Source organism: Zophobas morio, unplaced genomic scaffold (genome assembly GCF_036711695.1).
Source record: "Zophobas morio isolate AGI-343-1 ecotype UQ-CSIRO unplaced genomic scaffold, CSIRO_AGI_Zmor_V1 ptg000014l, whole genome shotgun sequence".
Lineage (NCBI taxonomy): Eukaryota > Metazoa > Arthropoda > Insecta > Coleoptera > Tenebrionidae > Zophobas > Zophobas morio.
In genome coordinates this window covers 6,717,180-6,839,075 of record NW_026972119.1, presented here as the reverse complement: position 1 = coordinate 6,839,075, position 121,896 = coordinate 6,717,180, and the positions used below count along the sequence as shown (strand labels likewise).

Sequence of the window (121,896 nt, the reverse complement as noted above, 5' to 3'; positions counted from 1 at the left end):
ATGGGAATACCGGAGAAGTCAGAAGCGGTGACGTAAGGTGTAGAGAAGGACCGCGTACTGTTTAAATAGAGTCCACCTTTGGGAAACGGATTATGCAGCTAGTTGAATCAAGAGCGTCCAGTGAAATTCGCCGGAATAATTTCTGTACATAATCGTTGCAACAGTTAGTCGTGTAAACACGAGTTATTAAGAAATAAATTGTTGAGTTTTACCCACGCCAATTTTTATTCGCCCGCTAAGCGTAACAATAACTTCGCAACTTAAATGCATTCGCTCACTCGACTTCTTGACTGAATAATCATTCCCGAAGGTGGGCTCTATTTAAATCCATATTTCGGCGATCGAGCTCTTTCTCGAATTGGGTATTCGCGACTTCCGCTTCCAGGCTTTTCGAGCGCTGCTTCGAGACTTTTTCTGGGCCCGTCGCGACACCGCTTGCATCCGGGCAGCCGATGAGTCATACTACATAGAATACGAGAAGAGGGTTTATTTCGTAACAATACTATAAGAACAAACTGGAATCGTTACCTTCACTGCAACGGCAATGTCAAAACAAGTTTATTTTAAGACCAATTTTTACAGATTTTTTTCTAGTTTTTCTAGTTTGCACATTTGTATTGGTAACGTAATACTTTTATCTTTTAAAGACTTCAAATATTAACATTCGAATATACAAATACGATGAAAGAAATTAAGTAATGCGATTTTGAGCGGAAAAACTATTAAAGTTAGCAAGGTAAACTTACAATTTATTTTTTATGGCAACCATAATTATTTTAAAAATGACCTAAATAAAATAGACATGCCAAAGAAATGTTAAATAACTAGTAACAATAGTAATAAGATGAAAGTGATTTAAAACATAATTATTATTAAACATAATTATTTTTATTACTATTTTTCGTTTACGAGTTCTGTAGGTTAATGAGGTTTTAATGCTAAAGCTAAAGAATAGCAAAAATACCCAACAACAATTTGGCTCATTTCGCTGAAGTTAAGAAGAACAAAGACTGAAATAACGCTGTTATAAAAAGTTTGTTTAACCCCAATGGAGTTTAATTATAAGGCATATTAACTGAAGTATGCACATAAACAATTATTGTATTGTTGCAAAAAAAGTAGGTTACAAAGTTAACTTATAAAAGTCCACCATTCTAAAAATACATCTGATGATTTGAAAAAAAAAAAACAAACAATTTTCTCAATAGTTTTTATCAACTGTGGAAGATGATCGTAGTAACAGATATTTAAATTCATTTGTAGACGTAATATGCCTGAAAAGATAGATATCGTCGTTTTTGGGGCTACAGGTATTACTGGCAAACATGTAATTCCATACCTTCGAAAATTTTGTAAAAGAAAATAGGCACCTAACTTGAGAGAGATCCTATATTATTGTGAGAAAAAAACTAGCAAGTTATTATACTAAAGTTATTAAAAAGATGAAGAATCTGTGTAATTTGTGTTCTGGTTATGTACTGCAGAATGTACCCGTAGGTTTTATAATAATAATTATAACCATAGTTTGTTTTTGACACTCTGATGCGACGCTGCTACGTTATTCCAATTTTATCGAAATTTTTTAGCAATGCAAAGGTCAGGTGTGCTGGTAGTACGCGACCTTGGTTAAAGTAATCAAAACTAATTATTTAGTTGTGAAAATTCAGTGAAGGCCGTGTATGTAACGAGAACCATAAGCAATTTCCACTTCTGTTAAATTCTAAATTATAGTTAAATTATTTTTGTAGTAAAACAATTAATAAAAACACACTACAGTTTATACTATAGTTAATTTATTGCTTTAATAAAGGAATTTAACTGTTGTGATGCCCTGAATTTGAAACTTAAATTTCTCTCTGGTAGAAAAAAAACAACAAAAAAAAAATTGACAGAGACGGCGGACAGACGGCAGACCGACAGACGGAAATAGGAGACTTATTTTTTGTACTCTAGGCATCATGAAACGTCAAGAAAACATAAAAGTACCCATTCGTCATTGTGGATTCTATTACAATACTGCCTTAGCTTACCATCGCAGAGTAAAAAGGTTCATTGTAAATACCAGGGCAGAAAACGATAATAAAAATGACAAAGAGATTGTACCGACTTAGCTTAAACGAGCAAGTCTAATCCAAGTTATCTTAGTTGGATTGGACTAAAGGAAGCAGATTGAAAGTTAGCTTCAAATATTTCTAAAAAAAAGTTTGAATTGCACATGTGCAAATGATGTTCAAATTTTTGTCGGTATAACTTCATGTTCGTTAATGTTTATGTATGTGGTTTCGCCTCTGCTATGGTTGACATACTGAGTTACCGTGCTCTTTTGCCTTTTTCTTAACGCTGCTCTTGAAGATGCCACTTACGAAAGTGTGCGAAACGTTGAGCCCACAAACTCAATTAACACGGTTCCAACCCGGAAAACGATCATGTATTGATTCTGATCGTGCAAGCCTCCGAAATTATTTAGAAAAATAGCATTCAGTGCATTTTCAGCATAAAATTTGCTTATTTAATGTTTTTTAATTATCACTCCACTAGTGAGATAAACACACTTTGCATGAATCTGCTGTTTACAAACACTACTGCAAGTATCAGTCGGTGATGTATGAGTTTCGAGAAACCCCGCAGGGCGCTGTCATTTTTGACCAGCTAGAATTACTGGTTTTCCGGATCGGATAGATCAGTTCCCAGCGATACTAGTATGGAGTGGTTAATAGCGACAAATTCACCTGTTGGTGGAAAAAAGATGAAAAAACAAGATTGAGAAATGTCAGTGGACAAAAAATATCCTTAAATACGCAAATCAGAGAAAAAGTGGAAAAATCTCACCAACACCGGCATCCGAGGACAGAGAAAATAACATCCAACGGTTCAACAAGCCATCCACTAAAGAAACCACAGCCGTTCAAAATAGTTATAATCACCAGAAAAAACACGGAAAAACAATAAAATACCAGGAGCACAAAGAACGTGTCCACACGTATCGACATCCGCGCGAGTATTCGGATGTTTTAACGTTATTCTAAGCATGGTAAGTTTTCAATCAAAATACAGGGTGAGTATTATAATATCGGGACCCTGACCAATTTTCAATGCAACACAACATACATCTATCAGTTATTGTTAAATTACAAAATAAACACATACGTTTTTAGGTACTCTCCTGTTAAGTCGGGGAATACAAGGGGGGCATGCATCACGCTGTCTCTACCAATCCAGTTATTTGCAAACGTCTCATCAAGATAGTCCCTAACGACTCTGTGATAATGAGGTGGTGCCCCGTCCTGCTTAAACCACAGCTCTTGTCGAAGGTTGAGAGGAACATTTTCTAATAACTCAATAACAATTCAATTTTTTAATATTTTTTGTAATCCAGGCTCAAGTGGAATCGCTATTATGGGATGCCTATTTTAAAAACACAAATGGGTCATCTTAGCTGAATAACCCTGCATTCATGGAAAGTAAGCGTACGTTTAGCACCGTGTATTGCGAAAATGATTCTAGTTACTTACTTTAGGGATTTGCTTTGTAAATGGCAATAAACAATACAAAATTTTTAGATGACATTTAATCGGATTTCTTTTTTGAATTATATCGGTTATAAACAGACGTCCATAGCGTCTGACGTTTTTACAGAATATCCTCTATAGTCAATTAAATTTTAGGTTTACTGGAGACATACTTTACATTTTTTACAAAAAATCAAGGCCAACTTGATGATTTTTTCATTTAAACATCCGTTATGTCTTCTGCTGCTTGTTCGCAATTTTCTACATAGAACAGATAAGATACTGATGCACTGCCTGTAAACGGTAATAAAAGCGCCAATAAAAATTTGCTTGAGCAATGATCATCCCACTTAACATTTGACGACGTTATCTGAAAATATGAAAAAAAAGGTTTGCTTTGTTTATAAAAACAGATAATTGTTTTCCAGCACAATTCCAAAGTATACGTGTAGAAACTAAAGGAACAACTGGAATTGTTACCTTCATTCCAACTGCAATATTAAAACGGGTTTCTTTTTAGACCATTCTTACAGAATTTTTTTCTCTAGTTTTCTAGCTTATACATTTGTATTCGTACCGTAATACTTTTTTATCTTTTACAGAAAATTTTGCGTTACATGTGTGGACTATATTTTAAAAACGAAGTCAGGGTGTCAAAGTTGGCAAGGCAAATTTAGTATTTATTTTTAATGGCAACCATAATTTGGTAAACCATATTTTAAAAATCAACTAAAAGTCTAATAAATACACATGTCAAAGAAACGTTAAATAAATAGCAACATATTACTTTCATTACTTATTATTAAATAAAATGAAAGTTATTTAAAACATAATTCATGTATGTTATTTTTATACATATTTTTCGTTAACTCGTTCTGCAGGTTTAAACATAATAATAACCTTCACAGAATATATATAATTTATCTCATGAAGCTGAAAAAAAACGAAGTCAGGGTGTCAAAGTTGGCAAGGCAAATTTAGTATTTATTTTTAATGGCAACCATAATTTGGTAAACCATATTTTAAAAATCAACTAAAAGTCTAATAAATACACATGTCAAAGAAACGTTAAATAAATAGCAACATATTACTTTCATTACTTATTATTAAATAAAATGAAAGTTATTTAAAACATAATTCATGTATGTTATTTTTATACATATTTTTCGTTAACTCGTTCTGCAGGTTTAAACATAATAATAACCTTCACAGAATATATATAATTTATCTCATGAAGCTGAAATTAATGATGGTTTTATTGTTTATATTTCTGGTTTATGTAAGTATAGTGTTACGAAATACACCCTTACGTCGCCCCAGTACGACGCCTATGGTCGTCGAGAGCTTTCTGGACGTACGCACGGCGCTGATGGGTGAATCATCGCTGCTGACGGTGTCGACGGCCGAGCGGCGGGCGCATAAAGACAGGTCTGGAGCGTCTCGAAGCGGCGTCCAGGGGAGTCTCGAAGCGGAGTCGCGATGGATGTTCGTGAAGGATCTCGATCAGGGACTATGGGTTTAAATAGAGGCGACCGTAGGTAATAGATTCATTCAGTCAGTGAAGACAGTCAAGAGCGCCGGATTAATTTCTGTACATATTCGTTGCAATAGATAGTGTTGTAATTCGAGCTAAAGAAATAAATATTTGAGTTTCACCAACGCCCGATTTATTATTCGCCCGTCAATCGTAACACTGGTGTCAGAAGTGGGATTAATTGTGAAATAAATCGGGATTCGAATTTGTGTTGGTGCTACTAGGGGAGACCGGAACAAAGTGGACTTTCGAGAAAATTCTCTCGCGCGACGTCCGTCAAGACTCTAGAAGTTTCTAGAAGAAAATTTTATGCCGACTACCACAAGAGCGCAAACAGCCAACATGGAGGAACAACTGACCAAAATGATGAAAATGTTGAGCGAAAATCAAAGAATAATGGAAGAAAATAGAAAAGAAGATCGAAGAATAATGGAAGAAAATCAAAGAATAATGGAAGAAAGTAGAAAAAAAGATCGAAGAATAATGGAAGACAATCGAAGAATAATGGAAGAAAATCAAAGAATAATGGAAGAAAGTAGAAAAGAAGATCGAAGAATAATGGAAGAAAATCTAAAAGCTATGCAAACTACACTTTTGAACAGCCGAAGTGAAATCCTCCAAGTCATGCGAAATGAAGTGGACGAGGTGAGAAATGAAATGGAAAACAAGATCAAGGAGCTCGAAGAAAGGTTGCAAACACCACGACCTACAATTACGACCCCTGCAGAATTCAGTCCGGTGAGAGTTCAACCCCCTATTTTCGATGGGCAGATGTCGTGGACTACTTATAAGAAGCAATTTGAAGCTGCGGCCTTGTCGAATAGCTGGAATGACCAACAGAAAGCGACCGCTTTGGTAGTAGCACTACGAGGTGAGGCCCTGGAGATTCTACAGACATTATCAGAAGAGAACCAGAAGGACTATACCGCCTTGACGACCGCCCTCGAACTCAGATTTGGAGATGAACACCTCCGGCAAGTTTTCGTAGCGCAGCTTAAATCTAGGATTCAGAAGAGTACTGAATCTCTTCAGGAGTTTGCGGCTGATGTTAAACGTTTGGTACACCTCGCCTATCCTGAAGCTCCGCAAGACTTCCAAGATAGACTGGCAGCAGAAACCTTCGTAAACGGCGTAAGAGATAGTGAGGTAAGAAGAGTCCTGCAAATCTCCGGGTTCAAGAAACCATCCGAGGCGCTGATTCGAGCGTTAGAAGTGGACGCCGCATACAACAGCTCACCTCGTTCCAACGTTAAGATACGAGGCATTGGGGTTGAGGGCGAAGTAAACCCTATTCAAGAGAGTCTCGACAAAATGAGCGAGAACTTTGAGAAACTCGCCCGCGAAATAATTGCCGAAATCAAGACGGGCAGTTCTAGACAACATGGAGGGCGCCTAGAATGTTACAGGTGTGGGCGTCAAGGGCATATTAGGAGGGATTGCCGTGTTAGATCGCCAGGGCCGATGAGGAGATCGCAGCCGCGACCTCGTCTACATCAAGAGCAGGAAAACTAAAGGCAGTCGGTACATCGGGGCGCGTACTGGCTGTTAAAAGAGAAGCCCCAACGACTATAATGGTTAGAAGTATCGCGGGGAGCGTCGACAGTCCGACAATCAGCGGAAAAATCAATGGACGGGAATCGAAGATCATCATCGACACAGGAGCCGAAGTGTCCGTTGCACGCAGATCCAGGTTACAAAATTGCCAGATTAAATCAGTATGTGCCGCCACGAATGTGAAGACGGTCACAGGAGAAACAACACCGGTTCTGGGTACAGCGGTGGTGAATGTAGAGCTCGGTCGACTTCGAATAAGGCATGAAGTTCTGGTGGCGGAAATCGCAGACGATTTCATTCTGGGAATGGACCTAATCAGCCGTTATGGTTTAATGATCGACCCAGAACAGAAAATTCTGCGTTTCGGAGCCGAAGAATTTGTGTTGGGACGTCCGAATGTGGAAGCGGCAACGGTCAGACTAGTGGTCTGTCAGACAACGAAGGTAGATGGTAATGCAGAAGTCATCGTTCCCGCCAGAGTAGAGACAAACCCCGGATACAGTTTGGGGATGGTGCAGCCGGCAAGTGACTCGACCCACAAGCTCCTGATCGCGAGCACCCTAGTCAAAACCGACCGTGACATACCCATACGTGTGGCAAACGTGTTTCCCAATGCAGTCAATATTAGAAAAGGGGAGATTATTGGAATGTGTGAGCCAGTCGCCCGAGTGTTGAACTGCGAGGAAGAAGACGTTGAGAATGAGTCTAAGGACGGGGATACCAAAGGCTTGGAGGTCAACTGGGACCAGCTGTCTGCTCGTGAGAGAAAACTGGCCAAAGGACTCATTCGTAGGCACCGTAATGTCTTCGCCTCAGAGGAGGAACCATTCGGGAAGACCAACATCGTAGAACACCGAATAAACACTGGTGACACGCAACCGATCCGTCAGGCTCCTCGAAGACTACCCCTAGCCAAACAAGAAGAAGCTACAAGACTCGTGGACAACATGTTGAGAGATGGGGTAATCGAAGAATCCAACAGCGCGTGGTCATCTCCAGTAGTCTTGGTTACCAAGAAGGACGGGACTACCCGATTTTGCGTCGATTACAGGAAACTGAACGACGTCACGAAGAAAGACAGTTACCCCCTTCCTCGAATAGACGATACCTTGACGACCTTATCCGGCTCGGCGTGGTTTTCGACCTTGGACTTGAAGAGTGGCTACTGGCAAGTAGGCTTGCACCCGGACGACAAAGAAAAGACTGCGTTCTCCACCGGAAGTGGCCTCTATCACTTCACCGTTATGCCCTTCGGGTTATGTAATGCGCCAGCAACATTCGAGCGGCTGATGGAGATGGTGCTAAAAGGATTGACATGGAAGACCTGTCTGGTATACCTCGACGACGTCATGATTATGGGCAAAACGTTTGACGACCATCTGAAGAATCTCGAGGAGGTGCTAGAACGAATGGAAAAGGCTCGTTTGAAACTAAATCCCAAGAAATGCTCGCTCTTCCAGAAAAGAGTCGAATTCCTGGGCCATATCGTGTCGGAGAAAGGAATAGAAACCAACCCGACGAAAGTTCTTGCTATCCGGGATTGGCCCATACCAAGAGACAAGCATGAACTACGAAGCTTCTTGGGACTCTGCACATATTACCGACGATTTGTAGAAGGGTATGCCGACATCGCAGCACCGTTACACCAACTGACGGAGCAGAAGGCGACTTTCAAGTGGAGCAGTACATGTGAGATGGCCTTTAAAAGACTGAAGACGGCTTTGTGCACCAGCCCCATTTTGGCTTACCCCAGGGACAAAGGAATGTTCGTCCTCGATACCGATGCGAGTAACTCGGGAGTTGGGGCCGTATTGTCGCAGATACAAGATGGGGAGGAAAGGGTTATCGAATATTTTAGCAAATTACATTCCAAGCCAGAAAGAAATTACTGTGCCACAAGGAAGGAACTGCTAGCCATTGTCAAAGCCGTCAACCACTTCCACAAGTATCTATACGGACAGGAGTTTCTGATCAGGACCGACCACGCTGCCCTCTCGTGGCTACTGCGGATAAAGAATCCCGAGGGCCAAGTAGCGCGTTGGCTGGAAAGACTACAGCAGTACCACTTTAGGATCAAACACCGAGCGGGTCGACTTCACAACAACGCTGACGCTTTGTCAAGACGTCCGTGTGGAGAGTGCAAGCACTGCGACAGGATCGACGCGGAAGAAGGGAACCTGCCCGTTCGTCGGACGATTTTTGAGCAAGATGAAGAATGGACAACGGCGCGGTTAAAGCGTGAGCAAGAAGGAGACGACATAATCGGCCCAATACTAAAGTGGAAGGAGGAAGGAGTCGAACGACCCGGCTGGGCAGAATTGTCCGACCAATCCCCCAGTTTGAAGGCGTTATGGGCCCAATGGGATTCCTTGGTCATGGAAAATGGGCTCTTGAAGCGAAAGTGGGAGAGTCCTGATGGGCGTACCTCTAAGACGATGCTGGTCCTCCCCAAGGTAAAGGTTTCCAAGGTCTTAGAGGAAGTTCATGCCGGAACATCTGGAGCCCACTTCGGAGTGAACAAAACTTTGTCGAAAATCCGGGAGAGGTTTTATTGGGTAGGTTATCGTGACGATGTCGAAAGTTGGTGTCGCAAGTGTACGACGTGTGCGGCCAGCCAAGGTCCTCATACCAGGGCGAGGGGAAAGATGAAGAAATATAATGTTGGAGCACCTTTCGAAAGAATCGCCATCGATGTGGCCGGTCCGTTCCCTGTAACAAACGACGGCAACAAGTTTATCCTGGTGGCTAGCGACTACTTCAGCAAGTGGCCAGATGCCTATGCCATTCCAAATCAGGAAGCCGTCACGGTCGCGAAAGTACTGGTTGACAATTGGATCAGTAGGTTTGGCGTCCCCTTGGAACTTCACTCAGACCAGGGACGCAATTTCGAATCCAACGTCTTCCAAAGAGTGATGCAGCTACTGGGAATACGTAAGACAAGGACAACGCCACTACACCCACAGTCCGACGGCATGGTGGAAAGGTTCAATCGGACTATGGAGCAACACCTTTCGAAAGTGGTAGAAGAGCACCAAAGGGATTGGGACCAGCACCTTCCACTATTCCTGCTGGCCTACCGCGCAGCTATCCACGACACCACGGGCCAAACACCTGCTCACGTTGTATTTGGGAAGGAACTGCGGCTGCCCTGTGACCTAGTCTTTGGATTGCCATCCGAAGAACCAATGGAAGTACGTGACTACGTGGACGAACTGAAAGAGAAGTTGGTCAACGTGCATGAACTAGTGAGGGGCCGGATCAAGATTGCCAGTGACCGAATGAAGACCCGTTATGATGTGAAGGCCAACTGTGGCGGATTCCAGGAAGATGATTTAGTGTGGCTGTATAACCCCCGACGGAAGAAGGGACGTTGCCCAAAACTGGCTCCTGACTGGGAAGGTCCATACACTATCGTCACTAGAATAAATGACGTAGTTTATCGGATCCAACGTGGACCAAAGACGAAGATGAAGATCGTTCATCTCGATCGACTAAAACGGTACGAAGGAAACAACGAAGACGCTTCCGATCGGGACGATCGGATTTGAAGAGGGGGGCAGTGTTACGAAATACACCCTTACGTCGCCCCAGTACGACGCCTATGGTCGTCGAGAGCTTTCTGGACGTACGCACGGCGCTGATGGGTGAATCATCGCTGCTGACGGTGTCGACGGCCGAGCGGCGGGCGCATAAAGACAGGTCTGGAGCGTCTCGAAGCGGCGTCCAGGGGAGTCTCGAAGCGGAGTCGCGATGGATGTTCGTGAAGGATCTCGATCAGGGACTATGGGTTTAAATAGAGGCGACCGTAGGTAATAGATTCATTCAGTCAGTGAAGACAGTCAAGAGCGCCGGATTAATTTCTGTACATATTCGTTGCAATAGATAGTGTTGTAATTCGAGCTAAAGAAATAAATATTTGAGTTTCACCAACGCCCGATTTATTATTCGCCCGTCAATCGTAACAATAGCATGACACTGCACGGTGACGAAGTAAACAACCTCGAACACGTAATAATAGCCATTTTTATCAGTGAATAAATAAAGAAAAAGACAGCAAACTGATTTCATTTATTCGTACCTCATTCGTTTCGTACTCGTTACTGGTCTTGTAAACGTATACCAGGGTTTAGGTGCTTCAAAACTGTTAATATTTGGTAAGTAAAATTTTATTATTTTTATTAAATTAATTGAGTTTAGATGCAGAATTTTTCAATGCAGTTATTGTTTTCTATTTTTATTTTACGATCTAAACTCGAAATTGGTCCAAAAATTCAAATGTTACAAAAAAATTTGCTGATTTAAATACGTGTGAAATTTTCATGGGTAAAAAATGTACCATTTGAAATAAACATGGCTAGTCATTTTGTTTTTAAATATGTGATAAAAATAAATAGATCATGATTTTCACAGTTTGGTAGACTTTGTAATAAAGGTGTGTTGTTTTTTTCTATATCAGTTTAGGGCAAAGTATCACTTGATAAGAATAATTAGTAAAAACATTCGAGTGGTCCGCAAAAAAAACATATAATTTATGCACTGTCACATATCAAAGCGAGAGGAGTGGTGATAACAACTGATAATATTATGATTATATGCAGCACATAAATACTTTATGAAAACTAGAATAAATGTAGTGCGGGAAATATAAGAATAAGAATTAAAATAAACCTGTTATGAACAATATCTGTTTAATCAAATGGAGTTTACTTATAACGCATGTTAATAATAATAATATGAATATAAATTATTGTTTGCAACTTATAAAAATACATGTGATGTTTCGAAAAAAACAATTTTCTCAACAGTTTTTTATCTACTGTGGCAGATTATCGTTGTAATAACATATTTAAATTCATTTGTAGACGTAAGATGCCTGACAAGATAGATATCGTCGTTTTTGGGGCTACAGGTATTACTGGCAAGCATGTAATTCCATACCTTGCAAAATTTTGTAAAAAAGAATATAGGCATCTAACTTGGGGAATTGCTGGACGTTCAGAAAAAAAATTGAGGGAGATCCTAAATTATTGTGAGAAAAAAACTGGTAAGTTACTGTACTAATAAAGTAATTAAAAAGATGAAGAATCTATGTACTTTGTGTCCAGATTATGTACTGCAGAATGTACCCATACTTATCGCTGACGTACAGGATGAAAAAAGTCTGCAGAAAATGGCCCGACAAGCACGTGTTATAATTAATTGCTGTGGACCTTTTCGATTTTTTGGAGAACCAATGATTAAAGCATGTGTAGAAGAAGGCACACATCATATAGATGTAAGCGGAGAAGTACAGTTTATAGAGGAAATGCAGCTAAAGTATCATAAAAAAGCTGAAGAAAAGGGTGTTTACATTATTAGTGCTTGTGGATTTGATAGTATACCAAGTGATATGGGCATTGTCTTCGCGCAGCAAAACTTTTCAGGGACTTTGAATTCAGTTGAAACATATTTAGAGGTTTGGGAAGAGGGAAACCCTGGTTCAGGCTCAGCAATTAATTATGGCACCTGGGAGTCGCTAGTGTATGTCATTGGACTAGCTAACGAACTGAAGAAAATTCGTCAGAAATTATTTCCTAAAAGATTACCAAGTTTTCAACCGAAACTGAAAATGAAGTATGTATGGAAATATATTTAGACTTTTCAGATACAGCAAAGCTAATTTAAATACTTTAGAGAAACCATGCATTTTAATCATTCGCTTTTGACGTAAAAAAATTGTCGTATTACTCATTTATAGTTCAATAATAGCCCGTGCAAAAATTAAATTGAGAGGTTAGAGAGTTTTGTTAGACTTCTTTCCCGATTTTTATCGAATTTATGCCAAGGTTTATGCATGATTAAAACGCAAACTATTTAAAATGAAAATGTAATTTACCATACACACATTCTGTAGGTTACTTCCACGCAAAACTAACATAGTAGAAGGATGGATATTGCCTTTTCGCACCACAGACCGTTCTGTTGTGCTTAGAACGCAACGTTACTTCTATGAGAGACATTCAAGACGGCCGATTCAGATGGATTCCTATTTTGCTGTAAAATCTTTTTTGGGTGTGCTATTAATGATTTTTGGTGGTCTTATAATTTTGTTAATGAGTAAATTTTCCTTTGGACGTAAATTGTTGCTCAAGGTAAATACATTTTTTCTTTTTTTTTTCACACAAACATAAATATTTTAAATAAACCAAGCATATTTGTAAATTTTTAGTACCCTGAAAAGTTTACCAACGGATTTGTCACACATGAAACTCCAAGCATAGAAAGAGCAGACAACGGACACTTCAGCATGACTTTTTATGGAGAAGGATGGAAAGAGAATCTACCAGATGCCAATCATCAATACACAAGCCCACCCAATAGAGCGATTACCGCGAGGGTAAAGGGGAACAATCCAGCATATGGAACTACATGTATATGTTTAGCACTATCGGCTATAACAATAATCACAGAAACTTCCAAAATGCCTAGAAGTGGGGGTGTTTATCCACCGGGATATGCCTTTGCTAATACCTCTTTAGTTAAACACCTAAATGCAAATGGTGTAACTTTTGAAATTCTGCGTGAAACAGAATTGAAATGAACACACTTAAGCTGTTACAAGATACAAATTTGTGTGTTATGTTAATAAAAAAATTTGTTAAATGGTACCATTAATTTATTAGTTCTACAAGCTGACGGTTTTCTTGATGGCGCACGATTAATCACCAGATGTGTTAATTAATTATCAAAATTCACCAAATTTTATCGAACAATAAAAAATATCTAAAAAATATAAAAATTCATATGTATCCCAGATTTATCAACAATGATATGCCTTTGCTAATACCTCTTTAGTTAAACAAGTAAATGAACACACCTAAGCTGTTACAGGATATGATAATTTACAAATTTGTGTTCTGTTAATAAATGTTTTTGTTAAATTGTACGATTCATTCATTAGTTATAAAAGCTAATAGTTTTCCTGATGGCACGCGATTACTCAATGTGAGTGATAACTAATTATCAAGATTCACCAAATTTTATTGAACAATAAAAGTATTTAAGAAAATACGAAAATTCATATGTTTTCGAGATTTATAAACAATCTTTAGTAATTAAATTTTTAAATCAATTTAAACATTTGCTTCACATAAACAAAAATATAAATTTAACGTTACCATTGATTAAAATTTATATAATGTAAACAGATACTGGATTATCTTCAAAACTGGCTAAATTTGAATATCTTTTAACTATTACATATTTAGATATCTCGTTAATTGGAAGGTTATTTGAGTAGCATACACTGAAATAATTTAAACTATACTGAGTGTTCTGTTTTTGAGACATAACGTACAACGTAATTTGTTTTTAATAAAACATATTTTTATTTTTATATACTTCGATTAGCCTTTTTTTAGGTTTTATAATAATTATAATTTATAACCATAGTTTATTTTTGATATTTTGATTCGTTATTCAAATTTTGTAGACATTTTTTGGCTACCTATGTCAGATATGCAGTTAATGTGCTGGTAGTACGCGAACTTCGTTAAAGTAATCGAAACTAATTATTTGGTCGCGAAAATACAGTGAAGGTCGTGTATGTAACAAGAATCATACATAAGCTTCTGTTGTTAGGTTCTAAATGATAGTTAAATTATTTATGCAATAAAACAGCTAATGATAAACACATTACATACTTAGTTAATACTGTAGTGTTAATTTATTGCTTTAATAAAGGAATGTAAGTGTTGTGATGTCCTGAATTTGAAACTTGAATTTCGTGCTGGAAAAAACAGAACTCCGCGAAACCGTATTTAAAAAATTGGTCTAAAGAGTTTAGACAGTACTGTCGGAAACGTGATGACTGCATGCCTATTATGTTTTTTTTTTCGCGTTAGATTTCAAAGCATTCGGTTTTGTAGTTCCTGATTAAATCAATACAATAAATTTGCGCATTCATTAAATTTTTTGAGTCACCCTGTATATCCAAATCCAAAAAATATTAATGTAATGATAAATTACAAGAAGAGACTCATCATCTTTTGTACATTTTAGATAGGACTATTGGGCAAAACTTTGAGTTGACGTCATCAATTTTTTGGAGGGGATAAGCAAATATATTTTTACTAAAAATTTATTATGCTTTTTACAACCTTAAAACATTTGCAAAATCTCAAAGCATTCGGTTCTGTAGTTCCTGATTAAATCGATAAAATAAATTCACACATTCATTAATTTTTTGGGTCACCCTGTATATGCATATCTAAAAAATATTAATGGACTGATAAATCACAAGAAGACACTCATTATATTTTGTACATTTTAGATAGGATTTATTTAGCAAAATTTTGCGGTGACGTCATCAATTTTTTGGAAGGGATCACTAAAAATATTGTGATTAAAATTTTATCATGCTTATCATAACTGTAAACCATCTGCAAGATTTCAAAGTATTCGGTTGTGTAGATTCCAAATTAAATGTCAAAATGTTGTTTCATATTTTTGATTTTTTTTGCAAAAATCTGGACGTTTCGGGTAAAATCTCAATTCGGAGTCATAAACTACATGTGTAAGACTATGTTATTTGATACAATTTAAAACCCAATTACTATGTACAATTTTGAAGTGACGTCATCACATTAGTGGTGGGGATGATTAGACAAATTTTGTTTAGCATTTTACCATCTACATAATAAACCTAATATAAATACAAAATTTGACGACAATCGGCGGAGTACTTTCGGAGATTATCTGTCTAATAAAAATCCGGGACAGCAGACAGACGGACAGACGGACGGACAGACGGACGGACAGACGGACAGACGGACGGACAGACGGACAGGCAGACGGAAACGGGAGACCTATTTCTTCGTCTTCTAGGGGTCATGAAAGATCGAGAAAATGTAAAAGTAGAGAGTCGGCCGACGGACTCGATTCCAATACTGCCTTTGCTTACGCTCGGGAAGTAAAAATTGGTCGAAAGTTGTTTCCACAGAACTTCCCTCGCTCCTGAAGTACAATGAAACATTTTCGAGTTGGATTTTTTCTTTACACAATTTTGTGATGACATCATTAACATGTATATCAACATTGGTGCAGTGTAACACTAAAAATAACAGTACTGTATTTCAAAAATTTTTTTGGAAAATGGAGTGAGCCGTTCCTGATTAAGCAATAAAATATTAAATTGACCCATTCATTAATTGTTTTGAGCCATCTGTATAACCAAATATAAAAAATTGGTCTAAAGAGTTTAGACAGTACTTCCCTCGCTGTCGGAAACTTGACGACTGCATGCCTATTATGTTTTTTTTTCTCATTACATTTTTGTAGTGGGAATTTAAAAAAAAATTGTGATGACGTCATCAACATTTTTGCAAGGACACGTATATCAGTTGGGATAGATGTAGTGTAATACTAAGAATAAAATTATTGTGTTCCCAAATTTTCGGGAAAATGAATTGGGTCGTTTTGAATATTGATTTCTTATAATCAATAAAATAACGAAACAATTTACTCACGTATACGGCGCCGGTGTGTAATATCTAGAGAGCGGATTTCTGTCGGGCTAGGCAAGGCCAAACTCGGTACGGCTCGCACGGGATGCGAATTCATTGCCGTTGCGGACTGCACTTCGTTTATTTGAGATTAGAATAACGTTGTTTCGTTGCACTCTGCTGTTAATTCCCGTTCTCATTTACTTAGCCGTTTGATTAATAAATCGTTAATTATATTTATGGAATCCAGCACGTCCCCCCCTATAATCGTGACGTAGCCCGACAGAAATCCGCTGTCTAGTAATATGAGGGGCAACTGAAAATCGTTTATGTATAAACATTCTTAATTTAAGATGACAAGCGTAACAGCATACGTGAGAGCCAAACAGAGAAACTGTAAATAAAACGACCATCGGTTTTATTGCTTCGACTTCCGCTTATTATATAAAACATTGCGTTTTATTTTAATTCTTGACGGTGAAATTCACAATTGGTTGATTATAAACATGTCTATTTCGCATTCGCGGAACCAAGTGACCGCATAAAACAAATGCAGTTCTGTAATGTTAAAGTCGATGTAAATAAGCGTGCTACTCTTATGTTTCAACCGAGTTTTTCCTTTAACAAATTTTGTGTCTACCAAATTGGGTTGGTTGGGGTGTAATACTAATAATAAGTGTTGCCTTTAATTTAATCAATAAAATAAATTGACTTCATTAATTTTTTTGAACCACCTCTTAAGAAAATCTAAAAAATATGAATGGAATGATAAATCACAAGTACAAACTCATCATATTTTTTGCATTTTAGATAGGATTTATTCAGCAAAATTTAAGGGTGACGTCATCAATTTTTTTAGGAGGGATGAACAAATACATTTTGAACAAAAGTTTACCATGCTTATAATAACTTTAAAATATTCCCAAGATTTCAAAGCATTCGGTTTTGTAATTCCTGATTAAATCGATAAAATAAATTCACGCCTTCATTAATTTTTTTGAGTCACCCTGCATATGCAAATCCAAAAATATGAATGGAATGATAAATCACAAGTACAGACTCATCATATTTTGTACATTTTAGATACGATTTATTCGGCAAACTTTTGAGCTGACGTCATCAGTTTTTTGTAGAAGATAACCAAATATATTTTGACTAAAAATTTATTATGCTCTTTATAACCTTACAACATCTGCAAGATTTCAAAGCATTCGGTTTTGTAGTTCCTGATTAAATCAATAAAATAAATTTACGCATTCATTAATTTTTTTGAGTCACCCTGTATATGCAAATCGAAAAAATTTGAATGGAATGATAAATCACAAGAAGAGACTCACCATATTTTGTACATTTTAGATAGGATTTATTCAGCAAAATTTTGTGGTGACATCATAAATTTTTTAGGGGGGACGACCAAATACGTTTTGATCAAAAATTTACCATGCTTATGACAATTTTAAAATATCTTCAAGATTTCGAAGCATTCGGTTTTGTAGTTCCTGAATAAATCAGTAAAATAAATTTACGCTTTCATTTATTTTCTTGAATCACCCTGTATATGCAAATCCAAAAAATATGAATGAAGTGATAGATCACAAGTACAGACTGATCATATTTTGTACATTTTAGATATGATTTATTCGGCAAATTTTCGAGCTGACGTCATCAAGTTTTTGGAGGGGATAAGCAAATATATTTTGACTAAACATTTATTATGCTCTTTATAACCTTAAAGCATCTGCAAGATGTCAGAGCATTCCGTTTTGTAGTTCCTGATTAAATCAATAAAATATATTTACGCATTCATTAATTTTTTTGAGTCACTCTGTATATGCAAATCCAAAAAATATGAATGGAGTGATAAATGACAAGTACAGGCTCATCATATTTTGTACATTTTAGATATTTTTGGAGGGGATAAGCAAATATATTTTGACTAAACATTTATTATGCTCTTTATGACCTTAAAACATCTGCAAGATTTCAGAGCATTCGGTTGTGTAGTTCCTGAGTAAATCAATAAAATAAATTTACGTATTCATTAATTTTTTTGAGGCGCCCTGTATATGCAAATCCAAAAAATATGAAAGGAATTATAAATTACAAGGACAGACACATCAAATTTTATACAATTTAGATAGGATTTATTCGGCAAAATTTTGAGCTGACGTCATCCATTTTTTGGAGGGGATAAGTGAATGTATTTTGATCAAACATTTATCATGCTTATCATAACTTAAAACATCTGCAAGATTTCAAAGCATTCGGTTTTGCAGATTTAAAATTAAATTGCAAATTTTTTTTTACAAAAATCTGGGCGTTTTGGGTAAAAACTCAGTACAGAATGTGTAGAACTATGTTATTTCATACAATTTAAAACACATTTACTATGTACAACTTTGAAGTGACGTCATCACATTATTGATGGGGATGAATAGACAAATTTTGGTTAGTGTATTCTACATGATATTCCTAATATAAATACAAAATTTGACAACTTATTTCTTCGTACTAAGGGTTGGCCGACGGACTCGATTACAATACTTCCTTCGCCTACGCTCGGGAAGTAAAAATTAAAAATAAACATTAACGTAGGCAACCATGTGTAGAGGAATTTCACTCTGGATTTTGTAGGGGTAGGTAGATTTTTAAGGGTCTTTTGGTCATTTCTCACGTCTTGTGTAGCAGTTGTAGTTGAGACATGTGTTAAATTTGTGATATATACTATTTGTAATTTCATAAAAGGAAAATTGTTCACATAAAAATTAGTCGTATTCGGACGCCACGGTCCTTCTCACCGAGTGCTATTTATTAGTGCAATATCCGTTTAGTAATTATTTTCTAATATGAAATGTGTAAAAATTGCCAGAGACGGCGGACAGACGGAAATGGTAGACTTCTTTTTTATAATCTAGGCATCATGAAACGTCAAGACAACATAAAAGTACCCATTCGTCAGCTTACGGTTGCGAAGTAAAAAGGTTCATTGTAAGGTAAATGTATCAGTAGATGATAGATCAAATTCAAATATAACAATTTAATATTTAAATAAATCAAGTTAGCAGATAATTATGGTTTATTATTTAATTTTCAAATTCTTTCATTTCTTCTACGCTGTATATTCCTTATATTTATTAATTTTTTTTAGGTTCATTGTTCTTTGTTACGACATCTTCTTTTTCGTACCATACTACATCAGGATCATTTGACCATTTCCAACTGTTTAATCCACTCTTAATCATCGCATTTACCCGAATTTGTTTTTCTGTTATGTTTAATACCTGACCCGGATAATGATTTTCTTCGTATTTAACAATTACGTAATAATTTTTTTGATAAGTTTCAGATCCTTGAACATCAGTGAATGTAGAAATATTCTTGTCTCGTTTTTTCTCTTCTCTTAATTTTTTACGCTCCGCTTGTTTTGCTTCTTTAGCTTTCGTTTCATCTTCTATTTTTTGGTGGTATATTTGCCACATGGCAGCGCATAGAGTAATATCACAGAGAGTGAACTATTGTTAGTTAAAACTAAATCTAAAAGAGAAGAATTATTTCCAAGTCGATAACTTTTCTGTAGCACGTTTTTCTTTTACTTTTATAAGAGCAAACTGCGACTCCAGAGGATTTCTATTAGTTTTGATATCAGATTAATAATACTGGTAGTTTGTTCAGTGTCTTTGGGTTTGATGGTGACTGCAGATGCGTTTTATTTTTTAGAACTTGTGAATAAGGAGCAGGAATTTCATTTTTAATATCAGATTTTTTAACCTCCTTTAGATTTTCTGTTGCTACTTTTATAAGATCACTTTTCAGGGCTTCAAATACGCTATTTAAATTACCTAACATTTCAGCATGCTTTTCTTCAAGGTGTTCGGTTTGATCAGTCGAAAAATAATTTTTATCACATTACTAGCTGACTCCGTGAACTTCGTTTCACCTACAATTTAATTTTGAATCTGCAAAACGGAATGCGTTGAAATCTTGCAGATGTTTTAAACATAGGATAAGCAAATAATAGATGCATTTTTATTCAAAATATATTTACTTATTCCCTCCAAAAAATTGACGTCAGCCCAAAATTTTGCCAAATGAATCCTATCTAAAATGTCCAAAATAGGATGAGACTATACTTGTGATTTATCATTCCATTCATATTTTTTAGTTTTGCTTATAGGGGGTGTCTCAAAAAAATTAATCACTGAGTCAATTTATTTTATTGATTGAATCAAGAATTGCAAGACTGAATTTTGAAATATTGCAGACGTTTGGATGTTACTGTTTGACATGGTAGGTTTTTAATCAAAACATATCTGTTTATCAAGCCCAAAAACTTGATGACGTCATCTCAAGATTTTGCCGAATAAATCCTATCTAAAATATGCAAAATATCATCAGTATATTTGCGTAATTTATCATTGCATTAATATTTTTTAGATTTGCTTTTACAGTGACTCAAAAAAATATTTGGATCAGTCAATTTATTTTAGTGAATAACTCAAGAGTTGCAGAAATGAATACTTTGAGATCTTTCAGACGTTATAAAGTTATTGTAAGCATGGTAAATTGTTAAGAATATTTATGTGTTCCCCCCAAAAAATTGATGGAATGGCTCACTCGATTTTCGCAGATAATTTTGGGAATACAATACAGTTATTTTTAGTACATATTACACTGCACCAATCCAAGGTGATATACGTGTTGATCGTAAATGTTGATTAGGTCATCACAAAATTGTGTGAAGAAAAGACTCAACTCGAAAATGATGAATGTTTCGTTATAATACTTTCGGTGCGAAGGAAGTTCTGTCGAAGCAACGTTCGATCAATTTTTTGACAATGGTTGATATAAATAAAACTCAGTAGATGCTCATACTCGAAATACGAAGTATCTACTCGAATATCATATCAAAATATTTCTAGTTTTTCTAGATGATGCTAATACTTCAGTAGGTAACAGTTGATGCTCAAGTATCATCTCGATACAACAAAAAAGGAAAACAGTGACAGTGTTCAATCATCAAGGCAAAAATCGAGTCACCAAAATATAAGTTAGTATGGGGTAGACACCTTTAGATGGGAATCTCTGGCCAGTATTAGAAAAAACGCACTGTACAATTTATGCATAAATAAAAGTTAATTACCTGAAAAGTTTTCGATATTCCCGCTCCTAATGTGTTTTTCAAACTGAATGCACCTTTTGAAGACGTTCCACGTTCATGAAACTCTCCATGTTTAGTTAAAATTCACTCTTACAACGATCCTACTCGTTTTCTAAGCTGCTTTACAGACAGCTCAGTTATTTGCCACGCCGATGCTCATTTTTAGATTAAATGCTCACAAAACACGTAGATGTTCAATTTGTGTCCGGGGAGATACAGTGTTTCCAAGCAGGTACTCTGAAGTTCTGTGAGGTACTCAGTAGATAAAGTAGATGCTCAGGTATATGAGTAATAATGAATGTCTCGCTTGAATGTTTTGATTATGTTGATTATGAGCACAATGCTGATCAACTTCCATATCCGAATTACCCATGAAATAAATCATTGCGGTTTGCACCTGAGGTAGTTCGTCGCACATTTGATTGACTTCGTGGACCTTTGTCAGCTTGTCGTTTTCTCAGCATTGTAATGAACTTCATAAAATGACGTAAATGATGTAAATTTTGTCTTGAGAATTTTAAAATACTGAAAACTTCAAATTAAATCCTCGAATAACGGTAAAGTTTGAGGTTTTGTCGAAACCAACAAAGTGAATATAGGTATAGCTGTTCTTTTAAGTTTTCCCTATTTTTTTTTATTTATAAACCATCCCTGTAATATAAAAAATTCTTCAAATCGGTCAAGCCGTTTTTGAGTTTTAGCGAGACTAATAGGAACACCAATTGATTTTTATTATATAGAAGATTAAAAGATGGAGGTTGGTGGTAGAAAGGTGAAAATTTAGGGTGTTATGTATTTTTTTATGCCAAATCTTAAAAAAAATAAAAATAAAAAATTTTGTCTAAAAAATAGACAAAAATTTTTTAGGGTGGGCCACCCTTATCACTTAGGAGTATAAAAAATAGTTTACAACCTATTCTTAGACCTACCGAATATACATAAAAATTTCATACAAATCGGTCAACCCATTTCGGAGGTGTTCGGTTTCAAACACTGTGACGCGAGAATTTTATACATAATAGAAAAGTGTTGTTTTTAGGCTTTTTCAGGCAATTTTTAAAATTTTTCTCTCCGTAAGAACCATCCTCGTACTTCAACGAATATTTGAAAACAAAAATTAGCCGAATCGGTTGAGTCGTTCTTCAGTTATGCGCTTAGCAACACATTTAGCGATCCATTTTTATTTATATAGATAGATATAGTCTTTGCCATTTCTATTGAAACACCACCTGTTAATCGTAAATTTGCCAACGTTCATATTCAGACAATTTTGGAATTAAAAGCCGTTGTCAATCAACCGAAAGCTGTTACTAATTGCTAAATTTTAAGCAAAATCAACAGGTGGTGTTTCAATAGAAATGGCAAAGACAATAGATAGATATGGATTACCTAAACAACAAATTTTTTGAAAAATTTTGCGAAATTGGAAAAAATCTTGTATGATACACGTGAATAAACGAATTTCATCCACTCAAAAACATTATCACACTCAGCTTCGCCTCGTGTGCTAAACTGTTTTTTCGTTGGATAATAGCATGTTTTATACGGAGAAAAATGACTTTTCGTGGCTCATCTGTAATTGCCGGACTCGCGCGCTCGGCCGTCAAACGTACAGATTCGCCACGAAAAATCTCATTTTTGCTCCTTATAAAACAATATACTATTTATTCACTTATACCATAACAAGTGAATAAAAATGATTTTATCCAACGAAAAAACAGTTTAGCACACGAGGCGAAGCTGAGTGCGATAATGTTTTTGAGTGGATAAAATTCGTTTATTCACGTGTATCATACAAGATTTTTTCCAATTTCGCAAAATTTTTCAAAAAATTTATTGTTTACGTAATCCATATAATACATAAATATTAATTGTACTATTACTAATATGATGAACATTTGAAGAAGGTAAATTGCCTAAGCTGCCTGTACTTTCGTCACGGTCAAATTCAAACGATACTCATTAGGTTTGTTTTACAGGAGGTGGACTATCATCCGTTGCAAATTTTAGTTGAATATCCACACATCCATAGCAACGAAAATTTCAGTGGTCGTGCGAATTTTTAGTTTTTTTACTTTATTCGTGTTGTCAATGACAGTGTGAATAAAGTGTTGCTATAAACATTTTATTCATCCTTTCGATTAAACTATTGTTTTAATAGCGAGATTTATCATACAAAATGACCATTTTATTAGTAGAAATTGGAAAAATAGCTATTATCTGTATTTCCAAATATCTTTAGAAACACGTTATGCAAGTGTATCAACTTTTCTATTTTACGTTGTTGTAATGTATAGTGGATTAAATTTTACGTTTATTGTAGGCATACTACACATTTTTACAAAAAATCAAGGCCAACTTGATGACGTTAACTTACAATATAAAAAATAAAAAGGTTTGCCTTGTTTATAAAAACAGAGAATGGTTCTCCAGCACAAGGCCAAATATTCTATAGGAACAAACTGGAATTATTACCTTCATTACAATTGTAATGTCAAAACGGGTTTTTTTTTAGACCATTTTCACAGATTTTTTTTCTCTAGTTTTCTAACTGGCGTATTTGTATTTCTACCGTAATACTTTTTTATTTTTTAAAAATTTCAAATTTCAACACTTAAATATACAGCTATGATGAAAAAAATCAGTATTGGGATTTAAAAAGAAAAAGCAAGGAAAATTTTACTGTTACTTACATAAATGGATTATATTTTAAGAACGAAGTCAGACTGTCAAAGTTGGCAAGGCAAATTTAGAATTTAATTTTAATGGCAACCATAATTTGGTAAACCACAGTTATTTTAAATATCAACTAAAAACCGATAAATAAACATGTAATGATGTTAAATAACAACATATTGTTTTCATCACTTATTATTAAATAAGATAAAAGTGATTTAAAACATAATTCATATATGTTATTTTTATAAATAAATAAAATTCTTCGTTTACTCCTTCTGCAGGTTTAAACATAATAAGATTAATAAGCTTCACAGAATACCTAAAATACTCAACAAAAATTTTGCTCATTCCGCTGAAATTAGTGATGATTTTAATGTTTACATTTCTGGTTTATATAAGTCTAGCATGACACGGCACGGTTACGAAGTACATAACCTCGAACACGTAATAATACCCATTTTAATCAGAACTGATTGTGCGTATTCATACTTCATTCATTCTGTAGTCGTTACTCGTCTTGTATACATATCAGAATTCGGGTGTTTCAAAACTGTTAATATTTGGTAAGAAAAATTTTATTTTTTTTTATTAAATTAACTGTGTTTAGATGCAGAATTTTCAATGCAGTTGAAATTGATCCAAAAATTCAAATTTTATGAAAAATTTTGCTGATTTAAATATGTGTAAAATTTTCATGGGTGAATATGCCATTTGAAAAAAAATATGGTTAGTTTTTTTGTTTTTGAATATGTGATAAAAAATTAAATAGATCATCATTTTTACAGTTTGGTAAACTTTGTAATAAAGGTGTGTTGGTTTTTTCTATATTATTTTAGGGCAAAGTATCACATGATAAAAATAATTAGTAAAAACATTCAAGTGGTCCGCAAAAAAATTTGTGCACTGTCACATATAAAAAAAAGGGAAATGGTGATAACAACTGATAATATTATGATTATATACAACACATATTTTATAAAAACTAGAATAAATGTAGTGCGGGAAATATAAGAACAAGAATTAAAATAAATCTGTTATGAACAATATCTGTTTAATCAAATGGAGTTTAATTATAACGCATGTTAATTGAAGTACACACATAAATAATAATTAGAGTAAATATCATTATAAATTATTATTGTTTGCAACTTATAAAAATACACCATTTAAAAATACGTGTGATGTTTTGAAAAAAAAAACTATTTTTTCAACAGTTTTTTTATCTAATGTGGAAGATTATCTTTGTAGTAACAGATATTTAAATTCATTTGTAGACGTAAGATGCCTGACAAGATAGATATAGTCGTTTTTGGGGCTACAGGTGTTACTGGCAAGCATGTAATTCCATACCTTGCAAAATTTTGTAAAAAAGAACATAGGCACCTAACTTGGGGAATTGCTGGACGCTCAGAAAAGAAATTGAGAGAGATCCTAAATTATTGTGAGAAAAAAACTGGTAAGTTACTGTACTAATAAGGTTATTAAAAAGATGAAAAATCTGTGTAATTTGTGTTCAGATTATGTACTGCAGAATGTACCCATACTTATCGCTGACATACAAAATGAAAATAGTCTGCAGAAAATGGCCCGACAAGCACGTGTTATAATTAATTGCTGTGGACCCTTTCGATTTTTTGGAGAACCTGTGATTAAAGCATGTGTAGAAGAAGGCACGCATCATGTAGATGTAAGTGGAGAAGTCCAGTTTATGGAGGAAATGCAACTAAAGTACCATAAAAGAGCTGAAGAAAAGGGTGTTTACATTATTAGTGCTTGTGGATTTGATAGTATACCCGGTGATATGGGCATTGTCTTCACGCAGCAAAACTTTTCAGGGACTTTAAATTCAGTTGAAGCATATTTAGAGTTTTGGGAAGACAGAAACCCTGGTTCAGGCTCAGCAGTTAATTATGGCACCTGGGAATCGATAGTGTACGTCATTGGATTAGCTAACGAACTGAAGAAAATTCGTCAGAAATTATTTCCTAATAAATTACCAAGTTTTCAACCGAAACTGAAAATGAAGTATGTATGGAAATGTATTTATATTTTTCAGACACAGCAAAGCTAATTTAAATACTTTAGAGAAACCATGCATTTTAATCATTCGCTTTTGACGTAAAAAAAAATGTCGTATTACTCATTTTTATAATTCAACAAAATACTATAACCCTTTCAAAATATGCCATGTCATAAGAATCTGGAGTTTCCGTTAAAAAGAAATGCCAGTGCCACTATAATTTTGATGTCTGTTCCTAATTAAATCTAGCGGTTAGAGAGTTTTTGTCAGATATCTTTCCTGATTTTTATCGAATTTGTGACAGGCTTTGTGCATCATTAAAATACAAACTATTTAAAATATGTATAGAAAGTAATTTACCATACACACCTTTTGTAGGTTACTTCCACGAAAAACTGACATTGTAAAAGGATGGGTAGTACCTTTTCGCACCACAGACCGTTCTGCTGTATATAGAACTCAACGTTACTTCTATGAGAGAAATTCAAGACGGCCGATTCAAATGGATTCTTATTTCGCTGTAAAATCTTTTTTAACTTTGCTAGTAATGATTTTTGGTGGTCTTATGGTCCTGGTAATGAGCAAATTTTCCTTTGGACGTAAATTGCTGTTGAAGGTAAGTACATTTTTTCTTTTTTTTTTCACATAAAACATACATATTTCGAATAAATCTAGCATATTTGTAAATTTTTAGTATCCTGAAAAGTTTACTAACGGATTTATCACACATGAACCTCCAAGCATTGAAAGATCAGACAAAGGACACTTCAGCATGACTTTTTATGGAGAAGGATGGAAAGAGAATCTACCAGATGCCAATCATCAATACACAAGCCCACCCAATAGAGCGATTACCACCAGGGTAAAGGGGAACAATCCAGCATATGGAACTACATGTATATGTTTAGCACTGTCGGCTATAACAATAATCACGGAAACTACCAAAATGCCTAGAAGTGGAGGTGTTTATCCACCGGGATATGCCTTTGCCAATACCTCTTTAGTTAAACACCTAAATGCAAATGGTGTAACTTTTGAAATTCTACGTGAAACAGAATTGAAATGAACATAGTTAAGCTGCTACAAGATACAAAATTGTGTGTTATGTTAATAAAAAATTTTGTTAAATGGTACCATTAATTTATTAGTTCTACAAGCTGACGGTTTTCTTGATAGCGCACGATTAATCACGAGATGTGTTAATTAATTATCAAAATTCACCAAATTTTATCGAACAATAAAAACATTTAAAAAAATATGAAAATTCATATGTATTCCAGATTTATAAACAATCTTTAATAATTTAATTTTTAAATTAATTTAAAAATTTGCTTCATAATGATCTAAAAATATAAATTTAAGTTTATGATTGATTAAAATATTTAAAGTGTTAAGTAGATACTGGGAAAATGACCACCAAAACTGCCTAAAATTGAAAAACTCCAGGAATTTTATATACAGCGTGTTATTGAAAGGTACGTACAAAATAAAATCGGCAATTGGTCTCGAAGTATGGGTGCTAAAAGTTAAAAAAAGTTCAGGTAAAAGTGTTTTCCATTTAGAGATAAAAATTATTAAAATTTATGTCCAAATTCGTTATACGCCTCTGATAACCCGAGGTGGGTTAGGTAGCTTCGTGCTTGCCCGCTACACCCTGGGTCGTGGGTTCGATTCCCGCCCGGCTCTGGGTGTTGTGTATGTCCTCCGTTCCCCTGTAATTGGGCCCCCGGCCTGTTGGGGAACGTAATCAAATAAAATAAAAAAAAAATAAATAAAAAATAAAAAGATCATCTCCCGTTTCTATAGCAACATTTAGACTTCACAAAAGTTTTATTGTTACAGTTGCTAGGATTTACAAAAATAAATTAATTTTACCTATTTATCCTTCAGTAGCGCCTAAAAAGGTTGGATAAGGGTTAATCTCTAGTGAATCAGGGTATCTAGTTGGCTCGTCCTTTGTGATATGGAAGTCTAAGCCTCAAGAATGCGAATGTTGTGGCTGTGGTTAAGGCACAATGCTATATTATTTATATTCTCCTCATTTCATCACGTCATCAAGTTTTCGGAAGGGATGAACAGATAAATTATGATTAGCTATTTATTTTGTTCGCGATAATCTTAAAGCATCTGCAAAATTTCAGCGCAATTGTGGCTGTAATTTTTAAGAAAAAATCAAAAATTATGATCTACGATTTTGCTTTTATTTTAATTCAACATGTGCAAGGGTACAAATAAGGCTGTATTCATAAACCACACATCTATGAACATTTATTTTGAACACTTTAAAGAGGATTTTCTTAACAAAATGAAAAAATCAAGTCGTCACTGTTTAAGTGGGGATGAACAATTTGTCCAATAGTTTCCGAGATTAGGTACGTAATGGTTATAAAATTACCAACAGCGACATAAGATCGAGAAGACAGAAACGGGAACCTTATTATTTCGTATTCTAGAAGCTATGGAACGTCGAGAAAACGAAATTAATAATTCATCAAGTGGACTCTGTTACAATACTTCCCTAGGTTACGCCCAAGAAGTAAAAATACCTAGTAAAAGTTTTTCAGGTAGTTTTAACTTTGTTTATTTTTGCCTCCATAATTATTATTGATTTCGTTTATTAATTTTGTCAAAAATCAACATTTTTTCTAAAAATTTAAGCTTCTGTAGTGTGGTGACCTGATTTTAAAATTTAAATTTCGCGCTCAGAAAAGAAAACAACACATTATAAAAAAAGATTAATGTTTTATTGCTTTTGGGGAACAGCGAAAAGCATCAACCTTTGGTCTAATTTGGTTTATAATATCAGCAAAAGGCAATGGTTTAAACAAAAACTTATCGCATTAGTCCCCCTCAACGAGAATAATTAGTGTAACGACAGTTTTTTCGCAGTACCTCTTTAGATAAAACTGATTTTGGCAAATCACATACCTTCCAAGAAAAGAGACGGTGGGGGGGTGGGGCTAATACCTGCTAAGATAAGAGTGATTTTGGCAAATGAGATACTCTCCAAGAAAAGAGAGGGATTTCATTTGCCAAAAAGGCTCTTATCGCAGCAGGGATTAGCTCCGCCCGCCCACCCTCTTTTCTTAGAGGGTATATCTCATCTGCCAAAATTACTCTTATTTTAGAAGGTACTTGCTAAGATATGGCTGATTTTGGCAAATGAAATACCTTTTACGGAAAGAGAGGGTGGGTGGCGGGGCTAGTACCTCTTTAGATTAAAGTGATTTTGGCAAATCACATCATACATAGCCATCTTTTCACAACAAGAAACTTAAAACATGGTTAAAATGATACATTTTTGCAAGGAAATATGGATTTTGTAGTTATGGGGAGGTGTCTAATTGCAAAATCGATATTTTCTTATTCAAATTTACCACTTTAAACATGTTTTAAGTTTCTTGTTGTAAAAAGAAGTCTACACATATTTTTTTTATTTGTCGTGAGTCAAGAGGCGGAGTTTAACTGTAAAATCCTTATCTCTCGACTTGCTGTTCCAAAAATATAGAGCGTTTATGGTCACGGTCTAAAAATTTCGATATTTCAGAGGGCGGTTCTGGAGAAATGGTTGGAGTTATCGAAAAAATGGGGTCCGAATTCCACAAGAAAATGTATTTAGCTAAATATTAGTCGAAATTTGCATAGTGAAAAATTTTATTTTTGAAAAAGTTCTTTAAAGATTCTCAAAAAATTCAGGGATCTAAATTTCGACTCGCTGAGTCGAAAAATATAGCATATTTATCTTCCCAGAGACAGATTATAAAAATAATACTCCCTTATATTTTAAAAGGATTTTTTTTCAAAAATTCTAAAAATTGCTACATTTCATTGGGCAATTCTAGAAACATGGTACGACTTATTCAAAAAATTAGGGGGAAAGTGTCTTCTGGAGGTCGTAATCTATAAATTCTATTTAGGTCATTTTCGAAAACAATCGAAAATAAGTCGAAATTTTCCCAAGAGGAGGGTATTCAAAAATTGAGATTTTATTAAAGTTGTTTAAAAATTTGCAAAAAAAAATCTAAAACGTAGAACTGAACGTGCTGATTAAGAAAATGTAGCATTTTATGGTCCTTCGGCAAGATTTTAGAAATATATTCGGTTTGAAATGTAATTTTTTTCGAAAATTCTAAACATTGCCACATTTCATTGGACATTTCTAGAAAAATGGTAGGAGTTTTTGAAAAAGTGAGGCCGAAAGTATCTTCTGGAAGTCGTAATCTATAATAAATTTTATTTAGATAATTTTGGAAAATGGACGAAAATATATATATGTCGAAATTTTCCTTAGGGGAGAGTATTACAAAAATGAGCTTTGGAAAAGTTGTCCAGAAATTCGCAAAAACTTCTAATAGATAGATCTCGACGTGTTGATTCAAAAAATGTAGCTCGTAATCAAATTAAAATCTGTTCAGGTCAAGATTTTAGATATATTCGGTTTTATCTATTTTGGGTTGCCTGAGCTGCCTGAACAGTGATTTGATTTTCATCGAAACACTTGCAATTTGGATAAATGCAGTGTAATGCGAATATATAACATACGCAAATAAAAATCATACAACTACTTAACTTTTTTATTTGATTTTGTTATTACATCGTTTCTTCGTCTCATGAAATTAACGTAAAACTGAATCCATGAATATAAAATTCCCACAGAACAATATAAAGAAGTTAACAGAAGAGGTAAGTATGGTAACTTGTTGTGAATGCCTAACACATGGTGCAACACATTTTCATAGAAAAATATTGCGCTTAGTCCTAAAATATACACACTCTCTACCTTATTTAACAACGGCAGTGAGAAATTGTGAGCAGCAAAAGGATACACTTTAGATAAACTGTGAAGAGCGTATGTTGAATATAAAATAATTAACATAACTTTAATAAAAAGTAAAGAACTGGGGAAAAGTAAGGGAAATAGAGAATAGTGACCCACAATTCCTATTAGCAGAAAGGTTTTAGCGTCATTAACATCCATTATTGAAAGGATACTAAAATAAAAATGACTGCATTCTCAAATATTAAAGGAAAGTAGCACTTACCTCAAAGGAATGATTGCCATTATTATAGCTTTTTCGTGCACATGCCAACCAAATAAAAAAGAAGAAAGTGCACACAACACTATAGACCTCAAAAAATCTGAAGGGTGCCTGTTTAGCGACCACAGCTTTATCAAAGCCGGTAACATCATAGATGCAGTCAGTACTAATGTTACTATTGGTGTTACACTTGGAAGAACTTCATGTGAAAATTCTTGAACCAATCCTCCAGTCATAGAAGCAGATGAACTTTTTTTCGTTACAATTCCAAGTTTTAGCACTATAATATTGAAACTTAAAACAGATATATCAAATTTTCAAATACTTACAAAATAAATGCAATATTTTGTCAATAGTGTTATAAATCGCCCAAAAATTGGGTGCCCAATATGCATGGCACAGGCCTCTTTTAAATGGAAACATTCTTGACAATACCTAGTCAAAAATTAATTATTTTAAAATATTTCTATAGAGTACGCTAACCTGTCCTAAATGGTCATAAAATGGCAAAAATGTGAATGAAAATACACCAATTACAATAGCACCTAGAGTAGCAAAGTTTTTGATAGAGCGTGCCGTGTTAATGTTGTTTTTAATTGAAACTCCATTCAGGCAATATTTTCTCAATAAAAAAACAAAATATGCTGGGGCTAAATACATATAAATATGTTTCATATTTAAGAGGACGGAAAACCAAAATGCTGCAAGTACATATTTTGCCTAAAATTTCAACCATGTACTGTACACATCTTCATTTCAATAAACATAGTAACCTGCATAGCATAAGATAATGAAATTAAAAGCACTCCATACAAAATTCCATTATACTGGAAATGGATGTGATCCACCATAATCAAGCCACAGTTTGTAATTAATAAAATCGGAAGAACAACATCTGTTCTCCAGCTTTTTTGAATAGACTTGCAACATCTACAATAGTAATAATAACAACTAAAACATAATCAAAAGTTAGACACTTACAAATAACTGCCATAGGCATACACTAAATCAGTAATGATCACAGACAATCTCTGAAATAGTAAAGTTTGCTGTGATTCATAATTTAAATTTTCCACAACCAGCATATTTTTGTCAAATAACGACGCTACGAAAGACAAAACATATTCAAAATATGCGAATAAAGGGGGATAATCTAATGTCCATTCGGATCTGTCCTCAAAGTACCATCTTTTTAAAGGTAAACTGTGTGTTATTGCCATCCAATTTCTGTGTACTTCGAAGTCCGTAGACCGGCTAAAAGACGACTCGGAATTATATATTGATAAACAGCGGAAACTTACTAGGCCGGAATTAAAAGTAATTTGACACATGTTGTAAGACATGTTACTGTAAATATCATTGTAGATGTGGAATGTTCTATTAAAAATTGTCCAAATGCAGAGTTACACAAATTTTGTATGATACCATTGATAACACTATCACAGATACATATTTTGTTAAGATTGACTAGATGTTAGGTTATGTGGTTGTCAACACATACTTGACACATCTCACATGTGGCACTCGTCGTGACATCTGTGGATTTTTTTTAGAGTAGGAGGCAATAGTATGTCAACTTTTATTGATTGACGTAGAAGGATTGGAAGTGCGTTATATTTATGTTAAATTATAAGTTAATTTAATTTTTAATTATATTTCTGTAATAATAATTAAATACAACATGTAAAATCGATAACATCATTTCCGTTCAACATCGTCGACAATAGTAGTGCCATCTGGTGTCGATATGATAAAATTTGAAATTCACAGTTGACAGACATCTCACGCTGACAGTTGTTTGTATTTTTTAAAAGTTAGTAACCGAAGAATAATTTCGTTGTTAAGTACCAGGTCAAAAAACGCCAGTAAAAATGATTGAAGGTGTAAAAGTGATTACTACTAAGTTGCCGACATATTTGGGACAGTTATTACAAGAAGATCGTACGATAAAGCTGGTTTTTGTACAGGTACAGTTTATTGCATATACAGGATGTCTGAAGATTTTTGATTCTAGGTTTTATAGCGCGTGACCATTTCGGTATTTGTATAAGTTTGAATTTACTAGTGGTGGAAAGATTTTTTGTGGTCAGACGTTTATTTGATGGTTTCTATTCTCAGCAAGCTCCCAAAACGCAAACATCAAAGAAAAGTTTGACCACAGCACAAAAAGTCTTTCCATCACCAAAGTATTCACAAGTGAAACGTACACTTTATTGTATTCAAATTTTTCTAGAGTTTACTGACAATCAACAAGTGCTTCAAGTTGTTTATATTTTTGAATAATATGTGAGTTTATAACACAATAACAGTATATGTAATATATATGTATTTAATATGATTCAGCTATTTTTTACAAGAAGTTTTTTTGCATATATAATAATACCTATTAGAACTGTTGACAATGGAAACATTCCTATCTTGTTTAATAGTAAATGAATTTATCAAAAAGCAGATATTGGAAGCAGTCTACAGAAGGCTTTTGTACCATATGATCAAAAAAAAAAACTCGTCTAATAGGTTGTGCAATTTAATTTGACAGTTATTTTACCTTAATTCTCAAGCTGAACACCAGAAAAAAAGTGAAGTCTCTGCTGAACACTGAACACGTTATTGCCAACAGCATAATTTTAAAAATAAATTGCACGACGAGAAGTGGAGTTTTTGTCGATATCATATGGTATTTTTCGCATGTTGCGAAAATTTTTCCCCAAATTTTACAATTTAAATTTTGAAAAACAATAAAACAAGGTTTTGTTAACAGGTTATTGAAAGCGTCTGATTTATTTGCATAATTTTGTTAGTTATAAAAATATAATCATTTTGTCAAAAATATAATTCAGTGTTTTCTTGTATTCTCACAGTTCGTAGAATAGGAAAATGCAAGTTTTCTTATTTCTCTCTTGCTCTGTTGGACATGTTTGCCCAGAAATTTTAAGTGTTACCTTAAAGTGAAGACTTTCTTATAACTTATATTTACTCACGATGTAATTCTTGGTAATATCGCTATTTTGTGTTGACATGATTTTATCACAGAATACTGCACCTCAACAAGAGTCCAAAATAAATAATACTGTCGAGGTTAGTCAAGATACGAGCAAATTCGAATTAACCGGAACACCGTTACAAACTGATCTGGGAACTGATGAGACACTTACCAACGATGAATTTTCAAGTAGACCATCTAATTGGACTGCAGAAGAAGCTAAACAATTTCCTCTTACTATAAAACACGCTAGGTAAATAAATGGCATGTAATTTTGTAATTTTAAAAATGGGTAAATTAGGACATGGGTATTATTGGTTGCATACTTTTCTGCATTATAATTTTTGTTTTTAGAAAATTCATAAATGATCTGTTGAAAACGAAAAAATCAGGTGAATCGATATACTGCATTTGTGATGGGAATGATCTGCAACGTACAGTGGGTTTAGGTGTAGCAGTCATTCCTTGTAAAATAAGTCGCCTATTGGTCTATGTTTTGCCATGTTGTTACACAAACGACGAAATTATGACACTCGAATATATGAAAAATGATCATATTAAAAACGTTGGAAGAAATGCGCAGGTCTGGTTTAATATAAAAAGTACATCTAAGAAATGAATATTGTTGCAGATCAAAATTTCAACCAACAAGATTCATGATCTGTATGGCTACAACATGGCAAATTGTCATGCTTTGCAAAATACAGAATATAACGGAAATATATCAATCGAAGTATCAACAGAAGAAGCTAATAACATTTCTCATAGCAACACAAATGTAAAAATGGTATGCACGCACATAGCTTGGTTGTCTAAAATAATAATAATACTTTTAATGATTGTTAAAGAATTTCCAAGTCATCGTGGGTCATAAGGATTCTCCTTTACTTAAATTTTGGGAAGAACTGTGTCTCCTCCAATCATACATCAAATTGTTAGAACGTGTAAATGAACTCGGCAGATGTACAGTCGTTAATTTAGAAAATAACATTTCCTGTGAGGAGATTTTTTCAATTATAAGGGAATTTGTAAACACTGCGAGTATTTTCAAAAAACTCACCTACGGAACTTTGGATTTAAAAAATTTGAGACCGTTGGATGTTTTGGACAAATTATGGAATGTGTTGAGCCGTTAGTGTGTTTTATCTTAGTTGTATAGTTTGTGTAAAGTATCATGTTTCAGAATGTAACACCTTGTCGGAGTTACGTGATTGTTTTCATTTCTTCTTTGAAGAAATAGCGGAAACACAAACAAAGTTACAAGTACAGACTGAAGACAAATCCGTCGTGGCTGATATTGTGAGTGGAATTTTGAATGGAAGAACAGCTGTTCCCACTCTGAGTTATGTGCAAAGTTTAGAGCTGCTGATAGATGCAGGATTGGAAAAATTGAAAAAAGATTATGTTGTAATTATTACAAATTTTTCTACTATTATGAAGGAAGTTATTTTCAAGAAATGGAGGTAATTATATCGGCATTTGCATGTTTGCTGGATTAACACAATATTTTTTGTAGAGAATTTTCAAATACTTCAAATGTGAATTCTAGTAATGCTTCACATAAAAAAACTACTAGGATAACTATAAACGCTAAAACCGTAATTACCGATTTAACAAGCCATAAGTTAAAGTTAACATATTTGGATTCTATGCAAAAAGTTGCTGAGTTTATGTTCCTCTATCAAGAAAATTTGTCTCAACTGGAGGAGTCTTTTCATTTCTATTGTGACAGTCTGTGTGATAAGTTTTTGGTGAAATTTCCAAATGTAGTTCAAACTTCTGATATAAGGCAACCTCGCTTGTGTCACTTCTGTGTTAATATTTCTTCAGCGGATGCACACCACTTTATTAACGAGTAAGCTTTATTGTTTTAAAAGAGATGTTATATATATACTTTTTGTTTATAGTAAGTCTCCGTTGGCTTTTTCCGTTACTCTTTTCTCTACTATAAAGCTTGCAGATGTGCAGACAGTATTCCATTTTTCGGATTATCCAATTATCCCCTCATGTATTTTTGAAGCTTATGGTAAGTGTGTTAATTTTGTTAAGGATGAGATTGTTACAAAAGTACAGTTTCCTGTTTTCACCTGTCTGTCGTTTGTTAGTTGGGAATTTATAAAGTAATCTCTGAAACTACTGGAGTTTTTCGCCATAGTAATGTTATATAATAAATCTGCTTTATAGTCATTGTTTTATCTAAAAAAAAAAACAGTCTTAAGGCTATATCATTAATACTGTTATTTTTGTTGTGTAATCCATGAGCCCAGCATAATGTCCATGTCCTTTACTACAAAATTAAAAGTTTATTTAGACATTTTTGTACCGAGGGAGCAGTAAAAAAACACCATTCGATCGAAAAAAAAGCCCTTTAATAGGCCATTGAGTTTATCTTCAAAATAATGATGTTGGTAACACCGTTCCTTCTTCAGTTTGACAGTTACAGTCCAATAACTGTTAAATAAAGTGTCAAAAATAGCCACATGCCAAGATCATTATTAAAAAAAAATACGGTCTACTAGAGCAGATTTGTTTCGATCATATCCGATATGTGAACAGGCGCAACAATCCCAATTTCAAATTTACGTGATTATGTGGATTATCCTAAAGAAAATTTTATATTACAGTTTCGGCCACAAAATCTTGGGTAGTTCTATCATTCCAGTGACATAAGCTCTTAAACAGGCTTTACGTACTTATAACCTCAAATTTACCATATTTGTCATGTTGACGTAGACTGGAATGTGGATGATGACGTACGTCAAAATTAATTTTTTTTTTAATTGACAGTCTGCCCAAGATTTTCTGGCCGAAACTGTACCTCGAAAATTTTGTAATAAATTTCTTTGAAATTTTGGCAGAATACTACTGAATACTGTTATTAACCTCCAAAAATACAATCTCTGAAATTTGTATGTAAATAATTGTATTTTTTTTTCAGAAATTCCTACTGAAAATAACGAAGAAAAGTTAATGTTTGTTACTAAACTTGTTAAATATGTCGATAATTGTTGAGATTCGTAATAAAAATTTTACTTTTAATGGTGTTGGATTTGTTCTTATACTCCCAGGAATAATAAGCTGCAACCAGAAATGTACAACACAACGTTTAAACAAGTACCTAAAGAAAAACATTTGGAAGCAAAATTATTGGCCACGATAGGTACATTTTAGAAATAAATTTGATTTCCTTTTGCCCGTCGTGGTTTCAGTTGTGTCTTACGTATGTTTTTTTTTGGCAATTCTGTTTTTGCCGGATCAATACTGTTCACTACGTTAGGCATTGTCATAAAATTTAATAGTCAGAAGTAGGAATGTATATACTTAGTTACATTACTAGTAGGTACGACGAAAACATTATTGTAAATTGACTGAAATTTTGTGTTGTTCCATTCATTTATCACTTTCTAATTTTTTGCTTCAAAAATCTCTATTTCGCGTGCTGTTTTTTAAAATTACTTAATTCTTTTTTTTAATATCCATAGAAAAATCCTTTTATCATTTTATGCATTTAACAAGATCTAGAATTGGTGAAAGAAGTATAAGACAATATTTTGATTATTATTTATCCCACTAGTATTTTTTGTTCACCTGTCCTGCTTAGCGTTAAAATCTAATCTAATCTTTATACTCGGATTTAATTAATGTCAAATGTAGTAAGCTTTACTACGAAGCTATCTATATGTTTAAATCTTTAAAAAATATCTCCGTAATCCAGCCCTCTTGTAGGAAATGTACAATTGTATGCATGCGTAGTACCTGAGCAATATTAAGTAGATAGTAGTAAATTGCCTATTTTAAAGAGTTACGTACTGATTTTCTGTAAATGAATCAGCACAGATCTTTATAATAAATATTCATATTTTGTTGAAAATTATTTTGTCTTTTTAAGTGCTTCAATTGTGTTACTAACTCATGCAGAAAATTAGAAAGCTTATTTTACATATGTATGCACACCGTGTTTGTATATTTTTTAATGGAATTGCAATTGGATCATTTTTTTGTTTTGGTAGTTTGTAGCTGACGTGGCTGAAACCGGAGATAATTAAATTAAAAAAACAGTGGCCGCTGTCATTAAATTTTTTTTTTACTGCCAAATTTGTATGTATAATCTTGTTCAAGTACCACTTTTGCTTGAATTTTGGTCTCCAAATCCTCGTCTTTTTTATTTGCATCTTCTATTGGGGCGTATGTTGTTAATTCGATTGCCTGCTTTTTGGTCTGATTAGTAATATTTTTCCATGTAGATTGTGATTACTCAAACATTCCGCCAAAATTAGACATGTGAACAGAATTTTAAAACTCGCGAAAAATTCAAAATTTGGCCCCCATGTTGTTTGTTGTAGTCTGTGTCACCTTTTCTTGATTATTTTAGTCTATTGACAGGTATAATACACACACTAAGCCCAAGAAACTTGCCACATATTGTACGCTGTACCCAGTCATTGCAAAATAACCAGCTATTTAACCAAGCTGCACCAGATATAAATCAATTTGGGCAAATGACAAAAAAAAAACGCAAACTTTAACTAGAAACTGTGTGTTCCGTTTTTGCCACACCGTCTTGTGCGTTTATTTCAATTAAAATTTAATTCTTATCTTTCTCAAATTTATAACGATAATTAAATGAGTATTACAATTTCTAGAAATGAAGCAAGCAATATTAATTATCATACTCTATCAATACCCTTCAAACAAAAATTTGTACGATGAAATAGTTAAAACTCAGTTACACAATGTTTTCAACGTCAGTTTAAATAAATCCCATAAATATAAATCTCGATTGAGAAGTTTATGAAGTGTGAATAATATAATCACTTAAGTAAAAACATCCAGAACTTTTGAATATATAGTGATTTAAAATAAGTTGACAAGTGAATTTCCGCCACGTGCTTCACAGGAATATTTTCCATGAGCAGTTAAAAACAGTTAAAATTCTTAACATGAACTATGAATTTACAAACAATAAAGACAAAAATTACACACATTACATTACATATTTCAGATTAGAGAATCATTAATAAACTGACATTACACTAGTTACAGTCTATCAAGACACCCTTAAAACTACCTGCGCAGTACTCCAATCCACCTACCCCTACGAAGTCGAGGGTGACATTCCTCTACGAGTGGAAACGTATGATGATTGCCCACGTTATCGATCGATGTTCTGATTTTTAATTTTTCAAATGCACTTTCGATGTGTTGCTATTTTTAGTCGGCGCGAAATTTAAATTTCGGTTGAGGACACCACAAGACATTGAAATTTAATTATATTTTGTCTTAATTTTTTCCCTGTTTACTGTCTCGTTCGTAGAATAATGAGCAGTTAGTTTTGTTTCACTTCGAGCATTAGTACGACCCTGTTTAATTATTGCGAACGCTTGTAGACCCCAGGTCAGCTGCTCATCAGTAGTGTGATAATAATTAAGTATGTTATCCCACTTCTCTTACTAATCCTATCCACTAATAATCACCAAAATGAATTTATAGCATAACTTATTAACTACATTATAATTGTTTACGTAATTGAAGCGAAAATTTATTATTCAAAGCTGCGTAGGCTTAATTTAAAAAAGTTTAACATTTTTGCTTAGTTTTCATTACATATATATTTGTTTATTACTTTAGTAAGGAAACTGAAAGTTGATGTGTACCACAGCACAGGTAGGTATGCATTTGTCATATGATTCACCACTGTTTATGTACTATTAAGTTCAAAGATATGGGTCACGTTCTTAATTTTCGTCTCACGCATACCTATGAATAATCCTACACAATTATGGTAGTTTACTGAAGTAAACATCTTTTAATTTACCGATTTATCTCTAAACGTTACTTTTTTATCAGATCACCTGTGGGTCGGTCCACTAAAGTAAATTCATAATTTAAATAAAGCTTACCTACTTAAATTTTATTGTATTAGAAAATATAAATTTAATCCTATTAGATGAAGCCCCATTCATTGCTGCCACTAAGGATTCATTATGGTTTAGTTAGTCATTGTTAAAGTTAGCTAGAAACTAGACTCGACGATGCTGCGTGTGTGATTACTATGCTTCAGTACAGTTTTTAGTGATTTAAAGGATTAGATAATTTGTTGGAAGGAATATGGTACGTACATCTCATTTTACGATTTTTTTTTTTAATTTTAAAATTTGGATTGTGGATCATTTTCAGGATGTGATGATTTTTTCTCGGCTCGGATATATCATAGTAATTGGGACTTTCCTTCTCATGATGTGGATTTCCTTAAGCGGGGCCCGTGAAACTGATTCCACGATATATCCGTCGTGCCACTTTGGCGCTTTTTGTAGTTGTTCAAAAAGTGGTCCCGATTTGGGAATCGTGAGGTGTCACGACGTCCATTTACCAAGAATCCCAGAAGCAATAAATGTATCGAAAGTGTTCATGCTTCATTTAGAAAATAACAATTTAAGGAGTATAGAACCTTATTTCCTTCAGAGTACAGGTAATAAAGTAGCCTTCAACAAATTGACAGTTCTAAAGATTTTTGATAGGACTTTACAAAATCATCATTAGCAAAAATCCACTAAATTTTATCCCGGATGAGACTTTTCTGGGTTTGGAAAGGTCTTTGTGGGAATTAGACTTAAGCTACGATCAACTTACACGTGTTCCAAATCGAGCACTGAGATATTTGAGAAAACTCATCCTTTTAGATCTAAGCGGTAAGCACCACATTAATTTAACACCTCACTTAACACTCATTTTAGGTAACAGTATTGTTAAAATCACTCCTGATAACTGGAGAGGTCTTGAACATTCTTTAATAAATTTAATACTGACCGACAATTCCATAACCCATTTACCATCAGACGCCTTCTCGGGTTTGCAAAAAGTGGAAACTATAAATCTCAAAGGCAACAACTTAAAAGAAATAGATCCTTCTGTTTTCAGAGACGGAATGGACAAGCTAGCAAATCTTATTCTTGCGGATAATCAACTAACAGCAATACCTTACCAAGCACTTTCATTTTTAAAAACTCTGAAAACTTTAGATTTAAGTTATAACAAAATCAATAAAATGCAACCAACCACGGACGTGGGAGTGCAAAATGTAAACTACAACTTCCAGTTTAATTTGGATTTGTTAAAGCTCGATTACAATCAAATTACGGTACTGAGAACAGCTTCGTTCCAGTATTTTAACGTCTTAAATAAGACGTATCTTGATGGGAATCCGCTTAGCATCGTTGAGGTAAATAAATGCTTAAACCTGAAACTTGTTAAATTAATTATTGTTTACAGGAAAATGCGTTCAGACCAGCGAAAATCCAAGAGTTGTATATGCGACATTGTGCTTTGAAGGAAATTTCGCCTTTAGCATTTTCCGGCTTAGAAAATTGGTTGGAAATTTTAGACTTATCAGGAAATCACATATCAGTCCTTCCGGATGAAATTTTCCACAGGTTTGAGGTGCTACGGACTCTTTCAATTCGCGATAACGCTTTAATAAAAATAGATGCTGTACAGTCTCTGAATGGTTTTCAGTTTTCTTTGTATAGTCTAGATTTGAGTGGGAGTGGAAATACCGCTGTCGCCATCCAGGATCTAAGAAGGTCGAATTTTTATAATTTTTGTGGTTTGTTTTGACTTAATTTTTGTTTAGACTTCGGAATTTGAGAGCTCTATTTTTATCACGTCTTTCTCAAACGAGTCTATCTCCGGATGATTTTCTTGAATTTGGAGTTGATTTAGAGGAGTTAGCAATTGTTGACGGTGGGCTAAAAACCATAAACGATAACGCTTTTAGATACGTGCGTGGGTTGAAAAAGTTGGATTTGTCTGATAATAAAATTACAAAAATTGAAAACAAAGCCTTTGTGGATGTAAGTTCTTTCCACTGGTAGATTTAGTACAAATTAGCTTTTCCAGATTGGTGAATCTTTGACAGTTTTGAAGTTGTCCGCTGGACTAGCAACTTCTCTTCAAAATCTTCCAAGTGATGCTTTTAAGAGTTTGCCTAATTTAGAAGAGTTGAATTTGGGTAACAACAGAATCAAGAATATGCCAGATACGTCCTTTCACTTCTTAAGAAAATTAAAAGTGTTGTATATTCAAGACAACGTTATTGAAGTTCTTCGTAAAGGAACTTTTCAAGTACGTACTGCAAAGACTGAAATTTTTACTAACTGATTTTTTAAGGGAGATATTCACGGTGATTTAACCAGATTATATTTTTCTTTCAATAATTTGAAAACTATTCAACAACACACGTTTGCCGATTTATTCAAACTGGAGCAGATTCATTTGGACGATAATAAGATCGAGTCACTAGAACGGCGATCATTTATGAATCTGAAGAATTTGAAAAGGTTGAATTTGAAAGGAAACAAACTATCTTCCATAGTTTACGAAACTTTCCAAAATTTGCCAGAATTGGAAGATTTGGATGTATCTTACAATAACTTAAACTCTTTAGATTTTAGTATGTTTGATCAAGTAGGATCTCTGGGGATGTTTCACTTAAACGTTAGTCATAACAAATTAGAAAAATTGGTTCTTAATCCGTCGACGAATTTCGAAGCTGAATTAGGTAATACTTAGTTCAAATTTTATTCGATTACTTTCTTACTGTGACCTATATAGTCTGCATTTACTGTCTAGGCATGGGTGGACTGCAAAACATCAAAGTTCTAGACTTGTCGTTCAACAACATCACTTTAATTTCAAAACAGTTCTTCAAACTTGTAGAACTATCACTAACTCACTTGTACTTAAGTAACAACAGAATTCTGAATGCCACTAAAGACGTATTCGGACACATGCCACATCTACAAGTTCTTGATTTGTCACACAACAGACTCTACGAACTAGATTTTGACACCTTCAGGAACACGAAGAGGCTTCAAGTGAGTTTAATTTCAAAAATGTTGCTTTTTAATTTTTAGAATTGTAGTTTCTTTATGCATCCCAGAACCGCATCGCCGAAATACCCAATGACTTATTCAGATTTTTAACTAACTTAAGAATCGTTGATTTTTCTCACAATAGATTAAGGTTTTTGCCAGACAATTTATTTAGAGAAGCTGGTTTGGAACGCCTTGATGTCTCTCACAATTTACTTGGGAAATTACCACTGACGAGTTTATCGGTTGCCTCGGCTGAAACCCTGTGCGAATTGGACTTGTCGTGGAATGGGATTTCTTCGTTGTCCCACGGAGGCCAGTTGTCCAGATTTAGAGTAAACGCAATGTTCATATTTTAAAAGAAAATTTATGATGCGAATTTTAGAGTTTGTCTTGGCTGGATTTATCATATAATCGTTTGGGACAAATTGATGGCGGTACTTTCAAAGGAGTACCAAGATTGTCAAGTCTGAATTTGGGACATAACAGTCAGCTGACGCTAGAGGGCAATGGTCTGAGTTTTCAAGGGTTGGAATACACTCTGCTAAATTTAAATCTGGATAATGTATCTTTGTCTCAAGTAACAGTCTGAAATTTGCTAAGTTAATACTCAAGCAATAATTGATTGCAGGTACCAACTATGTCGACACCAAATTTGCTCACGCTGTCTTTAGCACTTAATTTTTTGCCAACGGTTTCTGCAGAAATTGCAGGGAATATGTCTTCTCTTAGATATTTAAACTTGGATTATAACGATTTGAGTGTAGTACCTATAGTAACACATTCTTTGACTGAGTTAAGGTACTTATCGATGGTTGGTAATCCTATCACGACTCTGAGTAACACTAGTCTTCTCGGGGTAGCAAATCAGTTGGAATACTTAGACATAAGAATGTTGAATCTTAGTATTTTAGAAGTAAGTTTCAAATTTAAGTTAATGATGTTAAGATTTAGTACGGGAAGATTTCTTTTGTGCTAAAAATTCTAATTATAGAGCGGCGCCTTTTGCAAAATGCACTCTTTACGAACTTTGAAAATAGATTTGTACCGTAACGTTAAAAACCTGAACATTCCGAGAATTCTTCAGTTCAACGAGAGATTAAAAAATTTGGAAATTTTTGTATGTTTTGAAAATAAGGTTTTCACGTAAGTTAACAATAAATTCTAGATTTCCAAAGATGCAGAAAATTTGGAAAGAGAAATGTCAGGTTTATGGCCATCTAAGTTGTACAACTTGACTTTAACAGGGAAAGGGATCAAGCGGTTAAGTACTAGCATGTTCCAGGTAAGTTTTTTCACGGTAGTTCAGTGTAATCAGAATAATAATTGTAATATTCTTAGGGTATTCAAGTTCCCTTTTTTCACTTGCATCTTCGTAACACGAGTCTCCCCAAGGTTTCAGTAGACATTTTTGAAAATATGATCAACGTTAGAAATATAAGTTTAGACGTGCGGAATAATCAGCTTTTGAAAAATTTGCAAAATCCATCAACTGGACGAAAACTGAACCAACCACGAGCTACGTTTTTGACAGATCTTAAATTAAGTGAAAGCAAATGGTCGTGTGATTGTGATTTAGGGTAAGATTTACTTTATTTTGACTACTTAACAATATTAATTGTTTCAGGTGGGTTGAAGTATGGCAAAGGAAAAAGCGTCAGTACTTATGCGGTAGCAGTCCGAGTGTTTCTACATCATTCTTTACTGAAGAATACACCTGTAGACATGCAGATGATGATTTTAGAAACACTGTGTGTTCTAATAAGAACAACAGGAGTTTAATAGATGTTTTAAAAGCCGATATTGAATGCGGGTGGAGTAAAGCACCTCTGCAAAATTTCGCGATCTGGCTTATGATCTTAAGTCAGATGATACAGAAAATTGTTTGAACAGATAGTTACAAATGAATAACTTAATTTAGATTGTTTTATTTGGTAGGTACATATACAGTCCCTGAGCAACTTATCTAACATCTATACTTAATATTATGTACATATGTATAACTTAAGTCATTTTAATGTACTCATGAAAACTAATTTCAATAAAGAATCTTTCTCTGGTCTCTCTAGCTCGTCCACGCTGTCAGTATTAACAACAATCAAAACAATGAAAGTAGATTAAGTAATTTATTTTACATTTTAAATAAATATAAATAAATAGTAACCCAAATAAATTAACTAAAACGTTACAGAATTTGCCCGGGAGTGTCCTTAAAAAACAAACAAAAACTACAACTATTTCTTTGGCGACGAATACACAATGTTCACAGTTCAAGGAATTCACAATCCACAAACTCTAGTTTGATTCTCGACTATTCTCATTGCTGCCAACAACGGAATCATTTTGCATTAAGTTTGTTGAACTTGGCGAACTGCTATTGCTTCCTGTGTTTAGATTTGTTGAAATGGGCTCGGGCGGTATAAGTCCTTCTTTCATTCTTTTTTTTTGCTTCATCCTTCGGTTTTGAAACCAGATTTTCACCTGGGTTTCGTTAAGTTGCAAAGCGGACGCAATTTCGATCCTCCGTGCTCGCGTTAGGTATTTGTTGAAATGGAATTCTTTTTCTAGTTCCGTCAGTTGCTTGTTGGTGAAATTGGTTCTGCCGGTGTTTAAACAGTTGAGGCTTAGCATGCTGGAAGTGTTGGAGCCCAAACAAGAGTTTCTGGAAGCTGGGTTGGGACTCTCCATGGTGTTGGAAGGGTTGCTCGAAGTTGGGAAGTCGGGCAGATTTGTAGGAGGAATTTTTGGTACTGCAATAAAAAAATATGTTAGAAATGAATTTTTACGTGATAATCGTAATTAATTATTATCAATAAATTTTTATTATTATTAAGGAACAGATAAGAAAAGAGGGTGTGTTGACATACTTATAGTAGATATTGTTGAAATATAGCGTGACTTATTATTATTATAGGGGAAACCGGGACAAAATGACCTATGTGTGTAAAACGAAAAGGTTGTTTAAGTTTTTAATTTTTTTTTCTCTCTAAGAATTAACTAGCAGTGAAAAGTCGGTTATTGTCTATTCTGTAAGGATTTACATGGATATTTTTAGACATTTGGTATATTTTATGAAAAGTAGTTCACTACTGTGACATTTTCCATTCTTGTTAAGTAAAAATATAATTTTAAGTTATTAATTTAGCATGCGTCATTTTTTCTCCGGTTTCCTCTACATTAATTTGTTGTCATTCTAAAAACGAGACCACATATTTTATAAATGTTCAAGTATATTTCAGGTATCTTGAGATTTTTATTGACATTGTGTCTCTGATCGAAAATACCATCTTGTGCTCACAATCTTGTCGATATTAAAAATAAATTATTTTTAAATGATAAAAAGATTAACAATCTATTCATTGATCATTGATGGTTAGTGATATCGATAAACCGGCAAAGGAGATAGATCACGTAGAGTTTTGTAAATTTTTCCGTTCGATTAAAAATCCTTTTTTCTAAATTGGTTCTTCTGTTAGAGTATCTATGACGTTAAAAAACAGAACAAAAAATCGGGTTTTGTGAAATAATAAAATGTTTCTTTCGATTTATTTTCAACAAAAATTAGCCTCATGAGATTTTTAATATACAGGCTGAGTTTTAAGCGCATGTTCGCCGATGTCTCATTCATTATTACATTAGAAATAAAAGAAAAAGTTCAAGGTTAAAGTTGTACAGTTCTTTGAGGCCTATACTCTAAAATTATTTTTAACTATACCTACGCAGTGATTTGTTTTAAAACGTAACACATAACATCGTTTTTAAATGAAACATCCTATATATTTTTACATAAATAATTTGATCGGCCGCTACTCAGGACTACAGTTTATTTTTGAAATATACATGCGTTATTTTTAACATCTATGTTACAATATTTTGTGGAGAAACAAATAAAGATATGCGTTTGGTTGTGGTATACATTTTTACTTATTTATTTTTTATTTTATCCTGGGCTTAATGTCAATTCGGCGAGTTGTTGAATATTTCCACAGTCTTGGTACTTTTAACAAATTGTCGTAAACTGTTCGAAATGTAATGTTACATGTTACATGTTCTGCAGAATAAAAATATTTCACTGGATTTGGGAATACATCATACTAGTTTTGAGCATTTTGAAAAAAACACCCCAAAATGAATTATGTGGATATAATTGTGGAACATCACATATTTGATCCTTCTGTATTCAGGTAGAACCTTTAGAGATTTGGAAAAGTTGAAAGCTGCCGTAACTGAAAGATCACATCAGATAACCTGTTAGCAATTAGCCCCAACAAGAAAAAATTCTACGATGATGTTTTTTGTGAGGTCGGAAAGGGAGCATGTCAACTGTTGTTATTATCTGTATTTTTGTTCTTCGAAAGATTTATTTTTTCAAGAAAGTAGTTTTTTTTACAAAGTGATCATGTACTGTTAACTTGATTTGTCTATCATTTTTTGTTATAATTTATTTATTACCTACTTACACTGATTTATTTTAAGTGTCTAAATTTCATTCTAATAAATTTTTAAATGAACAGTTTTGTTGTGATGTAATGATATTGTAAATAATAAGCGTAAAGTAAGCTAGTGAATTTAAATTGGGATTGATTTAAATGCTATTTCAGGTGACGGGTCCGTGAAGTTGGCGACTCGAGTTTAATCAATTTTATTCAAAAGTTAGCACTCCGTTTTTCTAATCGAGCACTGTGACTATTAATGATTGAAGCAAATTTTTTAGTTAGCAATTCTGAATTATTGGCAGCAGTGTTAACATGTCAGTTCACAGCTGTCAATTTTGATATTAGCGCGCCTAAAAACCAATGACAAGATTTAAAATTTCAATTTTACGTCGGGCATGCTTTCACAAAATTTTAAATATGATGGCAACCTGACAAAAAAAATCACAAACATACAACGTAATTAATATACATTAATTGCGTTGAAAACGGTTTTCATTTAAATTTCAAAGCACTAAAAAACGTCTAAAACTAGAAAATGCTATTTGTGGACAGCGTGGAAGGAGGAAGTAAAACTGAGGGTATAACCGTCTCAAACTGTGGTGAAAAATAAGGCCTTTAAGACAGAATAAACTATTTAAAATAAAACTTTTCTTGTGATTTTGAGATTCAAGCATTTTTGAGGAAAAAGTTAATTTTTTGTAGTTAAAATTTTTATAAAAAAAAATATATACCGGGTGTCTGGAAAATGGCGAATTAACTCTCCTCTACGCTCTTAACAATCTACTGGTGAGTCTGGGAAAAATAGTAAAAAAAATCCTTCTCGTATTTTGATGGAGTTATAATGATTTTAAAATTGGTTCTTTTGCTACGTTTAACAACTAAACAACTCATTCATCATCACAATAACTATTTTTTTTAGTAATAAAACTTTTAGTTAATATCCTTCTCGCCCATGACCATGTTTAATTATCATTTCAGTTAGAATGCACAAAGATATGGTTGTGTTGTTTTTGTAATAATTTGATAAAATTCCATTTGACAACAATGTTTGCTTGATCTAAAGCGAAGGTGGATTTCAGTCACCATCGTTTGCCAATTTTACTTTTATAAAATTACGTTTTTTTCGTAATCTACATCATAAAGTATTTTTTTATTATTTTTTTGGGACTCCCGAAACTCCAGTATATAACGTACTGAAGAGTTAATCCGCCATTTTCCAGACACCCGGTATATATTGGTATGGACTGTAATAATTTCTCATAGTTTGGAAAAACAGGCTTTCGGAATAAAATTGACAATTATAAGGAAGCGTGTAATCAATCAGTGATACCGAAAATATTAGATTTTATTGCTGCCAAACAATTACAGTGGAATTCTTCGTCTGTTATTTCTGAGAAACAGAATGGTTTTTATAGCAACACATCTTCATTAACTAATTTGGTGGAGTACTGCTATTATCTGAATGAAGTTTTCTCTCAAAAACAAAAAATAGATTCATTTTACACAGATTTCTCGAAGGTACTTAAATTAAGATGAATAAATTAGGTTTTATTGGGAAGACTATCAGTTGGAATAACATTTTTTTTTATCTAATGGAGCTCAGCAAGTTAAAATTGATAATCATTTGCCTTCTCAATACATTGCATTTTCCAGTGTACCGCAAGGTTCACATTGTGGCCTTACATTGCTTCAATTTTCATTAACGATTTGAATCGGGATTTCAGTACTGTAACTTTTTATTTTATGTTGACGATCTGAAATTATTTAGGACTATTCAGTCTGTTGATGATGCTTTAGAATTTCAATAAGTTCTAAATATTCTATACATAATATGAACAGTGAGCAATTTACTTCTGTTGAATTTAAAAAAAATTCTTTTTTTAATATCAAATTGATCTTGTATTTTGATTACCAATTACGGACATCATCAGTAATTCGTACAATAAATGAAGTAAAAGACTTAGGAATCATTTTTTCTTCAAAACTTACGTTCAAGGCGCGTTATTATTATATTTTTTGTAAAACATCAATAAGCATGCTGGAGCTTATTAAAAACGTTGTATTTTTGTATCGTGTAGTCAAATCTTCAATATACCTCCTATACGGTTCTATTTTATCGAAAAGATATCAATCTTTGGGAAAAAGTCCAGAAAAAATGTTTACGACTGTTGCAGTTTAAACTTAATCGGGTTCATCAAAAAGAAGATTATATGTTAATGGTTATTTAGGTAATCGCAACTTATTGAATCAACTAGCATTTCTAATACCTCCTTCAAATATTTAGTAGAAGAACCAGAAGCACAACGATATTCAGATTCTCTTTAAGAAACTGAATCTTCTTTTGAGGAATGTTTTTTCAAAGTTCTTTTTTTTAGAAATGTGCATGGTTTAAAGTTATGTTGAGAGTAGCTAACATTGGTTTTGCGTTTTGAGTTGTTCAAGATTTCATTCTATTAAAGTTGCAAAAGTAAATGCTCTTCTATGATACGTTTAATTTGTTCTACAATGAAACACGCAAATCTAATAAAGGTCAATTTACCGCAGAAGCAATGTAAGAGGCAGTGCTAGAAGTGATGAAATAATGGCTTGGCATTTCAAACTCTTCAAAGATACGTAAAAAAACTACGTCGGTGAGTTAGATGGCACCGAATGGTTGCTTGGATTTTGTCGTAGACATCCTAACATCAGTCTTCGACAAACGGAAGGTTGTAGTCTATATCGAATGACTTTTTTTAACTTCCATAACATTAACCTTCAAACTACCGGGTGGGAAAATTTACACATCGTTTCGGGTGGGGTCCGTTTGGACCCCATGGCCTTTTTTAGCCAAAATTAAAGAATTAATCAAAAATTTTTAACGAATCCAAATTATTTATTAATTTTAAACACAACCAAGTTAAAAAAATTACATAACAATATTAAATAAGCATTTTTCGTTACAGTTTTTTGTTCCAGCATTCCTGACATTCAACGTTACGAGTAGAATATTCTCGGCAAACAAATCTTTTGCAGGAAATGCAAAAATTTCTTGATTTCTGTCCCTGCTACTTATATAGACGAAACAGCGTCCGCGGGATTGTACTGATATCGATTTTGATAACGTGCCATTGATAAAACAAAATTTAATTTTTTACAGTGATTACATTGTCACACTGACACCGATACTGACACTTGCAAGTCAGTATCAAAACTGCAACGCCGTCTATAAACTAGTAAAGAATAAAACAATGGTTTTTGTAAGACTAAATTCCCAGAATAAGACCTGCAGGTGCAATAAAATCTCCAAAATATAGACAAAAAAATGGCAACATAAAGAACCAGGTGGGGTCCATGCGGACCCCAAGAGACTATTTTTTTTTTTGTTACAAACTGTTACACCTATACAATTGATATTTTTTGTATGCATAGCAAAAGGCCTTAACCGAAGCTACTAAAAGTACCACTATCGTTAAACCAGAAATAACGGGAAAAAATAGGAAAATGTAACAATGGGGTCCATTTGGACCCCACCCGGTAGTTTGAAGGTTAATATATTTTACGAGAGTCTTCATAATATATTGGAAAGACACCTTGAACATTTTGCAGACGGTAACTTGGATGAAACTTCTACCACGACTGTGCAAAAACCTAAAAAGATAGTCACGGTAAAAGGATCTAAACCAGTTTACAAGGCAACAAGTGGAGAAAGAGGAACATTGGTAACAACCTGTTGTGTAGTAAACGCAAGTGAAAATTCGATACTGCCAGGAAAAAATTGCAACCCAGAATGCTGAAAGGAGCTCCGCCTGGACTGGTTTAATCTTCCCAGAAGTAATGCAACATTTTCTTAAATATACAAATTCGACTAAAGAGAATCCCAGTCTGTTAATATTTGACAACCATGAGAGTAATCTTTCAATAAAATCTTTTTTCTTTTTCAAAAGAAAATGGACATAAGTGTTTTCTCTTCTTTCAAAGCTCATTAGGTGCAACCGAGCAATTGACTTCTGGTTATTGACTAATATAGGGTTAAGTGTAACTATTTATGAAGTGGCTGCATTTGTAGCTGTAGCGCATGAAAAGGCCATGAAGCCGGAAAATATTAAATCTGGTTTTAGAAAATCAGGCATTTATACTTTTGATCGAAGTGCTTTAACAGAAGATGATTTTTGACGAGCTGTGTATCAAATCGACCAATACCTGATCACCAGAACCTAGTGTTGCAAGTACTACCACAGAAACTTTGAATGTAACTCTTAATGACTCCCGAATAACACTTGTTCCAACACATGAATGTGCAGCTCCATCAACATCAACAGATGTAATAATGAGCGACAATACAATTGACGAATACAAAGGACATCCAAAAGCGCTACCTAGAAAAAATAAAGGCAGAAGAGCAAAAGGGCGTAGTTTCATAACAACAGACACCCCAGAGAAAAATGCATTAAAGATTCTTGAAGAAGAAACAGAAAGAAAAAAGATAAGAAGAATGTAAAGAAGACCGTAAGAAAGATTTTTGTAGAATCAGACTCAGACGAGGGCTGCAGTGATGATCCCGTGATGTCAGATACATCATCAGAGTATGATGTTGAAATTGAATTAGCGCTTCCCAATGGTTAAAAAAATTTAGACAAAAAATCAGAACCAGATGATTTTGTTTTCGTAAAATTTTCGGCTAAAAAAGATGTTTTCTATATTGGAAAAGTTATCGCTGAATATTTGCAATCTTTGCCAACTGGAAATGAGTTTGAAATCACCTTCTCACGAAGAAGCGACAAAGTGAAGGAAATTTGTGTTTCCCCATAGTGAAAGACATCGCTATGATTGCAGAAAGCGATATCAAAATTTATTTTCATTCTACCTAATTTTGTATTGTTTGTTTTTTCGAAATACATTTATTTACAATATATTTAGAATGTATTTTTATTAAGGTAAATAAAGAATGTCCTCGATTCTATGAAATACTAGGTACCCCTAAATAAGCTGCCAGTACTTTCTCATTTTAGAATTTGGATTGTGGCACGGTTTGAAATAGAAGAGTACGTCCCAAAATTTGTAGTGTAGTGGTACCAGGTATGAGATAAATGGTGCTGCCTGGTGCTAGATCTAAACTACCTGGAGCTAACTTCTCGCTGGCAGTATTGAAAATAATTAATGTTGCCGTTAACTACCCCCCTACGTGCGAGCTTTTAAGCAAATATTAGATATCTATTGACAGCGAATTTTCTCAAATTCTCTACAACTTTTCAATATTACCGTTAATTTGTTAAAATAACGTTGATTAAAGGTAGTTAAATTTGAAACCCTCCTCTCTCCTGTTGGTGAAGTTAAATACCCATCACACTTTAGTCCCAAATCCAGAGTTGAAAAACGTATATACAACGTTATCTTACCATACACCTACTAAAAATTTTAGTGTCATTATCATAACGTTTTCTCAGTGAGCTAGAGATATTAACAATTTTTGCTTCGTTACGTATTGTGTAAATTAATGTAAATAATATATTTGAAACAATTAATTCAGAAATATTTTTAATTTTATTGTGTATCGATTTACAATCCCCAAGGGTTCTATTATAAACGCGGAACAATGAAAATTCAAACAACCAACAGGCATTGTATGCTTGTATTATTATTAGAAATGAAGGGGTCTTCAAGTGAGGAGTCATTCAAACGCCTCGCTATTTAAAATTTTCTACCAGAATGGCGCATGACGCCATTGTCTAAAATAGCTAAAATATCAGTAAAAAAACAATGTAACGATTTATTTTTAGCTTAATCTGGATTTTTTAGCGGCGTATCTATTCATTACAAATTTAACTGACCACTGTTTTACATAATAACACAAATTTTTGCTCAACATGTACACGCCGTCCATATTTCGTGTTAAATGCCACATTAGTATTGTAGTGCAACTGAAAATATTAATTAGATTTTTTTTTTAATTTTAGATTCCAAAATTATTTTGGTTCATTTTTATCAAAAGGTATTGTAATAACTGCGTGTCTTCTAAATTCAAATTCCTGTTACTAGGCATTCTTTTACTGTGTGTATTTTTGCGGCAAAGTATGCTCGTATTTTAATGAAATTAATATACGTTTTTCTTCCATAAAGATTTTATCGTTTGGTTGACATGGAACGGCCTGACACATTGTGACTGCTTCCGCTTCAATTTTATTCGCCTATCTACTCAGTAACATAACTTGCAAATATACATGCATTTTGCATTTAGATTACATACTATTTACTTAATATTCATAATTTGAATTCAACAAAATTGAAATCGATATACATTTACATCGTACACAACTACTTAACTTTTTTGTTTACATGTTGTACCTAATTAACTAGTACAAACTAATCTATATGTTTGAAAAAAGACGTCACAGACAGTTTTTCTTCCCGTTACGCCTAATGGAATATTAAAGCTACTGGTACAGTAGATAAAAGCTGCAAAAATATGCGAATATGAATATGTTGGGCTGTCAGGTAGGATTGATCACTTAGTCCCCATAGAGTTGTGTTGTGCTAAGCGAAACTGAACAGCGATAAAACCGAGGAAATATGCAACATGAAACGATAGAAGAAAAGTTACAACTATTAAAAATTTTCCTCAAAATGTAACGCATATCGCGTTCGCAATTTCCGTTTGCGTCATTTCGAAATCTAATTTTATTTGACGCTGAATTAGTGACCAGCTGTCGGATTAGTCCCCGATGACCATTCACCAAAGGGGTGAAGTTGCATTTGTTGTGCAAACAATGGCAATTTTGGGAAAATCTGTGCCCGTAATAAGGCGTTTTTGTGCGAGCGTGTGAGGTTCCAGCACCAGTCTAGGAAATTCAGCTCGAAACTAATAAACGAAGACAGATTGGTTTTCTTATTAGCTCCTTGCATTCAGCCTCACATTCAACTAATTGAATCTTTCCCTCAATTCATCTTGTTCATTGACTTTTTAGAGCGTCGGATAGATATTGCTAATATAAAAATTGTTAATTAAATGTATTCTCTATTGTTTTCGAAAATACCTCCATTATAGAAATTGCAGATGAAATTTGAAACCCGTTGCTTTAAAGCGGTTTAATTCATTATGGGAAAATATTGGAGACTGGCAGCAAATCTAAACAAACAGCGCTAGTTCAAATATTTTTTTCTCCCATTACTTTCGATTGCCTCTAAAATGGAGAACCGCTGTTTGTTTTCAAGAAAACCTGTAGCCAGTAAATATCTGATCAAATTTGGGTGGCTTTATTTAATAATGAGAACGCAGCGAAACACGTACTTTTGTCACCTTATTTTAGCTACTAATTATATCTGTTTGATGGAACTGCTGGTTTTTGTGTGGGCATCTTTTATCAAACATTATCACGCTAACCTTAAACACGCACTTAACTCACGCATTGGAATCGACGCGTTTAATTTGTGTGATGTTGCGTTAAATTCTAAGTTGATTACAAAAACTATTTTCAAAAATTAAATGATTACAAAAACAGGTCGTTTCATTGCATGGTTAGTTTATTAGTTATGACTGTACCTACACCTACATATTACTCAATAAAACCATGGGTGGGCACACTTTGCAATTTCCGTCTTGTTAAAATTAAGTATTACATCAGTAGTAAATAATTCATTGTACATTATTGTGTAGGGATCAGAATTACTAATATAATACTTCTAAGATATAATGTATATAAAACATATTGAAGATGGCGAAAACATTAAGGTTAATAATGAAAAAAAAAAACATTTTATTAAACATTTCGTTATAAATCCCTAAGAATTCATGTATTCCTTTGTTACATTATAAGGGTTAGATATTTTAAAATTTGGGTTTCTGATTGCTGCCGACATTAATTTGAGCATACTCTACTTAAGGTTGTTATAACGCAACGCAAGTACAAGAAATGATGTTTAACCAGGCTCCGCAAAAATCAACCACCGGGAAAATATATTATCAGTACTTAGTTAACTTCGATTGTTTATGTTTATGCATCGAAAGAATGCGACGATTAAGCGCATAGCAAACTGTCTCCTCAAAACAGAGGAGGCAACTAATATTATGAATTCGGCTACAATGGAGCAAAATGTTCTGAAAATTATTTTGAATAAGTAGCTGTAATAATGCCAATTTTCATTTTATTATTAAATATAGACAGGCGCAATATTATTGTATTTTCAAATTTTTGAGAAAATGGGGTCATCATTCTTGGTTTGATCAATACATAAAACTGTAACCCATTTTAAACATTATTTCGTCACGGCTAGGAAACGCACCATACTTGTATGGTGCAATGTGGATTTTTTTTCGAAAATTTGGACGTTTAGAGTAAAAAAGTAAGGCGAATTCATAAACACAAGTATATTTTATACAATTTACACGAATTGAAGGGGGGGGGGGAAATGGAAGACCTATTTTGTCGTACTTTCGGGGCCATGAAACGTCGAGAAAACAAAAATAGCCAGTTGCCCGATGGATCCGATTAAAATAGCTCCTTAGCTTACACTCGGGAAGTAAAAAGTTTACAATGATGAAGGCTTGGTCGACAGATACCATAGAAGACTATCAGCCTGAAAGGGTACTTTTCATGAAGCTCAAATAAGCAGCTAGAAACTGACTCGAATGAAGCAAATGTGTGTCTAATGTCAGTGTAGCTAAGTCGAGGAGAGATCTGAAACCAAAAGTGACAAAATTCAGATAGGTACAGTTCATATCCTTTTTTGTCAGATTTTGCTGATACCAAACTTAATGTTGTTCAGATTCCGAGCGAGCAAGATTATCAGAATCCCGATCACCGAAAGTATTCTTTCAGGAACCATATTTACTAGAACTTCTTTTTAAAATTTAATTTTTCAAGTTTTCTGTAGTGTTTTCTACGATTTTGGGCACGCTACGAACCAGAACATACATAGAAAATCATCAAATTTTAGCTAGAAATAATATTGTTATCTAAATTTATGAGTTTTGAGAGATATTTTGATTTGCTTTGACGATTCCTGACACACAGAATCGACTTATTTTGTAAAAAGATGATTGGGTATATTTTACATGTTCTAACTTTTGTAGAGGTAGATAAGAACATGAGCTAGAACGACGACCTACTAGTTCTTCAGACTTATAGTTCAGCGAATATGTGTAGGAAATAGTGACCATTGTTTGAGATCAATTACCGGAACTTCTGACCGTTTAGGCAGGGGCCAATGACATGAACATCCACATCAGGTTTACGTCACTAAAAGTGAACAGTTCTTGATTAAGGTTAGTTTCAACATTTTTCTGTCAATACATTGCAAAATGTAATATCTTAAATATTAACAGACCTATTGTTATAAAATTTTAAAAATAAATTGTTCAAAACTAACAAACAACATCATTAGAGCATGTGCAATGAAAAAATTTATTAAAAATCATTTATAATTTTTAAATTAAAATATGTATTTATTTTTTTGTAACTGATATTATCATCTAATTAGCCTTAATTGGTTACTGTGGTTTTTGATCAAATTATTTTATAAAAAACGTACCACTTGGCACTATAAATTAACAGATCGATCATTACAACCAAAACAAAATTGCAGATTTCTTCCTATTTTTCCAAAACTTATATCTGTAGTTTGTTTTTTATCAATATATGTATTAATCTTATATCGCTTATGTATACAGTTCATTTTGAAATCTGTTTTGACTTACAAATTGAAATTAAGTCTTTACACTACTTAATTTATACGTAAAGTTGATATTGCAGCCAAACATCGGATGTAAATGGTAACAGAAAATTAATCATTACCTAATTAAATATGTGATAGTACTTATAAGTAAACTGCAAACTGTAATAAAATGTAGGCGTCTTTGGTCAGTTTTTTTAAATCACGATCCAAGTTTCCAAGAGCCACAACAGGTCATCAAACTTTAACAAACCGACATAGTTTGTATTTAAAATATTTGTTTTAGTATTACCGCACGATTTCGAGCTGTGGAAGTTAGACTTATCTAGGTCCGACTGTATTCAAAATAACGTCCATAGATAGTATAAACCCGTTTCAGCATTTACGCATTTATAAATGTATAGTGATTAAGTTGAAAGAAAGATTAAATATATGTCACGCACATTTAAAAACTAAAGCTTTTGCTTTTCGTGTTGCACAAAAAGCCAAATAAACTACTGAAATATATATTAGCGTCGTTGTCGAAATTTATTCGACTGTTATCGAATGGAACATGGTTATAAAAAATTACAGTTGAGGGAAGATATGAATTTATGTATCACCTTTTTTCGTGAAGGATGGTATAAAGTTTTAAAGGGGTAAAGCAGAATTTTCAAGACTGGAGCGCCAGTTTGTCAATCACCGGTTAACTAAAAACTAGTTATTGACTAAGGAAAATATCGTGCAACAATTGGTTTGCATGGTAACTAACCATCAATAAAGTTAAACAATACTGAAAGAAGGATTTTAAAAAATTACAATTTAAATTTCATTGTCGACATATCGGGTGTTCATTTAAAAAAGTCATCAAGTTGGAGTTGCTTTTTTGATAGAAGAAAACGTGGAGAAAAACGCATGTGTTTTCTTAATTTATACTGCTCTATATAGGTAATTGACATTTCCGCGTTGTCAGCTGTCATCGATTAAATTTGAGGTTAATTGTAGACATACTTCACAATGTTTACAAAAAATCAAAGGCAACTTTTTTAATTGAACACCCGTTACATTCTCTCTGTGTTAAATTTTAAAGTGTTCTAGATAAAAATAAAAGTTTTTGTGAAAATTTCTACAAACAACTTTTCAAAAAATTTTTATTATATGTAATTCTAGTATAATTTAGAGAACAGATTCCGTTATTATGAACATTAAACAGTAAGTAAACTGAAATTGAAGAAGTTCAGTTTGAGCAATGTCATTAGGTTTTGATGGAAATAAAAGGGAGTAAATCAGTTATAAGAACGTTAAAATTTTGTAGTAAAGAGGTATTCATCAATTTGTTTGCAGAATAAGTCTCAAACTTGAAAAATTTGATTCAAACGTCTACTACTCGAGCCTAAGCTAGGTAAGCATTGCAATAGAGTCCATTTGACGAAGTCCGTAAAATATGAAAAATTTGGTCTCCCATTTCTGTCTATCCATCATGTGTTAGTGATTTTGTTAGTCAAGTAATCTTCTAAATTATCGAAAAGAGTGAGAAGAATATCATCAGGATGGCAAAAGTTTAATCAAAACTGGTTTTATCATTCCCATCATAAATGTGATGCGTCATCTCAAAATTTTGTTAAATAAATTGTGTTTAAAATGTGTAAAATAGTATGTTTCTGCACTTGCGCTTTATATAAATAAGCTTAAGCTCTGCGGTTTATTAAGTAATAAGACTTTTTTTTGGACTTTGACATCTACATTTTGAAAAAAAATTACGGTATTTTAGAATTTAACTGAGAAACTACACAACAAACTGCTCTAAAATCTCGCAAAAACTAAGATTATCGTAAGCATGGTAAATTCTTAGTGAAAATTTATCTATTTATCTCCTCGAAAAATTTGATGACATCGTTAGAATAAAAAGTACTCCATAATTTAAATAAACTTGTTCCAAAAGGTGAGGTTTAGAAAAAAGTAGATGTGTCCCGGTTTTTCCAACTAACATCGTAATACCTTGTTGATAAAATAGTTTATCAAAGAAATCAGAATTGTTTAAGTGATTGTGCTTCAAAAGCGGGGAAAGTTCTGTCTAACTTAGCGTTTTATTGTTCAACAAGTTGTCAACACAGAAATAAACCACACATCATAGACGGGATGTAGGACTGATAAACAGACCGACCGACGGAAAGGAAAATTTATATTTTCATATTTACGTGATTTCTATACTGACAAGAAAATATAAAATTGTACACTCTTATTGGTTACTGAATTAATTATACACTGAGCTCTTACTAAAAAAGAAATAAAAAACACTATCAAAGACAGTCACTAATTTTTGAAGAAGTTGTCTCGATAGAATATTCGTCAATTTGAAAGTCTGAGTTGAAAATGCAAACTTTCAAAAATCTATGCCTCTCTTTGATCGTGTTTTTTATTGTTCTCCCAGTATAAATTTTAGAACACAATGTTGACAAAGGCCGGTTTTATTTGTTAACAACAGCTACATGCATTTAGTCGTTGTTTTGACACTTTTTATTTGTTTTACATAATGAAGTGTTGAAATTTTTTATTAACATCGTTTTTGTGATTATTTCTACAAAGAATTCGCAAAAAAATTTATTATAAGTAGTTCTTGTAACAAATTCGATTAGAATTAATGAATAAAATACTGTAATCAAAAGTATTGTATATACAGGCTGAGCCCGGCTGAGCCACTGAGCGCGTTCGTGGATGTTTCGTTAAGGTTATGTTAAATAGAACACTCTATATATTTTTACAGAATCTGATTTTCCTCTTTTTAGGCTTTATACTTTACTTTTGAAATTCTGATGCGACGTTGCCAATTTACTTGACATTTTTGAGCAAGAGAAAGTTTAATTAAAAAATAGTAATAGTTGTTTTTAAAATCTGAGTTACAATATTTTGTGGAGACATAAATAAAACTACGCGATTTGTTGCAGTATAAATAAAATTCAGTCTTAATGCACAAAGCGTTTATTAAAAAAAAATAATAATAAATTATTCAATTTTCAAATATCGATATTTCAATGTATTTTATTACTGCATCTTATTCTGTTGTTTGTTCTCTTTTTCTTTTTCTTTGTTGTTAGTTTTATGTTGTTCATTTTCTCAATTTAAAGTTGGTAGTTATTGTTATTTTTTTCGTTTTTGAGACAAAAAAAATAGAGTAAGATGCATATAAAATACATGCCGTTTTATTTGAAAAAACTGAAATATCAATGTTAGAAAAATGTAACGTTTTAAATTCTTTTCGTATAAACACTGTAGATTAAAATTTGATTTCCACCATAACAATACGCGTACGTCTGTTTATCTATCCTTAAAATTTTGCAACATAAATTTTAAAAATAATGTTATTGCGATTTTTGTTATAAAAAAAAAATATGATGGCAACATCGCATCGATAAACTGTGGTTATAAAGCCTAGAAATATGTAAAAATATATAGGGTGTTCTATTTAAAAAAACTAAGTCGTGTGCTATGACTGCTATGTCTCAAAAACAAAATACTCTGTATAGTCCAACATAATTTTAGTATATGCCAGCTACTCAGGGATCTGTATAAATTTAGTCTTTGCCTTTTTTTCTATCCCTTATAATAATTACTGATATCGAGGACCGCACACTTTGTGATTCACCCTGTATACAGTTTTTTAAAGCCAGATTTCATCATCACATTGTACATTAAGTTTTTGACATTCAAAAGAACGGACTCAAAATACAAAATTTAGATAATTATGAATGCTACAGTTCGGAGCCAAACAAATATAAAATATTTATATTCTATTTTAGAATCATAATCTTGTTTATAAGCACCCAAATGCGGGCATAAATTGGGCTTTATGGCACAAATCAGTCAAAAATTGCTAAGCAACGATTGATTATTCATTCACATTAATTAATTAGTCCAATAAGTTTCGATATTCAATATTTTTATTAAAGTTGGGAAAATAATAATACTTCATCAAATCATTCCCTGGCTGACTTTAAATTCTTCTATTTTTTTTTTTTTTGAATAAACGCTTTTCGCTTCTTCAGTTTGCATTTTGAAAATCGAATTATTTAACAAATAAACAAACTGATATACGTAACAACATTGAAATAATAGCCAGCTGTGTATTAAAATTTACACAATCTTGCCGAAAATACTCAATGTTTCGTTAAAAATATTTTAGAAACTGAAATAGAATAAAACGTTGTATGTACCAAGGGCATAATTGTCGATTGTGGAGATTGTGACCTCCTTCGTCAGGCTTTAAACATTCCCTCGTGCCATAATCTCCCTAATTATGCCCTTAATACATAAATAACTATTAACGCTTTAATTGTCACCAAGAAAAGCTGACTTACTAACAGCGAGATAGACTCGACTCGGCTCAGTTGTTACACCATTTTTAAAATAAATAAATTTTGACATTGGGATACTTAGAAATTACACCTACAAATATAGGCGTAGTGAAAACTTTTAGAAAAGAACATCTGCAATAAAAAAAGTTCTATTGTTTGAAGTGGGAACCAACTTATTTCTTCTACCTTTCCTGCATTATTTTATTCAAAAGTAAAATTTTATTATCTTTTTGAATAAGTTTTTGTATTTTAGTTCTAAATATGTGGCTATTCATGAAGCTTATATCACTAAAATTAGTCACATTAATAAGTATTTTATTTCCGTTGTTTGGAAAATACTTGTGAAATCCATTCAATCAACGAAAAACTCTGAAATATTAGAAACGCTTGCATTGTTGATTCACGACTTTCGGACTATTTCTTGAAATTTTATAAATACATATTTAATAGAAAGAACTATTTTCTGCTGCAAACAAATTAACATAATTTCTAAATATCAAAGAAATTGTACGTATTTGGAACTACTTAGTGTTGATTTTTTTTTCAGGAGTGCAAATAATCCTGTATAGAATACTATAAAAAAACCTTGTGTTATTGTTGTCGATTTCGTTCCGGATAATAAACTTTATGCTCACCGATAGGTCTACTTTATTTGTCAAATATACTGTGTAATTTAAATAAGTCGTTGTAATATCCTATTAAAATAAAACGAAATTCCTCTCTCAGTATAAATAATAAAAAACTCGGGAATATAAATACATGTGCAGGATTTGTTAATAAAAGTCTGGTACAATTTTCACAATACCTATATTGTTATTAAATGGTACGAAATTGTGTTATGATTAGTGAACCTATTCAACCGATGTTTAAGATGTAAGCAAAGACGCTTTATAATGACGAGCCCATGTCATGTTACAGTCCGTCATCAATAATTACCGTTGTAGCGTGTATTTAACACCGCCTTGTCACAACAGATTAATGAATATCCCCCCAGACTTGCACCTTCTTTGTGGATGTTGCAAGAACTGATAACTATACTTTACAATCAGGTTATTAATGACTTACATTCTGAAAAAAAAATTGCAACAACAGAAAACAAAATTAAGCCTTGGGTAAACAAATGAATGCAGCGCCACTAGCAAACAAAGAAATTTCGCAAGTTTCTCGTGAGTGTTTTCGACACCGTCGCATTTAAATCGAAGCTTAGTGAAAAGATCAGTTTCTTGTTGAAACTCGATACAAAAAAGTTTAAGATATCGATATCAATAGTGTCCATAAAGTGACAGCTTAACCAGTCGTGGTAAATTGGTCCAACGAGCAGGTTGTTTCTTTCACAGATCAAGATAAATTCGACGGGCACTCTTCGAAAAGGGAAGGATTTTCGCTTGTTAGGTGAAGGTAGCAGAGGCTGAAGAGAATGGAAATAAATCCAATTATGATAAGCGTAGAAGTGCTCTTCCAGCATGAGTTTTTAAAATTATTTTCGTTTATCGGATGACACACAATTAAAATCAAGATAAATCTGAGATTTTCCTATCGATTGCTTAATTGTAGGCAATGCGATACGATGAAAGGGATTATTGGATTAAAATTGGTTTACTGTTTTAAACTGAGCTGTAAATAACATTGACAAGATTTAAGTAGGTTTACGAAAGTTATGAATCGATAAAAGTGCAAACTGTGTGTTATCTTGTTTCATATTTGACACTATAATCTTCGCTTAATTCTTCTTACTTTGTGGAAATATTAAACGGTAAATACTGCATTTGATTTATTGGAGGCATAAATAATCCCTTTTTCGGTTTGTTAAAAACTTTTTGAGGTTGCTGAGATTTTTTAACAATATATCGCAGAAAAACAAGGATATCAGGATTAGCACGTTGCGATAAAAGTCGCTGAGTATGGATTTAGGTTCTAGGTGTCTTGTGACAACAGATTAACGTCATGGACTTTGTAAAAGCAAATTTTGATTGTTGTCTGTATCAAACTTTAAAAACTAAAGAGCCTTGATTAAAATTTTGTTATAGCAGATTATCTCTTACGCGTGCGTTGGATTACACTGACTCTTCCACATCAAGAAAACATAAAAGCAGCATTTACAAGGGTTTTGCCCCAATGGCGAGGCAAGAAAATCTGATACTAACTAAGGCAATATTGCGCATCAGTCGAGCAAACTAAATAAAGATTTAATGGATTTCGGTATAGACTGTTTGTTTTACTTCCAGTGATATTCACCCTAACACATTGGCGTGCGTGACCTGCACTCCGAGTTGATATTGAAAAATACGTGACTTGCGAAATTTGACTAATGAATGCAACTTTTCAAAGATTTCTATCTTGAAAAAAAAATATGTCTCGTTTATAACTTTTTGGTAATGAGCTTACGCGACGATAAAACAATCACAAGACTCCTGTTGCATAAAAAATTAATGAGAGAAAAAGTATACCCACAGTTATTAATTAGCTTTCATAACTCATATGGGTACTTTAAACAATTTAGAATTCAGATTGCTGCTGTGATAAATGTAAATACGCTCGTTCTGTGTAAATTGTTATTATATTGTAATTTACATACAACAGGTATAAATCTGTTGCTTAAGCTGTCACGAGTTGTGCTTATTACGATTTGTTATATAATTCCGTCCGGTTTAAGAACTCGGATTTTTTATCTCCTACACTGATTTCGATAAATGCATCCAACCAAATGATGAGGTAATAGTAAAGTGAATAAATACAGCTGATGAAAAGTCAACAGAGCTGGAATGCGCTCCATTGTTGACAGAGGTTTGGGTGATCAGAAGTCTCTAAAAGCATTGTTCAAGTATTTTAAATTTCAGTAAATAACGGAAGTTATCTTCAAGGTCGAATAATTCTTGGTATATTCATCCGGAATGTTTAAACTTTATCTCCTGCTGTACGTTTGCTGGCTGTTGTAAAGTAGAAATTACTGTTAGAGTGTATGTAAAATTAAAATGAAAAAAATATGTAAAGTTATTTAAACCAAAGGAAGGCGAGGATTTTGATGCAAATAATTTTACAGAGATTTTTACTTCCTGAGCTTAAGCCACTTTTATGTTTTTTCGAAGTTTCATGACACCTAACTTACGTTACGAAAGTAAACATTTAGCATAAGTTAAATGGAACACTCTTTATGTTTGAAAATACTTTTTAAATTATAGTTCTATTAGATTGCGTTGAAGAATTTTTTTCACAGTCAGTCAGTATTTTGGCAGAAACGGTGAACAAATTTGAATTATATGTTGTCATTAACTGTCGAAAAATAAAATATTTTCGAAAGACGTATTTAAATCGGGTTTTCTAATTTGTTTTTGGCGAATTGGATGTAAAATTCGTAATTTGTTATTCATGCACACAGTGTGAAAATTATGTGAATAATGTTGCAGTATTTTAATTAAGATTCATTTATTGTGCGACGCCTCGATGAATAAAAACTCTGCAAAAAATGTCTGATATGGTATCGGGGTGAATTTTTTGTTCATTTTTCGTGTTACGCATGCAAAGGAGTTCCGTCGGTTTTAACTTTGTTGAGACCGTTTGCGGTGTGCAAATTAGTTTGTTTAAGTAGTTTATTTTTGTTAAAAATAATTTGGTTTCGGGCTTAAAGTGAAAAGTGAGTGTTGTGATGTGCTCATGAGGAAGGAGTCTGCAAGGAACGGCGCAGAAGGAAAGGAAATCAGGATTTAAAGGGCTTTATATATCGTTCTATTATTCAATTTATTGTGTCCTATTTCTTCAGTTCTTCTATTCTAAATTGATATAAAAATACGAATGTTAAGGGAGAAGTAGTTGTATTGTACAAATCGTTACTTAATGACTGACGACTTAATAAATATGATTGTTTCAACAAGAACACAAACGTTAATATCTCGTCAGATATTTATTAAAACTGGCCTTTTCGGCTGAAATAATTTGGAACATCTAAAAAGTTTTTATCAATGTTAATTATTTAAAAATTAAATCCAATTTTGATTGTTATCTTATTACGAACCTTCTTTACGTTTTATGCATCACTGCAATTAATGATATTATTCATCATTTGGGATGTACTTAACTGCAACTAAAAGAAGTTCACTTGATTAGCGAAACATTTCAGACAATCATTTTAATTGAAAACAGTGGTCTTCAATGTTTGAGTTTATTGGGAAGTGTTTCTTGTTTGTTAGTTTCTTCGGTTAAACTAACTTTAGACTGTTGTGAAATTCCAAGAGTAGTATAGCAAAAGGATACATTTTCCGTCTATTCATTTATTCGCGAATTTTTAGGCAAATACTCTCCGAAACTTTTTTTTGGGTGTATTTTGAGTCTGCTATATAGATTTTTTCTGTTCATCCTCACCAAGAATCGTGTGATCTAAATGTAAACTTAAGCTTAGAATCTATAACGCGATTTCAAAATTTTTGTGATTAGTAATTTTTAAATCGTATCTAAGTATATATTTATTAAACCTGATGCGTAATGTTGAATTGCGCCGTTATTAGAAATTAGTATGTACAAAGTTGATGTCAACTTATTTGGTATTTTTTTTGTGTATACAAAAATTCAACGTGTTTTTTGTTGCAGTGGGTTCGTAAAAGAAGACGAGGGAATTCGCTAAATTGTAGCAGAAGAAGAAGCCTAAAGGTCAGAATTTTGTATTCATTTTAAATTGGGTGTTATTTTTTTAACATTTTTTTTTATCTTTTATGAAGGTTATTTTGATCAGTAATTTTCTCTTATTTTTGTTTTATCAATAATTTTTTGACGTCTTTTCTTACGCACTCTTCCTTATGTGCGTATGATCAGACAATTTTTTTCTTTCGATTTTTCGTGCAAGAGAACAGAAATCACGTTTTTTTCCTAAAAATATTTAAATTGTATATTATAATTAATTGTTTATAAACTGTTTTATTTAGTGTTTAATTCTGTTTACAATGTACTTTAAACATTTGTTTAAACTGTAGGTAGGTATATAGGGAAGGGGGCCTAAAGCGGGCATAGAGCTTAAAGCGGGCACTCTCTTTAGTTTTGGCGTTTCAAAAGATGGTGCGCCCTAACCGCGCGGACATAGTGCATCCCCCTGCATCCCCCCCCCCCCCCATACTTCACATCAGTCGCCCGGGTCTCCTGCGAGTACCCAATTATGTGCTGTGATAAATAAATAATTTTCACATGATTTTGAAAAATATTGCAAAGTGTGTCACATCTGTTTTTTCTATGTTTGTGATTTTTAAGCTAAAAATGAAATTCGTTAGTCAATTTGTTTTTATCCGGCTGCCATAAGGTAGCAGTTAACTGCCACTTGTCGCATCATTTTGAGTTTAGATGTTGTTTGCAATTTTAAATGTCGAAATGGGCAAATCGGGCACTTGTCCGGTTTGTCCTTCTAGTATATTTACTAAATATCTATAGTTGTTTCGAAAAGAAGAACAAAGGCAATGTAGAGTCTGTGAAACAAATTATAAAAGAAGAACTTGCTGAAGATAAAACGAAGTCTAAGAAGTGAAAAAACCAAAAAGAAAAATTCGAGATGTATCGCTTTAAAAAAATTATATTTCGAATTACCAAACTTCAGTCCAGGGGAGCTCCATATTTATATTCATATCTAGTCTACAGTTTTTACAAAAAAAAAAAAAAAAATTATAAAGTTGAGCAACTTTTACATCACACTTTAATCGGCACATTGATGTATTTTTTGACGAAGTGCTGAAGAGGTTTGCATTTTAAGATAGAAGGTCCTCTGGGGAAAAGTGTCAGCTTTATTTTGATACCATTTATAATCCTAAAAAATCCATGACTGAGGTAAATAACTCTCGAAAAGTCAAAATCTATTAAAATGAGCTTACTTAACTTCTGATTTGGTTGCAGACTTCAGTATTTTTAAAATGCAATTCCGGAAACCCCGACAATGTTTTCAATGTATTTAGTATAGAGCGAAACCGAACCAGACGCCAGCCTTAACCATTGCCTGGTTTGCCCTAGCTGAATGGCCGCTTTAGGCCTCCCCGTAGGGCAAAGGGGGCAGTTGTAAAGATTTAGTTATCTGCTTCTAACTTTTTTTTTTAATCAACTTTCCTCAATTTTAGTTATGCATCATTGAAAAGGATTAAATCAAGCATTATAATATAAAAATTTAAAGGATCTAGATTATCCATAAACTATTTTTTTTTAATATTTCTTCTTATGGTGCCCGCTTTGGGCTCTCTTCCCCTAATATAAAATAAAGTTCGCCGGTTTTTTCACCGACCGACGAAACGACCGGTAGGGTGCAAGAGGCCTTTGCTTCGTGTCAACAATACAGCCTCATTTTAACCTCTATTTTTAGAATGACATATAGATGTAAGGTTTTTAAAATCTCGGTATTCTAAGTGACCAATCTTTTTCATGTAGGTATACAAAAATTTACAACTAAATTCTATACAGGGTTAGTCACGAGAGAATTACTTCTGAAAATTATTTTTACGCAACCCAAAATACGAATACCATGTACCATTTGATACTAACTGAATTTAAAATGTAATGCTTAATCCATGATTGCTTTGAGTTTGGCAGTCTCATTTTGACAATTGTGGAAAAGGAGGTTACGCGAGTGTCCATGGTGGTACCGCAGCCAGTCGGAAATCTCCTCCGGCGCCGCTAATAAATTTGTCAGTGTGCCTCTTGATCTTTTGCAACCGATTAATCACGAGAAAATTATTTCTAAAAATTCCTTTTACGGCATTTTATTCAAAGGTTACAACACAAACTCAAACAAGTAAGTAAATAATTTAACTACTAATCTGTTGAAAATGTTGGGCATTTTGTGGGAATGCTACGGCTTTTTTGTAAATGGATGGCCGAAGAAGTCCAGAGGTTGCAGATTTGCACTTCGAAGAGGCTCTAGGTGACGCAGAGATGGCGAATTAACACATACACATTAGCGGCGAACAACATTGGTAGAGCACTTACGGCTTCAGTATAGCCCAGATTGATCTGACTGTATGTCGTCGATCCAGTGGGGCTCTATAGGCGAGTCAACGATGAAAAAAAATGTTAAAAATTAATTAACGTCAAAGTGACACTGCCAAAGTCAAAGCAATCATGGATTAGGCATTTCATTTTAAATTTAGATAATATCAAGTGGTACAGGGTATTAGTATTTTGGGTTGCGTAAAAATAATTTTCAGAAGTAATTCTCTCGTGACTAACCCTGTATAAGTACTGTTACGGTTCGAAAATAAGGGGTTGCCTAGATAACAGCGAGTCAGGCGCAAGTGAGAGACTGCGGTGAACGAGTGGCATTTTGAGCAGGGAAAGCGCGATTGGTCGCCTAATCGGGAATTTCCGCAACTCATCCGACGAGATCGCGTTTAAACAGAATCGAGTAACGGTCGGCAGCGGACGCAAAAAAGTACGGGGTTGTAACTTTTGGGGGAGCGACAGCCCGGAAAAGTTACCGGGGGTGCGAGTGAGTGTAAGAGAGAACCGTAAGTAAGGCACCCTTGCGAGATCCCGTATAAACCAGGTTTTCCTTTGCACAGAGACAGCCAAGTTTTCGATTTCTTTTCTGTTTTTTTTGTCTACAACTTTTTCCTCTTCGACGTGGCGTTACTAGTTTCTTTTGGGAAGAAGAACGAAAAACCTTTGGGGAGACCGTAAGAATTCCTCAGGCCTCCACACCTCCCGACTCGTCCCACTGAGCCGACAAAGGGGGCGTCACGAAAACGAGAGGAACCGCCGTGCCAGATTTTTCCCCCCACGAATCCTCCCGCAGGACTTGCCTACAAAGGAGGGAGGAAGCAACTTGTATGGTGGTAATTCGTATCAAAAAGGGCGCTGTGTGCGACCCACTGTGTACATGTTAAGCTAAGGTGTAATTTGGTAGTTAATCTGTGATTTGAAGGGCGCTGTGTCGCGTCCAGTGTATTCCTTGTTTCATTAGAAATAAGTAAGTTAACCGTCTTTTTTGTATACCCCATCTCCACCAGCGCTTAGGTCGGTCGGCATAAAAGGTGTCGTAACAGTACCTATAATAAGAATTTATTTCACACTAAATATTATCAAAATTTTTTATTTTACTTCATCTACTGGTTCTTTAACACATGTTTTCCTTTCTTTATTTAAACGTGAACCTGCTATACTATGTAAGGATAACCTGATCTGGGGTCCAAATTTGAACACATTTTTCTGTCTTTTAATTATAATTCTTGTTTCATGAATTAATTAAAACAGATATAATAGTTCTTTTTTATTAGCTAATAAGTTAACTGAAGGAATTTTATTATCTATTTTTTCTTCTGTCTCATTATTTTTCCCTCGCCCCTGCAATAAAATATAAAATATACCTACGTTTTTCGAAAACTTATAAACTTTGATTTTGCGAGTTTTGTTTTTTTATAAAAACCCTTATAAGTTAAAATAAAGATATGTATGCAGTGATAAAGTAAATGTAAAAAGGGTACATATATCAATCTGGATAGATGCAGTGCAACACTAATAATAACAGCACTGTAAAATAAATTAAATTGACTCATTTAGTTAAGAATATTGTGCTAACCAATATTTATCTAATCATCTCCACCAACAATTAAACGACGTAAACTCTTTTTTTTCGTAGTAACTCATATTTACACTTTATAACCTAACACACTTCTATATTTGTGGTTTATGAGTCTTCCTTGAATTTTATCACATTTATTTTACAAGACTTTTTGTGCGCATAGCTGATTTTGGGTTACGTGAATTACGACTACCGGTGGACGTGTGGATTTAATATACGAAGTCTTCTTTTCCCAACAAGAAACTGACAATATGTTTAACTATCCTGTTGTTGAATGAAAATTCTATAGATTAAGAAAAAAAAAACAAAGATTAAGCCCCACTCACCTGCTCCGATCTCAGTTATGATCAGTGTTTCATTCCTAATCAGACGATGGGCGGAATTTAATTGTAACATATTATTTCTCTAAAAAATTCTACCCTTTTAAAAACATATTTCATATGGTAATTTCTTCTAGAGGAATGAGGATTTTGCAACAAAACACCACTCTTCAGCGCACGATGAATAAAGGATTCATCACAATTGAGAAGGGGTGGGTGGGCGGTGCCTACATTTGGTTCATTTTTTTTAATATACGAAGTCTTTTTTTCCTAACAAGAAACTGACAATATGTTTAACTATCCTGTTGTTGTAAGGAAATTCTATATATGTGTTAAAAAAAAAATAAGAATTTTAGCACATTGAATTTGTTTGAACATTTGTTTTCAGGTGCCAGAGAAGTCGTGTTCAAATGATAACTTTAGACCAATTTTTAATAGATATATTTAAAAATGTTGTACCTATACAGCAAAAAATAATTAACTCGTTTCTAAAAATAATATTGGCTTTAAATATTTCTGCGCTTTAAAATCATTTCACTGTGTTCAAAAAATGTAATTGAAATTGAAAGAGTGTCTTTTGATGCTATTTTAATATTTTAACTTGAAATTTAAGAAGTTCACTATGAAACAATAAATAATGTCATTAGTTTGTGGGTGAAATAAATAGGAGTACATCAGTTTTAGGAAATACAATGTAATACTAATCATAATGTTGTCAATTATAATATAACAAGTGATATGATTATTATCGATAATATTTCGAGTGAAACCGAGCTGCAGATTCAACGAGTGCGAAGCACGAGTTGAATGTGCTGCTTCGGTTTCACGAGCCATATCTTCGATTATTAATCATATCACGAGTTATATTCAACATGAGAATATAATAAATGAACACTTTTTTTGATAATAGAATTGATTTCGTCATTTTGAGCTTGCCCCCAACGTTGGCAAGCCATAAAAGACAAAAAAAATTATGAAATTCTAAAATTTGTCAATTTGACAGTTTTTAAATTTAGGTAGCAACAGACCACAATAAGGCAATAAAATTATTATCGCTGTGATAGACATGTAACTAAGGGCATGAACAAATTCTATTGGAAGAAATGGGGTCATGTGATACATGAATTATATTCTCGTGCTAGTATTTTATAGAAATTACCTGAACGGTTTCCCAGACAATTCTAAAATAAATGGTTCAGCAAGTCCCAACCGCCCCTGATTACGAGATTTCGAGATTATTTCAAAACAAAAGTGGTCCCCGAGATTCTTTCACACTACTTTAAAAACAAAACAAGATGAAAAAGATTTTTATGAAAAAAATATTTTGAACTGTCTGAACAGAAAGAATAAATAAATATATTTTATCAATGTGTCAAAACTAGAGATAAAATGTAAAGCTAGGGAACCTTATTTGAAGAACAGACGAGGCTCTCAGAATATGAAAAGGTTGTCTGCCATTTCTGTCTGCCTGTCGTCTGTTGGTGATTTTATTAGTCGAGTAATGACCTCAAATTTTCTAAATTGGACAAAATAGATATTTTTGTACTTATGCTTTATTAAAATAAATGGGTCCTGCTTATTAAATAAGCCCCTATTTTTAACCTTCGACATCCAGATTTTCGAAAAAAGTACAGTATTTTACAATCAACCTAACTAGAAAACTGACTGTTCTAAAATCTTGTAAAAGTTATACGGTTATCGTAAACATGGTAAATCTCTGTATGCAAATGTATCTATTTATCCTCTCGAAAATTTGTTGACATCATCTCAAAAATCTCGATTCTTTATTAGCATAAAAAGTACACTATAATTTAAATAAACAGCAAGACGAGGTTTAGAGAAACATAAATGGATCTCTGTGTTTCCACCTTCACATGTCTTTTTGATAAAAGAAACAAACATCTAAATTATAAAAACAAACATAAAGAAATTCGTATTCTTTCTTAATCCCCCCTGTTTTTATTTTACATTAAAAGAAGTAAATTCTTAGATTCAAAGTTTATAGAATTGTTGAAGCGACTGTGCTTCAAGGGCGAGCAAAGTTCTGCCTAAATTGGCGTTTTACCGTTCAAAAAGTTGTTAGCAGGCAAGGAAAACCTACATTTTCATATTTATATGATTTATGAAGTTTCAAGAAAACATAAAATTTCTACAATTATAGTAACACTTTCTTCAAAAGTAGAAACATAAACTTTCTCTTCTTATTATTTTTTTAATTAGAATTTTTTAAACAGTGCGAACAAGTCACACTGAACAAGTTTTAATATAAAAATAAATACAAATAGTAATGCAAAATAAAAAAGAACTAAATAAGTACAGAAACCATATGGGTTAACTTCATGTTTGCTTTGTTTTAGTTTGGGTTTAATATGTAATAATAATGAGAAGAAAATTCAAATGTTAAAATTTTTGTTCAGTAAAATATTTTATCGCCACTTTACGATTTATAGACTACAAAATCTAGGTTTTCTATTTTCGTCTTTCTAACATCTTTTATCTGTCATTTCTATCCTAAAATTTTAAGTGTAGGTTAAGTTTCCTGCCTAGTTGATAAAAGGCTAAATGTTTGTTATCTATTAATCCTTTCCAAAAACTGATAACATCCTTCAAAATACGCTAAGTAAATCTCGCTTTAAATCGCAGCATACTTGCTCCTTTCTTGTGTTTTGATATTTAATTTTATGCGTAGGTTTGTTCAAATAGGGCAAGTCATTTGTTTGAAATTTTGCTAATCTTATTGCCCCCAGAAAGTTAACGACGTGGTCTATAAAAATTGTTAGAAAAATAAGAAAACGTTATTTTGACTAAAAAAAAAAAGATATCGAGTATATTTACGCTAAGAGAACATGGATCTGTTGGAAAGATTAGATATAAGAAAAGTAATGAAGAAAGAGCGAGGAAGTACTCATCGGTCAATTAGAATTTTGGAATTGAATAAGCTGAATTTTTAACTGCTTTAATGGAAGTGTGAGTTCAGTAATATTTTCTGAACAATTGAATTTAAACATTTTTCCGAATTTCAGTTTGAAGATTTTAAGAACGCCAAGTTTGGTAGTGTTTTTATGTTTTGTAATTGTAACGCGTATAAAAAGTAAGCTTATTCGTTAAGTCAAATGTCAGGTGTAAAATTTTAAAGGTCTTTGATAATTCTTGCCTTAAAGATTTCTGTGAATTTGTATGTGATGTGATCTGTGAAAATTTTGAGCTAGATGAAAATGATGGTAAATGCCAGTTTTTGAGATTTATTAAAAATGTACCTAGTAGAAAGAAGAAATTCAGTAATTCGATAACTTGATAAATTATTATGTTCTTCATGTAATATTCATAATACTGTAATTACAAGGTTGATGATCAAAAGATAAATAAATTTTTATTCGTGTTGAAAACGAAGACTAAATTAAATTGTTAAAGCGACAGAACATTGTTGTTTATAGTAGTAAATTAATTATCTGCATAAATATTTAACATTTTAACAACAATGTAGCTGAAGAAGAAATAATTATTCAACTGTGCTCCGTTTGCAAATTATTTTCATTATTAGGGTAAATGTGTACAAGAGTGCGAATATGTATAAGAGTACGCACTGATGATTTCTGCTTATTAGTGCCATCTGGGTAAGATGAAGTTATACCATTCAGAATTTAATGCTAAACCTGAGATAAAGGTGAAAAAGTGACCTGAATATAGTTTATAGTTTGGTCGTACTGACGATTTTATGTTCACACGTGGTGTGGATGTAATTTTTACCGCTCATTGTTTTAGTTTTTTGTAAGGTACGTACCAGTTCTTTCATTTTACAGTAATAATTTTCATTAGTTGTAACTTTTAAGGTGTCGTTATACACTAACAGTTTTACACTTTCTGTCCATCAAAAACTTTTAACTTTGAAAACATTAGGTTATGTACAAATGTACAAGAGTGCGCAGCGAGGTATTGTATAAGAGTGCGCGTTGCTTGCAATACGTAGTCTAATAGTCTTGGAGATACATATCATACGATAATGAATTATTTAACTCTACTACTTTGTACTGCTTCTCAAGTTGTGTAGTGGTGGTTATGGTGATTTTTTTTTTATTTTTGCTTCCTGAGCGTGTTGTAATCGAGTCCGTCGACCGACTCTCTATTTTTACGTTTTCTCGTCTTTTCAAGACCCCTAGAGTACGAAGAAATAGGTCTCCCGTTTTATGTGTAGTCTGTAGTCACTTATTCCCATTTATTTTCACCTTAGAAACAAATATTTTTTCATAAAATGTAATGCGTACTCATAAGCGTTCAAATGCGCACTCTTGTGCAATGAACTGTCTAGGAGTGCGCATTTACACATCTTGACAAAAATTGAAATTACTCTTAAAATATAGTGGTGTTGGGACGTACAATTAAATATATCTAATCTCTAAACATGTATATAACGAACCTATATCATAAAATTTGTCTATCCAAAAAAATTAAAAAGTTGTTGACAGTTTTACACTAAGTGCGTACTCTTGTACACATTTACCCTAACTATTATAAATCTTTCGATAGTTATGTATGCTAAAAAATACTGGATCGCGTTTCCCGTTGGTATCTATGTTACGATGCAAGAGGAACTACAATACAATTCCCGGTGATAAAAAAAGTAACAGAATAGCAATTTGTATAAAAAAAGATAGAGGTATTTTTATTAATTGCTAGGGGTGAGATTGTCCAAGGAGACATGGTAGAGATGGATAACACGCCATGTGATAAGAACAGACCTCTACTTCGTGTTGTAACCAATCGTATGACAATCAGTGCGTCGTTTACGTGATAAAAAGTAAAGGCATATCATTTTTACATTTTTTCTTATTCCAACTATTTATACGTACCTATATTGTCATAACTAATTGTTAAAAAAGTAATTTCGTCATACAGTAAAGCAATTGATAACGGCGTTTTTATAATCCTAAGTAGCTTTTTATTTGTTTTGATTTTTTTATTTAATAGTATTGCTTTATTCTTTGTGTTGTTATAATTTCTGTCTATGTCACAATACGATTTAAAAATGTCAGTTATTATTGTTGTATTATTTTATATATGTATTTATATTTTTGTAAGGCCTGGAATGCAAAAAGAACTTTTTCTCCTTACATAAAACAATATTTTTCTCTATAGCCGGTATAAAATTATTTAACAACTATTGCGACACTTAGAAATAAAAAATAAATTTTAAAGTAATTAGATGTGTTAGTCTATTTCGAGTTGAATCATTAACCCTGCGTTTGAGTGTACAATCTAACAAAATGGTTAACGATTTTTTTGTACACCGCCGGAATTATGAGTTAACAACCTTAAAACACCTGATAAGGAACACTCAGGATTCATATATTGGAAGGCGAAGAAAAAGATCCATTCCTTACTCTAACGGTGGCAAAATGCTACATAAAAAAATCGGTCACACTGAGAAAATACATCTAATAGGTAATTCTGATCAGTCAAAAATAACTTAGTATCAAGTGATTTTTAAATTTCTAGTCATGAGTGAAATGATACGGCTGAGGTAAGCGTCATGGCTGCCTAGAGCAGAACTTTAAAAAATCACCCTATATTAGTTTTAAATAGCGCCATCAAAGAAGCGCACAGTCGATCTGAAACTATAAGACAAGGTTAAGTTCGACTAGAAATCACCCGACGACCTTCACTGAGATTAAAATTTATAAATATACATTTAGGGAAAAATTTTGAGTTTCATAGGACTACAATATTTAAATCTTTGGAGAACAACAGTAAAACACTACTGTCGAAATTGAGAAGTCAAATAAATATCTCGTTAAATTAATAATAATAAATTAATTAGTTGTTGTTTGAAGAGCGAATAAATAGCAACAGCAGTATCCATGTATTTATTTAAAAAATGGAAAATAACAGTAAAATGTATTCTATTAAATTATTTTATTGTTGAAACGCGGTTGTAAAAAAAAATATATTGGCACTTTGTCAAAAATTATCATTAATACATAATATCGACACACTTAACTGTTATTTGTTTATAGAATATCAATAATAACTAACTGTTTAATATTTCATCCAACTCTAATCTAATCTAAGAAATTTACATTGATTAAAATTTATTTATTATTGTATTTGTATTTTGAGGAGTAACTGTCCTACACAAAAGAAGTGGTCGACTCTATAGGAAAGTCGTTATTTTAGTATTTGATTTCTAATAAATGTTGCCTTTATTTAACCTTTAAAGGTGCGTAAAATTGATCATATTAAAGTCATTGTGCGTGACATAGGAAGCGTTAAATTCCCGCAAATGTTTAGATTTGGTTAAATAAATTTATACTCTATGTGACGAAATATGTGGTTTCGAAATATTTACTTAAATTTAAACTTGTCAAATGTGGGTGTATAAACGTAAGGCGTGTAAAATGATTCGCATTATACAGGCCACTTATGCTAATCAGTAAATTTAATTCTCCGCCATTAATGCAAGTTTGGATTTTATTAATTTTTAATATTCATATTTAGCCTATTAACACGTTATGCAACTGAAATGGAAATACAAGTAATGAATTTCTAATATTTGAGGAAAATTTTATCTAAACGCAAAAATTATATCCCGACTTAATCTGAATTGCATATTTTTACATTTATTCCAGTATTAACGAGCTTTCGATCAATATAAGCGTCAACTCGGTCCATAATAAAATAATTGGAATAATATTATATTTTATCGCATTTGTTATATTACCACATCACAGGAGCACTTCTGTTGTCAACATGTCAAATTCAAATAACATGAAAAGCAATTAATTTCCAATTTAGAACAATAGAGTTAATAGCGGCAATAAATGGAATTTATGAGAAACTGATTTTTATGTCGAACGATTTCAAAACATATTGATACAGTATTGGTTTTATGTGGGATTAGGTGATTAGATAAAGAGGATTACCAGTGGCAAAATTATATGAACTTAAGGCTTAAACTAATACAATATACGTCAAATATTTTTTATTCAATGATTTATTATCAGGTTTTATAGATAATGATTTGTTTATATTTTGTGCTGGCAAACGACAAGTTGTCAGTTTAATAGTAAGTACGTCAGTTTGGATGAAGTGATTCCTGATTTTTAATTGCACATGTGTATACACCTGCCACTTATATGTGACTGCCTATACACCACGATATATAAAAAATATGTATTAGGATATTTGCGGAGCACTTGAGCCAGATTATTCATCTCGATTTTTGGCGCCCTCTGCACGACTAAATTAGCTTTTGCGAAGGCACCCATCATTTTCCGAGTAATTTATTAAATTAGGGGTGGTTCGACATTAGTTCCGCGCTCTAGGCCAATTACCAAATACTGCTGTAACTTTTTTCAATATTATTCTCTAGAAAGCTTTTAGTAGCGCGACTCATATCAGTTCGCGTGGATCAGAAACCGTCTAGATCTCATCAAAGTGGCCTTTCAAATTTGACATCGGCCACATGTATATATAGAGTATATATTTTTATTTACATATACTTTATGGGAGAAATACCAGCGGTTCCACACTAACACTGTTGCTATTGATCTGACCAGATTACAAACTTTTCGTTTTAGCTTTTAATTTAGAGGTTCTGTTTGCGTTTTAAGTTATTTTAAGTCGATAAAACTATGTGATAACAAGGAATGCTGAATATTTTTTTCACGGTATTATATAACAAAAAATGTACAATGATGAATGTGCATTCATAATAAATTAATACATATTTAACAAGGGTTCTCGTTTGTTTAATATTTACAGAGTGTCAAAAATTGTCATATCTAAAACACGATATCTTTGTTAACTAACTAATTAATTGCTATATTCTTAATTTTATTTTTATTTTTATGCAATAAACACGATCGAATAGGGTTATCTGCCTTGTTTAGTTCGCAAGATATTATAACCACACTTCAAAAAATAAACAGTTTTATCAACATTTTAAGTGACAGCAAATAGCCGAATATTTTAAAGTTTAAAATATTTTGTATAGTGCTTTTTTCAAAAACATAGATAAACAAATAAAGTGTAGAGGAAGGTAGTTCCAGATGTGTTAATGTGACGAGATAGGCTTTCTAATCACACATACTCCGAACCACCATAGTTTTAATAGTCCACATTTTAACATAAAAGTCAAAAAACTTATTTTTCGTAAATTCGTCGAAATTTTTGCACCTTGTACACAATTTTGGCGAAATTTTATTAAGATTGATCTTTAATTAGAGCTCAAAAGTTGTTCCATTCATGTAGCGAAATTTAAACAGAAAATTATTTTCAGAACTTTGTACAACAATAATAGAGAAAAACAACATTAACGAAAAAGGTCTGTGTGTAAAAATTCGCTTATAACTTTCGTTAAGACGATGCTTCATCATTCTAAAATTGTTTTTGTGATAAATATCTTTTTTGTTTAAAAATAATGTGTTTGAGGTAATTATGTAATTCTGATAAATTTTGAAAGAAAAACAAGAAAGATATCTGCTCACAGGTCAACAGATATACTGATGAAATCTTAAAACGTGAATATAAGTATACTGAGATCTTTGGACAAAAAAATATAAGAGTTGAAAATTCAAAATTTGAATTATTTCAAATATGAATTGTTATAAAATATTCTATGAATTATAATTTATACATTCTTATTTTATGATGTCTTGTGTAAGGAATTACTGGTGTTATTAAATTCTATAGATTGGATTTTTGAAAAATATTTGTATGATTTTTGTTGAGATCCTGTGATGACTTTTTGTAATCAATAATAATGAAACGTTTTAGAGGTAACCGACATAGTAAATTCCTTTATACAAACACGCAAGAATACGTGGGTGTATCAGAGTCCAGGCACCCACACTGAAATTGATACCTCTATGTACGATAATAGTTTACGACTCCTTATAATTATTTTATTCTTTTATTGTATTGATTGTCTATTGTAACAGATGCTGTTACTAACATTAGCACACCAAATTTTAAAAAACTAGCTATATTTATAAAGATATAGTTTTGAAGAATCGATATATATAAAATTAATGACTGTATAAGTTTTGAGTTTTTTGAAATTTATATCTAGATGGTATATACCTATAAGTATTTTGAATTAATAAAAATTAAAGTTATATCTAATTCAAGGAAGTTAAAGATCTTATTAGATTGGTAAGTAAAGTAAGTAAATAGAGTTAATGCATAATTAGCTACTGAGATTAGATTTAATGAAAGCCAGCTGTAAAAATTAAGTTGTCGAATGAGTTTTCTTTGCAATTGATGTTGTTAATTGCAATCACTAATAAATATAAACTTATTCATAAATATTTATAATCGGAACAGGAAATATAAGTGGTATGTGGTAAAGACTTTAATTATTTTTTATATACTATGAAAACAATACTGTATGGTTGTTTTCATTTAATACTTATCGACAAATGATTATTTAATGTACCCATTTTGTTCACCGTTAATGATGTCTGAATTTATACAGTGTTGAATTTTTTGTGTTACGTACGAAATCAAGATTTTGCAGTGTTGGCAAACATGCAAGACGCAGTTTAAAATATGTTGTGCCATGAGCTGAAATTGTTGGAAACGTAGATAGTCAGTGGTTTAAATGTTTTAAAAATTAAGTGTGAACACAGGTGATTATTTTGAAGTAAACTGTAGTAAGTATAGTATTAATACTTATGGAGCTTTTATTATGAGTTTTCATAATATTCCTTTCTCGAATTATGGAAAAAATTTTAAATTGTTTGCACTATATTTTTAAATTTGTCTATCGGAATTGCGACAATAATAATAATCGTACCATAACACCTTTTACTCCGTTTTGCAATAATGTTCACTTTTGTAACATTCAGATAACTCCTGATATTTTACCAGGATAAATTAAACAATATAAAATTAGACATAAATAACAAAAAAATATTAAATTATTAATGTCTGTGATTTTTTTGTCAGGTTGACAACATATTTAAAATTTTATGATGGCATACTTATTAGTCGTCAAAATGACATTTATAACATGAAATACGTAGTTGCTAGTTTTTTCAACATGTTTGTTAGGTTCGTTTATGTCAAAATGACAACTGTGGACTGACACAACACAAAAATTTGTTTCAGTCATTAATAGTCACCCGGTATTTAAAAACATACTGTCATTAGTACCATATGCCTATTTATTATTTTAGTTAAGAGCAAAATATACTATTTTTTATGACGTGCATTTGCGTATGATCCTTCCATTCGCTGAAGCTGATTATTTCGTCTGAGACGTTAGTAAAATACTTATTAAAATGAGTTGAGGAAAAATTACAGCTGTTTGTATGATCGTTACTAATCATTTTAATGATGGTCGGTATTATTTTTTCTTTATTGCAGGATAATTTTATAACATGTTGATAGCAATGTCCTTCAGCTTTAGATAACTCAGACCTATAACATTTTTTTGTAAGTTTTGTTTGTAGCGATGTCAATAAGATTATGTAAAGATACATCGTACAGCAAATGCAGTGTGTTTCTCTTTCGTTTTAAGTTGGTGTGAAACCAATTATTATTTATGATCAGAACATGTAGAAAAACTGCCAGATGACAGAACCGGATTACAAGAAGAAATGAGGCACATCAAAGAAAAGTTGGTGAGAGCCGGATATATCTACACCAAATAACTGATAGGATGAGAATTTCAAAAACTTACGTTGAACGAATTCTATATTTTTAATAGGAATTTCAAAAATTGGAAACTAGATTAATACTCTGTATTCGAGTTGAGATTTGACTAATGAATAAATACAAGGTATTATAATAACGGGACCCTGATCAATTTTCAATGCAACACAACATACATTTATCAGTTATTGCTAGATTCCAAAATAAACGTATACGTTTTTAGGACCAACGCAGACGTCAATAAAAATTTCACAAATGAAATATTAAATGAACACCAACATATTAATTCAAAGAAATGTAATAAATAAATTGAACAATTAAATAAATTTAACTAGCGTAAGTACTGTTCAAAATGTCTTCCTGCCTGCGCAACACATATTTCAATGCGATTTAAGCAAGACAACCGGACGCGGGCAAGTGTTTCAGGAGTTATTGGAGCACATGCATTTCTAATTCTGGTTTTTAAATCTTCACAATTACGGATAGGACTTTGGTAAACTTGTTCTTTTACAAACCCCCAGAGGAAGAAATCTAAAGGTGTTAAGTCGGGACTAGGAGGGTGTCATGCATTCACACTGCCTCTGCTAATCCACTTATTTGCAAACGTCTCATCAATATAGTCCCTAACGACTCTGTGATAATGAGGTGGTGTCCCGTCCTGCTGAAACCACAGCTCTTGTCGGAGGTTGAGAGGAACATTTTCTAATATCCCTTGGAAGAAGTATGGACCAATTACGTAATCTGCAGTAATACCAGCTCACACATTTATGAAATAAACATTTTGAAAATGAGTTGTTCTGCTCCAGTGTGGGCTATTTTGGGAGTAATAGTGACAGTTGTGCCGATTAACAACCCCGTTATTGTTGATGTTGCATAAAATAGCAAAATTGAATTCTTCTGGTAAAGTCTTCTTCGTATAGATCTTGTACTAATGTTACATAGTCAGGGAGGAACTTATTCGCTCTCAAAATTTTTGTAACGGAAGATTGAGATATTCCTATCTGTTGTGCTATAAATCTTTGGCTCACATGCGGGTCATTGTCTACGGCTTCAATTACACGAATTTCATTTTCGACACCAGTAGCGGTAAGTCGTCTATCTTGTTTCTTTCGGCCAATTTTGTATTGACGTTTTTTCTAAACATCTAAAGATTTGGTCGGATGGATGTCGCCTATCGGGATATCTTCTTTCGTAGAGATTTGCTGCTGCAACGGCATTTTTTCCGCATTCTTCAAAAATCAAGATCATATCAACCTTTTCATCGTTCGTGTATTTAACCCTCATTTTATCGCGAAGACTAAAAACTTATCGGAGCTCAAAATTGACAAATAGAATTATTGCGAAAGTTAAAATTACTATGTATGTATATTTTAGAAAACTAAAATATAAAAAGAGTTACATATGACATATGAGATACGCATTTTGTGTTGCATTGAAATTTCGTCAGGGTCCCGTTATTATATATAATACTCACCCTGTACAACCTGCAAAATTTTGCCAAATATGATCATATGATATGCACCAAATTTATGTAAATATGCAGTAACTTTCTTAATATATGCAGAGATATGCAGTTGCATTTGCTACAAAAATTAAAAAAAAGCCTAATAACCAAACTAAATTTATTTAAAAATTACAAAAACAGGTTTTCCGAGCTTACGTTTTATTACAAAAAATACATAAAGCACATTGCAAGGTAGTACTAAAAAATAAATATAAACAGAACAAGTTAAAAAATAGCAGTAATCGACTATTTAATTACTATTTTGGTAACAATTTATTTTTAAATATTTTTCGAATATTCTAACAAAAAGTTTTCCCATGATTTTAAAGTATGTATTTGTAAATAGAAAAACTGCATACTACGTCCACAGATGTAAAAATAGAGCACGCGCGACAAAACACAGCTTCTTCTTGAAGAATAAGTTCAGGAAAGGGTTTAATCCATAAATTAATTTAAATTATCTTCGACATATTGACACACCTCTATTACTTTAAATGCTTTCAATGCAAACTCACGATGAAAAATAATAGGATAACGTGCCTTCGACCACCATAAAACACACCATTAATACACGTAAGTAACGAACAAAAATAGTGGGAATGAACGGTATTTCCAAAGGTAATTAGGGCCTGAATTTATCTGGAAGGATGGCTTAACACCCTGTGGTTTCTCCAAACTACCATATAACCCAAATATTTCCTAGTTATTTGAAGCTCAGGAGAATATTTGCAATGATTCATGAAATTTCGTCTTTCTAGTTAAATGCCAAAAGAATGACAATTGTTTTTTAAATTAGCACAAAAATTGATAAATATGCAAAATATGCACCCGTTACGTGAAATATGCAGCAGAAGGCAAATATATGCAAATATGCATTTTTTTTATAGCTGTATTCATTTTTAATTAGCATGATTCGTTCACATACTAAATATCAAGACTTATATGCAAAAAATAAAGGATATGCAAACTTCATAAAATCCGCTCTCTACACATCAAAGTAATTTCCAGCAAGATAATGTACCCATCCATGTCTTTAAATCCTCCAAAGAGTGATTTACCAATGAAAATATAAAATTGTTACCTTGGCCTATGAAAAAACCTGATCTTAATCTTATTGAAAATGTATGGGCCAATATTGTTCGCAATGTGTATAAAAGTGTGAAGCAATATTCGACAGTTAACGTACTCAGACACGCTATTTTGAATGTTTGGGGTAGATTATCTCTGCATTTATTCGATTTGATGAAAAAACGAGTGTAGGTACAAACTCGTTGGCGTCAATAGAGGCTACATTGGTCATTAATTTATTTAATTTTGGTAGGTACATGTATTGCAAGTGTGATAATATATATATTGGCACTGCAAAATTGATTTCTTTTGTTCTTTTTTAATAAGCTGTGCCAAGTAAATTGTTTTGACTGTCGTTTCAATACTTTTGAAAAAGAACATTAGGTATCACTATGTATTATTATTGTTATTATTAATTATTACTCCAGTTTTAAGTTTCACATAATCAATGGTTAGAGAGCCACTTATCGTCGTTAGCCACATACTTATCAAAATTAATTTTGAAACTTAAGAGAGACATAATTAGGCAGAAAATTCCAAAGATTGAAAATTCTATTAGTCGAAAAATATTGTCGAATTAAGGATCGGAAGGATTCTTTGTATAGCTTATAACAGTAGCCTTGCGTTTTTGTTCTAACATTTAAAACGTAAATATGATTAATAGGAGACCCTATGTTAGTTAGTGCTAAAAATGTAGTTATAATATCACCCGGAGCTGGCAGTATGTAGCTGTTGGTAAATTCATCAATGAAAGCCTTTGCTCAAAGGAGGGTTGCCTAATACCAAAGGGTATAAGTGTAATACGTGTCTGAACACCCTCTAAAAGCCAGCACATGGTACCACACAGAGTTGTCAAACTCCAAAATAGGTCTAATATACCCAGGATAAGGTTTAACAACCGTCAACATATTAGTTTTTTGGAAAGCCTTAGTAATTAGATATACAATTCTGTTCGTTTTTTTTACAACCTATAAGTTATTTGAGAAAATCAAGAGGTCAGATGTAATACTTAATTATACCTAAATCTGAGACAGAATCTACTTCAACTGAAGGTACCTCATTGATGGAATAATCAAGCATTGAGTTGTTCCATCCTAATATGTTTATTCAAGTTTAAAGGTATTAATCATTTTTTGCCCCATAAAATTATTTTCTTAATATCACTCAATAACAGTCCATGGTTTTTACTATGAATTTTAATATCATCGGCGTAAAATGAGATCGGGGACGAAATATCATTCTTTAAATCAGCAGAATTTATCAGAAATAAAAGAGGACCCCGAATGGAACCTTGAAGATCCCCATTTAATACTTGTCGGTTCGCACTCAAACTCAAAAAGGAGTCAATCTACTGAAGCCATAATGTGATAACTTAAGTAGTAAGCGTTTTTAGGCACCCAATCGAAGACCTTCGCAAAATCAAAATAGATGACATCAACAAAGCTTCCATTGTCAACATAATAATTTGGTGGACACAAATTTACCCTGCACGAAGCCATGTTGCTCAACTGGAATTGTGTTATGCGTTTGAAGAAATTGACGAAGGTTGTCGCATATAATTGCTTCCATTATTATTTGTACCACTAGTGACGTCAAACTGATTGGACGATAGTTTGAAGGTAGAATTTTGTTATCTTTTTTGTAAATAGACTTAACAATTGCCAATTTACAATCATCAGGCAATATTGCAGGGCTAAGGGAATCAGTCATACTTAAAGGTTTGGTTAAGCAATCACATTTTTTCAAAATAGTAGCGGAAATACCATCAGTTCCAGGAGAAGTGGTCTTTTTCATCGTCGTAATTATTTTCCTAACACTTACCTCCTCATTAATTAGTAGCGTACGTCCTCTGTTTCCAGTTGTTATATTTTATACAACAACTTTATTTTGAACGAATACAGCACACCAGCGAAAACTACTACATTCTGCTATTATGTTAAACCCATCAACTAAAAAAATGGGAAATTTTGATTCTTATTTTTATAAACTGGAATATTTAATTACTGCATTAATTGAACTACATTAAAAAACGAAAAAAAGGAAGCTTTAATAAGAAAAAGTTTCATATCGACATCTCGATCTTCAAGACTACTGTTATCATCCTCATTTCCACTCTCACTATGATCCGAATTATTAACATCAACAATAATTTCATTCTGCTCTGAAATATCTTATATTTTTTCATTTTCCCAAGCATAATTTGTTATTTTATCATTAAGTTTAACGTAATTGTTCCAATGCACAGCCGGAATTTGATCAATCACATTTTGCTAAGTTGCACAAACATCATTAGGGGAAGAGCTGGTTCTTGGAATGATCTTATTATAAGTTCTTTTAACTTCCGACCATGCCATTTCAAGAGCGTTGAAGTGACAATGGTAAGGTGGCAGCCTCAATACCCTATGTCCATGATGTTGGGCGTATAAAACTAAACGATAACGTTTTTGGGGTTGTTTGTTAGCCAATATTCCCCAGGTTTGGTCTTTCATGGACTTGGGTGGAAAATCAATCCCATTTTTATTTAAATATGCTATCATTTTTGTCTTTGTCCAACTGTTTCGAGGAATTTCTTCCTACAAATAAAGTAAAGTTCTATTACAATATATGAATACCTATGAAGACTAAATTGACACCTCAGGTCTACTTTAATAACTTGCTGTTCTTTGAACCATTTTTCAAAATTTTCCTGGTTCGTGTTATCATGATAGTCTCTATATTTGCTATTAGCTTTAAAAATTGAAGAGGTTCCTTCAATAAAACCGTTTTCTCCAGTTTTTGCAGTAGCAGTGTTTATTGAACCGTCTTGCCATATCTTTTTGCATATGCTACCCTTACTAAATACCCAAGTTCTATCAAGAAAAAGAGGTTCATATACATTTTTTCTTTTGTGTGGTGGTATTCACGTAAAAATTTTGTTTTTTTTTTAAATTTAACTGAAGGCCGTTCCATCAAAAATAATCTGTTACTTTTCTTTTTTCATTTGAAACCATTTTTCCTTATCCAGTTGGTTACTGATCTAGGACGTTAAAATCGGGAATCTCTTGATCAGAGAGCCGTATTTAATGTTAAAATTAAGTTCGAATAAGAGACGATAATAAGATCAAGTAAAGACGGTTGTTGATGCAGTCGAAATCTTGTAGGTTCGTCAACTAGCTGGATTTAAGTGGATTTTAGCATCAAATTTTGCATAGCTGTTCTGAAGTAGTAGGTGTATTTAAAAAGGCAGCTGGTCATGACAAATTTGACAAATTTAAATCCCCCAAAAAATTATTAAATTTAGCTAAAATGGAGCAATTATTTGTATAAAGCACAGATGGGGTAAACAATTCGCGAATAATATCTTCTTGGTCGATTTTAAATTTTAAATTGGGTGGAACAGTAACATCAATGAGAATGGCTTCATTAGTGGGTTTCTTTATAATTATGATATCCGGTATGTTAAAGGCATTTATCAGTTCGTCGACTGTTATTTGATTATTATCATTCGTTGGTGTATTTGTGGATGGTTTACCGGGAATATGAGGAAGTATTAGGTCTTGTGACCAAAGTTTCGATCAAAAAGTAGTTACCTCCTACGAACTGGAATAATTTTTCAATGTTAAAAAACTGAGCGTTATGAATTATAATTATAATATTTTCAAACGATCAAGTAATCAATATTAAAAAATTAAAATTGTTTGAAAAATTGAATAGCGAACCGTCATACCAGGCTTTATATGCACTTACACATCAGTTCCTGATCGGCAACGGTTGTTTCAAGTGTAAGTAATAAAAGCCAAGCAGAACAATCACAATTATAATTTCATGCCATACCTACAAGGCAAGAGCTGCTCACAAAGAAAGCAAAAGAATAAAATATCACTTTTTAAGTTTCTTATACATGAAATCAATCTCTGCACACGTCTTGGCGATTTTAATCCGGTCGAATTGAAGTTGGACGTTTTACCTTTCTCGCTTATTATTTTGAAATTGACCATATCGTATAAAAAAGTCGTGTGACAGTAGTCAAGAGCGCGTGGGTTGTTGGTCAGTTAACTCGGGCCAAGCAGTTGCGTGCCTGTCTAGAACACGGACCCCGTATCTGACATGCGAGGGTCAGGAAATAAAGTAAAACTACGCCAGTTGAATTATTCCCAAAGTTTCAGTCGATGACAACGCATTATTTTTAAAGTGGCTGCTCTTACAGCTCTTGTTTAATTAAAATTAAGCGAAAAGGGAGCTGTTGTTGTTTTCCGGGTAAATTTTTCTTGTCGTTGGCATAATGAAGTCGGAGGTTTGGGAAAATGAACGACTTGACGTGCTGCTAGTAGCATGACACTAATTTAGCTGTCAAAGAACTGCATTCCATAAACGGCAAGTAACGGATGGTCGTGAATGAGCGGAGATGATGTCATGCTGGCAAAAATTTGTAGGATTTTTGTGCGTTGTTTGAGTTGTTAGCTGTCCTTTTTTTGCTTCAGCTTGTAAATAAAAACGTGTATGGCTACTTAACTGGTAATAATTCTGTCAGGAAAAGTTTAAAAATCGAGACGTTTTAACGAAGTCCATGACGCTCCAACGATACTACAAGTTTTGTACGTACAACGAAATTTGCTCCAGCTGATAATAACGTACACAAACGTCATAATAAGTGGTTTTCGAACAATTTTTTTTTAGTTTCACTATCTTTTTCTTGTCTTTGAACTTCCCTCATTATTGGGGAAAGTGCTACTACTGATTTGTATCTCGATAAATGAGGTTTAGGGGTTCTTTCATTGAAAAATTTTAAGTGTGCTGCCCAAATACTTCATCCGCGTTATTTTTACTGTAAATGAGAAAATTTGCATGTTGAAATCACATTTCACAAGTGGAACAAAAATTAGTGGATCAAAGATCGTAGATTCAGTATTTTTTTTATAAATATCTTTAGGAAACCCTAAAACTGGATTCATTATGACGTGTTTGATCAAATAATTTCTCATGATATTGGTAGAATATTCGGACGGATACATACAACGCGACACGGCATATTTTTTTTTATTTAGGATATGTAACTAAAAAAGCACTAAACCCAGTAGATTAACCTAATTGGAAATATTGTATGGTTTATTGAAAATGTTGTATGTCAGGTAGTTCATGCTAATGTTAATGTTCTCAGGACGATTTATTAAAGTCTTACGGCTGCGATCTAACCGACATTTTTCATCCACACGGACGTATTTTTAATAGGCTATTTGGTCAAATTTTTGTAAATAAAATTGGCGTATTTGAAATTCAAATTATAACTTTTTAATTCGTTGAAGAACGACTGTCACGTCGTATTTTTATAAAATGGTAACACTGAAATCAGAAAAACACAAAAAATTATCAACACTGATCATCTTTAGTTGAAAAGTTGTTGAGTTCTTGTTGTAGTCCCACTTTCTCGGGTTACAAAACAGTAAAAAGTAGAAGTCAGGACTAGAGCTCTTTCCATGTAGAAGAAGTGGGAGGATAATTTTACGAGATTTTCTACGATAATTTTAAAGGTCGAAACCAACGTTTGCTTATAGTGATTTGATAAGAAATATATGAGAATGTGTTATGACTTTGCTTTGTTTCAAGCAGTTCTTCCATGACGATTCGTTATGATATTTTTATTATACGTTATAAATTAGCAAATGATTTAAAATATCTTAAAAAGTTGATTTCAAGTTTTAAAAACATAGTTTTGGTGATATATATTTTTATTTTAATTGGAGTGTGAACGAGCCGATAATGTACAATACAAATGAGTAATTTCACACACAAGAAAATTAGGTTACAAAACTGCGCAAGAAAAAATGCAAGAATAAAGTAATTTTTTGTATAATCTTACAATGATTATAGGAATAACTAAAGGAAAGATGCACCATCTTGACAACACACAGTGCGATGTAGATATAAAAACTCATAGTTTTATTTATTTACACCTATTTATTTACTACTAGTCCAGAATCAACTTATGATATGGACACGTCAGAATGTAGGAAATCATACATTACAGCGAAATTTATAATTTAAAATCCATCGCCAATATGCGAATTGCTTTTTTTGGACTCTAAAGATCCTTATGGCATAACCAGAATTTCGCCATAAGATTGTACCATAAGAGAGAAGCGAATGGAAATTAGAATGATAAAATGTTTCTGCAATGGAACTGGAACAAGACATGAGGAGTTTCTTCAACTGAAAAAGTACAGGATTAAGTTTAGCCGCTAAATGGTCGATGTGACTATGCCAAGTAAGCTTCCCGTCCAAAACAAAACTAAGTAGAGTAACACAATTTGGATGATCAGAGGAAGTATGCTCTGCTGCTAAAGAAAATATTGTTTTGATTTTTCTCCTCGTTCATGGTAAGTTGATTTAACGTCAACCAGTTAGCGGCCAATTTTAGTGAATTCTTCGACAGGTGGTTTATATCCTCAATTTTAGCCGCATCTAATAATGTGGTATCGTCTGCGAATAAGATCTTACCCATGGAAGGTACATAATGTGGCAGATCATTGATATATACCAGGAAAAATAAGGCACCTAATATCGAGCCCTGTGGTACTCCAATGATGAATCTTTTTTTAGATGAGAATTTCCCTTTTTCTACAACACATTGCCGTCTATTTTGAAAATATGATCTTATCAAATCTAATGACAGGCCTCTTATCCCGTACCTATACAATTTATCTAACAGGTGATTGTGTGGAAAGCAATCGAATGCCTTACTTAAGTCTAACAGAGTTGCCTGGGTAATAAGCCTATTCTCATTATTTGTATGAATTTCGTCAAAGAGATCTACCATTGCTATGGTCGTAGATAAACCCTTCCGAAAACCAAACTGTTCTTTAGCAAATAAGTTGTTTAATTCTAAGAAATCTACCATGCGAATCTTAATAATATTTTCAAATATTTTGGAGAAGACTGGCAATATGGACATGAGACGATAGCTTTTGCAGCAATTTTTGTCTCCTTTCTTATATTTACATAGCTATAGTTTTAGAATTTTTAAGACATTGAGGAAAATACATTTATTAAACAGAAAAGTTAAATAATTTATGATCATGGGACCGACGGATTTAATGACAATAGAGTTGAAGTCATATATAGGTATACAAAAACAGCTTAGACTTAAAAATTTATGTCGCCAACCTGTTTGGGTAAATTGAAAATACCTAACTTGATTAAAATATTTGTGAAAATCATAACATAATTATTTTTTTACGAATTAGTAGGTACTTATCGTGTTTTTATTTTTAGTTACTTTCATGATAACTGTAAGTAGTTTTACGATTTCATTTAAAAATAATAAAGTAATGACTTTATCAAACACGGCAATTTTATTAACAGAAGTAGGACAAACTACCAGTGCACTATTTTATAGATTCAGATATCTCAGAATAGATTTTTTTAATGAAATCTAGGTAAATAATTTTGTTTATAAGCGTCGGAAAGGAAAATTTGATATTAAAAAAAAACTGCTTACGAGCAGAAAGCTATCCTATAATTACAATGTTCTTTATTACACTTGTTTGTGCAATTTAAGCCATTTTAAAAATTCTGAAAAGCCACTGTAAGTAACTTTGTAGGTCTATAAGGGCACTGAAAACACTTTAGTAAAATAGTGTTCAGTTAATTATTTGTTTTATGTAAGTAAAATTACCAGTTTTTCCCCCACGAAACAAAAAATATCATCTTCCGATCTAAAAAAATTGATGAGAAAACCAGTAAAACTTTAGGTGGATGGAAGGAAACAAAGATTTACATAAATAAATTAATATTAATATACAGAACGAGTCATTAAGCACGCGACAAGGAAAGTCAACAAAGACCAGTCACCCAGTTTTCCAACTAGGTAACAATTTTTTTTTAATAAAACCCCTGCATGATTTTATATGTCCTAATTGGCTTTTATTTTACAAGCATATTTAATTTTCAAAATTTCATTGCGACGTTGCCACATTATTAAATTCTTTTATTTTAGTTTTTGACAACCCAGAGACTCATAAAAAATATAGTAAGGTTATTTCTAAAATTTTTAATAGACGTGCCAAAATATCGAGAATTTTGCGTATGAAAAGATGCTCTGTATACTAATACTCAACTTTAATAATAACAATGTTAAAAATGAGCCTAATTGATTTTTTGTGAACTTTTCCATTGCTAAAAAAAATTCAAAATGTCAGAACGGAATTTCAAAAATAACATAGGTATGCAAAAAAATCGACCGAACAAACTAATTAGTAATCGAATCATCAAAAATGGAGGATACTTTTTAATAAAATCAGTGTGATCGTATAAGGAAAATTGGTAGAAGATTAATTACATTTTTTAAACAAATAAATTAAATATACAGAGTGTTATTGAAAGGTACGTACAACAAAATGCACAGTTCTTCGGGAAGTTTAAGAAGTCTGAAAAACTTATTTTGTGTTATCAAAATTATAAGGGAAAAATTAACCCTTACCCAAGCTTTTTAGACGCTACTGAAGGATAAATAGGTGAAATTAATTTATTTTAGTAAATCCTAACAACTGTAACAATAAAACTTTTGTCAAGACTAAATGATGCTATAGAAACGAAAGATGAATATCAGAGGCGTACGAATTTGGACATAAATTTTAATAATTTTTATCTCCAAAAGGAGAATACTTTTCCCTGAACTTTTTTAACTTTTAGCACCCATACTTGGAGACCAATTGCCGATTTTATTTTGAACGTACCTTTTAATAACACGCTGTATATAAAATTCCTGAAGTTCAAGCCGCTTGAATCGAGTACTCCCACACAACGTTTACATACAATGGAAACGCCATTTCTGAGTGAATACGCAAATAGAGTTTTTAAAGCAGTAAGTAAAACAACATTAATAAATTGATGTAAAATCTAAATTAAAGTTAAAAATCAGTTTATAAGGCTTTGTTTTTGCATTTTTAAGTGTTTGTTTCAAATAAGTATTAGGTTTAGAAAATTATCGACAATTACAATTAAATTTGTTGAGAACTTTTCTATGACGTATGTAGCTTTAGAGGCGTTAGACATATCATTTCAGGGAAGAGATACGGTGTCAATTCCAAGGATGACTCGATTTCAATTTTTTTCTATATTTAATAATTAATGAAACATCAAGAACTTCGCTCTAATGATTCACCTTGTTGTATACAAATACCTACATAATAGATATCGCAGATCTGTGATTGTGATTAGAATTAGGTACTATACAGAAACCGCTCATCGAAAATGTACTTAAAAGATAGACAGAACAAACATAGATTTTCTAGAAATGAAGGAATTAGGTAATATTATTCAAATCTTTTCGCAGAAATTTGTTTATTTTTCTAAATATTTTATTTTAATAAATAGAGAAGAAAACACTATTGAAATTATAACTGACAGTAGGAAAGGAATCCTGAGATATACTTCATTAAATAAATTCGCGAAGCGGAAGTTCGTTATGTGGATAAGATAAAAAATGAAAACTTATCGAGTAAAGCACGACGTAATATAATAAAATCTTTGTTTAATTCCTAGCTAGACATTTTTGTGTAGGTGACGGTTTTATTTTAGTTATACAAATAATGACATATCAAGTTTAAAAGCAATTACTTCAACAAAAGAAAAATATTAAATAAACAAAACAACGATAAAATCATAATTTACAACCTAACTTGACACGTTTTCTGTAGGTTTAAGATTTAGCGATTCATCTTATTTTTAGAATGATATAAGTAATTTATGACAATTAAATGATCAAAAATCTGTCATCGGAACTGGCTTTAGTTGACGGGGCCTGCTATAAATCATACCTAGTACTAAATATATACCTAGATCCAATATTAGAAAATAAACACAACGACATTATGATACAATGGTAAAGTGATGTAGGAGATAAGATTAAAAACATTTTTCAAATAAAAAGGAGCACTTAAAACATCCGCGTTTTTACGATCCTTCTCTCATTACATTTGCATATATTTACTTGCAACTACATAATGGTATGCAGCGTCAGTGTGTGCAGAAAGTGATTAGCGTTAAAGTATGAGTATAGTTAATTATAAAATGCAGAAATATTTAAATTATTTGGACTAGAAATTGACGAGCGGGACTTTTATGTAGCAAGGTACGTGCGTGAAACTGCAAAACAATAAAATTTTAATTCATATTCATAACCAAGTCGTAAAAACCTCCCTAATTTCTCGCTTTCCCCTGCATACAACATACCTCAGAACAATGTTGCAAGCATTGCTATTCTAATGTTCTTGTTCTCCTTGTAAATTTCATTTAGTGAAATCGATTATGCATGCCATGTCAGATCTCGGTCGGTGATAAGTACACTTGACCCTTACGTAAATTGCCCCTTGCGTACTCTACACATGACACCCGATCAATTTGTGGTGTTACACTCATCGCTTAATTATACCATCGAAGAGATCTACTTATCTTATACATTTAATTATGTTAATTTGTTAAGTAGGTACTGGCACATTCTGCGATACCAGACGGTTTGCATTCTTCGAAGCTACTTGTGAGATCTGTGTCGTAACCGTTAGATATGTAAAAAGTAGTTTAATTAATTTTTAGCAATGTTGGTTGTCCTCTGCTAAAAATATGTCAACTGTTAATTTGACAAAGTCATCACTTTAGTTTAGGAAGGACAGATTTAGAATTTTAATGACATCGGTGAGTTTGCGGAATGTGTAATAAAAACAGTAGATCGCCGCGCCGTTAGAAGATTTCTACCTCCGCTTATTATTAACACATTGTATACGAAGTGTATGGATGTTTTACCTAAAATGGTTTTTAACGTATTTTAAATTAATTAGTTAAAAGTATGCAAACTTACGTGTATTTTTCTTTTCAGACGCAGTACTATGGAATTCAGGCGAGTTTTATTTAATAATTTTTTGAAATGACGTCAATACAAGGTTGCTAAAAAGTATTGAAAAACAGTTGAATATCTCGGGTATAGTTAGTTGGATCTTCTTGAAATTTGGGTTATACTTTTAGAAATACTTAAACTCTATTTTCTGTACTTTAAACTTGTAGTAACAGTACCCTCAAAAAATTAATATTTAGTCCATTGTAGGCCCCTTTTTCATTAACGGAAATTTAACGTCTAGTTCCAACAAGATGGAGCACCACCTCACTTCGGACGTCAAGTACTACATTACTTGAATGAAACTTTTCCTGGAAGGTGCATAGGGCGAAAGGAAGCAGTTGAGTAGCCAGCTAGGTCACGCGATTTAACCCACTTGATTTTTTCTGTGGAGCTATGTAAAAAATCCAGTTTATGTTAATAGATCACAAAGCATCAAAGAACTCCAAGAAAGAACATTAAATGTGATTGCTGATATTCTTTTTAATATTTTGGGAAAAAATAAAATAATGCATGCGTTACATTTCTGAAATCAGAAAAAAATGCAATATTTAAAAACGGAACATTTGACCACTAGTGCAATTTAAAAAAAATCAAGTTAACCCTGTATCCCAAAAAAAGAAGTATAAAATTTGAAAAAAATGCAGACAGCCCAAATTTCAAAAAGATTCAATAAACCGTTCTCGCGATTTCAACTGTTTCCATATTTTTTAGCGACCCTGTATGTACTTAAATATTAATACTATGTAGAACTAAGTGTAAATTAACTAACTATTTATTTATCAACAAATGTTTATTTAAAAGTTTTTTGAGATGACGTCATCAGTTTCCTGGAAGTGATAAATAAATTAATAGATGGTATAAACAAAAGTAAAAGAGTAGGTAAAATGTTTTACACATTTCAGTTAAATTTACTTAATAATAAAGTAAGATGAATGATGTCACCAAGATGTGGACGATATTTATTTAATTCCACGAGACTGGCATTGTCCTGGAGTGTCAACAAATGTCCATGTGAGCAAATATTATTTATATCAGTGTGTGTATATAGTGGGTTTTATGAATATTAACATGTCTAGGATTAGTCGTCACCTTGAGATCCAAAAATATAGTTTTTGACATTTACATCAATCTCGCAAACATGGTTGACACCATGGTGTGGCATTGTAAACCACAGACTTTTCGACAGTATAGCAAAATACAAAAGTGTACTTAATATTATTTAAAAAAATCGTGCAAGGGCACAAATAAATTTTTTATGCCATAGCACTACGCCAGCCGTAAATTTAAAAGTACACGATTAAAACCTACTTAATTTAGATATAATTAAAGTAAATTAGAGTAAGATAAAATAAAGTAAATAATATTTATATTCAAATATCAGTAGATACACATTGGAAATACCAATTATATATTATTTATGTTACAAAGTAACCTAAATTAGGCATAACGATTGAACAGTTAATCACTGAATTAAATAGGTAAAGCAATTATCAAAACCATTCGTTATCTTGCGAATGAATTGTTTAAACTGATGTTTTAATTGTTGTTTTGATGCCAAGCATTTGAAAACAACCAAGAGTAACCAGTATACTTTATTTTTCACGGTATATTTTCAGATGGAACAATAAAATTATCAACACTATATGCATATTACATACCTCGTAGAAGAAAATGGGAATTACATAGCTTTTTAACTGTGAAATCAGTAGAAGAGCGTAATAATCCGGCGTACTGAATACGGCACTGTTGGTCAATTTACTTCTCTGGCTGTCAACCACTATATTTGCAAAATAAATAATAAATAAAACAACGAAAAAGAGCGATAAAAATTGGCAAATTATTTCTCCATTCTGCAGCGAGTCGGTCTTATAATCGCGTCATTACAATTAGTCATAAGAGTCATTAGCGTCACCAGTAATTATGACTGTCACGTGATTTAACCTCACTTTTTCGTTTTTTCTAATAATAATTTACTGTGCGTGGAAAATGAAGGTGAGTCAGCATGGAAGTTTTGATATCACACCCGTTCTGCGTTTCTATTGTCAATTTATAAAGCAATATGGGTGAATGAAAACTGGTCTAAAGTTATTGAGATAGAACTTTCCTTGCTCGTGAAGCATAATCATTTCTGCATGTGTGTTAGGACATGCTTTTTAATATAGATTCATTTAGTATTCTGTATACTGTTGTATGAATTTTAAAGAAATTAAAAGGATTCAATTTTGAAATAGCTAATGGAATGGGTTTCTATGAAAACTGCATTGATTTATAATAATTTCATTGTGTTTGGACATCCCTGGTAGCAGTTGCAGAAACTAAATTAGAAAAATCAGTTGAGACATTCTGTATAAACAATTCTAAAACATAAACATACAATGAAAACAAATCCAGCAACACAATTTGGGCCATGCTTTTTAATAAATATTTATTTAATGCAACTAAAGATAAATTCTAAAATTTGATTCTAAAAATTGTTTTTCTGCGGTCACCCGTGTGGCAGACAATAAGAATATGGATAATTTGTAATTTTTACCGACCTACACATACACATCATTTCTGGTATCATGTTTCTTAAAATTTATATTGCAAATAAGTAAATAATACTAAAAAATTGCAAATTTAAGAAACGATACGAATTAATTGTTACTGATATACAAATGTTTCGTGTTTAAATCATTTAATTTATATATTATAGTTTCGTCGGCTGCAGAATATTATTATGGAACAAACGACAAGAAATAAAAACTTTAACGGCTCGTAGAACTTTAGTACTCTACGGTACATTCATTCCAATTTAGTTAATTTTAACCATCAACGTTCAAACTTATTTGCGATTTACTTAACTATTCCAGTTAAATTTAAATAACATTCCTCAAAAGTAAATGATACCATTACTGTAAATGATAAAATTAGCGCAACACTTTTGATGTAAAGCAGTTTAACAAGTAGATTAAATAAGAGTAATTTAACGTTATCGTTTATCCAATTATATAAAAACTGAACTGCATTTTTAACAACGGTCGATGTTTTGACAAGCATAAAAGCTATACCTACGTATATTTTATTTAAATTAGTTTGTACTCGGAATTACGTTTATGTTATTTTTATTACTATAATTCTTTTCTTGATTACAATAGGTATGTAAGTAATTATTTAGATTTGTCCTATTATTAGGGTAACCTGTTGGACAATAAACTATTATGATTATTATTATTAAACTATTATTATTAAAATAGGTCAGACTATTTTTTCCAAAAATTTTGCGTTTGCAAGTTGTTTTATATTTTTTCACATAAAGCCCAATAGACACACACTGAAATATATCTACTACACTTATCTCGAGAGACTTAGTAGCTATAGAAACAACAACTGCAAATGTAGTAGGTACCTAAGTTATATTCAAGATGGATTTTGAATACAAGAATTATAAAATGTGTAATATTTCAAAATAGACTCACATATACAAACATCCTGACACCAAAATTGTCTCTTATTTCTTATTCCAAGTTTGTAAACCTATGTTGAATTAAATAACAATAAAATACTTATGTAAATATCGGCATTGCGAAATTTGTTGAGTCTCATTAAAAATCTCAAGTCTATTTTCTAATGGAAGAAGTGGGAATTACAGAATTTCGATGTATCTCAATTGGTTTTTGATATGTGTTTAATACCCCTTATGTTCGAAACAAAAAATTATTTCGTGTTATGTGTTAAAAGTTTGAAAATTATAGTAGACCAAAAGCTATAAGGTGATATGGCCATCATAAAATCATCTCATTGTGTGGAAGTTAAGTTGTTTATAATAGAAAGGGTTTTAGGGTCGTAAATAACGTGTCCACTGCAGCTCGACCGGCTGTTGTGGTTTCGTTCAGGGGCGGCTTTCACTAAATATGTAAATCCACCACTGCATTATTTCTTTACTACCTGCAGCCGCTGAGGGTTCCGAAATAACCACTTTGAAAGCCGGCCCTGTTAAATGTGAACAAGAAATGTTTAGAAGACGATTTACTGCCAACCGGTAAGCTTAGTGCGAACCACACAAAGGGGGTATTTAATTGGGGTCAACTACTTTTATGATGGTCATATAACCTTATAGCTTTTGGACTAGTATATAATTTATTTTAGTTTTTCTCTGCACCAAAATACTTCTGCTTTGGTTGTCTGACAATATGGACAATAATTCCAACAACTTTTTGACAAGAAAGTGCGTAATAAAAATAATGGGTGATCAAAAAGTTTTCAGATTAGAGTCATGAATCAAAGCTATGACAAATATTTCCATGGCCAACTCTAATTTGAAAAATTTTTGATCACCTTTTATTTGCTATGTTATATCGTTGTAATAAAACTGTAGAATACCGTTTAAAATGTAATTACTGTTGTGACAATATTTTGAAATTACTTCACAAACACAGAAACGCACTGTTTAATTTTTTTGACCATGTTGTTTTTACAGGTACCTATAGTAAACGCAAACATTTAGTGCGTTTATGGCTTCACGCCAGTTTATTCACTAGGCCGTCAGAGCCCGATGTTTTAAACCCGCTTGCTGTTAACCTACCTGAAAAGACCTTTTTTGGTAAAAGCACAGGGCAGTACCGTCCCTGACACGTGGCAAGGTTTGCATTTGCTAAATTTTATGAAGGGTCGGCTGTAAAGTACCTTAAACGTCAAAGCCATAAACGCACTAAATGCTTGCATACCTATAGTAAATCTAATATTTAGTTTTATTCAAACAAGAAGGATTTGTTTCAGGAGCTTGGGATGTTCTGTCGATATAAATTTCGACCAATTTTTTTAAGAACGTGAAACCTTCTCGTTAGTCCCAATTGTCTTTTTTAAAAATTTAAAACCTCGAGGGCGTCAAATGTTTTTTTTTAGAATGTGAAACCTTCTCGGGGGTCCCAACTGTCTTTTTTAAAAATGTAAAACAAGAATGTGAAACCTTCTCGAGAGTCCCAAGTGTCTTTTTTTAAGAATATTAAATCTTCTCGGGGTTCGCAACTGTCTTTTTTTAAGAAGGCGAAACCTTCTTTTTTTCTATTTATTACTAGTGTTGGGTTGTGAAGGAACAGTCTGCTACTTTGTCACTGTTCCTCACATGTCACCGTTCCTCGTGGTGACACACGTTTAAAAGTAGCAGTTACTCTGAGGAACAGTCACTTGTATTACAACGGAGTCGAATCACAGAAATACGTGGACCTAACCTACTGGAACTGTATATATGCAATTCAGTGACGGCTTGGAACCATTGCAGACATTTGATATCACATGTGGATGGTATTCGACACTTTCAGTACGTGCTTTATTATATATATTACATATCAGAAAAAATAGTCAATGTCCGCTAATCTACCACTATCCAAGTCAAGTATGTCATCAAATTAAATTATGCAAATGAAAAACATTTTTAAACAACGTTTTTGGTTTTCGTTTGGTTGTATTTTTAACAAATATAAAAAGTGCTGTGGAAAAAATACTTTATACCAAAATGAAATACCTTACTTTTTGTGTTGATTATAGAAATGTAAAAAATAATGTGTATAAAATACTTTCTTTACTTAACTAAAACGGATTTATACATTAAAACTCTGCCTCAAGTCTTAATACATAAAGGTTTCGTGCTGTTGTTATTCCCAGTACGTTTGGAACAGTAGGACTGAGCGCAGTTGGTCGAAGAACAGTGACAGAAAGTAGCTGCTATTTGTAACTGTTACTGTGGTGTCACAGGAACAGTCAGTCACTGTTCCAGAGAAGTAGCAGTTTTTCCCATCACTATTTATTACACTGTGACTAGCATTTTCTATAGTGTTCTTAGTCCATAGAGATTATCACAAAAAAGTAAAATTCTCCAAAATCAAATTTTATAATTTTTCAGAGAAGCAGTATTTCTTGGACTGTATAGTTTTGGAAATTTCATTGTACCCTATAAAATTTTATTGGCAATAACGAGACGGACAGTAGGACAATAGCAAGAGATATTTACAACTTAGGTTGTCGCGTGCCAGTAATCTCCAGATGTTAGAAAGCAGAATAATCCAGGTCCGGACAGGGACCATCGTTAGTCATGAACGGATATGACCATTATTTTATGAGTACAACTACCAAGTAAATGTTCTCAGACAAATTCGAGTGAACTGGTGTGAGCCATAAATACTTATTTCTTACCATTGCACTCCTGTCCGTCTCGTTATCGTCAATAAAATTTTATAGGGTAGAATGAAATTTCCAACACTATGCTTCAGAAGCGATGGAAGTTCTATCGAAATAACTTTCGATCATTTTTTTTTAATAACTTTGCTACAGCAAAATTTTAATCAAAACCAATTTGTTGAATATGTCATAAGCTCATTTGTGGCATAGTGAAATATTAAACAAATTTTCCTAACAACATTTCTGAGACAAGTAAAAAAGTTTTTTGACAAGAGCTGTATTACTCACAGTAATAATTTTGAAAACTTCCTATTGTTGCTGTTAAAGAAATTATATCATTAATTTTATTCAGGTAAGTTTTATTTTTCATTACCTACTGGTAATAATTTATATCTCTCTGTAATATTTGTATAATTAAATTTTATACCTACCTGAAAATTAAATAGCATTGAATTCAAAACAATACTTAACAAACATTTATTTATTCACCCCCTCTAGAAATTTTATGACTTCATTTCAAACAATTGGTTGTTTATGACATGACAAAGCAGAAATAATTTATCATATTTATTTTACCGCCTATTTAGTTTTCAATGGTAAAACTTAGGTATACTTCGCAGATTAATTTAGAATTTTATATGTTTGTTTTGGTCACTATCTCCTGAGAACTTGCTAAATATTCAAATAATTTGCCAGATGTCTTGGTTTACCTGTTCTACCCTAATATCTCAGTTATTTGACAAGAGAGAAGTTTGAAATTTGATGTAATTAATTCATATAAAAAACTGTAACATGGCTAACTATTATATATATTACATCAATTTTTTTAGTTCAGATAGCGTAGTGCATGTTTTCAACTTTTGCATTTTATCAGTGATTAACATTTTTGTGAATATCACTGAAAAGAGAGAAAAAGACACTTTTTGAAATGCTTAGAAGTACACACTCCATTCCGCTAAAAACATTAATGACAACACATTTTTGTCATTTCTCGAAATTTCGGTACCAATTATTCTTCAGTGCACCCACTGTACAGTTTTTGTGTTAGCAGATGTTCCAATTATTTTTTACACTGGGATGCCGCAATTTGAACATTTTTTACAGTAAAATTTATAGCAAAACAATAGATCATTTAAAATATAAAAAAGGTTGTTTTTGCGCTGCCATAGTTGTAATTGACATTTTAGGTTGACACGTGGCGTGTCGCAATGGCAATGAAAAAGGCTCTAGTGTTGCAAAATGCAAACGAGGTATTTAAGCTTTGAAAAAATAAATTGATTATCAAAGCAATTATCTACTACTAATTGATAATCGTGCCTCTAAAGTTATTATAACAAAAAGTGCAATTTAAGCTGTAATCTTACATAGAGGCATTTGTTGACCAAAATTTGGATTGGTAGTAATTTGACAGTTGACACTACTCGGAGGTTTACGTTGTTGACAGTATTTGATGTATTTGGTGATAAATTCAGTAACAACATAATTTCGGTTCAGTAATATTTATTCTTTTAGCGATTGAAAAATATTATTTTTTCAAAAAGGCAGCGCAAAAAATATTGTATAATATTCGTGTGAAAACTTCATTGCATTACAGACTCGACTGCGTCTCGCGTCGTATTCCCGTTCGTAAAGCGATGGACCGTTTTCAACACTTGTAACATAAAAGACTATTTTAAAATTTTACAATATTTTTTTTGTTATCTAAATTAAATTCGTTATAAAAAAGAAAAACAAAAAAATTACAATCGTCAAATGTGGATATTTGAGTGCTTTCAAATAGAACAGTCTGTATTTTATTATTGCATCTTACTCTGATCTTTATTTTCTTTCTTTTCTGGTTAAGTATTTTTACTCTCCAAAGTTAATTGTTTTTCGTAAATTCTCCCTTTTTTAAGAGATAAACCGATATATCAAAAGAAAGAGACCACCAAATATAGTAAGATGAAGTAACAAGATACAGGATATTCCATTTGAAAAAACTGAAATATCGATATTTGAAAATTGTAGAATTTTGTAAAATCACTCGGTATATTTACCTAGAGAATATAATTTGATACCACAACAAAGTACGTAGGTAGGTATTTACCTCATCGTCGAACTTTTTAACACAAATTTTAAAAATAATTTAAAAATTTTAGGGAAATTGAAACATCGTGGCAACCTCGCATCAATTTAAAATTTTTTTATTTTATTGTTATAAAGACTACGGCGAGCATACACACAGTATGTAAAAACATATAGCATATTCTATAAAAAAAAGTCAGTTGTATGATGCCCCAGTGCACTCTTTATAACTATAGTTGAAAATAATTTTAATCTATAGAACCATGTAACTTTGATCTTTAACTCTCTAATAATAATTAATCAGATATCGAACAGAGCGCGCGTAGTGACTCACCCTGTATGACCAAAAAATTAGTAATGTCATCTTAAAAAAAATATGTATTGTAAAATATGGTAAGTATCTTAGATTACTTACCAAAGGTTTTTTAGGTAGGTATGAACAAATAAATAAGCAAAGTTTATGCGCTGAACAAATATAATAAAATAGGTATCTACGGAAAAATAATTTTCTGAAGTTGACAAAAATAAATGTCAGATTAAAAAACTGAAGTTAAAATGCTACGCATATTTATGACATAAATATAAGCATTAACGAAGAGTCATTTCTCTCTAAGTTCCAGTTCAATACAATTTTAACTTTGACTACTGTCCAACTATTTTTTCTTTGTAACTTGTAATTTTTTTTGAAAGTAAAATATTCCTTCAATCTAGTTTTTTCTTTCAAACCACGTCAGACATTATTCTCTGTGGTCCTCTAGATGTGTTAGTTCTTCAAATATTATTAGAAGCATTTTAATAAAAAAAAGATAGAGTTAATTGTTGTTCAAAAAACGTATTAAGATAAGATTAGTAGTATTTAATAAGTGCTATTCCGTTTTACATCATCACTCGGTGTAAGCGAAGCCAAACCGAAATATTTGTAGATTCACACTTCGTGAGAAGTAAAAACATCAGCGGTCGGTTTAAAATTTTCTTTCATTATTCGTGGTATAAAAATAACAATACGAAATTTGCGATCTTTTGCAATGGTTATCTAATGCTTAATTGTGTTATTATTATTACATATATGAACAGTAAAAACTTTAAGTAACACCGGCAGAAGACATTTTCTGGTTTCGTACATCAGCAACATGGGTGACAAGTTTAACGAATATATTAAATTGTCATTAGTATGTTAGAATTTGGAAATAATGAGGCACCCATCTTGCTCCACCTTCCCCTACAATATTTTGCATCTATAAATAGTATGTGTTTATGCTGATTATGCATGGATCGTTGTTTATTTAAAAGTGTGTAAAACAGTATTTTGAAAACTGGAAAATCTTAACAATTTTAATCTAAGTTTAAAAAGTAATTTCCATTACCATAGCTAAAAATAACTTGGATATAATTTATTCGAAAGTCAATCACTGTGTATATTTTTTACCAAAAACTCACCTGTTGGTTTAGGTACGTTCCGTTTGACTTGCATCCACTTATACGTCGGTAACACTGGCTGAGGTTGAGGAACCGAACTCAAGTTGTGCATGACGTGCTGTCGCATCCTCCCATCACCCTGCATCCCATCGTCCTTATACCTATGCAAATGCTGAAATTCCATGCACGAAGAACTCGTCTGTGCATTAGCAACAATATGCGAGTGATAATTGGCATCAACCTCAAGTTGATACTTGTTCTCGTGAAGAAAATGGTGCTGTTGATGGCCGTCGCTAACTTCCTCGTGGTGTCTGATCAACATGTTATCATGGGTCCTCTGATGGTAAGCGTCGTTGTAGCTGTTCTGATTGATCGATGGATACATCGGGTTCCCATTAGACCCACCGTAGTCCAGGTTGGTGTAGCTCAACCCCGTCTCCGTGTTGATAATGGGGTTGTCTTGGGGGATGGGCTGGTGGTGGTAGTACAAAGTACCGTCTTGGGGCGAAGGAGGAGTCTCTTCGGTGGAGTAGAGATAAGGCTCTTCGTAGTGGTAGTTGGAGTAGTGCGGGAGCTGGGGGGCGTTGGAGGAAATGTCACTCGAGTAGTTGTAGTAGTTCGTGTCCGAAGGGTTGTAAGCCCCATGTTGACTGTGATGGCCGTACATACCAATGTCCATCATCATCATTTCGCACATCAAGTGTCCACTGCACAGAAACACGTCACATGGCAAGACCGCTTGCACGGGCCACTCGATTGTTTATGCTGGCAGAGGAGAGCAGCCTACTGCGATGTGTGTCAAGGGGCGGGGCCAGCGCGCGCTACCGGCGCTGGACCAATCGGGGAGCGGCCCCACGGAGATGATTTGATGCTGCGTGAGGGATTGGTCTGGATCCAGCCATCATTGTGCTCCTTTATGTTGGAACATTTCAATCCCGGTGAATGTTACAAGTGTCAGCTACTGTGTGTGACATGACAGCTCTCCTTGTATTGTTCGCATGTGGCGTTCCTAATGGGCTGCGGCGCAGATAGTTATCGACTTATTCATATGCATATTGCTATTTACAACTTGCTGAGAAATCTGATAGGACCTAATCTACCCACCTAACTTTCAAATTTATTGATGTGTTGGCTGGTGTGGTATTAGGTTCGGTGGTGGCGAATTTTAGTTGAGGTATGACACGACTTATGTGAAGCGGAAATTTTGCTTTGCGGTGGCTTTTGCGCTATGCTATTTTTGGTTTTAAGAGCTCCAATGGGGGCTTCAAATAAACATATCTTGATAAGCTTTATAAGTTTATAAATATGAAAAAACTGAAATTTATGGTGATCGATAAATTTGCAAGTTAACAATGCGGGGCTTGTCCTAAAATTGCGTTCGAAGAAAAGAGACTGGAGAGTTCAATTAGAGGGTTCAAACAAACGTTCTCGATACAAATTCTGCAAGTTTGTATGTAAATAAGGAAAAAATTGAAATTTATAACAATCGATCAATTTAGAAGTTAACAATGTACCTACCTAAAGCTTGTCCTAATAGAATTGCGTCCAGTGAAAGTATTTTTTTTTTCAGTCTGATTAACTTTTCCAGAAAAGATAACATTTGTGCAGATACACATAATTTTTCGATAAAGTTTATCGTTCCATATTTAGGGATCGGCCGTTATTTTATTAACAATACTTAAATAAAAGTTGTGCGTCATTTTCAAGAACGAGCTTTAATGAAAATAATAGATATTATTTTTTAAATTACACTAGTCGAAGAATTTAATTTTTAAAAGTGGCATCTACGAGTTAATTTAAATGATTTAAAAGAATTTTATAGATAGGTACTTATTACTCCCTATATTTATTTAAAACACTAAAAAATATATTTTGCAGACTACAAGCCATTATTCCTTACCAAGTAGGTAAACGTGACCGGTGGGGAAACTGTGATGTAAAAAAAATACGTCGTCTAGTAAGCTATAGAATTAATTGTTTAAAAAACTGTAGTGACAGTAGGTAGGTACTGTTGTTATCCATTGAAGTTACCTATCAGTTTGATATTTGTCTTCCCACGCTAATAAACAAAATGACACAGAACATAAAATTTTTATTATCCGAAGTTATTACCGAAATGGAGTCAAGCAAACAAACGGTGAATCTCGGTCTTAGATGGATGCATAGAAGAATTTCGTAAACAATTTCCCATAATCTCACAAATGAACAACTGTAACAATACGGTTTCTCCAAACACAATGTTTTTCTGATTAGTTCCATGGCTGAGTAGGCGGCTTTTTTTACGATCATATGGTACAAGGGGAATTTTTTTCAGAAATCAATATTTTTATGTTTTAATTTTAAAATCTAAAAAAACTTTTTAACATGAAATATTACTTATAAGTATTTCATTTTATATTTTTTCGAACTTAAATATAGCTATTATGCGGTTTTTTGAATTTTTATGTTTTAAGTAGGTATACTAAGTAGGTACTTAATATGATCAATCAAATTTATGAGTCGCCTTCCCGTTAACATTGTAATAAATATTATTCCACTTTTTTACTTTTTTCTATTTTCAACGAAGCAACCGTTTAAAAAAAGACTCATTTAGTAGGTAAAGCAACCCGTACATAACTGCTGAGCACGTTCTAAAACATGTCAAATGAATAAAAATTCTTGCTTTGCTTGATACAACTGATTCTGTAGTTAAAAATACTAAACAACAAAAATTAAGTTCTTTAATTAAATTATCGGGATAAAAATTGACTTATTATAAAAAGATCTGCATTATTTAAAAGTTTTTGTATGTAAAATATTTGCTTTAACCCAAACCAAAATATTTATTCCTTTATTTTTTTTCTGTAAAATAAAAAACACAAAAAAATCCTCTTGTAAACTCAATCCGGTAACATACCGTATCTTTTAACTTGAATAAAATAAAAAGTCAAAGAAATTGGTTCAATTTGTAACAATTTTACAAACAACAAATGCAACAATTAAATTCTATGTACTTATTATATACGTAGGCACGTGTGTATGTAATATCCTACCGGTTTTGACACATCAATAATTCGTGTAATAGGAAGTGGTGACAAAATTTTATAATTTGAAAATTTTTAATTAGATTGTTAAGAATAGGAGTTTTTTTTTTTGTAAAACATGGAGAAAAAATGGCGGATCAGTGTTAAACTAATTGTTTAAACCAATAAATATTTATTTGAGAAAACCGGTTCCAGTTCTAAAACATTTCTAATAGTCAAAATCAGAAACTGATTGTTACAGAAAAATGACTAAGTAAGTATATCTATATTAGTGATTGTGGAAAAACCACTACCTACTTGTGGTTCTATACCTACATAAAAAAATTATAATGTATGTGTGTATAATGGCAGTAACACATAATTAGGGTAAATGTGTACAAGAGTGCGCATATGTATAAGAGTACGCACTGATGATTTCTGCTTATTAGTGCCATCTGGGTAAGATGAAGTTATACCATTCAGAATTTAATGTTAAACCTGAGATAAAGGTGCAAAAGTGACCTGAATATAGTTTATAGTTTGGTCGTACTAACGATTTTATGTTCACACGTTGTGTGGATGTAATTTTTACCGCTCATAGTTTTAGTTTTTTGTAAGGTACGTACCAGTTCTTTTATTTTACAGTAATAATTTTCATTAGTTGTAACTTTTAAGGTGTCGTTATACACTAACAGTTTTACACTTTCTGTCCATCAAAAGCTTTTAACTTTGAAAACATTAGGTTGTGTACAAATGTACAAGAGTGCGCAGCGAGGTATTGTATAAGCGTGCGCATTGCTTGCAATACGTAGTCTAATAGTCTTGGAGATACATATCATACGGTAATGAATTATTTAACTCTACTACTTTGTACTGCTTCTCGAGTTGTGGGGTGGTGGTTATGGTGATTTTTTTTTTATTTTTACTTCCTGAGCGTGTTGTAATCGAGTCCGTCGACCGACTCTCTATTTTTACGTTTTCTCGTCTTTTCAAGACCCCTAGAGTACGAAGAAATAGGTCTCCCGTTTTATGTGTAGTCTGTAGTCACTTATTCCCATTTATTTTCACCTTAGAAACAAATATTTTTTCATAAAATGTAATGCGTACTCATAAGCGTTCAAATGCGCACTCTTGTGCAATGAACTGTCTAACAGTGCGCATTTACACATCTTGACAAAAATTGAAATTACTCTTAAAATATAGTGGTGTTGGGGCGTACAATTAAATATATCTGATCCCTAAACATGTATATAACGAACCCATATCATAAAATTTGCCTATCCAAAAAAATTAAAAAGTTGTTGACAGTTTTACACTAAGTGCGTACTCTTGTACACATTTACCCTAATACTGGGGTAAATTGCTTTGCTATTTATACCTAGGTATCGGTAAGCAAGAGATCTGATTCCAGACCGTTTTTACACCTATGTGTTTACAGTTTGTAGGTTAATGTTTTAACTGTTTAATGATGGTAGCATAATAATTAATATCGCAAGCTAGTTACTGGTTTCAGGGACAAGTAAGTATAATTGTTTACCACAAGACTGTTTATGCCTTAATGTTCCGATCCTTTAATGGCGGTTATTTTAATTAGTATGAGCAGCTACGGATATCGGCGAACAAGTGAATTTGTTTACAGTAGCCGATTACTTTTTATTGAGTAGTTACTACATATGAATAATTTACAGCCACTACTTCTAAGGCGACACTTAAAATTTGGTGTTTTTAAAATTGTAACGAATTCGTTCGACTCCGTGCAATAAAAATTTTGAATAGGAAACTTTTTTTTTGAAAATTTACATAAATTTCTGTAGGAGGTATCCTATCACCTTGTATGTGAAAATAATCAACCTGTTTTAAATAATTCCTTTGCACAGAAAAATTAATGAATCTAATTTAAATTAAATTTCGACACAATTTTTAACCTGTGGAGAAAAAATTGCTTTCTATACCGAAGATTCTCTTATTTTTTGCATTTTAAATTCAAAAACAAAAACATTTTGTAAATTTTCAACGACCTTTGTTAACCGACGGTTTAACTAGCAACAATAACGTATGGCATTATATTTTTTTATTTTATTTTTTTATTTTATTTTATTGGTTAACGTTACCCAACAGGCCGGAGGCCCAATTACAGGGTAACGGGGGACATACACAACACCCAGAGCAGGGCGGGAATCGAACCCACGACCCAAGGTGTGGCAGGCAAGCGCGATGCTACCTAACCCACCCGGGCTATTGTAATAGGTACAGAATAAATTTATAGAAAATGCGAGTATTTTACGAAATTTAACATTTTTAGCACACTTTCTGAGCATTCATTCCGATTGTACCTATATTTTTACTTGACAATATTTATAACTGTGTTTTGTATTTATATCCCGCTTACATTGATATTAGGTATATGATGGGTATTGTCTTGAAGATGTTCGTAGGTACTGCACTGAGTAAGTTGTGAAAAAACATGGTTCTCGCTAGGGAGATGAAGATCGTTAATTGAACATTTTTCTCGTAAATTAATTTTATAAGTAGGTATAGGATACTGATTTTAAGAAATACTTACCTACATTTGAACTTTTTTCTAATTTTTAATAAAACTTTGCACACGTACAGGTGAATAATAGTTCCATTTGTGTGTGTTTATCCATGGTACACTGAGCATAATTAATGAATTTTATAACCTCTTTATGTAATTTCTACAGAGTTCCAAAATTGCTGCAAGATCAAACTTTTTGGGCGCTCATAGAATCATCCACAAATAAAAAAAATAATGCCTAACATGCAATTGTTTCCATAGTAACACCTTTATTAATTCATTATAAAATGAACTAAAACAAAACAACAATACCAACAAAAATTAAATAAGATTTAGATTAAAGTAAATGTCCAAAATTGCGTCTGTGATGTTTTTAATCATTACAGGCGTTACATCTAGAAGATTCTTAGACAAATTAATTCATTTTTCCGAAATTAAAGGCAATGAACATTTTGTCTTGAGGCATAAAGAGAAATTTTATTTAAAGTTATGTTTGATGTTGACGCATTCTGCTTTGCTTTACATTTTTTCTGCAATATTTTTGGAATACCGTTTATAATAATAATAGTGGTTTTTAAATTAGTTGTAAATCGTTTTTGAGTAAAAAACTTGGTGCTTTTTTAAATATTTTTATTGTCTTAATACGGTATATTCGCTTTTGAAATATCTACGTGTATGGGAGAAAAATGTCACTGATTAACGTATTATATTACAGGTATTGCTTTTTGTTTAATAATTTATTTTTTTATTATTTTCCATTTTTAAATCACACTGAACACTAATAACTAGTTTAAACTATTTTTTAAAGGCACATTTGCAGTTAGGTGTTCAAATTATAGCAGCTTGACTGATGATCACATTGTGTACACACCATCATATTTTTTCCTGTTACATTATTTAAAAATATATCTATAGTAGTACCCTCTGTTATTTGTTAATAGAAAATGTCTTAATTTTCCATGCAAATATTGTAGAGTTAAGCATACACCCACGCACTGTAGACATATGTAAAATTAGGCTTTAGTTAACACTTACGATAAAATTAACAAACAAATTTTACCATCTTCTGTGTAACACATAGTGCTTTAAGTTGACCTATTACACAGTGAAAATTTTGAAGTTTTCCCGAAGGTATTGAATTTTGTAACTTATACCTAATTATATTCTCATATTAATCTAATAATGAAATTAAAATTTGTGATGTAAAATGCCTCTCTAATAATATTTAAATTATCTTTTTGCTCTCTCCTGTTCATGTCGTTAAATAGGTATAATACTGGTCTACAAAATGGAATTTTTTGCAGTCATTAGAAATGAAAATACAAGTTTTTAACTCAATTTTTCTGCTGTTTACGGATCTGTTTTTACAGTTTTTCCAACACGTACCTATAGGTAGTTTTATGAAAATATTTAATAAAATCAGAAAATCACACAGAACACGATTTTTACAAGAAATAAATCATTACCATCATCGCAAGCATATAAAATTCACTTATTTAGTCATTACTCATTACTTAACCATAAACATTACTAAAATAAACAGAAATTTCATGTACCCAATTTGTTGACATTGTCACATTTTTGTCAAAAGTTTGAATATTTCCAAATCGTGAACGCGTATTTACAAGTCATTTCTATCATCTCACATATGACGAGCCAGAAGAATAACTGTAGATGTAGAATTATCATGTCTGCCTTAGTAGGTAGGGTCCTCTTATTATTTTTCTTGATAAATTTTTCGTTTTAGACTAGTGTAATTAAACTCCTAAATTATAGGTATTATTTTAAACGATGGATGACTTCTGAAACATTATGTTAACTTTTTATTTAACAATTTGACAATTTTAAACTTCTCGTTGAAATTTCTTATCTAAGACTATTAGTGATACGAATAAAAAACCCATTTAATAAGAAAGTTTGATGCTGGATTATTTGTGAAAAAAAGGCATTTTGCTGTAATGTGATGTAGGTTTCATAATTTTTCCTCATAGTAAGTAGGTAAATTGCTCAAATTTCAGTGTAGTAGGTATGTTTTATTGAGGTAAAATACTGTTACCATTATCGGTGAATAAAAATCGGCGTGGATAAAACTCAAGAATTTATTTCTTAGTAACTAAAATTTATACGTCAAATTACACAGAGATTATGTACAAAATAATTCCGGCGCAACTTGGCGGGCTTCTCTCAACATTCGCTGGACTCGACTTGACTGAATTGGCTGAATAATAACCGTTCCCGAAGGTGGCCTCTATTGAAAGCCACACTTCCCTTCTAGAAGTTCCGCAGTCGAGGTCTTTCTGGATTGCCCATCGCGACTTCCGCTTCCAGGTTTTTCTCCGGCCGCCGTCACCGACAATGAGTCATCATCGCCGTACATACTAGAACATATAGGTGTCGTACCGAGATAATGGAGTTGTAGAGTTTTAAATATTGAGTTTTTCCTTGTAACATGGCTTGCTTCTCGTGAAATTAGTCAATACAATGTTGTGTAAATGTTAATAAACCATTGTTTACAAAATTTTGCTGCTTAACAGAAGAAAAAATTGCTGTTGCTTTATTAAACGCAATGCGGTTATTGGTTTTTATTTCTTTTTAACGAAAAATAATTGCATTTTCGTTTTCCATTAACAATAGGTAGGTAGTTGTAAAACGCTTCCTACATTCTGACAAGATTTGGTGCTGGTGTATTATTAGTTTTTTTTTTAAGTTATTGGAAAAATTATATGATTGTCTGACAGGCGCAAATTAATCAGAATAATTAATTAATAATACGTGAACTAGGTAGTACAGTTTTTTTATTTTTTATTTTTTTAAATACTTAATACTCTTATTCTTATGGAGTGCTGAAACTTCACTTTTCTTTTTGTTGAGAGATCACTTCATTATTTTACTGATCGTTTTTACTTTATGTTGAAAGTTTTGTGGTGAAACTTTTCTTACGATACGGTCAGGACACTGCAAGCAGAGAAGCATTTTGGGAGGTAATTCGTTTCCAATGATTGTTTCTGAAGTTTTATAACCATTACCGAAAATTTTTGAGGGTCCGATTCTGCCCACTTTAGGAAAACAAACAGACAGTTTTATTATGCCTCCAAAAATGCCAATAAAAGAGATTTTTATTCCTGGCAGAATACGTTTGCCAAACAGGTACAAATTGTAATTTTTTTTTTAAGAAGAAATATCTTTAATTTTAATGTAAAAATGTTTTTTCTATATCGATGTTTTTATTTGTAAATTTAAAATCAAATATTAATACTCATCGAAAAAATACCCAGTCATTTTTGGTAATTTTTTTTTTAATGTTTTAAACAAATTTACATATCGGTCCACACAATTTTGTGCGAGTACTAGTGTTGGTCCTCCTCGACTAGCGCCTCGAATCGTCAATATCACTCACACTCGCAAAATGCATTTTCTGGCCCGGTAACAAAAACGTGCTGAAAATTTTAGACTAATAAAATAACACATCACTTCTTCGGAAGAGTAGTTGATTTGAGAGACCACATTCATAAAAATGTAACATTAATAAACACACTATTAAAAAAAAAAATTAGAAAAATTAGAAATAAACAGATTTTTTTAGTAAAATAAGGTCTAGTGTGCAATAGGTTAGTGTATAATTAATTAAAATTAAAGAAAACTTTTATTCCCATTTTGGGAAAGTATCTTTAAAAAATTTGAACAAATTGCACTTTGTTGTAATAGGTATCGTAAGATTTCTAATACTTACATAATTAGTTTTATTGTTCAGTGTTGAAAAAAAGCAAAAAGGACGAAAATTAGCATTCTAAACATGAAAGCATTAGGATATAGGTATATATTTTTTTATTTTGAATATAAATCGATAATCAGAACCGTAACCGTAAAATGTAACGACGATATGTTTTTAAGGAAATGTTAGAATCTGGAGATGTTTATGTGAACTATTAATGTTATTTTATTATATGTATTATTAATTTGTTTATTTAAAAAAAAATGCTTTATATAATTGTGGCAAAAACAAAAAAGAGTACAAGACTCGAGACAGTTGCACAAGTTTAGTGTTTCATGGGCAATAAGTCAGATGCCAATACAAATCTTTATTTTTTATTTATTACGCAATATACCTATAGACATCGATGTAATTTCAATATTTTTGTTACAAAAAATTATTCAGCATTACGATTTTTTCAGCCCAATTTTTGAGTTCTATTTGCTAGTACAGCAGTAAGAGTCAATTTTTTATGTAAAATGTTATTTGAATTTTCTGAACATTAAAACAAAAATTTACTAGAAATTACTATACCTAGTAGGGTACCAGATAGAACCCGTCGTTTCCGTTGCTTACGCCGACGAAATTAAAATAATTGTCAAGATTTGTAATACTTTTGACTAAAAATTTAAAATAGTTCTGGGAAAAAACAAATTCTTGTAGGTTCTTTTATGGTAAAAAGTAATTAAATAAAATCTCGTGTAAGGCATTAACAAAACAACGCTTAAGTATTAAGTATTACTTTCTATTTTCCCACTAAAAAGTGTTATTTCAAATTAATTACTACTACATTTAACTAGATAAAGTCTTTGACTTTCATATTTTTTTAATGCATCGCGGAATAAAATTTCGTAATTTTTAGATATAATTACCCTCAAAAATTATAGCAGTAAATTTAAGCTACAATATTATTAGAAAAAAGAATAAAAAAGCACATTGTGATGTTTAATACGCAAACGTTTAGTGCATTGAACAATGAGGAAAATGAAAAATTGGTTTTTATTATAGTATTAAGTATACGATAATAAATTTATATTTAAAAATGACATAAAAAGTACGTAATAAAGTTTAACAAGAAGGTTGGAAGAGCAGTCGATAGAACTGAATATAAATTTTACACTTATCCAATGTTTATAATTTTCGAATTTCTGAAAACACATACCTAAGTCATTAAACAATTCTTCTAAAAGATGGAAAAAATTGATCAGTTTTAAAAGGACAAAATTAATAATAATAATAAACAATATTGCAGGTATTTTTAAAACATAGAAAGCCAGTTTTTTTTTTACAAATAAGTATATGTAATTTTAGTACCTACCTATATTTTCATTTTAGTACTGTTATTCAAGCTTTGTTTTACATTTACTAAGATTATTTAGGTGTCATAATGCAAGTTTAATAATACTTTATTTAATTATTGTGTAATATTGGCGTCGCAGAAAACAGTGGAAAAATTTGTAGATTTTGTTAATAATTACGTAATAATGGGACATAAAAAACACAACCCATTGGTTTATTATAAATTAGTACAAAATTGATAAAACTATTTACTGTAGATTGCAATTATCAGTAAAGCTATTGCTACAGTTTGATTCTAATCAACTTTTTTTTAGCAAATTTTAAGCAACTTTTTCACTTCTTGTTCTATTACTACTTAGTACATAATATATGGATGCATATCTATTTTGCTTTTCCAATCACTGTCAGAATATCTTTTTTAAGGCATCATCGTAACATCTCTGGTTTTAAGACACAATTGTGTTAAATTATTTCATTCTTGAAATGCTGTTGTACAAAACATTTTCGGTGCATCTTCTCTGTTAAAAACTTTAACCCTCGGCTTACGCCTTGTCAAAAAGAATTCATTCGCACCTGGTAAAGTACCATTTGTGACGAATAAATGTTGCTGCCGTGCATGTACCATAATATTAAACAAGATTTACTCACACAGGTTTTGTAGACGGAACCTCTTTTTTGCGTGCATTTTAGTTGAGATGTTGTAGAAGTCTAGTAGGTATAAAAATAAATGATGAAAATGAAAATATGATTAAAAAGATTACGAAAGACCAGCTGCTGCAACTTGCTTAAAATATTTCAATGTCCTCGAACATTAAGTTGATGTGGTTTGTGGCAGGCACAGCACGATCTGTATATCTAAAATCCCAGACGGGCGTCGGAATGCCATGTCTTAGACATGACACCCTTGTCAGTTTCACTAGAATTCTGATAGTATAACCCATGTTCCATTCAGTTTTTTATTTTTTACCTGAAGCCAATTTAGCATAAGATCCACCTTTCAAGTACATGCTCCTCCATTACCAGCGGCCTTACCTCATTTGCCACAATTGGTTAAAGTTATAAGGAAAAACACTGACAATTACCTATTTAAGTTGGACGCTTAGTTAATGTGCACTTCGGTTTTAATTACGAACTATGCAAATAATTTGCGCTGCTAAGACTTAGGCATTATTTATAAACAAATTCGGCCACAGATAATCCCAAAAAGTAAAATTCGAAGAAAATATTCATGAGAACATCACCTGTTCGAGTCAGTGAATTGTGTCATTCTTATTTGACGTGTATGCTTAATAATGCGCTTTACCTGTGGTATCTTTTGAAAACTGACACCTCGTCTTCTTGTTTACAAAATTCTTTAAGCGGGCGTCCAAAGTGAGTATTTGTTTAACTATCTTGAATGGATATAATCCAATATTTACAAAATTGTTATCCTAAAGGTTTTGACTCCTGTTGTTCTGTTGTCAGCCAATTTTGAACTTGGAGTTATGTTGGTCCATTGAACGTGCATAATAACTACTACACAATCGCTGGAATATTTGACGGGTACTGTTTATATTTAACTACCTGGCGGAAATCGTTTAATGCTAAAAAACGTTCTGATAAAATATGCCATAAGCTTATAACGAATTTAATTAGCTCCTGTATTGCAGTCGAGTTCAATTAAAATTTGGTTACTCAATAAATTTTAATAGCTTTTAGTAGTGGTGCAGCGATAATCGTAATCGTAGACATGTTTTCACAGTTTAACACTATTATTCATGCTATATTTTAATATTAAATAAGCGTGGCGCAAAATTAAATGCAAGTTAAATTGTAGCGTAACTTACGAGCTTTTGTAAAATATCACAGGTTTAATTTAAGTTTTCCGTTGTGTCAATAAATCTGTAACGTAGGTTTGCACCTACTTTATTTCTGACTTTTAATCACCACGTATCATAGTTTATTTATTACAGAAATGAATTCAAGACAGAATCGTTAGTATTTAAATATGTAAGTAACTAATATACAGAGTGGCTATAAGGTAAATGTTAGATATAGATATTATATACATGTCAAAATAGATGACAATTATCGTTACATCTCTTTTATAACAACAAAATATCGCTTCTAAATAAAAAAAAAAAATTACAAATATACGTACCTAAACAATCAAATTGTAAGCACGTATAAGTAAATTAAAGCAATATTTTACAATTTTGATCGTTTGCTTACCAATTAGAATATTTATTGTAAGAAGATGGGATTAGTAGATACCTACATAATGTCATAATTTTCAAAATTAACTCTTTAAGTAAATCACATAGCTTCCGAAACTAAATCATTAAAGTCGTTTCTAAAAAATTTATCATAATTGTAGGATGATTTTTGTACGCCTGATTTATTTTGCGTGAAAAGGTTTTCCATACGTCTCTAACACTCTAACGGCTAGAAATCAACAATTGCCGGACCCTAGAGATTTTTTTATGGTTATTATCGATATCAGTTGGTTTTATCGCTTGTCATTCTGTCACTGACAGGTGGGTTATCTGCGCATGTTTCTACTATAAAGTTTTTCTGGTCTAAGAGAGAATACTCAATTTAAGGTAACTGCTAAAATATGTAGGTATAAGTATATACCTACATAATGTCTGTAATGTAAAAAAATGTTGTAAAGACGGAAAAATCTCCGTTGTTGTATTATCTATTGGGAAGGATGTAAGATTAATAACAATACATATTCTACTAAACATTTATAAATGAGTAATGTTGTAATTCTCAGTTTTCTGACTAGCAGTCATTTCTATATTTATGTTAAATAATAAGTTACAATTCTGAGGAATTGAAATTTTATGCAATTGTTTACTTGAATTATTGTGATTTTCTGTCTTAATAAGAACGTGTATTTTTGGTTAATATTGACAAAGTTATGACGTCATACAGGTACAGAGTTTTTATAAGACAATTTAATTCCTTACTATTTATTTTAAAGTGTTTTTAATATACAGACAAAATTCTGCGCCCTGATGTACTGAGAACGGATAGAGATATTGAAGTTCTGTAAATGCCAATGTTTTTAGCTTGAAGGGGGAGCTTAATTTAGTACATTACAAATATGACGCATACGTTAACCAATCTATTTTTTTATTACAACATATATATTTTTAACCGATTTTGGCAGATCATTAAATTATGATTATATTGTTATAAAATACTTAGGTGTTTATTTCACTCTTAGTATACAAACAATAGTAAAAGTTATAAATATAAAAAACCGAACTTGAGTGAAATAAAATAGGTACTACCAGTTTATTTTACAAAAACCGAGTAAAATCTGTTTGAAAAACGTTTAAGCGTATGTTCCAATTGTCATCCTTCACAATGAACACAAAACTTCTTATTAGTTCGCTATTAGTAGTTTCCAGTTTAGTTCTGTTAATCTTTGAAATCAGGCAAGGGTCCCAAGGAAGCGAAATTGTTTATGTATCGCCACAACAATAAATCTAAAAGGATCTTAAATCTGGGCTGCGAGCTGGCACTTCAGTAGGGTTTCTATTTACTGATCCAATTTTGATAACAAATATTTTTTAGAAGACAAAATTGAATCTTTTTCGACAAACAACAAAGAAATATTGCAGTAGTCAAAGATTTCTAATGTTAAAAATTAACAGTGTAGTATATTGTCTTTCCACGACAATATTTAGCAGTTCGAAATAATTTTTCATTTAGATATATTTTACAGTTAAAATTAATACAACACACGTAAGTGTTTTACATCATTGTAAGTGTAATTTAGGTAATGATCAAAATCCATTGTAGTTAGTGCAATGCACTAAATTAAGCTTCCACTTTCAAGCTAAAAACAAATGGCGTTTACAAAATTTTAATGTCTCTACTCGTTCTCAAGATATACCTACTTAAGGTTGCGAAGTTTTATCCGGGAATCTAGGATACCTGTATATTAATAATATTCACGCAGATAAAATATGCTTTTAATTTTTTTATTAACGTTGCAATGATAATTTCGATTACAAGAGAATATGTTATCAAAAATCTTGAACACATACAAAGTCATTCATGAACATCCAAAATTGACGGCACACAGAGCTTTCTTCGGAGCGAGATCGTACATTTGTTCGTAGTTCCATTATTATTCCACCGCGTGATCAGAAATGACCGAATCTGCTGGCAGTACTTTTTAAACAAAATTGTGAACTTTTGTTCCATTTTGCAAATTAAAAATGTCAACAATCTGTCAATCTTGACAGCTGACAACCGGAAAATATAGCAAATATCATGATACCAATTTCAACTAAAAATCCAGGATTGCCAACAGACTCAGTCAGTTCTGATTACGCGGTATTAATTAAGATAGGACATATTGCAATGGAAATTACTGGCTTTTGCTTCGGGTTTGTGTTATATCATATGATAAAAAAATATTGGCTTATTGGAATATTTTTTTTTGTTGGCAAAATTATGTAAAATTTTTCGCGAATTTCTGCTCTCTAGAGAATTCACCGTTTTCTTACTCGATTCCATTTGATAATAATTTTAGATAATAAAATCAATCAAACTGGCAGGTAATTTGAATGGAAAATAATAGTATCGCCACCAGAATTTTTTTTAAATTAATTCCATGTCCGACTAGACGACATTTTTTTATATTACTACGAATATAATATGTATAAAGTTATAATAGATTCGTACATAATAACTCGCTATTGGATCCAACAAAACGGTTTATTTCTGGTTAATTGCCTCTTAAAAACAGGATAAAAAATCTTATATAGAATGCATTCAGATTCTCCAAAGAAGAAAATTTACATTTCTAATATTCATATACCTTGTAACACAAAGATATCTGAATATTCATAACGCTCATTAAAATTACTTATTTTTAGTTGGTGGCACAATGTTTGCGAACATCTTCCCCTACAAAGATGAAGAACCCTCATTTAAAGTCTGAAAAACGGGCCTCAAAAGTGTCATAACAGGTTTAGACAGAATAAAAAAACAATTTGTAGAACAAAATAGCATTAATAAATATTAATTTTAATACAAACCAGCTGGTACTTGAAGAGTACTTTTTGTAATTACATTTTAACGAATACTTTACTCTCTTCTTAAATAAATAAAAATAAGTAAATAAACAAATAAATAAATAAACAATTAAATAAACAAAAAGCAAAAAGTTTTATTTGTCATTTAGCGGTTTCGGAAAGAAAAAACAAATAATTTGAAAATAAGCATTTTGTACTGTTTCCAGTAACTAGATATATGTGGAAAACTAAAGTACCTACTGTGGTTAAAGATTTTAGAAAAAATATGCATAGATATAGTAGCCGTCAATAGAGTCGAAATTTGCGAATAAAAATAAAATAAAACCGGCTTAAACGGCGCCGACGATGGCTTGCAAGTTCTGTCACTGTGGCAGGCGTCGCGTCGCACAGGGGTGTATTTAAGGCTGTCTGCACAAAATCTTACGGTCACTAGCTGTAATGTTACTATTTTCTATCTACGACAAACGATTTGTCACACAGCTACGAAACCGACGATCTAGAGAAAGATGGAAGTCTGGAAATGTATTTCAACAAGTATAATAACCTTTTGGTGCAACACAGTTGGTTCAAGCAAACTAAAATATGACAGGAAACAAACAGTCCACCTGGATTAATTTATAGCCGTCTTTGCTGCTAAGATGACAAGGTTTTTCGCTGCACCTACCTCCGCAACGATGAATATACCATACCACAAATTGTGTACAGTGAACAGAGATTCGTTTTTATTGACGAGATTGAGCTCAGAAATTAAAAAAATTATGTTATAACCGAAAAGATGACATTTAATATTAAATACGTCTCTGTGCAACGCGTGCCACAGTGACGTCAGAATTTGCAAGCCACCGTGGGCTCCGTTTGAACCGGTTTTATTTTATTTTTATTCGCAAATTTCGACTCTATGTACGGCTACTATATCTATGCAAGCTACTATACCAAAGACAAGTAATGATTACATATTATATGTGATTTTTAAACATTACAAAAATAAAATTTTCTGGATATTTTAGGTGAGTTTATACCGTCACAAGACAACGAAACAGAACATCTAACTCTCACCCTTTCAATTGCCACAATAATTAAAATTTTGGCTAGAAAAACCTAATCTTCTATTGTAGTAACTTTACTGGTAGGAGTTATTAGGTACGTGAATCTTACATCACAGAAAATTGTTTAAAGGATTTAAGACGTTCAAAATTTCCTGTACAAAAAAAAACAGTCCACTTTTCGTTATCAACACTGTGGTGACGCTTGAATTTTAAGATTTTGTTGTGACAATTTAGTATTATTTTTCTATAAAGGTAATTTATATTTGCTTAATTATAACTTGTCTAAGTCTAAGGGATGCACAAATGTTCTAGAAGTTCAACGTCTTCTGACCTTTCGCTAATTACAGCCAGGTCATGAAATGTCGAGAAAATATGAAAGTGCGAAGTCGACAGATGGAGTCGATTACTATGCTTCCTCAGCTTACGCTCAATAAGTAAAAATGGCCTTTCAGCAATAATAACAACTTCAAGTGTTTATGTTTGTACATCAGACGAATGTCACGTAGAAGTTAGTTTGATTTGAATGAATTTGTCACCTCAAAACAGAAGATTAAAATTGTTAATTAAGCCACAATCGAACAAAATATTTTGAATATTATTATTTTTATTATAATTTTTATTTATTGTTATTAAATACAGTGAAAATGGAGCGACCCCTTCTTAATTTGATGAATAAAAAATTACAGCGTGATTAGTTTTATAAAATTTATTTTATCTGATGAAAAAAGGGGGTAGGGTGGTTAGACAGATATAAGTATTTTGATTAAAAATTTACCATGTTTGCGATAATCTTGAAACGTTTGCACGGTTTCAAAACATTTGATTTTTCAGTTCCTTATTTAATCCATAAAATAAGTGGACTCATTCATTAATTTTTTGACTCACATTGTATAAGCAATTTTAAAAATATGAAGACAATTTTGCATTTTCGATTGGATTTATGCAGTAAAATTTTGGGATAACGTCATTACTTTTTTGGTGGGATAAACAGAAATATTTTGAAGAAATTATATAAAAATTATAAAATTTTATATTACATTCTGGACCGATCCACAAACTGCAAGTGCAGGAGTATGCTGTTTCATAAAATTTAAATAGTACCTATGTAACATGCAAAATTTTGCGGTGACGTCATCAAAATTTTGATGTGGATAAATAGACAAATTTTGCCTAGCGGTTTTATTTCATAGAAGTCCAGTCCACTAGTTTCTCAGATTATCTGTCTAATAAAATCGCCAACAGACAGACACCGATCGACAGATGGAAATAAGAGACCGATATTTATGTACTTTACAAGCCACAAAATATGAAAAAAAAAGGAAAAAATAGCCATAAGTATAAAATTTACTTGGGATGTAACTATTTTCATGCTCTGGTAAAATTAATAAAATTTGGGTGA

General features: G+C 32.5%; 6 protein-coding genes and 1 long non-coding RNA gene across 8 annotated transcripts; 5 read left to right on the top strand and 2 right to left on the bottom strand.

The window, feature by feature from the left end:
* Positions 1-10,556: 10,556 nt before the first annotated feature.
* Positions 10,557-13,244, top strand: LOC135129227 (saccharopine dehydrogenase-like oxidoreductase). The gene is made up of 5 exons (XM_064056368.1): positions 10,557-10,751; positions 11,460-11,641; positions 11,703-12,210; positions 12,491-12,728; positions 12,806-13,244. Exons 2-5 carry the CDS (start codon positions 11,467-11,469, stop codon positions 13,175-13,177), a joined length of 1,293 nt encoding a protein of 430 aa, XP_063912438.1. The 5' UTR covers positions 10,557-10,751; positions 11,460-11,466; the 3' UTR covers positions 13,178-13,244.
* Positions 13,245-24,249: 11,005 nt separating this feature from the next.
* LOC135129226 (saccharopine dehydrogenase-like oxidoreductase) lies at positions 24,250-27,069 on the top strand. The gene is made up of 5 exons (XM_064056367.1): positions 24,250-24,479; positions 25,191-25,372; positions 25,434-25,941; positions 26,315-26,552; positions 26,631-27,069. Exons 2-5 carry the CDS (start codon positions 25,198-25,200, stop codon positions 27,000-27,002), a joined length of 1,293 nt encoding a protein of 430 aa, XP_063912437.1. The 5' UTR covers positions 24,250-24,479; positions 25,191-25,197; the 3' UTR covers positions 27,003-27,069.
* A 3,427-nt stretch (positions 27,070-30,496) lies between these two features.
* LOC135128944 (probable dolichyl pyrophosphate Glc1Man9GlcNAc2 alpha-1,3-glucosyltransferase) lies at positions 30,497-32,557 on the bottom strand. The gene is made up of 7 exons (XM_064056023.1): positions 32,277-32,557; positions 31,957-32,229; positions 31,749-31,905; positions 31,459-31,695; positions 31,305-31,410; positions 30,979-31,255; positions 30,497-30,927 (listed from the first exon to the last, which is right to left on the bottom strand). The coding sequence occupies exons 1-7, from the start codon at positions 32,333-32,335 to the stop codon at positions 30,498-30,500; spliced, it is 1,539 nt and encodes a 512-aa protein (XP_063912093.1). The 5' UTR covers positions 32,336-32,557; the 3' UTR covers position 30,497.
* Positions 32,558-32,757: 200 nt separating this feature from the next.
* On the top strand, positions 32,758-36,997 carry LOC135128943 (uncharacterized). The gene is made up of 9 exons (XM_064056022.1): positions 32,758-32,942; positions 34,009-34,211; positions 34,313-34,541; positions 34,590-34,745; positions 34,807-35,089; positions 35,142-35,421; positions 35,475-35,813; positions 35,866-35,984; positions 36,897-36,997. The coding sequence occupies exons 1-9, from the start codon at positions 32,847-32,849 to the stop codon at positions 36,968-36,970; spliced, it is 1,779 nt and encodes a 592-aa protein (XP_063912092.1). The 5' UTR covers positions 32,758-32,846; the 3' UTR covers positions 36,971-36,997.
* Positions 36,998-39,972: 2,975 nt separating this feature from the next.
* Positions 39,973-44,889, top strand: LOC135129224 (chaoptin-like). 2 transcript variants are annotated; one of them, XM_064056364.1, is made up of 16 exons: positions 39,973-40,069; positions 40,136-40,427; positions 40,477-40,647; positions 40,693-41,177; positions 41,228-41,538; positions 41,589-41,808; positions 41,855-42,079; positions 42,125-42,515; positions 42,587-42,831; positions 42,879-43,163; positions 43,214-43,408; positions 43,460-43,744; positions 43,823-43,948; positions 43,997-44,113; positions 44,170-44,408; positions 44,456-44,889. In XM_064056364.1, exons 1-16 carry the CDS (start codon positions 40,067-40,069, stop codon positions 44,715-44,717), a joined length of 3,852 nt encoding a protein of 1,283 aa, XP_063912434.1. In that variant the 5' UTR covers positions 39,973-40,066; the 3' UTR covers positions 44,718-44,889. The 2 variants fall into 2 exon arrangements, with proteins under 2 accessions (XP_063912434.1, XP_063912433.1); XM_064056363.1 differs by having other exon boundaries at positions 42,569-42,831.
* Positions 44,890-44,940: 51 nt separating this feature from the next.
* On the bottom strand, positions 44,941-104,576 carry LOC135129225 (homeobox protein Hox-A1). Its single transcript, XM_064056366.1, has 2 exons — positions 103,846-104,576; positions 44,941-45,578 (listed from the first exon to the last, which is right to left on the bottom strand). The coding sequence occupies exons 1-2, from the start codon at positions 104,519-104,521 to the stop codon at positions 45,124-45,126; spliced, it is 1,131 nt and encodes a 376-aa protein (XP_063912436.1). The 5' UTR covers positions 104,522-104,576; the 3' UTR covers positions 44,941-45,123.
* Positions 68,599-69,173, top strand: LOC135129032 (uncharacterized). The gene is made up of 2 exons (XR_010280497.1): positions 68,599-68,703; positions 68,758-69,173. It is a non-coding gene; the product is annotated as an uncharacterized LOC135129032 (long non-coding RNA).
* Positions 104,577-121,896: the final 17,320 nt, after the last annotated feature.

Bases quoted from the DNA above. Each gene is read 5' to 3' on its own strand.
- LOC135129227 (XM_064056368.1), top strand. From the start codon at position 11,467: ATGCCTGACAAGATAGATATCGTCGTTTTTGGGGCTACAGGTATTACT. The intron at 11,642-11,702 runs GTAAGTTACTGT...CTTTGTGTCCAG, and splicing joins TTATTGTGAGAAAAAAACTG to ATTATGTACTGCAGAATGTA. The intron at 12,729-12,805 runs GTAAATACATTT...GTAAATTTTTAG, and splicing joins GACGTAAATTGTTGCTCAAG to TACCCTGAAAAGTTTACCAA.
- LOC135129226 (XM_064056367.1), top strand. From the start codon at position 25,198: ATGCCTGACAAGATAGATATAGTCGTTTTTGGGGCTACAGGTGTTACT. The intron at 25,373-25,433 runs GTAAGTTACTGT...ATTTGTGTTCAG, and splicing joins TTATTGTGAGAAAAAAACTG to ATTATGTACTGCAGAATGTA. The intron at 25,942-26,314 runs GTATGTATGGAA...CACCTTTTGTAG, and splicing joins CAACCGAAACTGAAAATGAA to GTTACTTCCACGAAAAACTG.
- LOC135128944 (XM_064056023.1), bottom strand. From the start codon at position 32,335: ATGATATTTACAGTAACATGTCTTACAACATGTGTCAAATTACTTTTA. The intron at 32,230-32,276 runs GTAAGTTTCCGC...GTCGTCTTTTAG, and splicing joins TTACTTTTAATTCCGGCCTA to CCGGTCTACGGACTTCGAAG. The intron at 31,256-31,304 runs GTAAGTATTTGA...TCAATATTATAG, and splicing joins CAAAATATTGCATTTATTTT to TGCTAAAACTTGGAATTGTA.
- LOC135128943 (XM_064056022.1), top strand. From the start codon at position 32,847: ATGATTGAAGGTGTAAAAGTGATTACTACTAAGTTGCCGACATATTTG. The intron at 35,814-35,865 runs GTAAGCTTTATT...TTTTGTTTATAG, and splicing joins GCACACCACTTTATTAACGA to TAAGTCTCCGTTGGCTTTTT. The intron at 35,985-36,896 runs GTAAGTGTGTTA...TTTTTTTTTCAG, and splicing joins ATGTATTTTTGAAGCTTATG to AAATTCCTACTGAAAATAAC.
- LOC135129224 (XM_064056363.1), top strand. The intron at 40,648-40,692 runs GTAAGCACCACA...CACTCATTTTAG, and splicing joins CATCCTTTTAGATCTAAGCG to GTAACAGTATTGTTAAAATC. The intron at 41,539-41,588 runs GTCGAATTTTTA...ATTTTTGTTTAG, and splicing joins GCCATCCAGGATCTAAGAAG to ACTTCGGAATTTGAGAGCTC.
- LOC135129225 (XM_064056366.1), bottom strand. From the start codon at position 104,521: ATGTGCGAAATGATGATGATGGACATTGGTATGTACGGCCATCACAGT. The intron at 45,579-103,845 runs GTGAGTTTTTGG...TTTTTATTGCAG, and splicing joins GAACGTACCTAAACCAACAG to TACCAAAAATTCCTCCTACA.